The following is a 111616-nucleotide window of genomic DNA, read 5'->3' as shown; positions in this document are numbered from 1 at the left end:
ACATTAGTGTCATTTCTTTTACACACCAACATTTACAATGGAATATTATACTGCATGCATTGTGTGTGTGTGTTCAGTCACAGAACAGGAGTGTGATGTGTGTGTTCAGTTAGTACAGGAGTGTGGTGTGTGTGTTCAGTCACAGTGTAGGAGTGTGATGTATGGGTTCAGTACTCACACTGGGCACATTCACTTAGGGTCAGGGGCGCCGCCAGTGATTTTGGGCCCCATGAAACGGTCTCACATTGGGCCCCACCACCTTTGAATTAAGTAATCCTAACACAGGGCATCCTAACACAGGGCATGCTTACACAGGGCATGCTTACACAGTTATGTTCATCTGCCCCACTACGCTATGATATCAGATTGGATTTTAGTTGATTTGAGTTACATTTGACTTGAACGGTTTCCTTTATAAAATTTTTTTTAAAAAGCTGCAGGGACATGTCGCTGGGATCTCTCTCTCTCTCTCTCTTTCTATTCATCGGCATCTTTCTCAGTAAGAGGGACATCTTTTTCCTTCTAGGAACTGTCTGTGCCTTCAACTCATCTTCACCCCAACTCCCTCCTATCTCAGCATATATCAGCTCAAATAAACATGCATTTTGCTGATATCATTGTGTGTGCATGCACGTGCGTGCATTTGTATAGGGTGGGGGGTGGGCTGCAGCTGGGTATTTGTGCAACCCCTCTGCTTTTCTCCCCACCCCTCATCTCTCACTCCTTTTCACTGAGCAATCATATAACCCCAGTGGAAAATGTGTAGTGACCCCTCCTTCCCTTGCTACACCATGGTGACTAACCTTGCCTTCAGGATGAGTTTAAACAGATTGACCCTCGAGCTACACAACGCAGTGTGACACACTGAGTAAAACACATGGACAAATATACACACGCACAACATGTGCACGTGTGTGCGTGTGTATGTGTTAATGGGGTTGAATGTGTAGGGATTGAATGTTGGGGTTGAAACAACCTAAATGGAACAGTGAATAAAATAACACAAAGTTAAATAAAACATTATAAACAGACTCTATACCATGTAGCCAATGAAGCCATATGAAAGACTTTGATTAAATGAAACAGTTGTGTAGCTATTGGAGAACAACAGGGACTTAAAACACGTGGATGTAATAAACGGAAAAATAAAGAGTGAAGGACAGAAAGGAGGAGGGAGGAGAGACGGAGAGTTATTTTCGTTGCAGCTATTCCACAACTCGACAAGAGCGCACTGAGATAAAAACAAGAGCAGGAGATTCGGAGAAGATAATCTATTTCAACTGTGATTGATACAGAGAAAGAGAGACGCCGAGTAAGAGAGCGAAGGAATAGTGGTACTAATAATTCCAGCACTGGAATTAGCTTGAGGAATACTTAGTAGCCTATTATTTATTTTTTCAACTGCGCCTCTAAGAGAGGCTAAAAGAAAGAGTAGGGAGACAGACAGGAGAAAACAGACGCTTCCTAAACTAAGTATTTTTAGTCCAAGGAAAATACAATTAAAGCCAAGACTGAGAGATAACAGTTTATGTTAAAGACCGTGAGGAGAGAAACGAAGTGACAAGAAACGAAGGGAGAGAGAGTTAAATATAGAATAACCGTTAATAGAAAGGAAGGCTCACACTACGCGATTTGAATAAAGGAGAGATGTTCGGCATGATCAAGAATTCGCTGTTCGGGGGCACCGAGGTGACAGAGTACAAACTGCTAAGCAGCGAAACCAAGGTAGGCTATGAAACACCTGTCATTCTTCATTCGCGTGCGCTCAGATATGTCACGGTCTATTTGACTTTTACACGAGTAGGTTATTGTCCAATATATCCTAGGCATATGTCTTTACAACCTGTTCAAGCTTCGGTTTTGGTCAGGTAGCCTAGGTTTACCCACCTTTCAAACCTTAGTTAACAGAAATCCAAACCACCACCCACTACGGGAGTAAGTATTTATTTTAAATGGTTTGCATGTGCCGTTTTGACTTAGGAATTATCAAATAGGCTAAATATTTACAGCACTTTATTTAACAAAAAGCTCTCTAATTATTAAATTAATCTGTCATCGAGTTATGACTTCTGCTATATGAAATACTTTAGGTAGTGTTAGCTTTGCCATATGTACCTGCATGAATCCTGTTTTATTGTATTAACTACGATTTTTGTAAATACGAGATTTGCACATTTACAAGAATTGTCTTTTTTTAAACGTATATGCTGCATACAAAAGGAAAGTCCCTGTCAGTGTTGTCCTAATAGCATCACTCTTCCAAATGTGCGCCAAATACGCAATTCAGGGGATGGCATCTCTTCAACTCAAACATGTTTTTCATGAGCTGTAAGCATTCTGTATCGGTGTCTCGAAATGTTTGTGTTTTGCGTTTTCCTTTATTGTCATACAGCCTATAGCAGCGTTAACCTGTTGTACCGTGCTTGTATGCTCAGGCTATATACTGGTGTTGTTCACCGTTACGTCAGTAAACAGGTAACTAAACGTTTAGTTAAAATGAATAAAATAGGTCCAGGTTAATACAAATTTGACTTATGTAATTATCAGGGAACGTTAATTAACTTTACAAGTGGAGCGTGGTTATGGATAAGGCTTTGTCAACCGTGTCAACTTATATTTCACTTACGTCATTGGTTGATAGCTGGAAACAGAAATGATGCTGTCTGTCAAGTGATGTGTGTGTGAGTGTGTGTGTGTGTGTGTGTGTGTGTGTTTGGGGGCAGGTCAAGAACACCATGCGCAAAGAGGGGGTTTCACAATATAAATAGTTTGCAATCACAGCGGAGTTCCTGTTCTAGTGTTTTGAAATGGAGATGACACCAGGAAACTGTACCACATAACATTTATTTTAAAAATGTATTTCTTTGTAATGACGTCACAGCACAGATAATTAGTGTATGACCTTTCAAGTAAGAGGGAGACATCTTACTCAGGGAGGAGCCTCTTCGAGTCACTGAGGCATGTTGGGGAGGGGGGGGGGGGGGGGGGGGGGGGGGTGGTCCGACTGCTTATGGGGTATGCAGAGGGCTTGCTATCTCACTGATTATACATACATGACCTGAAGCTAGATCCAACGACCATTTCATATGGTTAATGCTGCTGAATTTCTGCCATTATTTAGGTCAGCCTCATACAGTATATTTTTTCCATTATGTGACATAGGGAATGTGGTTACAGAACAGATTTCAACATTTTTTCCTTGCTAAATTTGGCCTTTGACACAAGGTAAAGTGGGTCAAATAATCAGTAAATTGGACAGATCATCTAACCAGGGGAAAGAGGGATTGAATGACAGAGAAAAACAGACAAGCTAAAAGATTCATAGAGACAGATGGACAGGTAGGAGGAGACAACTTTGAGTCACAGAAACAGAGATTGGCAGACAGCAGAACTGATAGATCAGAATACATGTACCTATATGCATTAGCCAGTATACAGTATTAATAATTTATTGCTAAACAAATCTCCAAACTTGAAACAGAATACATAGGATCACTGAAATCAGGCAGACACCTGATCCATGCTGAAACAGACAAATTTCTACACTTTAATTAACACTGTCAGCAAGCACAGAAGGACCATCTTTCACATGCATTACCAAGAGCTCACACACACGAATGCACATGCAAACACAGGCACGCACGCATACATACATGTGCAGGCACACACACGCACACACAGCACAGCTTCCTTTCACAGCTCAGCTCAGTACAGCACAGCTTCCTTTCACAGCTCAGCTCAGTACAGCACAGCTTCCTTTCACAGCTCAGCTCAGCTCAGCACAGCTTCCTTTCACAGCTCAGCTCAGCTCAGCACAGCTTCCTTTCACAGCTCAGCTCAGCACAGCACAGCTTCCTTTCACAGCTCAGCTCAGCACAGCTTCCTTTCACAGCTCAGCTCAGCACAGCACAGCTTCCTTTCACAGCTCAGCTCAGCACAGCTTCCTTTCACAGCTCAGCTCAGCTCAGTACAGCTTCCTTTCACAGCTCAGCTCAGCACAGCTTCCTTTCACAGCTCAGCTCAGCTCAGTACAGCTTCCTTTCACAGCTCAGCTCAGTACAGCACAGCTTCCTTGCATTCATTAATTCATTCATTCAATCTGTCACTCATGCACAAATTCATTAATTCAATTGGTCACTCATGCATTCATTAATTCAATCACTCAATCTGTCGAGCATGCATTCCTTCATCTGTAGGTTGATTACAGAGAAATCTCCCTTCTTGCACAGAAGTGCATAGTGCATAGTGCATGCTGACAGACAGAAAATAAATTAATTGGGTGATAGTAACCTTATTTTCTAAGTTTTGGGATAATATTAAGTGAGAGGAAAAAGGTGGGGCCAACAGGAAGCTTGAAGATACATCATGCAGACAGACAATGAGAAACGGCCAGAAACATCAATTACAACAGGGAGCTTCACAAAGGGAGAGAGACCTGAAAGACCGAACATTATTACTATTGTTATTATTCACTGAGAATTGTGAATTTATTTTGGCTATGTAGTATTTGTTTTGTGTTTGAGGTGTCTGTGTTTTAGTATTTGTTTTGTAATGACAACTCAGTGTCACGCTAATAAAATCTGAATATGCACAATGGAGAGAGGAGGGAGGGAGACGGCGCTGGAGAGAGAAGTGAGAAGTTAAATATTAAATGACTCGCTAATTTTAGAATGTACACATTAATTATGTCCCATGTCTAACTTGCTTAGACACTGAGTAATTATCTAAAGGAGTCACTAGAATTTCAGCTGTCTTTGAAACGTTGTAATTGCAACTTTGAACAAGACCTAGAGCAAGGCGCACAATTAAACACTGCCCGACTTCGATATTTCAGGTTAACATAGGCGACAGTGACACATGCACAAACAAACCCAAAACTCAGTAAATAATTATACGGTTATGAACTGGTTATCATCTGCTGTACTCTGCTCTGACAGTAAGGCACGGTAATTAAAAGCAGTAAGCCATAACTGCATAAAACTACAGCTTACACTCTGAGCTGCTCTAATCTGGCCTGCATTCTTATCACAGTTTTCAGCAAAAGCTGAAAGGAAAGCACAAGACTAGCAGAGCAGTACAAATGCCTAGTTTGCGATTATATGGGTCGATTTAGTCATTTTAAGATTGCTTCACTATTGATATGTGGGTCCCACACCAACAAAAAAACAATAAAAAATACACGTGTATCAGTTACATTTACATTTATAATGGTGTCTGTTACTGTATTGCTTTGGTAGCATAAAAATGTATTTTTCCAACCTGTCCACACCATTTTTGTAGAATATCATTGATCACAGGCAGAAATTTCAGCAGTGATTCTTAGATTTCATCACCTGAGTGCTGTGACTTTTGAGCCTCAGATCAAGATGCTCCAATCCACAGAATCCCCGATAGACATCCAAAGTAGTCAATTTCTGTTCTACAACATCGTGTATCCATTTAACAACAGCGCATGAATCACCGCAATACAGAATATGCATAGGGCGTGAGTAATTCCAGCCATCCTCTGTACATAACAGCATCGTTATATTCAGCCTGAACGTGTGCATACCACATTAACTGTGCACTGTCTCTAAGAGCAGTGCGCCGTGTCTGTTTCCTCACATACGAAGGGAAACATGTCCGCCTCATTAACCTCCTTGGCCTGATTAAACTGCACTGCAGACATGCAGAGAAGAGTCAGTGTGACTCATACTCATCGGCCTTCATCGTTCTGGGTTCCCTCTAACAGCAGGCTAACCGTGCCAACAGCGCTAGTCCTGGAAAATCACATGCAGAAAACAAATACAGTTAATTTAGTCTTTAATTCTATCGGTTACCCCTGTACACGATGGAGCGCAGGGTTTGGGTTACAGTCAGGGCGTTGTTTTAGAGCGGTGGGTTAGTCAGTGTGTTGGGTCAGAGTCCAGAGTGCTGGCTTAATGTCAATGCATAGTCTGGTCAAGTCTGTCACATGACATCCCCTCTCCTTTTCTTAAGCAGCTACTGCAGTCTTAGCCTTGGTCAGTCGGAAAAAAACCATGCAGATCTTTACATTGCGTCCCTTAGCTACAGTTCCCATTGGTGCATGACTGTTTTTGCCAAATGAAGACATTATTTTACACTCTCCCTCAGGAGGGCATCAATTATGAAGTGCGGCGGTACGACAGCGCACGCTATGCCTCCGTTTGCACCGAGGGGCGGAGTTTTGACCAGGCGGCCAGCGAGAGTGTGAGGAAACTTCTGATGTATACAGGGGGCAGCAACGATCGAGGTGACTGATAAAAACTGGTCAAGCTGCTTCCACAGCTGATCCAAGTACACACTTCATTACAGCAGCTGATCCAAGTGCACACTCCCCTACAGCGGCTGATCCAAGTGCACACTCCCCTACAGCAGCTGATCCAAGTTCACACTCCCCTACAGCAGCTGATCCAAGTGCACACTCCCCTACAGCGGCTGATCCAAGTGCACACTCCCCTACAGCAGCTGATCCAAGTTCACACAACCCTACAGCAGGTGCATCCACCTCAGCCAGGGGTGGACAAAGATGTAATCCATCTCTGGATTTGCTGCTAACATCTGCTCTCAATTATTGAATTAATTCAATCATTTAAATGTTATGACATTTCAGCCAAATTTAATGATGTTCCTGAATGACAGCTGATGACATTTCCTTTAGGAAATGTTCTTCTGTGATCTAATCTAGGAGTGAATGAACCACCTTTGGTCTGCACAGCTAATTGGACAAGCCAGGGCCTGATCTTGGAACAGCTAGGTTGCTGACACCTACTTTCGGGGTTTAAGTACACTGTCGCATTATGTCGTTTGCAATGCACAATAAAAATCATAACTGCTATGCAACATGGATGAGCAAATAAAATAATGAAAGCATGAGTGATTATTCAAATATCCTGACTCATCCCTACAAAATGTTTTCTTGCCATGTTTTTTAGCTGTCATGCAGTCAATGAACACCTGTTGCTAGTCATAATTAAACAAGTTATACATGTTTTTCTATCTTAGCTTCTTTTGAAGTTCTTACCTGTATGTAAAACGCTGTTCCATGCATCTCCTTTCCCCCCCTCTCCCAGGAGTGGGGATGGGAATGACAGCACCGGTCGCCATTACGGTCTTCACCAAAGACGACGGGGCGATGTCCCGCCGATTCGTCATCGGCCTTCGCATCCCCTCCAGTTACCAGGACAACCCTCCCACCCCCACCGATGGCTCAGTCAAGATCGAGGACCGGCCGGGCATGACTGTGTACGCTCTGTGAGTGTCACGCCCTCAGTTTGCATCGCAAACCCTCGCTTCACGCAGCAAACCCTCACTTCCCGAAAGTTATGGAGCTGTTAACCACGGCATGATTTGCTGAATGTCCCCTGGTCTGACCCGGCCCGATTCCCTGCATGTCCCCTGGTCCAGCTCGGCTCGATTCGCTGCATGTCCCTTGGTCTGGCCCAGCCCCATTCGCTGCATGTCCCCTGGTCCAGTCTGGCCTGATTCACTTCATGTCCCCTGGTCCAGTCTGGCCCGATTCGCTGCATGTCCCCTGGTCCAGTCTGGCCTGATTCACTGCATGTCCCCTGGTCCAGTCTGGCCCGATTCACTGCATGTCCCCTGGTCCAGTCTGGCCCGATTCGCTGCATGTCCCCTGGTCCAGTCTGGCCTGATTCACTGCATGTCCCCTGGTCCAGTCTGGCCTGATTCACTGCATGTCCCCTGGTCCAGTCTGGCCCGATTCGCTGCATGTCCCCTGGTCCAGTCTGGCCCGATTTCCTGCATGTCCCCTGGTCTGGCCCAGCCCGATTCGCTGCATGTCCCCTGGTCTGGCCCAGCCCCATTCGCTGCATGTCCCCTGGTCTGGCCCAGCCCCATTCGCTGCATGTCCCCTGGTCCGGCCCGGCCCGATTCGCTGCATGTCCCCTGGCCCCGCCCCGCACAGCCTAGTTTACCTGACATTCTTCGGCTGCTCTGCCTTTCCTCTCGCTCTCTCAGGCAGTTTGGAGGGTTCGCAGGGGAGTACGAGTTCCGAATAGAGGCTTCCCGCCTGACCCGAATCCTGGGCGAGACCGCCCCCTATCAGCGCAAGCGGTACTTCTGCTGCAGCTATGACCCACCAATCAAGCCCTACGGCCGGCGCAACGAGGTGTGGTTCATACAAGAGGAACCGTGAGGAGGAAACGGGGTGCTAGGTGAGGTTTGGGGGGGGGGGGGGGGGGGTGAGAGTGAGGGGGATGGGGTATATAGAATTACTGACCTGATGTTGTACATTAACATTACATTGCAAGGGAGGGAGTTGTCACACACACATACACAAGGACAGTCAGACACAGACACACACGCAAACACACACAAACCATACACACACACACACACACACATACAGGTACCGGACACTCATAAATGCGGGCCAGAGAGTACAAGCAGTGACCGAAGGAATAATATGGACCAGCCCAGCACGCTGACTCAGATGTCATAGGTAGTTCCACACTGCACCACCCCACAGCATTTATCTGATCGTTTCACCATCCCATTACCACACATAGGCTACATGCTAAATAAGACAATCAAAGGAACTAATTTGATCTGAACACGATAGGTTAATCATAAGGAATAAAGTATAATATATTCTCCTACAGAGGGACAAGTTAATGAGTTATGAAGAGGTACTGATGCACAGAAAGTTTAGTTTAACCCAAGTATTTGTCCCAAATATTATAGAAGTCTGGTTCTCTTATTAATGATAACAGACAACTTACAAGGCAGTGGTCATGTGCAGTGACTGTATTGGTGTGCTTGTGTAATTGACATTATTAGTATAATTCTTGGATGTAAAAATATATATAAATTACAATTCTGAAAATTGTATGTTGAGATACTTCTGTATGCTGTGTGATTTTTCTGTGAAAATACTGGCTGACCACATCTTCGAATGAAACTACAATAAATATGTTATGAAATATGTTCATGAAATGTAATTTTGTCTTAGATTAAGTTTTTAAGTATCATTATATTAATTTATAAACAAATTAGAAAAAAGACCTGTTAACTGTCATTGCATCTGTTTGAATAAAGTACACGTAAAGGGTTATAACTGTAAGCATTTATTAACAATTATTACAATTATTTGCAGATGACGGCAATTATTAGTCAAAAGTAAGGATAAAAATGGTTTATAAATAGTAAGAAAGAAACTGATTAATTTAAGCATTTCAAGCCAGATCAAAACCACAAGTCTTCACTTCTTTGTGCAAAGAACAATTCCTCCCATAACCCCATGTAGCTCTCATATAGGCCTCTAAAAGACCTACTCAAATCTACGGTACTACTATTATGATAATCTGCAGCTATAAAACAATGTACTGCATCTCCTTAGATAATGAAAGAAATATATGGAAAGGTAAGTTGTCTAAAGAGTAGTGTGTGAATATGATTGAAAAACATAAATGTTGTACATTATATTGTATATTAGACATTTCTAAATTCCTCAAACAAATCCTATAGCACAAAAAAAAAAACCAATCCAACAAAAAGACATCATCGCTTACAATAGAAATGCTCTCATCTCCAGAAATAAAATTCAGGATATAAATTTGAAGGTTAATTCTTTCCAAAATTTTTTAACTTTATAAAATGTTTTCGCTTATAAACACTTCAGTTTTGTACAAACAGGGCGATTACCTTCAGAAAACACTGATATCCATTAGCTCCATGTACTGCACCTTCACCTACCCACTTCAACTGAACTAGAAAATAAATGGGAAGTGTATTTAATTTCACACAGGCCCCCAAATCCACCCCCAAACATAATGAAGGAAACAAAGAGGTTGTTTATAGTGAAAGAAACCATTTTCCGCATAATTACTTCTAATAAACAGAGAGGGAGGAAAAATTCATATTAATCATGATGAATATTACCGCGTTCCCCGTGAAGCCCGCAATTAGATAATACTTGACTACTTTGCTCACAGCGTAATGTTTCAGTTAGAATTTTTATTTTATTGTTTAGCGATTCGGCTGTGGCTCAGGAGAGATGAATGTGTTTCACTGGAAGGGGGGTACCGCTCTGAACTGCTTCAGTTATTCTTCTTCTCTGGGTACGGTGCGTAGGGGGGGTACGGTGCGGTGGGAGCGTAGGGCGGCGGCTGCTCCTGGGGAGGGTGACGGAGACACAGAGTCAGGCTGGGACATGGCCCTCCCTGACAGGCAGCACAAACACAGCGTTTCTTTAAGGGAAGGAGACTGCACTCACCGTGGGCATGTAGACGCTGTGGGGGTTGCTGGGGTCGTAATACGCACTTCCTGCCGCCTCTGCCGCTTTGGGGTTAGCTAAACGCGCGCAACAAGGAAAAAAATAATTATATGCACAACAGACCAAATATGAGCAATAGAGCGAGTGAGCGATGAAATGAGCAAGTGACACACACACAAACGCATACAAACCTGGAGCGGGGGCTGTCCAGTTCTGGGGGGGTCCAGGATAGGGAGGAGGAGGGGGCATGTAGGCAGGAGCAGTGGGGGCAGTGGGGTACATCCCTGGAAAAAAAGAAAAGTAAACAAACAAATAAATGGGCATCTGAAAATGGTAAGATTTTGATAAAACACTGACAACAAAAAATATTAAAACAACAAACCCAAACTGCAAATAAATTGTTTCATATAAAAGTATCAATGAGCTGGGAAATCACTACAGCCAGTCATTACTCAGCTCAGCTGTGATACGTGACTGGGCCCTCCACAGACCACACAAACAGCCACAGCCATCATGCACATATGGACCTTCTGACCAACAGACCTGCGGAAGCAGTCGGATATGGATAGCCAAAGTTGCCCTGTGGTGCGGGGGGAGCCGGGTAGAAACCATTCTGTTGCGGGGGTGCATAGGGGTAAGCCTGAGGGCCTGGCTGTCCGTAACCATTCATAGCTCCAGGGGAGGGATAACCAAACGAGGCCCCCCCATTCTGAGCTGGAGGGGCACGAGATGCTAAGAAGCACAGAGGATTCAGGAATTCATTAGTGTGTTATAAAAAACATTTACAATTATTCACTGTTATCGCTTTTAACCTGCTCTATTCTTTCAATTTCTGAACACTATTGTATTTTCACTTTTATGTTATTTATATTATTTCTGCTTACTGTAAAGCACTTTGAGCTGCAGTTCTTTGTATGAAAGGTGCTCTACAAATAAAGTTTATCATTTAATTACTATTATTATTACTACTATTATTATTATTATTATTATTATTATTATTATTATTATTATTATTATTATTATTAACAACAAATGCAGACAGAATTATAAAAATAATAGTCTGTAGCAATGGCTCATTGTACGCACACACGCTCGCACACACATTCCTTATCATATACAGACACCCAATGGATGTACCAGAGGCACTGCTGAGATTAAGGATAAACAACAACAACAAAAAAGACATATAACCAATAAATAAAGCAGACACCGTTCCCTCACCATTTGTAGCCAGCTTAAAGAGGTGCTGTCCCAACTCAATGGCACCTCCACTAGGGAAAGACATCTTAAAATTAGCCTTGCCCTCCCAGCCACCTACAAGACAAATCAAATTCACAGATCAGAAGCTGCTCAAGAGTACATTTCAACACTATGCTGCAAAAAAGGGTTTAAAAATGAGAACCAGACATTTAAATTCTGAAAACCAGCCATTCAGTTTAATAAGAAGCTGATAATTGAACTTTAAATGATAAATTCAATGTAGCCATTATGCATTCTCAGTAAACACACATTAGTCATAGTATAGGTGAATACACTGTGTAGCAGAAAGTGCTCCAAGATACAAAAAGAGGCCTACCTCCAGCCTCAGCCGATACTGTGCCCTTGATGAAGTTGGCAGCAAAGACTGGCTGTTCAATGCTGCAGCCCTTCATCAGGTAGTAGGGGAACATGAAAGAGCCGAGACTGTCTTTCACATTGCTGGACACAAATAACATCTGAACAGAGAAATGAGAGGGGAGAGAGTCATGCGGTGTGCAGATACTGAGTGGACCGAACACCACAGAGCCACAGCACCAGGACAGATTTACACTGCACAAAGTGAGCTATGGGGACAGAGTTACCCACTATGGAATGAGCAACAAGGACAGAGTTACCCTGTACAAACTGACCTATGGGGACAGAGTTCCTCTGTATGGAGTGAGTTACGAGGACTGACTTACGCTGTACAAAGTGAGCTACGGGGACAGAGTTACCCTGTACAAACTGAGCTACAGGGACAGAGTTACCCTGTACAAACTGAGCTATGGGGACAGAGTTACCCTGTACAAACTGAGCTATGGGGACAGAGTTACCCTGTAAAAACTGAGCTATGGGGACAGTTACCCTGTATGGAGTGAGTTACGAGGACAGTTACCCTGTACAAACTGAGCTACGGGGACAGAGTTACCCTGTACAAACTGAGCTATGGGGACAGTTACCCTGTATGGAGTGAGCTATGAAGACAGAGTTACCCTGTACGGAGTCAGATAGACATTGCCTTTCTTGGTCCCCTTCAGCAAATCTGTCTTGCAGGTGACGTCAGTGAAGGACAGTTCGACATTCTTGCACTCCCTCAGCACACTGACAAGAATACAGACAGATCAGAATCAAGGCAGGACATTGGCACAAGCTAGAACGATTAAGTGGACATGGCATCATAGACAGGAACGCTCAAAATGTCTGTGTCAAGATGACGGAATTGATTTCAGCAAATCTGAAATAGCAGATCAATGGGGAAAACGAACGGTATCTGGTGTGATCCACGAGGCAAGTTATCGAGTCATGTACGGCTGACTTGTAGCAAAACAAGTATCACGCGTAATTAACCTTACACTAGCGGGCTTGTTTCACAACAGAGGATACATGATTGCATGCCATTGCAACTTCCAGCTAGGCTTTGTTTGTGAAATGTACTTAAATTTCCCCTCCAATTTCACAAGTTCATATACTTCCCCTAAAAATGAAGTAGTTCAAAACTGAATGCAAGTTGTACTGACATGGAACAACCCCATGAAACTACAAAACGGTATTACACTTGCGATTGGTTAACTAGCTGGTTATCTATCGAGTAACTTACAATAATGATCGTAAGTTGCTACTATATACTGTGTAAGGATAAATTGTCAACGTGTGCAACAACATTAGCCTCGTAGATCATTTAATTAATGATGGTAGCGAATGTTAATATCGCTAGCTAACTTTAGCTAGCTAGCAAATGTTGCGTTGTTTATTCTGAATTTACTTCCTGTATTTATGTGGAATACAGACAAACACTTATTTTACCCAATGAAATCAACAGAATATCCTTCAAGGAACCAATGAAACGCATGAAACGCTTAATGTGGGCGGAAATCTAACGGCAAACATAGCTAACGAAGCCGATTTATTACTTCGTAATTTAAAAACGAAAGAATATACATATTTCTGCAAGTAACCTAGCAACAAATTATTAAAACCAAAATAAAAGTTATTGACAATGGTTTAAGTGTAAAATAAACGGGAGGCTGTTAACCAGATGCAACTGTCGGATTTAGATCTATCTAGTCTAGACTGGCTACCACAGAAGCCAACAGGGTAGCAAGCTACAAGCTAACAGCCGTCTAAATAATTAACAAACGTGAATTAAAATATTTAACCCGAGCTGATCGGGCTGTGGCGTGTCTGGTCTACACCGAGTTGTGCTCTAAACTAAACAGACTCGTTACAGCAAAATACAACAGTAATACAACTAATTGAGTATTGTGCTAACTAGCCTTAGCTAGCCACCAACGTAGAGATAATAGTAGTCTAGTAGTGGCCAGAACTAGCTAGTTTTGATAGATTGTAGTGTCAAGAAAAACGCGACGAAAACGAAGAGGAACCCTTTGCTGTATGCTGAATGGTTTCCATTAATAAGCTTACCTCTCGCCATTACTTATTAAAACCCCACCGTTTTGGGAATGATTCCGATTCAAAGCCATACTTCTTGTGAACGCAACGCTTGCCGGCTATTTCGCTACTGTGGCTATCTTCACACTACATAACACTGATCTGTATGCGCTAAGTGGAAATACGGTAATACGCCCTGCTTCTGCCTACGAACGCCAGGCGCAGGGGGGCGTGTTTATAAAATCGGTTTCGTTTCATTGCCGTCTGATTGGATCTCACCGGCACGCTCCCTATGAACTCGTGATGTGGTCAAGTCTCTAAAACACGGTTTCACTCTCATCTTGTGACCCATATGACATAATCCGCTCCACCTCTCCACATTTTTTAAGCATTGTTTTTTGCAAAGCGCTTGTAAACACACATACTGGCGGACTATGTACTTCAGATAATATGACAACAGTTACGTTTTTCCAACGCCCGGATTTAACAAATATGTAGTGCCAACAACAAAAATGAACCACGATATAACAACACATTTTAAAGGGGAATATCCTTTATTTATTTATTTATTTATTTATTTATTTATTTATGAGGTGTAAGATTAATCGCCACTTTACAAAAAATCATTAGCAAAATGCATCGTGGTAACTACAATAACTCCTCAAATCCGTTGACAGATATGGGAAAATGGCAGTAGAGATCTGACATGAGATGGTACAACATTTGTGGCAATTTGAGGAAAGAGCAGGGGATCACCACTGGAAAAAAGGAGTCATATTTAAGAGTCCCGATTTTAGGGGCTCATAAGTTACTATATAGCAGATGAATATCAAGTGTGATAGCAAATACTGAGAGAAACATCCAATGGACTGAACAGTACCTTAACATTTATTGCAGTGAAAAAATATACAGTGCACTGATGCAAAAAAGGCGAAATGCAGTTTGTGCTGCATGTGACATGGCATCTTTCTGAAAATGATTTGGCAGTCAATTTTACATCATGCCTTACTTATCACTAGCTAGTTTTCAGTAAATGAGTTCAATGTCACAATAAGTTTTTTTGGACCCAGAACAGAAATAAATAGTGCTTCCAGACATGCTGACAAGAAATACAACAGTAATAAATCAATTTAAAAATGACTATTTCCACTAAGTCATATTTACAATCCAAAACATACTGAGATTTTGATTTACCTATTAAGAGTGAAAAGGGAAGAAACATTTGGCTATTGAATTGATATTCATCCAGATAAAAATACATTCTAAAGTATAATGTAGGCACCAGCATTCATATAAAGTGACCTAGCACATTTACATAAAGGGAAAAATAAAAGTTTATGGCATGCATCCTGTTTTTACAACACACAATAATAAATCAAGTATTCTAATTTATTTGCAGAAAAAACACTTTAAAAATGCAGATGACAAACAAAATACCCTTTGGACATAAAAGAAACATACTAAGCAATCACATATGTGCATTAGTATCATCATATTGTGAAGAAATACATTTTTGCAAGACATTGACAGTATTGATTTTCTACAGAGCAAATTCTGAAAAATCAAATGCTTTCAAAACACTAACTCAACTCATTCTCTATTTAACATCACATTAGCCCGTCATAAACAGCTGTTATGACCAATCAACTGCACGAGTCAGAACAGTAAACAGCAATGAGCTAAAGCACAGTTCTGTATGTTGTGAAAGACTTGCATTAGCCTCATGTGTAATCAATGACCGACCACACTTTACTTCAGTGGGCCAATTTGCTTCAGGATTTCATGACAACTTCTGCCCTAAATGACTTAACAGATTGATAATTTATTTGATATGACATTTATTTAATTGAAAAATGATGAAAAACGGGGGAAGTCTGCATACAACCTCCACTAAAGAGTTTAGCTGCCGTGGTGTAATAAATGAAGTGCTGGTGTAAACCACGACATGTTGGAAAATATAAGTAATGAGGTAACTCAGGGAAAGGTAGAAATAGATCTTTCTAGTCTTATATACACCTGAAATACTGAGAAATACTCTGAGAATGAAAAATATACTGGCATCAAACTGAATTCAGTTGCAATCCACACCTCAATACATACAGTGGACTGAGACCACTTGATGCTCTTAAACTTGAAAAAATGTAATCCAGTCTTTTTACTTTTATACAGTTAATTGGTCATTATCTTTAATGGAGGATAAGATACTCGTCCCCCCGCCTCTCCGTCTCTGTCTCTGTCTCAATCTCTCTCTCTCAGACACTCCCCCTTCCTCACCCTCTGCCTCTCTCTTCACACATTGCTTTCAGATACACCAGTAGGTGCTGGACAGGTTAGAGGGTGGAGCCCCCCATTGTCATTGAGTCTCTTGGCTCGGTATGTTTCATAGTAAATGTTGTGAGTAACTTCCTTCAGGTCCTGCAGGTGAGATCTGGTGGTGCCAAAAATAAAGAAGGTATCGTTAAATGATAGACTGGCTGTGCTGTCACAGTATTTGAACTCAAGACCATCATAAGACCATCACAACTGAAAAAGACAAGGACGTGAAAATGTTATCCACCAGGGTACTGCACTTAGTACGTTCTTTGAGTCAGTCACCTTACCTGATCAGAAAATCTCGCAACTGGGCAAATTCACAATGATTAGGGTTTTCAACTAGAATAAGGAAAAGAAACAGGATGGTTTCAGGATGATTACTTCACACTAATTCACTGTATTGTGTGTGTGTGTTCAAGTTCACACAACACGTGTTGTCCTCAGATACACAATTATTCACAATGTGTGTGTGTGTGTGTGTGTGCCATGACACAACTTGTGTGTAGTTGCAGAATAAATCATGCTTTTCCTAAGAGACAGTTAGATCATCTCTCCTGAACATCTGGGATATATACAGAATAAAACTGTAATATTTCACTCCAACATATTGTTATGCCACAAAGTAGAAAATATGACAAATATTCACATAATATATACTTTGGCAAAAAAATAAAAAATAAAAACATACCAGTGATGGGAACAGCGTACTTCACAATATATTAGATCCTTAAGAAGAAAACAGAACCCTGGCCAACCCCTATTACAAGCATGCATCCTAAAGTGTGAGCTGGCTTCTGAATGAGGCGATTTGTGTGGTGCTTTGGTATGTCCAGGATAAAGGGCTTCCTGATGCTAAACATGCTAAATGCTTACCTTCAACCACTCCCCAGGCGGTCTTCCTTCCCAGAACACGTTTATTGTTCACCTGGTACTCTCTGTCACTGCCCACCACTGCGAAGGGCATGGCCTCCTGTGAGGGGGTTATAATTACTGAATTATGTAATAATGACATTTTAGGTTATTTAACAGACACCGCATATGTTTGCTTACATACAATCCATGTATACAGCTGGATGTTTAATGAAGCAATTCAGGTTAAGTACCACGGGCGATGGTGCCATCTGGCAATCAAACCTGCCGCTAAGACGTTACAAGCCCTCATGCAGCACTGCTTCCTGTCTCACAGGGAAAGATGGAACAGAACGCTTACCCTGATCTTGTTGTTTTCGTTCTTGTCCTCCATGTCCTCGTCAAACTCTCTCTGAGGGTAAAAATCTATGCCGCTCGTCTCCAACTCCTTTCGCACCTTAAACCAGGAGACAAAGGAGAAGTGATGACAATTTATATATTTTGCAATATATTTCTATATTTCTGCAAAGTTATTGTTATATTTTGCTATCGTTGTGTAGGTAAATATTGTCAGAACAGCTCTAAATTTTTCACAAAAAATCACAAGTCAAGAATGGTGACACTTTGGGCATCCATATACTGTGGAAGAACCTGTAATTCTATGATGGACCTATGCCCCCTCCCCCCAGTCCTCTTCCACAGACATGTCTACTCTCACCCTTTGTTTGAACTCGTTCTTCTCCTCAGGAGTCAGAGTGTCAGACTTGGCAATGACAGGGACGACGTTCACCACGGTGCTCAGCCGTTTCATGACCTCCACATCCAGTTGTCTCAGACTAGGGAGACGGACAGACACACGGCAGGCAGCTCTGGTATTCACCACAGCAACTGTACAGCAAGCAATTCTTCATTCTCAGAACATTCTCAGAATGTCTGGACAGTGCGGGTAAACTTTCCCAGTGTGCACATTTCTCTGGTTGCTTGAATGTCTCTTGAATATTGTATTTTAGCCACAACATTGCAGAAACAGTCGGGGAATATTATTCAGTTTTGTTTCTCCTGTTTCCTGCATATGACTCAGTATTGCTCTCCAACCACAAGCACTGAAGCTCCAGGACAGACAGACGGACAGACAATAGAAACTCCTTGACTTTTTAAAAGGTGCATTTAATTTGCAGTTCAACTCACTTTGACCCGGGCCAAGGGGGGGGCCATGATAAGGGACGTATCTATTTTCAATTTGTTACAAAATATATTGGGACCCTCCCAATATATTTTCTCCCAAACCTGAGAATTCATGGCTGCAGCCCGGTGTGTGTGGATGTGTGCGTGTGTGTGTGTGTGTGTGCACATGTGCATGTGTGTGTGTGTGTACTTACGAGTGTCCAGTAGGAGAGATGAAGTACAGGCAGCAGTGGACTCTGGTGTCTGGGATGCGTTTCTTACGGGCGATGTTCATCTCCTCCTTGAGAAACTTTTCATATTGCTCACTGATGTACTTAGAGACTGGCTCCCAGCTGCAGCGGGCAAGCAAATATGATCTCACATACAGTACGTCTCCATATGCACATCAAATGCAGTGGCACTGAAGGAGTATCACCAGCAAGCTTACTGCCAAATTAACAGCATAAACTATTCTGTATGTGATAGAACAGCATGTAAACTATTTTGTATGTGATGGAACAAACAGAAACACACACGTGTACACACACACACACACGCAAATACGCTAATTTCCTCACCAGTTTTCGTTATTGATCTGGTCCCCAAAGCCTGGAGTGTCGATTACAGTCAACGTCATCTTCACCCCACCTTCCTCAATCACTGAGATTCACACATTGCACATGTTACACACACTACAAACACAATTCTCTATGCACATTATACACTTTATACACAGTAGACACACTACATACACTACACCTACTGTACTACACACACTCCACCTTACAGTGTTACACAGATAACACATACTACAAGTGCTATATACATATAGACCAGACATGCTACTCACACTACACACACTAAATACATATACATTATACACGTTACTCACACAACACACTACACACATAAAATATCCTACATACACTATACACACATTAACACATACACATTAACACACGTCACACACGCTACACTCACTACACATACACACACTACACACATTACAACGTAACACACACTACATACAACACAATATAAATATGAAGGCTGCCAATCAGCTTTAAAAAAATTATTTCCTCTCTCTCCTGTCCACTGTCTATCTCTCTTTCTCACCACGAGTATTTCTTGCTCTCCTTCTCTCCCCTGTCAGTCTCAATCTCAATCACTTTCCTTCCCCTCTCTCTATCCCTCCTTCTCTTCCATGTCTCGTCCTTCTCTCCCTCTCTTACCATGGGACACACTCTTGATCTCTACGGTCCTGGGGATCTTCTCGAAAGTCCATGCAGAGCTCCTTCTGCTGACCTGGGACTTGAAGAGAGTGTTCACCAGGGTGGATTTTCCCAGACCACTGTGACCTGCGCAGGGCGGAGCCAGGCTACATCACTGCTATATTCACTGTTCATTGGTCAGAGATAAGATCTTGGTCACAAACACCTTTTACTTACCCACTGTCATGATGTTGAAGTCAAACCCCACCTTCATGGTCTTTTTCCTCATTTGCTGGATGATGGTGTCAATCCCTATGTATCCCAGCAATGTGAATGGGGGCCCTCCCCCTGACCCTGGTGAGCTGAGGGTTGAGGCAGGGGGGGGGATGGCATGCGAAGGTTTGGCTGGGATTGCTGGTTTGGGTCTCACTTCTGGAGGGGCCATTTCTGACATGGCTACAGGAAAGAGAAAGGAGTTGACACAAAGCTCACCGACTGACATCAAACACAGATTATTACACTGACATTTTACTGTACATTACACTGACATTACACAGACTGTCTCACTTCCACACAAACACGCACACACACCCTTAGAATAACGATACAATTTCCAGTAGTTTACTATAGCGGCAACACGCTACTGAGAGAAACGCAGGGGTCACTACAGCCCTTTAGACACGTTGCAACACCACATTTTTGCCCCGCAATGTACATACTGCGCACAGCCCATGGAGCGATGCACGTCTGGTCTGTATTTTCTCCTCCTATCGAATGGCTTGCTCTCCCAGATCACTAATATGCATTTCTCTAATGGACGTTTCTGTCCGTCGTCTCTTTTGCAAAGAAAATATCCTTTTTACATGCATTTGAATTAAAATTTAATACTCTACATAGGAACATCGAACTTACCGATCTGTTAGTTTTATTTTTACAAATATGCTCCACCAACTATAGCCTATTATTAGTATCGCAATGTATCCGCCTCAGCATCGCACCATTTTAAAAACGAATGCCGTCCGAAAACGGATGAGCAGCCCGATATCAAACCGTACACTGTGACTGCGATATCGTATAGACATAAGCCATGATGTGACTCACCTGGGTACCAATGTCTCCCTTTGCTCGACTCAGTAGACAGGCCCCTTTCTGTTGTCAAGGCGACGAGAGAGAAAGAGGGAGAGGGAGAGGGAGAGAGAGTGGTGGAGTGGAGGGAGGAGTGATGCAGCGCCCGTGGCTTATTCCTACATTGCTGCGTTGGTTTTTTGTTTTGATTGTATTCAATAGCTGAAGAGACGGGGCAGATGCGCGTGCCATGTGATCACTGCGGTGGACTACAGGGTACATTTCCGCTCTGCGTTCTTACTGAAGTGTTTGAAAGCTGTGTCGCTGCATGTGCCACTTTGCCTGCCAGACTGTGGCTGCTATCTGTTTTACGAAGTTAGCGCAGGTCCTCTGCACTTGAAAGTTCATACACTTGAAAGTCCTATAAAATGTGATTTAAAAAAAAACCGAGTTGAATTACAGATTGTCTTCTCTGTTTCAAGTGCCCTGCCATGCTCTTTAAATCTGTGCTTTGTCTAGACCCACGTGCACATAATATCACCCCAGGTCGCGATTGTGAATGGTTAACGGGGTTTCACACCTGAAGTGAAAATCAACCGCGTCTTTTGCCTTGCCCTGAACATGAAGCATGGATCAATTACACAGAACTTCCACGAGAGGGAAGCAGTACGCTACAGCTTTCCAAAGCTCTGAATATTTAGACCAGGGGTCTCAAACTCATGTCATGAAGGTCTGCTGTGTCTGCAAATTGCGCTCCTGTCCTATAAAAAATAAAGCAGCAAAAGAGGAATACAAGAGACACCGTGGCCCTCAGGAATCTTGAGTTTACTTGTGTGAATTTCTAATGCTCTGCAATGATGACAGTGAAATTCAGGTATTAAGGTAAGGCACAATTCAGATTTGTAAATGCTTACTGTGTCTAACACTGTGTCCCATGCGGTTTATTCTCCTTAGGCATTATTGATGCTTGAAAAATGGTCATGGTTTATTTTAAAAAAGCCTTTTATCCCATTCTACTTTATTCTTATTGGTTACAATCTTTCCAGATTGTTGTTGAGAATATCCAAAGCAATAATCACAGTGCACAAAACCTGTCTGGATAACATTTACTTTTAAAACTTTCAACCCAAATTTTCTTGTAACAAAAACACCAGCATACATAAATGCAAGATAAAAAAAAGCAATTTAAACACGTCTGAAGAGCAAACAAGACAATGTCATACGTAAAACCAGCTGAATAACTCAAAGCAAATAATCATTTTGGTCACATAAGTAGAGATCTCTCATTTGTCATTTCTGAAGTATCATACCCATCACATGATGCTGTTCATGATAGAGAAGACAGAACTAAGGCACTTAACTTAAAAAAAATCAACTGAACTTAGCTGCACTTGATTAATGAAAGAGATGGTTGACAATATCTGGGTCTCAGGCCCTGTGTTTTACAAACTGTCATTTGTTTTTATTTCTGATATAACCAAATGGGCCTGAACTTAACAAATTCTTCTACCAACATTGTTTGCACTCAGAAGGTTTGCACTCAAAAAAAGATTTAATAAAACTGCAAATGCCAGCGAATTATGTGCCACTTACCCAGTGTGAAGACACATTTGCACATTGCAAACGTATGTGTGAGTCAGAAACTAATTGAAAAAATATACCAGTTGTACATGTACATGATTTATAGTGCCAGGTTAACCACTCCGGTTCATTCATGCACAAGCTGGCTGTATATGGAATGTTCCCTTTTGCGCTGAAGCAGCATAACTAGAAAAAGAACCGCTAACAGTACAAACATTCAGTACGCACAGGCAGGAGAACGTGCTGACCGCAGAAACATACAATCAATAAAAAAGCCTATCAACTAAAGGAGGAGATCTTCTGAGCCATGTGCAGATGGTCCCTTTGCATGAGCTCCAATCACAGGGCAGCATCAGCAGCATCACCGGTGTGAAAAGAACTGAATGGCTGTGCAGGGTGCACTGGAGCACCGCCCCTTTGCAGAGCATGGCCGGTTAGGTTAGTAGTAGGTGGAAACTGGCTGGTGGAACCTCGTGATCTGCTTGTTCAAGATGCTGCAGCACACCAGGGCACAGATCTGTGTGGGAGGGTGGGGGAGGAAACAAGAGTAGTATAGACAGAGGAACAGAAATGGCGCTCCCCCACAGTCACGTCAACGCAAATGAAAAACCCCCAAGCCCAAATTCTATACCTTCAAAGAAAACTCCCCAAAAACAAGAGGAGGGGTTACAGGAGCACACAGATCAGGCTGAGAACACAGAGCACGAGGTGAGAAGGAGGTGAGCAGGAGGAGCAGTTACAGTTGCTCGATTACGTCCTGGTTACAGGATGGGACGCAGTGTTAAAGAAAACGGAGACAGGCCACACCCCCTTAGGGAAATATAAACTGCAATATATTGAAATAAAATATACTGTCATAATCAGCTGTGGAATACACTCATCATTATATTATCAAACAATCTGCATATTTACAATCTATTGGCAGTATATTTAATTTCCATAAGGATCACTGGGGGGGGGGGGGGGGGGGGGGAATGGCTTATGTTAAGAGAGCTCATTGGCCAGAGCTCAGGGGATTGGGTACGTTCTACACTCCATAGGGTACGGAGCCGTACTGAGCAGGGGGCATAGCGGGGATACGTGTGTATGCATTAAAGGGAGAGGAGAGGGAGCGAGAGATCGCTGCACTGAGGATGCAGGAACAGAAGGAAGTAAAAACCTGAGAGAGAGGACAGGAGAAGATACAAGGGAGAAATGAAGGAGAGGAGAGAGAAGCAGGACAAAGAACAGAGGGAGGAGAGGGAAACAGGCATCTGTTAATTGTCAATGCTAATTTTTCTCTTCTCTATAACTTTATTTTCAGTTAAGGGCTTCTTCAGATTCTGTTCTTCCTATGACTCATGGGCTCCCCTTCCCTTCAACAGTCCCCGCACCCCTGAATCCTGAACCCTCACCCTGAACTTACCCCTCAGCCCGGACATGCACCACTCACCCTTGAACTCTCACCCCGGAATCCTGAACGCTCCCTGCTCACCACTGAATCCTTACCCTCATACCTGATCGCTCACCCCTGAATCATCAACCCTGAGCCCTCACTGCTCACCCCCAAACCCTTACTACTGAACCCCAAACCCTTCAGTGGACTAGAAAGGGTGCAGTGCCGTACCATCACAATTGATATTCCGATGAAACACCCCAAAACCAGCGGGGCATTTGTATCGAACAGGGTTTGAATCGCGTTAGGGCAGGACTGGGGAGAGAAAGCAATTTACACGTCATTAGTAACTATTAAATTACTGAAAGCATTACAGACAAAACATTGATTACATGTCTTGTAATTTAAACACTTAGACACTAAATTATAATTCTGATACTTGAATGTGATATAGAAAACTTGAGTGTGGCAAATAAGAACTACATACAGTTTCTGTGGGCGAGACTAGTGTATCTCACACAGACCACCACCATCTTACCTTTAAAACAGCCATTTACCTACACTAGAAATCTGTTTAGGTTTAGGAAAATATCCTCGCCTTTGTGGTTATTTAGAGATATAACTGTGTGGTTCATGCACACAGACAGATGTATAACCACGTGACTTCAGCAAACGAACAGTTGTATAACCACATAGCCCTTGCAGACAGACCTTGTGGTCTCTCAAACGGAAACTTCCGGAAAAAGATTTCAGCGTTCGAAAACAAAGAATGGACAGAAATCAGATACTCACAGCCGTGGTGAAGATGCTAATGAAATCTTTCTTGGGGCAAGTGTCTTGGATCAAGGCCTCCAGTGGCACCCCAATCCCACAGCAGTCCAGCTGACAGACAGCAGGAAGAACAGTGAGATGGAGGCGTCATGCTGTTTGCATACATGCAGATTGTTTCTTCAGTTACAGTGACCTGTGCACCACAGAAAGCTGTGCACCACTGCTGCATCTGTGTGTGTGTGTGTGGGTTTGTGGTTTTGTGTAACACGCATACAGTGACGTACACCTGTGTTACACAGTTGCATTCTCTGTGTTGCGGCTGACAGGTCCCTGCAGGTAAGCAGGAATTGAGGCTTTTTGCAGTTTGAAGATAGTGTGCAGTTTGGTAAGTGTGCTGTTAGAGGGGTACAGGATGGCTTGGGGTGCTTACCGCATTGTTGAAGAGCTTCAGGGTGGCGGCCAAACCCGGGTCCCCTTTGTTAAGGTACTGTAGGTACACAGTCCTGTAGAACTCTGCAAGCTGCCGTCCCACCTGCACAGAAAAAAACAAAAAACGCTCAACACCCTACAGCCGATCAGCTCTACAGCCAATCAACTCTGCAGCTAATCAGTGCTACAGCCAATCAACTCTACAGCCGATCAGCTCTACAGCCAATCAGCTCCGCAGCCAATCAGCTCTACAGCCGATCAACTCTACAGCCAATCAGCTCTACAGCCACTCAACTCCACAGCCAATCAGCTCTACAGCCGATCAATAAAACCAGGTAGATGCTGGTTTATATAAATTTTAAATTCTATATCTATACAATCACTATTCATTTTCTAGGCAAGTTTTTTTTTTTTAGATTTTTAAGTACTGATGCTTGCTGTTGTCCTCATTTACACATCGGTGAAGTCAGACAACATCTCTGGGGGAGGGAGTTTATCAGAAGAGCAAGCAGCCCAGTTACCTCGATATAACTGGTGGCAAATACCATACGATCCACTATCCATGGCACAATTTTGCCCTCTATAGTTGAGGAAGTGTAACAATTTCCCATTACAAGCTATACACAACAAAAAAAATGATTCCCTGAAGTAATTATGCATTTGACTATTTTTAGCGAAAAGGATGTTGGCTGTGTCTATTGCATGACAGACAGGTCTTTCAGGATTTACAGCATTCAGAGGATTAGTAGGAGAGGCCTTAGAGCCACTCATTCCTGCTACAGACATACAGACATATCTACAGTTATTTAGTAAGCTCTCTCTTGCTCTCGCTCTCTCTAGCACTCTCACCTCATGGCTGTTTATGTAGGCCAGGACTCCGGCAGCGATGAACACGCCAGCAAGAACACCCAGCAGGGAGGCATACTGGGAATATTAAAACCAAAACGAATTACGATCAGCACTGAGGATCCACGTGTCCGCGTTATCAGTTCAGAAAGAAATCTTCAAAGGTCACGATGAAGAATACACGCACACTGTAAAAGGACATGGAAAAGGTGCGACTGACCGCATCATAACCATCTCCAGACCATAGGTGCTGTGTGTCCGGTGACAGTTCAGTATAGTACAATGGGTAAGGAACTAGTCTCGCAACCCAAAGGTCACAGGTTCTACTCTTGGGTAGGGCATTGCCGTTGTACCCTTGAGCAAGGTACTTAACCTGCATTGCTTCAGTACATATCCAGCTGTACGAATGGATGCAATGTAAATGCTATGTAAAAGTTGTGTAAGTCCGGAAGAGTGTGTTTGCTAAATGCCTGTAATGTAAATGTAATGTAGGTGGAAAATCCAGTTTCAGAAAGTAAAAGACCTCCCCAGTATTTTGTTCCAATCACACTTATTAATAAGCAAACTTCCTCAGCCAGCAGATTCATCTGCCAGCCAGAGCTATTCAATGAAATCAGCTGTCAGTTCATGAGTTGAAGGAACACATGGCAGGACTTCTACTTTCTGACCCCTGGACTTTCCCACCCCGCTCCAGAATCACACGGTCATAACACGTGTCACAGGATGGGAGATTATTCATCGACAAAACAGGAACTGTGCAACCACAATACAGTTACACCCACAATACTCACAATATTCAGGAGCCAAAACACATGTACATCTGAACTTTAAGAAAACTTAGGCCTCCCTCCTGCCCTGTGGAAGGGTGAAAATGTATGGAGAGATGGAGAAATGAACTGTCCTGTTTCAGCATGACAATGCCCCCACGCACAAAGCGGTCCATAAAGAAATGGTTTGCCGAATTTCGTGTGGAAGAACTTCACTGGCCTGCATAGAGCCCTGACCTCAACCCCTTCGAACACCTTTGGGATGAATTGGAATGGCAACTGCAAGCCAGGCTTTATCGCCCAACATCAGTGCCCAGACCTCACTAATGATCTTGTGGCTGAATGGAAGCAAATCCCCATGGTCATGTTCCAAAATATAATGGAAAGCCTTCCCGAAGAGTGGAGGCTGTTATTGCAGCAAAGGGGGGGGACTAAATCCATTTTAATGCCCATGGTTTTGGAATGAGATGTTCAACAAGCACATATGGGTCTGATGTTCAGGTGGCCACTTACTTTTGTCCACGTAGCGTGTATATATTATATAGCACAATATAAGCTGTGCTAAGTGAGCAAAAACTAATTAAATATGTATGCTACCATGCCTGTAAAATATAACTGCAACCCCAAACTATTTCTCCATACCGCTGTCAGGGCACCCTTGCTCCCATTGCAGGCTCCACAGTGTCCGAGAACAGCCAGGATCAGCAGGATGATTCCCAGTGCAATGAGCACTGTCACTCCTGAGAAAGAGATGCGAGAGGGAGGTGCGCCGAAAGAGAGAGAGAGATAAAGAGCGAGAGCAAGCAAGAGATAAAGAGATGGAGAGAGAGCAGAGTAAAAGAGAGAGGAAGACAAAGTTTGCTCACATCCGATTTTCATGTGACGACAAATTTTCGTCAGACTTTAAAAAAAACAAACAAACAATTAAAAAAAACAATGAACAAGAGAAGTGGTTCAGAAAAGAAATAAGTGAATAAGTACCAATGACAAACTGCTTTGTGTTGAGATCAATGTCGAAGAATCCCTGTGTCTGTGAGCTGAATCTCAACCACAAACCCAAAGCCAACATCACAAAGCCAACAATCTGTGCGAGAAAGAGCAAGCGAGGGAGAGAGAGAGGCAAACATTCATTAAAAATAACTTCTATTTGACTTGAATTTGACAGAGACAGAGGGAGTAGAGAATGGCTGCATCCGAATAGTCTTTTTTGCTTAGGAAGGTTCCTAACTGAGTGAAATGACCCGGAAGTATTTAAGTGGCAGCCATGATAAGAGCTGATTGAATTCTCTAAATGCTAAGGAAAGGTGCTGCAATGCTGTGGGGCGGCAAAGATAATGCCGCCCCACAATTCCTTGCGGCAGCAACATTTAAAGCGACGCACCATTCGGTTGTTCATGAAAACAAACGATCAACATGACTGAGTTGTATGGTGGTTCTTAAGCTATTATATGCAAAGGCTTATAATCAGATCATAATCAGCATATTAACCATAACACAGAAGTCTGACTTTCAAGAAAAAGGGATATGAGACGTTTTTAGCCAGATGATGTTTTTAATTCAACATGTTTGAAACTTAAGAATGATATGTACAGTAGTAGATTTGTAGGCCTAACATGTTATGCCTATCTTGCATAAATGTAACAATTATTTTCATACAATCATACTAATTGGGACTCATGTCGATAAATATGAGTGGACAGGAGGGTGAGCATGAGCAACTATTCTCAATGTGACAACCATTTCGTTTCACTTTTGTGACTGGTAGCCTATATTTCTTTTTTTATTTCAATAACAACCTTGGTAATGAAGTAATATTTTTCACCGGGTTGTCCACGTTTATATAGCCTGCATGAAACAAAATGGTAAGAACGCGAAGTATCTAAAATGCGCTTTTAGTAGTCCATCTTCGGAACATTGTGATTTCACCACGGCAGACCCACGTCAATAACATCCGCCGTCGCATAATTATGTAGCCTAGTGTAAGTGCAGTCGGATTCTCTTAGCACCGCGGTTGTCTTTCCCTATGTCGTTATGAATTCTCCTTCACATCTTTCCTTGACCTCATGACATTTTCCATCGAGGTCAATGAAAAGTGGTTAGGAAAAGACATAGGACTTACTTTTTTTGACTATTCGGACGCAGCCAAGGAGTGACAATTGATGGGGACGGGGAGAGGGCTTGAGAGGCACAGAGAAAACTGAAATGGAGAAATACATTCATTTCTGATCTTTAAGGCTTATTTAAATACATTTCCAATATCAAAGTTTTGAATGCTTGGTCGCAAAACCACTTCCATCACAACAGCATCCTCTCAAAATCAGAGTGCTCCACTGTTGGTTGCGGAGACCGGGGGCAATTGTAACAAGGGACAATTGTAACATCTCAAATTGCACCAATCAGAAACGAGACAGAACCATGAAACTCATTATGCACATGGTCTGTGATGATCCCTCTCTGCCTGCCAAAGGACAAACCGATGTCTCATACTTCTCATAGTTTTTCTGCTAAGAATCATTTTTGAGGTATGAAAGTAATTTTTTTCATCTACTGTATTTTCCTCATACTGTTTTAACCTTTAATGTCTGTAAATTTAAATCTGTCTAGTTTTGATGACCATTCTGTTGTCTAACATTTGATATCTTTGTCAAATGTTAGCTTCGTTGTTTCTAGCCAGCAGGGTAGCTTGTGTCATGGGTGGCACAGTTGGGGGCAATTGTAACGCTGTGTTACTTTTGCCCCCGACACCATCAAAATAGTGTCCGGCTTAGTAACGACATCAAAATAATAGTTTTGTTTTCTAATAATTTAAGAAAAGTGTCTTGTGTTCAGTTTAAATGTCTATGTATACTCTATTTATTATATATTTTGTGGCATAGTCCAGTGGTTAAGTCTTTTGCCTCTCAATCTGGGGACTCAGGTTCAATTACTGCCAAAAGCCAATTTCTTATGCTGTCAAAATCTTCAATGTCTATGAATCAGAAGTCGTCTTAACTTTAAATACTGCCATATTGGCTAAAAATGAACCATTTTCAACTATTATTTTGTAATAGTAGTATAGTAACTCACCCCAACCAACCAGTAGGAGTCACTAATGCAACAATCAGGACTCATACCCTCACTGGCTTCCCACCCATGAACACTGTCAATTGTGTTCGTAGGAACATCTGACCAAGCCAGAGGTACCGCTGCTGGGTTGAACCCCGGTCTTTGCGGTGGTAGGCGAGTGCTTATACCTCTACACTACCCAGAGGCCCCTGGAGCCATTTAATTTTTTAATAAGAGTTCCTCCGTTTGTTTTAACTCCCATGTGATTGTGTTCCCATTTTATCAGTTGTCCGTTTTCCAGTTGTTGTTTTTTTTTTATAACTTGGTTATAGGTTTTATATTTGTATAATTATATGATCATACTGTTTTAATTAAACTGGAATTAATTGTTCAATGAATATTAAATTGTTTTAACTATATAAATATTCTTGGGAGTTTATTGTGGTCCTTGGTATTTATATGAAGGTATTATGTGTGTTGTTACAATTGCCCCCATATGCTGTTACAATCGCCCCCGCACATGGGGGCAGATGTAACATTTGACGTCTAGTGTTTCAATCAATATTGTTACTCTAACATTGCGTGTAAAAACATTTGATGACTGTTAACAAGTAGAACACAGATACAAGTTACCTACATAAAAATTGTATCCAAATAGTTCAAGAGGTTTTTGAGTAATGACATCAAAACCACAAATTGTTACAATTGCCCCCGGTCTCCCCCGCCCCTACTTCAAAAAAAAAAAAAAAAAAAAAAAAAAAATCCTAGCAGTTCGTCTTCAACCCTCACAATCGCATACAGGTGCAAATACTTCCGTTTGTTGAACAACTACGAACACAAGCAGTGACGTCCGCACACCACAGTAACTGCATTCCTACACGCGTTTCCTTTTTTATACGCACATGTGTGCCAAGCTCAATTATCTGTTGATGTTCGGGGACAGGTAAATAGGCGTAAATAGTACAAATACCATAGCTGAACATCCTATAAACTAGAACTAGAACAAAATAATGTTCGATTTACACGTGATTTCTGATATTAAAATCATATTGGCCTACACAATTACAACTGAGCAAATTTCGATAACTAAAAAAGACTGCAGCTTGTAAATATAAATTATAATACTTACGGCAATAACGATGTTGAACAGGATTACGAAACATTTGGATACCCGACCACAATCGTCCATGGCTGTGTCCGTTTCAGACTTTCAGTGCTTTTCTTCTGTCGCCCAAATCGAACATTTGAAAAAGAACAGAATACAGTGTGGCATCACAGACCGAAGTCAGAGGAGATTTTCAGTTTCTACTCAGCTATTAGCAGACCAACGGGAAACAATTCGACATAAATAACTGCGTCAGAACAGAGCAACGAAATTGTAGCTTTCCATGGAGACTTTTTATAAACCTGATGAAACATCTATATAAAATCCCTACCGCTTCCTGATTTGTGAAAATACACAATTAAAATGTGTAACCCCGCTATGAAACTGGAATTAGCAATTGGCAATTAGCAAATAGCTGGAATTCCTGAGATTATTTGCTGGTGCATTCTCAGTGTTTCGGTCATTATTGATATATGCTAACCGAGTCTACCTACCCAAAGTACCGACGATTTTCCTCCCTCGCAGCAAGAATACCAACCGTGATTACCGACGTATGAGCTCAGGTTTTCGCATTAATGTCCACACAGAGAGAATGCGTTCTAGACATAGTCGAAACGCAGTGCCATGATTGGCTCAGAGCGTTAACAGCTCAGGATGGGAGGTGTAAGCGAGTTTGAGGAAAACGAAACTAAACAAACCCTTTTCCAGTAATATTCGTTGTTTTCGGCATTTTTTGTCCAAACAAACAGGATCTACAGGATTAAAATAAACGGCCTTGTGGGATTCAAATAGCCTTGCAGGATTCAAAATATAATTTGGCTTAACCTTGACTTTGACTGTAGTTAATTTTTTTCCCTTTGCAAATCACAGCTCAGTGGTCACCAAAACTTATTTTCTTAAACCATGTTTAATGGGGGAAACAAGCAACATTGGACTTAGTTGAGAGTTAAAGTTAAGGCCAAATGTTGATCCAATCCAGGCCTGAGTGAGTAACTATAACTGGAGGAAAGCATCAGTTTGCAGGGACACACCCTCCATTTCCATTACAGGAATCCTGCCACTGCGAGCATCAGTTGTGTTTTTCAGGAAACACAACTAAGAAAAGTATGTAATGGTTTATTTGCAGACATGCATGACTACAGAATGTCGACAGAGCCTCACAGAAGGTTCAGTGGAGTGTGTCCATACACCTAAAGCTCATTTCCCATATCATTGTGTTATTTTAATGCATTTAAATATTATTTTGGGTTCAAAAGTTAAGAGAATTAGCAAGCACACAACTCACCCAGCAAACACAGGCTTTGTAGAAAACTGGCTGAGCAGAGAGGCGCAGAATCATTTTTTTATACTCAAGTAAATTGGTGTTGATTTGTATTGCCAGTGACATCTCTTTAATTCTTATGAGAGGAACTATAGACATGAAATACCGAACATATGTCTGTCTTTTCCATTCTCACTTCCTCTCCCTAACTTTCTGCCTCTTTATTTTTTCCGGCCCCCATGATAACAGTAGTCCACAATAAGGCTATCATAAGTACTAGCTTTGTTATACTTGATTGTGTGCCCTCGAGAAACCTTGTCATTTTTATATTGTGCAGTTTCAATTAGCAGCATGACCCCATTGTACTTTGTAAGGTTTTGCATTCTTCTCTCAAATGTCAAACCTCTCTCAAAGAAGGGTGTGTGTGTATGTGCCTGTGTATACGCAAACGTGTCTGTGTGTGTTTCCATGGGATTTCAAAGGAGAGACATCCTGAGCAGGCGGTGTTTTACAGTGTGACTCTCCTTTAAGATGTGGGGTGTTTTATGGGTGAAGCTTATCCCTTCCCACTGACTGGTGGTGTAGTTGGCCACTTTCCTGTTGCCATAGCGATGGACTGATGACTCCCAGCTGCCAGCTTTGGTGCTTCACTATCTCTCTCTTTTCCTCCCTCCCACTCTCCCACTCTCCCCCACAGATCTATGACATATACCCTCAGGTATGACAATCAATCAATCAATCAAATTTTATTTGTATAGCGTATTTTACAGCAGTTGTCACAATACGCTTTACAGATAACCCTGGCCTAAACCCCCACAGGAGCAAGCCTAAGGCAACAGTGGCAAGGAAAAACTCCCTGTGGCAGATGGGAAGAAACCTTGGAAGGAACCAGGCTCAAGGGGGAAACCCATCCTCCTCTGGTCGGCTCAGGGTGCCGACTGGTGACCAATATGTCAGTCAGTTTTATAGGGTTTATGATGTGGCTCAAATGATGGGTGGGGCCGGGTGGCGGTGATAGGAGCAGCAGGTGGCGACAGATATGGGCAGGGTGGAGGCAATGACGAAAGAGGGGCTGGACCGCAGGTGGGGGAGGTGGGGAGACCAGACGACTCTTGAAGCGCTCTCGAAGAGAGGGTAGAAATGGCAATTAGGGAATTTGCAATATAGCAGACAGTGGGTAAAGTGGCAGAAGTATGTATTGGGGGGACCCCGCCAGGAGTAATATATGTGTCCTTGTGCTGTAGAGTACAGGGGAGAATGTGTGTATGCAGGAAGCGTGAGAACTTCATATGTTCCTCCACTGACTAACTGCAGCACTGCAACACAGACAGCAGGGGGCGCAAATGAACTGCAGTAGGGCTGAGTGTGCTTGGCTGTACAACAGAGCTCCACAAAGAATGCTTAATTCTTCCTTGTCCTGCCTGTTACAACTGAGATAGCACTCTTTCCATCTCACACAAACGTACGTGCACACACACACACACACACACACACACACACACACACACACACACACACAAACACATTACATTACATTACATTACAGGCATTTAGCAGACGCTCTTATCCAGAGCGACTTACACAACTTTTACATAGCATTTTTACATTGTATCCATTTATACAGCTGGATGTATACTGAAGCAATTTCGGTTAAGTACCTTGCTCAAGGGTACAACGGCAGTGTCCTTACCCGGGAATCGAACCTGCGACTTTTCGGTTACAAGCCCAGTTCTTTACCCACTGTGCTACACTGCCGCCCTACACACACAACGTTGCATAGATGCACACACACCATAAATACAGGCTCAATGTATTTTATTCTGCACCATACAAACATGGAGAAAGGCAGGGTGAAATGAGACGTTTGACATCTTCCTGTTGGTACAGAACATTTATTTGGAGCAGATGGCTGTTGAGCAGTCACTGCAAGCACACCACTGTCCCATCGCCAGTCACAGCAGGTAATCATACATGTCAACGGCAGCACTGGAGACCGAACACAGAACACACGGCCCGCACACACCCTGCTCTCCCCAAATGTCTTTTTGTTTCTTCAACTCTTTTGTGTGAAGATAAAATTTAAATGTTTTCTTCCAAAAAAAGACAACACCCATTTGCTTTTGTACTATTTCTTCATCTCCAAGAAAGTAATGAAAAATTAATAATATAATAATAATAATAATAACCACCAACATCAGCATCTTTATTAATATTATTAGTATGAACAAAAATGTGGAAAACAATGTTTAAAAAGGTCATTCTGACATCAGCATGACATCACCCAGTTAAATACACAGGGAGTGAAGGCGTGGCCACGATGTAGGGATGCATAGCTGTTACACTGGGCAGGGTGGGGCAGGACGAGGCAGGGTGGGGCAGACCAGGTGTGACCCCAGTTCACTACTGTGGAAGGGAGGAAAGCAATGCCCACCTGCACCAGGAGGCGTTCCTACAGCAACCACAGCCACAGGTGTTTGTGAAGACTCAGTGACAGGCCAGCTTCAGTACATAAGTTACATTCTTCTGAATGCACAGAAAAGCACCCTGCAGTAACTAAAGAACAAACAAACAAAAGCAAGGCACAAATATAATTACAAAAAGAAATGCATAAAAAAACTTAATCGAAGAGGTCAGCATGAGTACTTACACAATGACCAGTCATAGCCAAGCATACTGCAGTAAAGAAGCTCTCATAACAAAAAAATATTAGATATTTTACATTTTTTTTGGAACACACATAATTATAAAAGAAGAAATGCATTTTTTTTCCTGCAATTCAATTTGAATACCTAATGCTGTACTGGATAATACATACCATTAAATACTTCATTTATTTATGTAGAACTATATTCATACATTTATAATAAATTAAATATTACTTATATTCTCTCAGAAGAAAAGAAAAGACAGAACTTTTGTGAGTGATCTGTGCACTATGAAGACACCTTCGTTCAGGTAAGAAAGACAGGATATCATTTTAATAAAGTACAACTGAAATATCTACTCAAGCATATCATATTTAATTTTATTTTATCCGTATAGTTTATCATTAGCCTTGAGGCCTTTCAGTGAATCAGTGCCATCGCTGTAGTCACACCCCCCATTTGTAGGAATGCTGGATGGTCAGGTCTTTGACACAGGAGCTACCATGGCGACAAAGGCAGAGATTGTCGGGTTACAGAACAATGACAGCATGGCGTTAGGGGTTGTGAAATGACAGGCTAAAGCATTCGCAGAAACGACTGGGACAGTAGCAGTGTGGAGTGCAGAAATACTGATAATCACACAGCGTGAGGCTACAGTAATGGAGCACTTATCTGCTGAATACACACACACGCAGACATACACACACACACACACACGTACACACTTTTTCACAGTTGTGCGTGCACACACATGCAGGTACGCACGTACGAATGCACACACACACCCACACAGCCGGCTAAAGGAGCCAGCCTAAAAACACACAGACACATGCTCAACTTGCAGCAGTGAAATTATGGTTAATTTTATGCGCAACAAATCCCTTTTAATCCCTTTATCGTGATTTAAAAAGGGGCAGAAAATGGGCACCACGAGTCGCACAGGGAAGTTGGCATCCAGTATTATGAAGGTTTAGCACTTCCAGCTAACACTAGCACTGCATTTATGGCAACTCTCATAGAGAAGTCCCCGGCGCCGGTTAAAACCAATCCTGCTATGCAGGGTGTTCTCCCAAGCCCCACCCCAACCCTCGCCTAGCTTCCTAGCCCCACCCCGTCCCCTCCTCACTCACTGCTCTCATGCAAATGGTAAAAAGGCAACATCTTCCTTGTGCTTATTTTGGTTGCAATGGCTACTACCGACAGATTTGTACTCTCACATCAGGAGTAGAAAGACAACACTGTGTGTGTATGTGTGTGAGAGACAGAGAGAGAGAGAGAGGGAAAGAGAGAGAAAATGAGAAAGAGATGTTGCAGCTGTGTAAAGCAGAGAAAAAGGCTGGTGGAGACTGAAATGCCTTAACACCCTCTGTACAGCCCTGAACACTGCTTAGACTGGAGTGCTTTAATACCCCTTGTCCACACCTGAACACCGACTCCAGCTGCACACGGTGCTATAGGGATTAGTCTTAGAGCCATCTGGAGTGAATCAGGTAGCCTGTCTGTTGTCACTTAGAAAGCAAAGAGTTGGATGCATATTCCAGGATTCCCTGCCCCAAATGGAGCCCCAAAGTGAAAAAAATAATAAATCTAAAATAAAACTTCCATGTTACTAAAAAGTAAAGCAAAGCAAAAAGCGTCCACAGGATACAGTACTTCATATCTCATACATCTCCATTTATCATTATAAAAATCCACATTTCCAATGTCAAGAGTTCATAATTCCCAAACAGCAGATTCATAACCATATATGTACCATTTAGCAAAAAACATCAAATAAAAATAATATATTTGTATATTTAATATGACAGTATTGACTAATGGATGATTCTCACTATGAGATGTTTTTTTAGGATATAAATGTCTTTTTTCATGCTTACAATGTACACATACCATATTATTTTTTTATCATTATTTTGTACTGTGTCATTACTCTTTTTTTTCACCACAGAAAATGAACAAGACTATAAAGTTTCCCACCAGCTAAACTGACTGGCTAACCCTTCGCCCTCCCGGTCTCTGGATCTCCTCTTAGCCCAGCCCTGAGGTAATTCATCTGGGGTTTGGACCAACTGCTCAATTGTGCAAACCAACATGGAACAAAGAGGGGTGGGTGGGTGGGGGGGGGGGTTCGTTTTCAGGAAAGACAGGTAGGGGGGACGTGGGTGGGGGAGAGGAGGGGTTTGGGTGGGGGACGGGCGGGCTTGGCGAGAGGTTCCGCGGGGAGGTCCTTGCGCCCTTGCGGCCCTTGCGGAGCCCTGAGGTGATCCCGCGGCGGGGTCGGCTGCGCTCGTCACTCCAGCATGGCGTCCAGCTGGTCCGCCAGGTCGTCGAACATGCTGCCGATGTCGTCCAGGATGCTGACGGTGGTCTTGTCCTGCGCCACCGAGCTGCGGGGGAAACGGAGAGGGGCGGGTGTGAGCGCACAGGCAGGTCCTCCGCACGACTCTCTCCTCTCACAGCATCGGAAACCTTCAAAACGACAACTTGTGATGTGGCTTAGATTCCTCCTGTGTGTATCTGTGTGTGTGTGTGAGTGATGAAGAGTGTTATCTCCACTGTAACAGACAGGACAAGGAACTTGTTGCTGGCGAGTCTCCTCAAACCATTCCACTTTTCCCCTTATTTACCCAAGGATACAAGGAAAACCTCAAGTCGTCAAATTAAGACACAGTCATAAAAAAACAGTACAATTATTGGGCCTCATTCACCAACCGTTCTTAAGAAGAATTTTCTTCTTAAAACTCACTTACGCAGTTTTCACGAAGATTCTGACATTCACCAATGTTTTCGTATTTGGGATTTGTTCTTAGGTAAGAACAGAATCTATGCACACTCAAGAGCACACTTATTGTGTTTTCTTCTACAGTTGTATAATATTATAGGATTTAAATTACAATAATATTTTTATCATAATATTTTTTAATAATTATTTTCATTATTTTACAAAGCATTATGGTCTTTTAAATAAATAAACACTACACTAACACTTCATGGTGGACAACTGGCAAACACAGAAACAATGTACCAGGTTAATGGTAAATATATCTGTATAATTTTCATTTCTCGATCATAATGTGTGTAAATGATTGTTAGCAGTTAGCCTACATGTACCAAGTACCTTCTGTTAATGGCATGCCGCTAATAACAACAATTGTTATGTCAAATTTATGCCTCGCTTCCGCTGTCGTGCGTTCCGCAGGTCCTCGGCAACTCGTAATGTCGGGTAATGTCGGAAATTCATCATGTGACCAACAGTGGGTCATCTCATTGGTCCACCTCCTTTACATCCCCAGCGAACATACGTATCGTTCATGTGATAAATTTACCAGTTGCCATGACCGCCCGAAAGCAAACCAAAGAGATTTGAATCTCTTTGCGGAAACACCTCGTAAATACGACTTGGTCACGTGATAAATTTCCGACTTCACGAGTTGGTGAGGACCGTCTGAAAGCACGATCTGTGTGTGCACACGGCCCTGCAGTCTCATGCCCTTTCATGGGGACTGGCGAGGCGTTTGCCTATGCTAATTAGGAACAACTGGCACGCCCTTTCAATTTACGAGGACAATGGGATTCCTCATTGAACACAGATACGAACAATTCTGCGGTTTAAGAACACGTCATGAATCTGACGTAGACTTTTCTTAGGACCTTTCTCAAGAACAAATTTAAGAAAAAACTTAGGAAGATATTGGTGAATGAGGCCCATTGATCCTGCCTCCCCAGTCTCTGTAAGCCTATCAATCTGGGTTCACCTTTGTGGCTGACCACACCATCATAGACACCAAATTCAGGTTTTCATAATGCTGACCCAGTGGAATGTTTAGCAACTGCCATCACACATTTTATCAAACTCTGCTGACTCCCAGTCAGCTCATAAACACAATCCGTTTCCCTTTGGGGGTCAGATAAGGGGCTCACTTCTGTAAGCCACCCTACAACCCCCCAGTGAATTTTTTTTTAAATGACCAAGTGAGTACAGAAGTTACACAGTTAATACATATCAGGTCCCCACCTGATATGTATTAACTGTGTAACTTCTGTACTCACTGCTGTCCCTGTAGACCTGGTATAGAGTGCTAGTCCCCTTTTAGTAACACAGACGTGTGTGTGTAAGTGAATCTGCATGCGTGTGCGCATGCGTGTGTGTATATGTCTGTGTGTGTGTGTGTGTGTGTACCTGTTGTCCTGTTTAATCTTTTCCTCCACAGCCTGCAGCGCGGCAGCCAGGGAGGCGCTGGTCTCCTCCAGCTTCTGCTGGGCGGTGTCGGTGGTGCTGCCACTGTCGATGGAGGTCCCACTGATGGAGGAGCGTGGGGGTTTGACTGGGGGGGGTGTGGGGCTGGGGGTGTGGGGAGTCAGGGGGGTCTGAGGGGTGAGGGGCGTTTGCGGGCTCTGCGCTGGGGGGCTCAGGGGCTTGGGGGGGCTGGCAGACACGGGAGGGGGCGTGGTGGCGACCGGGCCACTGGGCTGCTTGGCTGGGGAGGGGGAGGGGTGAGGGGCGGGGCCGACAGGCTGCAGGACACCCTGCACTTTGGCTGGCTTCGGCGCAGTGGGGGGGGGAGTGGGTTTGGGTGACACGGCGGGGGGGACTCGCTTCCCCTCTGGAGGGGGAGAGAGAGAGAGAGGGAGAAAGAAAAAAAGATCATTTAATAATTTTCCATGTTCTGCAAGAAATCAAATCAACCACATGTCAGAAGGTCCAGTTCCAAACAGCCACCACTGCAGCAGCCTCACCAGAGCCCAGGCTGTCGGGGCCCCCCGGCCCTGGGGGAGCCGTGGCTGGGCCGGGTTTCCTCATGTGCTGTGCCAGGACGGGCTTCGGAGACACGGGGGGCTTGGCCGGTTTGCGGGGCGTGGACTGGCCACCCGGGGGCCCCAACTCGGCGCTGTCCCTTCGGGGGGCGCCGTCCCCGTCGCCCTGGGGCTGCTCCGCGCCGCCTGTGTCGGACGCGGGCCGTCTCTTTATGGTGCCGGTCTCGGTGCCGTTCTGGTAGGGCGCCAGCAGCTGGGCGTCGAGCGGCGGCTCCGGGTCCTTCTCCCGGCTCTTGGGCCGGCGCTTGACGGTGCTGGACTCGGTGAGCTGGAACTTGACCCCGTCCTGCTGGTGCCGGGACCGCGGCCTCCGCTTGAGCGTCGCCGTGGCGTCCATGCGGGACAGCTCATCCTGCGGGAGGGCGTGCGCGCTGTCGGGGGGGCCGTCCCCCGGCCCCTCCCCCTCTCCTGGCTTGATGGACAGGTGTGCGTCCTCGGCGGAGGGCGGGTTCTCGGGCGGCCCGGCGCCGGGCCCGGTCGGCGTCCCGCCCTGTGGGGGTCCCGACGCTGTGTCCTGGGGCAACCGGTCCCGCCGGGCCGCCGCCACCAGCTCGGTTACCGGGCCGCTGATGGTCCTGCGGCGGTTCACCACCTCGCCGTCCAGACCGACGCCCTCGCGGTGTTTCCCTCCCCCGTGGGGGACCCCCCCACGAGCACGCTCAGGACTGCCCTGCAGGAGGGGGACACCAGTTAAACTCAGTCACACACACACACACACATGCAGCTTCATACAGTTACACACAGATTTGTTCTCCATCTCACGCACATACACACACAGTTTACACACAGACAAACAGCTTTGTACATTTACACACAGATTTACTGACTCTCTCTCTCTCTCTCTCTCTCTCTCACACACACACACACATGCAGCTTCATACATTTACACACAGGTTTATTCTCTCTCTTTCTCTCTCCCACACACACACAGATACACGCAGCTTCATACATTTACACACAGGTTTACTCTCTCTCTCTCTCACACACACACACACATGCAGCTTCATACATTTACACACAGGTTTATTCTCTCTCTTTCTCTCTCCCACACACAGATACACGCAGCTTCATACATTTACACACAGGTTTACTCTCTCTCTCTCTCACACACACACACACGTCACAGTCACACAATGACACATGAGTGGCAGAAGCATGTTGGCAGTTCAGAATGGGCGGCATCCTTCTCTCAGATGTGGGAGTTAATGGGAGGAGCCACAGTACCTGCAGGTAGTGCTGCCCACCACCGGCCAATGGCTTCTGCAGCGCCTTGACTCCGCCCCCGATGGAGGACATCTCCAACATGGCGGCGATGCTCCTGACGCTTCCCGCGCTGCCCGTGTCCACCGCGCCGCCCAGATCGCTGGCGCGCCGCTGCTGGTGGTAGCTAACGTCCAGCAGAGCCCCTGCCCCGGCCCCGCCCCCATCCCTCACCTCTTCTTTGGGTTGGTCCGCCAGGTTGGGGCTGGAGATGGCAGAGCTGGAGCGTTTGGGCGGGGGAGGGGGCGGACCCTTCTTCCTCTGCCTGAGGGCGATGGCCTGGGCGCGGCTCGCGCTCTTCTCCGATTGGCCGCGGACGGAGTTGCTGCGGCCCATGCGGTTCGGCACAGTGCCTTGCTTCCCCGCGTCGGTCGGCGCTGGCTCCTCCCGGTCCTGCTCGCCGTCCGACACCGCGTACCGGACCAGGCTGTGGGCCCTCTTTTTGGGGGTGCCCTGGTCCCCCTGTGGCTCCTCCCCCTCCGGGGGCAGGCAGAGCAGGGGCACGGAGACCGGGGGGCTCGGGGCGGGGCCTGAGGCGGGGCTGTCCTCGCCCTCGGGGGTTTGTGTCACGCTGTGGGCGTGGCTTTTGTGAGTTGGCGACTGGGGGGGAGGGCGAGCGGAGGGGACCCGCTCGGCCTGGGGCAGGTGCTGTGCGGACTTCATCTTCCCAGCAGCCTGAGGAGGCGCTGTGGTCTGTGGGGAGGAGGGCTTGGTTTTGGTGGGGGTCTGCGGGGGGGTGTAGGACGGTGCCGCCTGGCGGGTTTTGCTAAGTGTGGGAGGGGCAGAGGGCGGGGCATTAGGCCTCTGCATCCCCTGGGCCTGGCTGCTCTGCCGCGCCACCCGAGCCTCCTTCCTGGGGGCCCCGCCCCCCTCCTCCGAGTCCCGCCTCTTGCCCAGGCTGTTCTCCTGAGGGCCCCGCCCCCACTGGGGCTCCGCCCCTTCCTGGGCAGCCCCAGACAGAGCGGCCTGCAGCTCCCCGCTCAGCTCGCTGTCCTGGAAGGAGCTCAGTTTGGGCGACATGCACTCAGCCCCGTCGTGGGCCGGGGCATCCGGCCCCTCGGAGGACTGGGACGGCTTCCTGCGCTGCACGGCTCGCCCCTCCGACCCCTTCTGCAGCTCCGCCAGCTTCTTCACCGCCATCATCAGCTTCTTCTGGTGACCTGATTGGATAAAAGTGGAACACACGCCAACGTCATGTCATGGTTCAGCCGTTCTCATTGGTCCTTTCTCCATTGCTCTTGTTTTTTTACCTGCCCAGAGCTAATCTCAGACTTTTCAGTTTGGTAGAGCACAGACAATTGGCTCTCCTCTGAAGCACCTGATATCAACTGCTGCTTCTCATCACACCGCCGTTTGCAAGTTGGGCTCCCATAGACATGATTCTGAGGAAGACGTATCATGTGCAGCTTAACAGGCGAACTGTAAGCACCCGCATGACCAGCAGGGGTCGCTGTTACACAATGAGATGCTGTCATTCCTGCAGGGCTGCTGGATACAGTCCACACCTTCTGATTTGATACCTGACTGTGGGGCCCATCTGTGAAATACAGTCTCCGCCCCCTCTTACCCAGTTTAGTGATGCCAATCTCCTGCAGGTCATCCCAAGTGATGTCAGTGATGAAATCGATGTTCTCGTAGCCGTTGTGGATGAGAACCTGGTAGTACTGACTCAGACCAATCAGAGACAGCCACTCTGCCAGGCTGCCCTGCAGACAGACAAAGAGACAAAATGTACTCAGAAGGTGTGCGTTGCATGTACGTGCATGCATATGTGTGTGTGTGTCTGTGTGTGTGTGTGTGTGTGTGTGTGTGTGTGCATGTGTGTATATAAGTGTTCATGTGTGTGTGCATGTCAGCATGCATCTGCATGTGTGTGTGCGTGCATGTGCCTGTGTGTGTGTGTGTCGGGGTTTGAGTGTGTTTATACTCACAGGCTTGTGGTCAGGTAGTCCCTCTGTCATGCTCAGTTTGTTCATCTCGGATGTCATCTTCTTGCGGTGGCTAGGCTTGGTCACTGCAGGGGCTGTTATATCCTGAAGGACACATCCCTCTCCCTCATCAGACTCAATACAGTGCTCATTCACAAACATGCACACATACACACACACACACACACAGGCACGCACGCACACATGCACACGCACACACACACACAGGCACACACTCACACATGCACACGCACACACACACACACACATGCACACGCACGCGCGCACACACACGCACATGCATACACACACACATGCACACGCACGCGCGCACACTCACACCATTCGTTGTACAGAACAAAGTGTGTCTTAACAATTAAATAATACGTAATCTTTTTTAATATATGGACTTATTTTTCGTAAATGTGGATAAATTATAAAAAGGAATGAGGGAAACAAAAGCAACAAAATGAATGTATTTAGCACAACCGGCACGATCATATTCAGGATAACTGACGAGCCATGTCAATCAGTGCTACGTCTCCAGTCCTGATCTTTCCGTGACAACATCACTGCATTCTCATCATTGTCATAGTTAAGCTATATTTACCACAACAATTAACATACAACTCCCTGAGGCAGTCTGTGTTATTTCCTCCTCATAAATACCAACGGAAAACTTGTGAAGGTGTAATTAAGTTATTATGAATGTGCTGGAATGTATTCATGTAGAAACCATACACTCAGAAGTAAAGGTACAGTGGAGGAACATTTGCTCTTTAAGGAACAAATTTCCCAAATGTACCCTGAAAGTACTAGAACGCTCTATTTTTACAAGCAAACAAAGATAGACATTAATTATGTATTGCTGGCTAGGGGAACAATTTTATGTACCTACAGGGTACCACCCCAGTGACAAGTGTTTTAGGCACTTCTTCGTACCGTTTTCTGAGAGAGCAGAGGCACTGAATAAGTAAAAATGAAAGAAAGCATTTTCAGAGTACCACAAAACATCCTGAATGTGAGCTAAGGAGATGGCCGTATTGTATGTTTATAATATGGGGCGTGCCCCACCAAGCCGTAACTTGGCGGATGGCATAGCTGCCATCCCAATCTTATATTTATCTGCTGCCTCTGTCCACCAGGGGGCAGCAGCACCCATACAGCTGTGAATCAGGCTGTGTTTTGAGACCCTGAGCAGCTTTCTGAAAGGTACTAATAAATCAGGGAAGCTATGAGCACTGCAGTGCCGCAGGGAATGTTGCTCCACCGACAAAATTTAATTTCAGCCCAACAAGCTGCTGTCCTTCATTCTGAAGGAGGGAAGTAAGCAAAGCTTTTCTCTTTCTGTCACTGCGCTGAAAGTGTAGCACTATTCAGTCTTAAAGTCGACTGCACTGTACCTGACCAGTGCTGCATCTCCACTTGTGTAAAGGTAATGCAGCTACTTTACCTGTGTACAGGTAACATAGCATCTCTACCTGTTAAAAGGTCATTCATAGTCATGGCCATTCAGTTCCACAGGTTTAAAGTATCAGTGGAACATGTGACACTCCTTTCCATCCTTTCCGGATATGACCCCATAACAGGAGCTTGAAGGTTGCCGCTTTACTCACTGTTCTAACCATAATGATTGAAACAGTGAGAAAACAAGACCAGGTCCTAACACACTTCATCCGGCCGACCAATGGGGTAACTTCATAACTCGGCCGACCAATGGTGTAACTTCATAACTCGGCCAACCAATGGTGTAACTTCATCACTCACTCAGTCACTCACAGTCACAGAGATTCGCGTTTATAGGGCCGGCCCCGGTGCTGCGGTCCAGCCAAAAATAGTGTGGCCGCAAGCAGAAGGGTGGGATTCTTGCCCTCCTCTTTAAAACCAGCCAACAGGACAATGGCCACATTCTGGAGTCCTGCTGGGAAACACATCGGCTTACGTAATGCCCCTCCGTGACCAACGCTAGCAGGCCAAGCGTGAAGCTGCTCCTGTCACACGCTAAGTCCCCTGTATGTCAGCTTGGTTTGTATTGATTGTCTCTGGTTGTTCTCCCTGTCCTTCTCTGTTCAGTAGAAGGGCTTGGTTTGTATTGACTGTCTCTGGTTGTTCTCTCTGTCCTTCTCTGTTCAGTAGAAGGGCTTGGTTTGTATTGACTGTCTCTGGTTGTTCTCTCTGTCCTTCTCTGTTCAGTAGAAGGTTCTGGGGTGACTTCCCACACCGTTGCTGTGGTAACACACTTGGCTGCTCATCCAAGATTTGTGCCAAATGGCGGCTGACAAACATGCACAGTCTGACAGATTACAATCGTCTAAAACAACTGTCTAAAAAATGAGACATTTGCACAGGCAGGCAAACTTGATTTAATTTACCAATAACTCTGAAATCACTCCCTCCAGCCTGTTCCAGCCTATCATATGTCTACACTTTGCCATTCTGGCATCAACAGAAGGACACCAGGCAAGCACACTTCACCACAATGTAACACTGACAAGCCAAAATTCCCGCTACTGGGGAGGAAACAGTTAGACTAAATCCTCACACTCTCATTCCATCAGTTCCAAAAGAAAATAATTTCTGAAAGGAATTCAATAAAAAAAACATTTCTGACTTTTGGGGTACATACTGAAATTAAAAATAACAAGCCAATGAAGAAGAATAAACGAGACAGTCATTGTCAGGGATCCCTCCCAGGTGAAAAATCTTGCCATTTGTGAACCTCGTCTGTGCTCGATCGTGTAGTGTGCGAACCACTACTTCGACAAAACAACAGAGAACAAGAAAGAACGTTGTGTAATGTGAGCGGTACATCGATTTAGGGATTTTGTAGTCTTCACTTGGCATGAGGTGAATGCTTTCTTGTTCTGATCTGGTGGTAAGCTGGCAGGTGGCTACAGAACAGGGCAGCCATCCTGTGTGTATCAGTGTGAGTGAGTGCGTGTGTGTGGGGGAAAGTGAGTGGCATCGATGCCCTGTCCGCTCGGGGTGGCCTTACCTTCCCTTCAGGGGGGACCTCCCCCTTCCTCGCTGGCCCCGCCTCCCCGTACGATTGCTCGTGGAACGGACAGCTGGATGAGCTCTGGGTCCGCGAAGAGGAACCTGACGAACATGCGCAGGCATTATGTCTGACCGCACATACCCTCTGCCCCCACGTCTTTCTTCTCTTCCTCTGGTGCCACCATATGGCTCAGGGAAATGGTGACCAAGTATGACAATTCTTTTTGAGCATTATGGGTACTGTAGTCTTATGAGCTACTGAAAAAAAACTCTCCAGGCTGTGCCATAAAACAGAGGCTAGTACCATTTACAGGTCTCAGCAGTGACCTGGGTGGTGACCAGGTGACTGAGGGGGTGTGTGTGTGTGTGTGTGTCTCTATGTGTGTGTCTGTGTTGAGTGGGATTTGATGACAGTGTAGCTGAGATGATGCACGTGTCTGTGTCTGTGTGTGTGTGTGTGTGTGTGAGAGAGAGACTGTGTGTGTGTAGTAAGGGGGTCAGTGTAACAGAGATGCAGTAAGATCACACTCTACCGTTGTGTACTAGACTGCAGGGACCACTGTACCTGTTGACTGCTCCACAGACTTGGACTGCTCCAGCAGGTGCTCTTTGGCCTTGGCAGACTGGGACAGCACGGTGGCCAAGAGCTACAGCCAAAAAACACCAGTAATGAGTAAGGAGAAATGCAGCCAATCCCAAAAGAATGACCATTAATGCAGCCAATCGCCAGCCCTCCAAATCACAACCCCAGGGCAGCTTTCAGGGTGTGCGCATGCTGCTGGCCAGCAGAGGGCGCTACCGAAGCGGCGCGTTCCTCATTTACCTTGACTCCTTCGGCCTGCGCGTGAAGCACGTGCGCGCTCTGCCCGCTGGCCGACGAGCGCACGCTGGCCGTGCTGGACGTGCTCCCCCCGCTGCTGCGGTCTCCCCCTGGAACACAAGAGCGGCCCGCCCCCCCCCGCCCCGCGGCCCCGCGTCAGACCAGCGCCGGCTCGCCGAGCACCGCGCCGACCGCACACATTGTAATGCACTGGAGTCACACCACACAGGACAACAGACCCAGACCGAATGAGTGAGTGAGATGGGGGAGAGAGGAACACAGTCCCAGACACTGGTGCCAGGGAGGGGGGGGGGGCTGCAGTCCCCCATAGACCCTGGAGATGGCTCAGAGATCATGCCGTTTTGTTCAGGGGTTGGGGGGTGTGGGGCGGGCCCTGTGGCCCTGGGGATGGTCCTACAGACAGCGGGACAGAAGGCTGCCCTGCTGTTACCTGCTATGGGTTTGCGAAGCACCCAAATCTCCTCGCTGGCGCCGCCCTGGGGGCCACTGTTCAGGGTGGGGGAGCCGTGAGGACTGGACTCGGAGCCGCGGGAACCTTCAATACAGAACCAAGCGTTAACGGCGCCGCGGTCCCGCGGGCCTCCTGCTCGCGCCACACCCAGAACCCATGGGCCCCGCCCCAGCATGCTCCTCTACGCAGTGTGGGAGGGCGTGGTCAGTGGGGGACGGGAGCAGGACAGTGTGGGGTTCCCCTCCCTAACGAGGGAACGCTGGGGTCGTCTTCCAGTCAGGGCCACCTGCCTGTTACTGTGGCAACAGACTAGATCTATGTGAAGCTGTCTCTGAAACAGGCCATATATATATGCATATATGTATATTATATATGCACGAATATACATATATACTTCTATATATACACTATATCGCATGTATTAAGCATACAATCATATAGTCAAACATGAATACATTAATAAAATGCATGTGTGTACATACATATATACTGCATACACCTAGAAACATACATATATAAAACAAAATGACATATATAATATATATGTATAGTACATCCATATATAATTATATATGTATAAATACTAATGTATGAGCTGCAGTGCATTACAAGAAATTATTTCAGTCATTATAACTTGGGAGTGTAGACGTGTGCGTGTGTGCAGTTTACACACATCCTTACCTTCAGCGCAATGCTACACTGCTTTGCCATGCAGTAGATCTCTGGGACCAGACCTGGGCCAAAACATTATTTCAACTACTTTAACCCTTTTGCAGCAGGCTACTGCAAGTTTAAAAGAAACACCTACTTTTTCACCAAAACTCACCAGAAGAACAAATTCTTCTTTCATGAGGTTGTACATTTTGGCCAGTAACATGTTTCGACCAGCATTAAAACTAAATAGAGTAATTCAAGTACACATTTGACCCAGGTCTGCCTCTGTCAGAACTGTTTGCGCTGTCTGCATTCAGCTGTGCCATCTTTCAGGTCTGTCTTTTAGAAACCATGTTTGTATCTGACCTGGCAACCCTTCCACCACATCCCCCTCCTCGCCATGTTGGGGGTGAACCCCCCCAATGCTCAAAATACTCCAGAATGCACCAAATTAGAGATCTAAAGGATTGCCCTAAAAATGTGAATGATCTGCTGTATAAATGTCCTCAGGAAGATGTCAACACTTCACATCCAAAATCAAAAGTCAATTTCTTTTCTGCTCAGACAAAACGGAAATCTAATTGAAATTGAATTCATCATCTGAGAAATCCGCTTAGAACATTATAGCTATTTTTTGCAGTTCATTTTCTGAGCTGGCTAAAGTGAAATGGACTTGACCCCAACAATACAAAATCACAGGAATATCCTGTACTTCTGAAATATCTCCAAACACGCAGCACCTCCGTCTGGGACACTGGAGTTAAACCTGCAGACACAGCGCCCCCTCCAGGCTGGAGATGCGCACCCCGGGTCAACTGATAAAGGGCAGAAACAGAAGCACCTGTGCTTCACTGAAAAATTGTGGAGTCCTACATGGGCTGCATTTTCTTTTTGCAGCTAACAAAACTCAGTGGACCATCAAAGTCAGAACGCCTTGTTCTGGGATCATTTAACTGGACTGAGCCCCTAGCCGTCACATGACCACAAACCCTCCAATCACCGCTACGCACGGGAGAGTCACATAAACCTGCCTGCCTGAGGTGATTCTACCCCCAGCTTCATTTCAGTGTGCACACATACATCCGTGTTTCAAACAACCGCGTGCTTTATCGATTATGCTATGATTACACTCAGGGTGCAATAGCACTGCTTACACTGAGCGGCTATATGTGCTCAGTTAAGGAAATGAAACATAATAAAATAATAAATGACAATGTGAAAATAATCAACCAATAAACAACAATAAGAAAGATTTTTAAAAAAACTTGAAGGAATGTGACCCTTGTTGGTCTGTCACTTGTCTATTGAGCACATGTTTGGAAGAGTAACAGCATCAGTGGTGAAAGCAGCCAGTCTCTCTGGCTGTTAGAGTATGTGCAATGGCCGTTCCCAACTATGCTGCACCATTAAACTCCTCTTCACCCCTTCTGAAGCATTTTCCCACTCATCAAATGTTTGTGGATATCTCTTAGAGATCTCCATATCTCTATATCCCAGGGGTGGCCAGCCCAGGTCCTGGAGAGCCGCAGGGTCAGCTGGCTGATTGTTGATTACACAGTTGACTCACATCACTGGTTTGTGATTGTTTAATTTAAGGTGAAAACAAAAACCAGCAGACCTTGTGACTCCCCAGGACCAGGATGGCCACCTCTGCTATATCCATTCCACATCCCTTCAAATTTTAGCAAATAATAATAATAATAATAATAATAATGACAGGAATAAGAGGCTGTGTCAGGCTAGTACCTTGTCCACAGAGCGGCTCGTCTCGGGGGCCTGAGGGCCTGCTATAGCCAAAGGAAGTGAAAAGTGGCTGATGGGAATGTTTTGGCGGAGGTGGCGGTGGTGGTAGGATATGAAACTGAGGGTACGAGTCCCCGTTGACCAGGACGGCGGCTCCAGGGCCGCACGCTGGCACAAACAGCCGTATCTTTTCATACTGCTGGGGACAAATGACCGCATTCCATGAACCTACAGCAGATACGCACCACGACAAAAAAAAAACAACAACAACGGGGACGAGGACGACGACCGTGACAACAACAAAAAAACAACAAAGAAGAAACAGGTGCGTAAGAGAGAGGGGAAAACAAATCAAAGCAAACACAACTTACTTAAAAATGAAAAAAGAATCTAAAGGAGCCTCGGGCAGGCAGATCAGTCCTGTTCATTTCCATCTCCTGTTTGGAGGCAAACACTGCACTGTTGGGCACGTCGGTTTGTGTTTTATAGAGATATTATGTGCCATGGCTGTGAATGATCCCACACACATATATAGATATATATATATATACAGTCATATAGACATATATATTTAAACTCATGTAGCTCATGTGCAAAGCAGAGAAAATGGAAACAATATGGATGCAACTGGGCCAGGAACTGAGGGTCTGAATGTACAGCACTAATGAGTATTCATCAGTGCTCATGAGTATTCATCAGTATTATCAGTACTAATGAGTATTCATCTGTGCTCATCAGTATTATTAGTACTAATGAGAATTCATCTGTACTCATGAGTAATCATCAGTTTTATCAGTACTAATGAGTATTTATCTGTACTCATCAGTATTCATCACTGCTCATGAGTGCTCATCAGTATTCATCCATACTCATGAGTATTCATCAATGGCTGCAGGTAGTGTGTGTGATGCACGTAATGCCAGTGTCATACCAGAGCCTGTGGGAGCAGGAGACTGAAGGGAAAATAGGGCTGAAAAAAACAGTGTGTGCGTGTGTGCATGCGTGTGTGTGTGTGTATGTGTGTGTGTGTGACAGGTTCACCTCAGCAGTAATTATTCATGAGGAACAGTGTGTGAGAAGTGACTCACGTCACACAGTGAGGAAGTTCTGACAGCAGTGTGATCTTTCATTTCAGCAGGGGGTATCAGCTCTTATTAGCCTCCCCACACATGGCAGGTATTCCAATCAGTGTTTTTCTTCAGGTAAAACAATGACAGTTTTGAACCTCCAAACAGGTACAAGAGGAAAAAAACCAAACAAACTCAGGAGAAATTTTAGTGAGGAAAGTGTGAACTGAAGTGCTGAGATTGGTAGGGGGGAGTGATGGAGAGGAACAGACGCACATCGTAAGACATAGGGACAGCAGTGACTCGCTTGGGACAGCGCACAAGGACAGCGGTGACGTCTGGAGTGGAGTGGCGGTGGCGGAAGCAATGAGGTGATGGCTGGGTCCAACAGGGAAGCTAAACCCACAGCGTTCCCCTGGGGTCTCGTGGCTTGGGTTCTCAGGACCACCTCTCCAAACTCGCCCAAAACCCTCCTCCCCTCTCCCTGGGTCTGCTGGGGTCCTCGACCCTGGCCCTGGAGAGCCGCAGGGTAGGCTGGTTTTTGTCGAAAATCAGCACTTAATTAACCAATTAAAGCAGCTGATTACACAGTAAACACTGTTGGCTACCCATGATCCAGGCTCATCATTTTTGATGTTATCCAACATCAGAGCATGGTTGCTTGGCAACACACTTTCCCACGCAGGAACCCTTGACAGCCACGTGAAAGCTCTCAGAGTGGACCAATCAGAATGCCCCTCATGACAGTGCAGTATACACCATACTGCATAATTCAGAATATAAGGTATAAATAAGTGTGGTCAGTCACAGATTCAATTTCCTATTTATGATAAATAATATTATTTAATCACCCTTAAGCAATTGCATTAAAGCATGATATTTTCAAGAAAACTTTAAGATAAGATGGACTGGATGTACTGTAATCACAAACAAACCACGATGATTCTGATCTTTTTTCATTCAGATGTTTTTATGATACCCCCTCCCCAGCTGTCAATGTTTTGCAGTGTAGTCATAACACTGCCAGCTGCTTAAAAACAGAATTTAAATGAAATGGGCAGCTTTTAATGCAATTAATTTGGTTTTCTTACACTGTAAATTCACTCCTAGTATTTTTGAAATACACATTAAAGGACTGTGGAACACTATGAACATAATCTACCTCAAAATGGTTCGCTGTATCAGGCTACTGCACTGCACAAAACGTGAAAATTACACAAAAAATACATAACGCAAGTAATATTAAATCTGAATTACTGAAAAAATCACTTGATCATTAACGTGAACTGAAGTACTGCATTTTCTCCATCACTTCAAAAACCTGAGCCACATTGTAAGGTCGCTACCTCCTATTGCTTTTCTTTAAGTTGCTGAGTCAAACTGATCTGTTAACATTATCAGTGGACACTGCAGCTCTTTATTTAGTAAAATACGGCCAGAGTGAGTACAGTCTTTCACAAGGTGGGGCTAACGTTGTAGGTGCTGCCAAGTATTTATTTATGCATAAGAATCTGCCAAGCCCTCATAGTCACCTGTATGTAATTGACCACGACTGTAATGTTAATGCAACGGTCTTTGTACTTTCGTTTTAACTAGTCTCTCGATTTCACAAGTATCAAGTTCACACGAAACAACCGTGCTTTGCAAGGGTAACATATGTACGTCGGGCCAGCACGTGCTATCTGCAGAACATCCATCAATCCAAGGTGCGCTGTTTCACTCAGTCAGCAGTGCATAGCAATCCATTCGGCGATAGCCATGGTCCATTTGGTACAGGGGGTCTGACTGATAGGCTAGCAGCAATTTGTATATTCTAAAGGAGCAGGTCACCTAAAAAATAAAGTAAAGCTATATTTCCACTTACCCGGAGCGCTACCTACCCATCTGGATAGTTTCGCTGAGATTTGATGAGTTTTCTAGACATCTGCTGCAGCTCATTCCGATAAACGGACCTCAACGGTGCCAAAGTTTGTGGCGCTCAAAGTGCCAAAAATTTGAGCGCCACAAAAAACACACTGCCCCATAACAGCAGGCACTGCCCCTATAGCAGAAGCATACCACCCTGAGCGACTCTGGAGAGTTCTCCTCCACATGACCCTACTCCACACGGGAGTTCCCTCTTCCTTGCCCCACCTTGCTCTTCCTTGTCTGTCCTTGTGACAAATTTCACGCTCCACAGTCCATATCTGCTCCTCTGATTGGCTGTTCCTCACCTTACTTACCTGCATTGATTTTCCAAACTGTCACAGGAAACAGGAAGTGAGCTCCTGGTTCGTCTAACAGGCTGAATAAAGGTGAGTGACAGCCCCCGCAACCCCACTGCCCTCCCGCCCCGCCACCACTGCCCACCTGCCCTCTTGCCCCACCAGTACTCCCCACCTCCTCTCCTGCCCCACCACCACTGCCCACCTGCCCTCCTGCCCCACCACCACTGCACACCTGCCCTCTTGCTGATCACCTCCACCAAGCTGGAGGGGAAGTAGCCCACTCTGTCATTTCCTGTGCGGTTGTCATGGATACAGCCCTTCCATCGCCCGTCTGGGTGTTGCTCCAGGACCTTCAGGCAAACACAAAGTGTTAAACACACAACATGAAATACAGCAACCTTAAAAAGCCAGTCTGGTCAGTCAAATAGCTCTAAAGCAAAACAAATGACAGTTTGTTTCCTTTCAATTCAGAATCTAGTCACCTACACAGAGCAAAATACAACCAACAGTGCCCTCTACTGGTGGAGATTATAACACAGCAAGCTTCAAAACAGTGCTGTCACTGCAATTGTAACACAATTGTAACACAATATTGTGGCATTATCAGAGCTCTTTCAGTTCTCAGCTGGTCTACACAACCGTGGGAGGTGTTTTCGAATTTCCATGTGGCACTAAAGGTGTGATACTCTCAAAAACAAAATTTCTGCTAGTACAGTTTGTTAAAAGGGCAGTTCACCCAAAAATAAAATGAAGCTATATTTCCAATTACCCAGGTTGTTATATATCTATCCAGATAGTTAAGCTGAGATTTGACAAGTTTTCTAGATATCCACTGAAGCTCACCCGGATACAACTGACGTCAACAGGGACAACGTTTGTGGCACTCAAAGCACCAAAGATGTGCAGTCAAAAAAACTGAACAGTAACATTTTAAATATTGTTTCCAAATATAATGGTTACTCATGAACATCCAGAGACCTTGTTGTGCATCGAAAACAACTTTCTATTGAAGTGCGATAGCTGTGTCTATCGGCGCACGGTCTCAACCAAAGCACGGCAGCAGTCTGGGATGTAGCGTCAACATTGTATCGATCAGCGTTAGGCAACTGTGCATCACTGTGCTTGGCTTGCGTATCGAAGCATCAACGAAGGGTACAAGTACACGGTGCCCCTGAATACTGGCATGATTTGGTACCTTGGCAGAAAGTAGTTTTCAGTGAAACTGTGCACAACAAGGTCTGAGAATGTTCATGAACAACCGCGTCAGTATATTTGGAAGGAGACATTGCTGCAGTGGACATCTCGAAAACTTGTCAAATCTCAGCAAAACTACCTAGATGGGTAGATGAGGAGCACTCCAGGTAAGTGGAAATATAGCTTTATTATATTTTTGGATTAGCTGCCCCTTTAAGTGAGTGTTGATTCGGTGGGTGTATTTGCAGTGTAAGCAACATGAAAGTTACTGTGGTCAAAGTTAATACAGCAGGAGTAAAAGCACTGGGAGTTACTGTAGGGCGAAGTTGGGAGATGGTGTTTGTTTAACAAGCGTTAGTACAGTGTGAAGTATAGAGGAAGTGAAACTGCAGCCTGGAGACTCACTGTGATGACGTCCCCTGCTTTGATATTCAGGCTGGTGAGGTCATAGTTGTTACAGTAATCTTTCAGAGCTCTCACCTGCAGGGCTGCGGAGGCGTCTGCAGGGATACATAGAGAAGGTCTGATACACAAAGCGCTGACAACCATGCTCAACCACTCACAGCCAATCACAACCACGCTCAACCACTCACAGCCAATCACAACCACGCTCAACCACTCACAGCCAATCACAACCACGCTCAACCACTCACAGCCAATCACAACCACACTCAACCACTCACAGCCAATCACAGTCAATCACAACCACGTTCAACCACTCACTGCCAATCACAGTCAATCACAACCATACTCAATCACTCACAGCCAATCACAACCACGCTCAACCACTCACAGCCAATCACAACCACGCTCAACCACTCACAGCCAATCACAGTCAAACACAACCACGCTCAACCACTCACAGCCAATCACAGTCAAACACAACCACGCTCAACCACTCACAGCCAATCACAACCACGCTCAACCACTCACAGCCAATCACAGTCAATCACAACCACGCTCAACCACTCACAGTCAATCACAGTCAACCACAACCACGCTCAACCACTCACAGCCAATCACAAGCACTTAAAACTGCTCACAACTGCTTACAACCACTCATAACCATACTGAACCACGCTCAACCAGTCAAAGCCATTCACAACCACTTAAAACTGCTCACAACTACTTACAAGCACTTACAAACCCTCAGAAAGCGCCCTTGACTGCTCCTAACCAGTCATAGCCATTTAAAACAGCTCACAACCACTCATTGCTGCTCACAACGGCTTACAATGACTCACAACCATTCACAAAGCTCTCACAAGCAAACTGCTTACAACTGCTGAAAGTGTCTCTGGCACTGGCGCACAGTTCTCCTCATGTATATGCATTTCTGGGAGGTCTGTGCGAAGGGAGCGTGTAAAATTATTCTAATATTCTGTACAAATTACACTAGCGCTATTAATGAAAAAAGGATAATGTAAGGCACTGAGCTGTCAGTAATTAATCACAGTAATGGTGATGCACTGTATAAAAGGTGCAAAAAAAAAAAAAAGGGATAATTTATACATGATCCCTAACCCAAAGCCAAGACAGACCAGAGCAGTCAAAGAATGTGGCATGGCTCAGAGAAATGAATCGATTTGCTGTACAGCAGGGCTAGCCTGTCCATTTCAGTCTCCTCTGAAGAGGCAGTGTTTGCTAGTGCAGACAGTATATTGCCAAGCAATTGCCAGCAAAGTCTTGTTTATTACAATGAATGATTAGACAATATCAATAAAACGTGTTGTCAATCTGGTCAGCTAACATACAGTATGTGACTGCAGGTGCTTAGCCTAGCTTCATCTCCTCACACATGAAAGCATCACATATTATTTTGATTTATAAGAATGCATTTCTAATCTCTCTCCTAGGAATGCATTTCTAATCTCTCCCTCTCCCACTCTCTCTCTCCTACGTCCTCGCCCTCTGTCTCACCCCCCTTCTCTCTCCCATCCTCTCTCTCCCTCTCTCTCCTACTCCCTCTGTCTCTCTCCCTCTCTGTCTCTCACCCCCTCTCTCTCTCTCTCTCTCTCTCTCCCTCTCTGTCTCTCACCCTCTCTCTCTCTCTCTCTCTCTCTCTCTCTCTCTCTCTCTCTCACCTCGCAGCAGTTGTTTGATCTCCTTGCTGGCCTGGGTGGTGGTAAACTGATGCACAATATCCAGGGCAGTCTGGTTGTACGTGTTCCTCACGGCAGCATTGATGCCGCTCTATGGGCGAAGGGTCAAGAGGTCAAAGGTCAGGGGTCAGAGGTATAAAAAAATACAGGCATGATACCAGCTCATAATGTGTACAAGGCCCTTGGAATACACCGTCACCCACCACCAGGTAGCGCACGCACTTCCCCTCCCCCACCCACAGGGGGCACTCACGTCCAGCAGCAGACGAACTGCCTCCGTTTTCCCGCAAAGCGCCGCTTCATGGAGGGCAGTGCCCGCCTTGGTCTGCCTGTTGATGTCGATGCCGGCCTGGATCAGCAACCTGCAGACAGGGGTGCACATTAACACCACGGCCACCAGGGGGCAGCACTGAGACACCACTGCAGCAACGGGAGACTGAGGCTTTGTGAACCCCCAAATAAATAGTGCTTCAAAGTGCTTCACAAAACTGAGCTGATTTATGATTTGTTCTCGCAGTGATTGACACACAGCACCTCCACCCTCGAGTCTATGACCTCACTCCCCATAGCTGTTCCACAGCCTCCATCTGCTACCAGCGAGCACAGCTCTGCCCCAGCCTCTCCCAAAATGCCAGCTCCTCAGCTTTTGTTCCCCCAACGACACACAGACCCCCAACACCCGCCCCCTGCTGCTGGGGGTCAGGGGTTTTACAGACACAGGGACGCTCACTTCGATTAGCAGCCCGAAGGCTTCACAAAGCGCTGCGCGTTAGCGTGGCATAACCGGGGTCACGCGGCGTGCCCCTCTGGAGGGGAGCCAGCGCTAAATCGGCTGTCTAAAGCGTAATGACCGTTTGGTCCTGGGCCGCGTATCGCTTTCCTACGGGGGGGGGGGGGATTAGGGGGCCCCCGGGCCACAATTACCCCTTTCACTAAAAAGGCTTCTCCGGGGGCAAACGCTGCCTGACGGTGACATTGGGGAAATGGGCGGTTCCTCAGCCCCAGGCTGGTCCCTGACGGGACGTGGGGGTGAGAGAGGCCCCCTCGGCGGAGCGGATAATCCCCGCAGCGCGGTTCCTCGGCCTCAGGCCGGGTCCTGGGTCCTGCTTACGTAGCACGCGCATCGGGCGATAAATAAAGCGCGCCTCCAGTGTTTCACTCTGAAATGCAAAGGCCAGCCAATTCATTCACTTTATCACTGCTGTCATAAAGCTGGGAGTCGAGCTGCCCAGCGTGATGGATTAGCAGCCTGCAGGTGTGTGTGTGTGCGTGTGTGTGCGTGTGTGTGTGTGCGTGTGTGCGTGCGTGTGTGCATGTGTGTGTGTGTGTGTGCATGTGTGTGTGTGTGTGCGTGTGTGTGTGTGTGTGCGTGTGTGTGTGTGCGTGTGTGTGTGTGTGTGTGCGTGTGTGTGTATGCGTATGTGTGTGTGTGTGTGCATGTGTGTGTGCGCATGTGTGTGTGTGTGTGTGTGTGTGTGTGTGTGCGTGTGTGTGCGTGTGTGTGTGTGTGTCTGCGTGTGTGTGTGCGTATGTGTGTGTGTGTGTGTGCGTGCGTGTGTGTGTGCGTGTGTGTGTGTGTGTGTGTGTGCGCGTGTGTGTGCGTGTGTGTGTGTGTGTGTGTGTGTGTGCGTGTGTGTGTGCGTATGTGTGTGTGTGTGTGTGTGTGTGCGTGTGTGTGTGTGTGTATGCGTATGTGTGTGTGTGTGTGTGTGCGTGTGTGTGTGTGTGTGTGTGTGTGTGTGTGTGTGGAGACTGCTTGTGCTTGCTGTAGTATCTGGGCTCCTGTGTCTCTCTCTCTCTCCCTCGCCCCCCCTCTCAGCCACTGCAGTGGGGGGGGGGGGTCATCACTGACGCACAGAAACATAATCACAACCCATTCACTGCTGATTAATGAGACAGAGCTGTCCTTTAAGCATGAGAGATGGGCTAGTATGTGTTCGTGTGCGTGTGTCTGTGTGTGTGCGTGTGTGCGTGTGTGCGCGCGCGTGTGTGTAAAGGAAACACATAAGATGATGACCTGGAGGGTCTCTTGGATGGCAGTGAAATATAGAGATCAGGCTTTAAACTGGAAAATACTGTACTGAGCATAACCTCCCTTACTACATACTGCATCTAATGACATGATAAATGCATATGTGTGCAATAAATGGTACATGTACGTTGCCCTGGACACAGTTGTTGCTAAGCCAACACATTTTATAATTTAATGAGATCATGGTATCATAAATGTCCCCCTTCACGTCTCGTGGGGAAGAAACTCATTATAAGAATGTGCCACAAACTGCAGTGAGAGGCCAGCTAAATCCATCCATTCATCCAGGCAGGTCTGCACACTCAGACACTTCAGCCTAAGCACTTTATTAATTATTGCAGGGGACTTTTTCATCTGCAGTGGTGAAAGGTAGACTGTGGAGCTGAGGTGCTTCCACAGACGTACAAGCAGTAGTGAGTGTGCACACACACGCACACGCGCGTGCACATACACGCACACACACGCGCGCGCACACACGCACACACAGATGCACACACACACATATACACACACATGCATACACACACACACAAAAGCACACACACACACACACATACACACGCATACACACACACACATAAACACACACACACACACACACACACACATACATGGGTTTGGAGCATAGCTGCACAGTGAAGCTGATTCTGGGTTTGGAGCATAGCTGCACAGTGAAGCTGACGCTGGGTTTGGAGCATAGCTGCACAGTGAAGCTGATTCTGGGTTTGGAGCATAGCTGCAAAGTGAAGCTGACGCTGGGTTTGGAGCATAGCTGCACAGTGAAGCTGACCCTGGGTTTGGAGCATAGCTGCACAGTGAAGCTGATTCTGGGTTTGGAGCATAGCTGCACTGTGAAGCTGACGCTGGGTTTGGAGCATAGCTGCACAGTGAAGCTGACCCTGGGTTTGGAGCATAGCTGCACAGTGAAGCTGATTCTGGGTTTGGAGCATAGCTGCAAAGTGAAGCTGACGCTGGGTTTGGAGCATAGCTGCACAGTGAAGCTGCACAGTTTGGGGGAGGATCAGCGCGCCTCCTGTTGCAGCGCAGGTGGAGGTTTCGGGTGACTGCGTGAGCCGTGTGAGTGTGGCTCTAATTGAAAAGCTGCAACCGGTTCCTCTCCGGGCCGGCATCTCTCCGGCACGTTCCGCGCACACGGGGGCTTCGGCTGACGCCCCAGGCCGCCCGCCGCCCCGCCCCCCGCCCCGCCCCGCCCCCCTCTCCCCTGCCAATCAGCTGGAAGCAGGACGCCAGCGTGCAGCTAAACTGAGCCCAGCTCCAGCGGAGGGAATACAACCCCGCAGGGCCGTGGTCCAGTTTGCCACACACCAACCGCCACACTGGCTCCGCTCTCCGAAAAGGAGGAGGGTTTACTCTGCCGGCGGGACCTGAACCCGCAGAACCCCTCCGTGCGCGGTCTCTCCCTCCGGAGTGGGAACGGGCCCAATCCGACACAGCCCTCTGAGCGCTCTGAGAACACGCCATCGCTCACGCCGCTCTGACCCCCGCACCATTACCGCCATCGTTAGCAGATAACGGCTAATGTGTGTGTGTGTGTGTGTGTGTGTGCCTGCGTGTGTGTGTGCGTGCATGTGTGTGCACGTGCAGGGAGCGTACTGTGATAAAAAAAGACACTCATCTCTCTGATGGACCACCCCCCCCCCCCCCCCCCCCCCCAACGTCCTTGACCGAGTGCATTGCTGCCCCCCCCCCCCCCCCCCCCGCCCCCCACCAGTCAACAAGCCCTCGCCTGCCCTGCGCTGCACCCCTCTGAATGGAATCCTATTAGAGGTGTCAAAAGCAGAATATCATTTCAATTACTGCGATGACTGATCTTTGAGCAGGAGTACAGTTTCCTGGGATGGGAGGGGGGGGTCACTGGTGGAAAGTGCTGAGGTGCCACAATATTCCACCACTGGGGACTATAAACCCAGCCCGGGAGAGCCAGATGGCCTGATAGTGGTTTTATTTTCACCTTAAATAATCAGCAAGTTCAGACCCAAGTTGAGGTAGAGGTAGAGTAAGACATAGCTCAGACACAGAATAAGCGTAAGACTTTGAGTACAAAAGGAACAACTGATTGGTCAGACAAGCACTGAGACTGACTTAATATAATGCAACTGTGAAGGGAGGTTTTTTTTTTTTGCAGTTTTTTGAAATCGTGAGCTCCCCTTCTGACAATTAATCCTCTGTGAGTTGAGGAGTGTTTCCTTGTTTTCATCTATGAAAGCCAGCCTGGAAGTGTTCCCATCACCTCTGAGGTACTGACCAGAGAGATTGGCCTAGTCAACTCCTCTAAAAGCACGGCTGATACTCTCAGGTTTATATGGAATTACATGGCAGAGTGAGAGCCAGGCTTATGTGAAGACCCAAAGAGCTATGCTTTATCCCCAAACAGCTGCACATGCCCTCACCCCGATACCCATCTCCTTTACACTCCGACCCTGGTTAACTGTGACCTAATGGTGGTGACCTCTGACCTGATGGTGGTGAACTCTGACCTGATGATGTCGATGTGGCCGTTCTTGGCGGCGAGGTGCAGGGGGCTGGTCCCGTTGGGGTCGGTGGAGTCGTTGGGTTTGGGCTCCAGCAGGGCGGCGCACATATTACTGCTGAGAAGCAGCTGCACCACCTGCAGGAGGAACACACATACACACACACACACGCACACATACACATGCACACATGCGTGCACACACACACACACGCACATGCGTGCACACACACACACACACACACACACGCACATGCGTGCACACGCACACACACACACGCACACATGCGTGCACACATGCACACACACACACAGACATACACACGCACACACACAGACACACACACACGCACACACACATACACACACACAGGCACACACACACAGTTGAAGGAACGAGTAGTAACTCACTGTCCAGAGTCTGCACGGCCCCTACTTATCTTTCCCATACTTCCTGAACAGCACACTCTCATGACTTACTCCGACTCTGCCGAATTCACAGGCCAGGTCTAAGGGGGTTTTCCCAGCGATGTCCACGATGCAGGGGTTAGACTGGTGCTGCAACAGCATCTCTGACTGCAGGGGGACAGACGGGCATCAGTGTGCAGCCTGCACAGTGCACCAGCAGCGCCAACACAGGGTCACATGACCCCGCCGGTCATTTTAGAGACAACAGCAAAGCTGCTGCTATTGCTGACAGGTCAGCACTGCAGTGTCTGTTCAGTAAGGTCTCTTCTGCAGTGTCTGTGCTGCAGGGTCTATACTAAATTGTCTGTGCTGCAGTGTCTATGCTACAGTGTCTGTTCTGCAGTGTCTGTGTTGTAGGGTGTGTGCTACAGGGTCTGTGCTGTAGTGTCTGTTCTGCAGTTTCTGTGCTGCAGTGTCCATGCTACAGGGTTTCTACTAAATTGTCTGTTCTGCAGTGTCTGTGCTGCAGGGTTTGTACTGCAGTGTCTGTGCTGCATTGTCTATTGATTAGGGTCTGTGATTCTATATTCTATCAGAGTAATTGATAAGACTTGATGGGCCCAGGCAGGGAAAAGGCTGTGAGAAACTCAGCATTTTTTTTTTAAATTTAAGCATCATGTTCAGCTTTATATCACTTCCCTGCGTGAGGTACGGAACACCTGGGTCTTACTGCACCTGTAACACCAGTCCTGTCTTAACAAAAATATATGCAGTCCTTGGCCTAGAACGGTCACATTCAAACGATAACAGCAGTGGTTGCCCTGGATCTGTGTGAGTAAGCACTCTCTAGCACAATTTCTGGGAATTGTCTTTCTTATAGAGTAAATAGAATAATTTTTTTTTTTGCATGTGTGTAGCAGGGGTATATGGGGCTCCAGGACTGCAGGATGGACCACCTCTCACCACATCATAGTGTCCATGCTGTGCAGACAGATGCAGGGGAATCTGGCCCTCGTCCGATTGGCCGTTCACTGAAGAGCCACATTTCAGCAGCAGTTTCATGGGCTCTGCCTTACCCTGCCAGGCAGCGTAGTGCAGGGGCCGCATCCCTACGGCAAGAGAACAGGGACAAGCGGTCATGCCGCTGCCAATAGCAGCACAATGTCAATCTCCCACTGAAACAGGCCTGGCCACTCCCAGTACTGTGGACACGTGACTAAATCTTCTGTGTGGCTCAGAGTCAGGTTAGTAGTGGGGATGAGTGAGTGATATTGGGGCAGCAGTGGGGATGAGTGAGGGAGTGATATTGGGGCAGCAGTGGGGATGAGTGAGTTAGTGACATTGGGGCAGCAGTGGGGATGAGTGAGTTAGTGATATTGGGGCAGCAGTGGGGATGAGTGAGTGATATTGGGGCAGCAGTGGGGATGAGTGAGTTAGTGATATTGGGGCAGCAGTGGGGATGAGTGAGTGATATTGGGGCAGCAGTGGGGATGAGTGAGGGAGTGATATTGGGGCAGCAGTGGGGATGAGTGAGGGAGTGTTATTGGGGCAGCAGTGGGGATGAGTGAGGGAGTGATATTGGGGCAGCAGTGGGGATGAGTGAGGGAGTGATATTGTGGCAGCAGTGGGGATGAGTGAGGGAGTGATATTGGGGCAGCAGTGGGGATGAGTGAGTTAGTGATATTGGGGCAGCAGTGGGGATGAGTGAGTTAGTGATATTGGGGCAGCAGGGCTGCAGGGAGCACTCACCCTTCTGGTCCCTGATATCCACCGTGGCCTGGGACTCCAGCAGCAGCGAGATGAGCTCCAGGTTGCCGTTCAGGGCGGCATGATGCAGCGCGGCGAAGCTGCAGAGCGCGGAGGAGACAGACCGTCAGAATCACGGACAGACGGACGGACGGACGGACGGACCGCCGGCGTACAGGCAGCGGTAGGCCGGCACACAGGCCTGGGCGGGCCTGGTTTAGCCACGTACAGCATGCGCTCACATCAGCCCCAGACTCTGCGCTACCAGTGAGGCCTGCGGGATTCTCTCCCGAGGAACACAGATGTGAGAGATAACGGGAAATTGTTTGTAATGGAAGAGTTTGGAAATTAAATGAAGACGCCTGGGTCATTTCATTTAACGTTTATTTTTGTGTGTTTCCAGTGCAAAGCTTCTTACAATATGATCTTGTTTGCAGAGTTATAGAGTGACTGCAAGAGTAAAACAATCATTACTAACCCCCCCCTCCCTCCCCACCAAGTTAGCGAGCCCCTAGAGCAGTAGTAACCAACCCTGTTCCAGGAGATCGATCATCCTGTAGGTTGACATTTCAACCCTAATTTAGCACACCTGACTCTACTAATTAGCAGCTCAACATCTCTAGCTGCTGAATGAGGTGTGCTTTATTAGGGTTGGAGTGAAATCCGGCAGGACGGCAGATCTCCAGGAACAGGGTTGGTTACCACGGCCCTCGGGTGATGGGTGGACGTCTCTGGCTCCGCCGCCCCGATGCCCGGTGGCAGGAATCTACGCTCCGGGGCGGAGAGAGACAGAGCTGCCAGATCCCGTCCCACGCAGGCGTGTCACAAACAACGCTCCGACGGCTCGGCGTCTCGCTGCGCGTTACTAATGATGAGAGCGGCTGTAACGCAGAATTACGGCTGACATAGAAGATTTGCCGCAAACTGATCATTTAGGGTGGCGCGGGGGGGGGGGGGGGGGGGGGGGGGGGGGGTCGACTGACTTGCTGGAAACAGTGCTGACTGCTGATTGGACTGGGCTGGGCTGGGCTGGGCTGGGCTGGACCAGGCTCTGGGGTCTCTGTTGCCTGGGTGATGCCCGTTTCTCTGCTAGCTTTTGCTTCCATTCTCAAGAGAGCCCCGCCCAACACCCCCCACACCACACTTCCCCCCCCCCCCCCCCCCCCCATCTCTATCCTCCAGGAGACCAGTGCAGCTGAACAAACGCACGCCACCCCTCTCTCCTTCCCTGCCGATTTGCCGAAGGGATTTCACTGACCCCTCGCATGAGTGGGAGGGGGCAGTCAGCCGGGGTAGGGGGTCTGACCTAATTTCACCCCCCCCTCCCCCCACCCCAAGGCCTCCCCTGGGGAGACAGCCCGATGGTTCAGCCGCTCGGCCTTCTCCAATTAGGCACGCGGGATTGGTCCTTCAGCGCCGTCATGGCTGTAGCCGCGGGACATGCCAGCCAGCGTGATGGAAATCAAAGGTGACTTCCAATCAGCTCTCACTTGAATAACCTCCACCAATTAGAGAGCCCCTTTCCCTGCAGCCACCCTGTACTCCACCCCTCCACTGTGATGCTTTTGACTCATCAATAAGCAGAGAAACCCAGCTCTGTGCCTGAATTATTCGCACTGGACGGGGTGGCGGGGGGGGGGGGTGTTACAGGTGTGAGTTTACCTGGGTGGCGAATTGTTCATCAACACCCAGAGCCAGATGGGAATGGTCACTATGTGAAATCACTGTCAAGTTATCTGCGAAAAAATGGTTCCTCAGAACTCCATAAACACTACTTACCCTAACAATGAGCTGCCAAATCTAGGGGGGCAAAACATTTTTGTTACATTCATCATCTGACAGATGTCATAAAGCTTTCAAAAAATTGTTACTCAGAATGAAGTGTCAAAATGTGATAGCAGAGCATTCAATACACTGTAGAGTTACACAACACCGCATATTAGCGCTAAATGTCAGCCTCCAGTAAGCAGCCTCTCAGCCATTATAGAACATGGATGAGTCATTATTAGGCCCTAGCCCTCATCACTAGAAGAGTGAGTGTGCAATGTGTATGTATGTGTGACTGAGTGTGTGTACATGGGTGTGTGTATGTGTGTGTGGAGGCATGTGTATGAGTGTGTGCGTGCGCATGTGCATGAGTGTGTGTGCGTGTGCGTGTGTGTATGTGATCATGTATATGTTTGTGCTCGCGGGCTTGTGTATGTGTGATGCTGCGTGCACGTATGTGTGTGTGTGCACATGCGTGGGCGTATATATCTGTGTGTTAGTGTGGGCATGTGTATGAGTGTATGAGTGTGTGCGTTTGTGTGTGTGGGCAAGTACATTTGTGTGCTTGTGGGCATGTGTATGAGTGTGTGTGTGTGTGGGGGGGGGTATCTTGTAGGCATGTGTTCATGAGTGTGAGTGTGTGTGGGCATGTATATGTGAGTGCTTGTGGACTAGTGTATGAATGTAAGAGTGTGTGTGAGTGGGCATTTAATGTGTGTGCTTGTGGGCATGTGTATGTGTGTGTGTGTGTGTGGTCTGGTGTGCCCTTTGCCACGTCTGTCCAGCTCTCCAGCTCTCCTTCACTCTGATTGGCTGTTCCGAGAGGCCTCAGCCAGCAGCATCCATTCTGGTCTCTTAGTTTGCAATCAGAACTGCGGCATCATGGATCGCTGGGAGGTGAAGCTCGTTACCATGGCACTGGAAATGAAACTGGACCAAACGGCCAGGTTAAAACCACCTGACGGTCCTCCAGTGCGCCTCCTTTGCGCCTCCTGTTCCCTGTCCTGTGCGCCTCCTGTCCCCTGTCCTGTGCGCCTCCTGTCCCCTGTCCTGTGCGCCTCCTGTCCCCTGTCCTGTGCGCCTCCTGTGCGCCTCCTGTCCCCTGTCCTGTGCATCACTCAGAAGTCCCGGCGCATTTTAATAAAACCGGAGCACCGCTGGTGGAGCCCCAGTCATAAATCACACCACAGCGCCCTCATTGCGTACCGCACCCTGCAGTGAAACGTGCTGCAGCCCAAATAGAAAGCAGCTCTCTCTCTTTTTTCCCCTCACCCCACCCCCCTCACCACCCCACCCCTCCCATTTAATTTGGTGGCCAATTTTATTATGATTTTATTAATATGCATGTTTACATCCATGACCCCTCGAGACCCAACCCCCAACCCCCAACCCCAAAGCCCCCACTCACCCTGCACTAACACACGATAACCTGCCCCACCCTCCCCATCCGCCACTTTTTGATATAATTTCATTTCCGGCAGGATATCACATCAGCAGGGCTGGAAGAGTGTGCTGTACACACTGGGGATTGCGTTCCTAGAACAGGGAAGCACGGCTGAGAATTGGGCTTGTCAGGTAGCCCAGGTGTTAAGCTACCCCATGGCTTTTGAAACAGGAGCGTTAACCCCAGTGTTCAAGTGCCTAAAATGGGTATGAAGTCCAGCTGACTACATCTAGCCACACACTAAGCTCTGTATGGCTGATTGGCTGCCCAGCTGGTCCCTGATTGGCTGACCAGCTGGTACTCGATTGGTTGCCCTGCTGGTCCCTGATTACTGCCCAGCTGGTGCCTGGCAGCCCAGGCATTCTCACAGAACTCTCCAGGTTGTCACAAGAGAAGATCAATGTTCTCAGCTGGCTTTTAATATAGATTTTTCAGAAAGACCCCACAGAACAAGCCACATGCAGTTGGTATTAAAATGGGGACAGACACTGAGGGCACCTCTGCACAGACTCATAACATCTAAAATATGTGCACAGCACATGAGTCTTTGGTAATAAACAGTATGTAGGAAATACTGTAGGATATTTATCCCTTCAGTTTTTATATGAACTGGTTCTCTTCCTTCTCTCGTCGTCCTGGACAGACTCATTAATCAGTCTATAATACAGGCTACCTTCGCTCTTAATTTATTGTAAACTAATAGACAGATACAAATCTACTGAAATATGATGATCGCCACATCTTGAAAAAGGACAACTGGTTTTTTTGTTATCTACTCAATGCGCAGTAGAAGTACTGGTTGTAAACGCCCACAAGACAGTCCCACACCAGATTAGTGTTTGGAATATGGGACTATGGGATACATAAGGACCACAGGATGCCACTGAGATGAAAAACTTCTTCTGCAGCTCGGTAGATAGTGGAAGAATAAGGAATCCCTGACATGGAGGAACACCTATTTCTATTTCACATACTGTATTTAGTATATCGCAGTACATAAGTATATCGCAGGTCAGTACAGTACACGCGTCAGGGGGGAAGAAACGTACTGCAAAGCAGCCAGCACTTCCTCCCAGCAGTTCATGTGCTGCATGTTAGGTTGTTGGTTCTGTCCTTATTAAATTAAACGGAGTATGTGTCCTGAGCAGGAACGCCGCTGACCCTGCTGATCTGGCCCACGCTCCTGATCTCAGCCGCTCCGCGGGCCTGCTGAGCGACTCGCGCGCGGCTTCACAACCCTGGCCTGCTCGCGGCACTCGCCCGTTTCTCGCTGACAGCGAGAGGGGTGCTGGAAGCTTCCGGGAACGTGGGATAGATCGGGTATCAGATATGAGCACATCCTGTGATACAGCACTAGACTGGGTATATGACACACTCACACGTACTCACACACACTCACTCACACATACACACACACACACTTAGGCGCACTCACACACTCACGTGCACTCACACATACTCTCACACACACACACACTTAGGCACGTTCACACACTCACGTGCACTCACACACTCACTCACTACTATAACAAGGCATTAAATCCTCAGTTCCATCAGTGATGTGATCAGTCCAGTGAATGTTATTATTATTATTATTTGAATTATTATTATTATTCCTTTGATTTCGTATTTTTGGAGAAAATAAGTTTTCTATTTAAAAAGGAGGTCACAGCACATCAGTCAGTCTAAAGGCCGATCCAGTGCTTCTCAGATAAAGGACAATGTAAGACTGCAAAAAGAGAAGATCTGGAGCACACGGATGTAAAATAAGCCCTTTAATGGCGCAAAATAAAACGGACACATTCCGAAGCTACTGCGTCTTCATCAGAGTCATATAAAGAAAATGTATACGACTGACGAAGATGCAGTTGCATGGAAACGCGTCAGCTTTATTTTGCACCATTAAAGGGGTTATTTTACATCCGTGTGCTCCAGGCTTTTCCCTTTTGCAATAAGTTTTTTTATAACCTGACAATAAACGTTTTTTATAACAGGACTGTGAGGACCGTCAGCCCTTCAGGCTCAAGTCCAGAAAAGACTGGCTCTCCAGATTCACAGCACCAGCGGATGGGGGAAGCAGAACTGACACAAGCAGCATCAGCACCAGCCAGAGAGTAAAAGAACACTGCCGTTTTATGGGAGCAAAAGACCCTGCCAACCTGAAATTGCAGGGACCAATCACACAGAATTATCAATGAGACTGACACCGCATGTTACTGAGCTGTAGCTCCGCCCACTCTCTGGTTCCTGAAGCCTCGTTAACTATAACGGGTTTCAGCATCATTTCCTTAAAGGCACACTGTAAGTGGGTATAAAGCGTATTAAAGTGGTAATTTATCTTGATGCTAATGGACTTTCTACAATAGCAGCTGCATGTTGAACTGCATAAATATGGTAGAATTTAAGGACAGTCAATGCTGTAGAGGGGAAAAAACACATTAACGCTTTCACCCCATGATACTCCTGAGGTAGCCTCTCCACACAGTGCTAATTATTACTCACTCCTCTGTTCGATGAAGAATTATGTTTGTTGGCTTTCCTACAGATTCAGAGAATATTCTGTACACAAGAAGCATTTATTAGTTCCAATTATTTAAAAAATAGTAATAATGGATCCAATTTATGTAGCAACTTTTATGGAATAAAGGGCTTTACAGGGTTGGGAGGGGGCTCATCTGGGCGGTGCACGGCAGCCATTTTGAGCCAGAATGTCCGCCCACACATGAGCTGAAGTAAACTGGAGAAGGATAGTCAGCCAGCCAGACAGCCTGGTTGGAAATGTGGTCAGGACTCAGGTTTATGGATCCTGGGTGTGAGTGGGGGAACCAGGTCGCGCGGTCATGAGCTTCTCTCCGTGTCCCAACACCTTCCTATATTAGCCCAGAGAACCTACAAAGCTCCTTGCTCCTGATTGGCTCTGACAAACCCAGCAAGTCTGACTGTCACTCGGGACTGATCTGTATGTTAATGAATGGAGATAAGGGGTCACTGTGGGGACAATTTCTGCAGCTTCCTGTGCACTGATGATGAGAGGTCATTAACACCCAGCCAGGGAAACAAATTAACTATGTTAATCAACCCAGCAGCCAGAATGAGGCACATCTCTGTGGCCTAACAGGTATGGGCCTCCTTGCTTGTATTCTGCTACCCTGTCCGCTGTCATTCCACACAGGCATCTTGTTCAAAAACAAAATCAACTCGGCATTTTTTTCTGAAAAAGGCAATATGCATAACTGAGTGTTGCCAAGCAACACACACCAAGGACAGACCAGCTCAAGGCCCACACACACCAGGCTGTGCCAGGTTTGTCCAGTCAAGCACCTTCCCTGGGTGTAGGATAGACAGTGCTGTGTGCACAGCGTCAGGTTCCTTTTAAGAGCATGTTCAGCGTGACTTTCACTCAGAGTGCGTCAGTCTCCTTCAGTTTCTCTCCACAGAGTGAGATGCTATCCTCATAGTGAGTCCACACAGTCATGGAGGTGGATGGCACAGTCTTCAGACCAGCCCAGCTCCAGCTCAGTGCAGGGCTGTACAGCCTGAATGTGCTGCATCAGTGACCTGGCTTCCCTCACACGGCTCTGTGTGGGAACAGACCCTCCCTCCAGATCACGAGTGCATGATAGCACGCACAACGCACCACGCGACCCTCACCTCTGCCCCCCTCTGGAGCCACAGGGGTAAGTGCTGGACACCCCGAATGCCCCCACATAACAATAAAAATCCAGCAGGCCCCACCTATACCTTCAACCCTCCCTTGAGGAAGGAGAGCTGTGACATTCATGGCTGTGGCTTTAATGTCTGAGTAGGAGGTGTTGGTTTTACCGTCGCCCCAGTTCGGCTGCTCCTCCCCTCCCCTCCCCCCTGCGCTCTGTGACATCACAGCTCTGATAAAGGCCAGGGTGCGTTACATTACAGCAAAGGCGCATGGAAAACGCCAGACGCAACGCGGCACCGCGCCCCTACGACCTCACTTAATCGCAGCCCTCCGTCCGGCTGCGCATCACCGCCGGGCCACGTCTCGCGGTAAAACCGCCGCCTCACGCAATCACTCATTCGGCAGCAGGGAGAAGTTCCTGTGTCAGCCCTTTAATGATGCAGCGATAAAACCGGCACTCTGAACTTCTTTAATCAAATAGGCCGTTTATATTAATGAGGACTACTTAATGAAGGAGACTGGAGGGGGGGGGGAGGGAGAGATACAGTGGGTAGCATCAGAGAAAAGGAGAGAGAGGAGAAGAGATGAAGAGAGAGACAAGGGGTTCATTCCAATTGCTTATTTTATCCGTCCTTGTCTCCTTGGTCCTTGCCTGACCTGGAAATCGATTGAGGTCTGCAATCTTCAATTCCAACCTGTTAAATGCTCCTTGAAGAAGCTAGGAGATTGCTGAAGGTTGCTTGAGCATGGAAGCACGACTGCAGCAGTATCTTTTTGGGAACGCCTGATGTATAAATGATTGACCAATGGATCTACCTCTCTCCATCTAACACACCTGTACCTGACGTGGATTCAAACTGACACTCGACTGAACAAGGATGTTCTATTTGCCAAATACATATTTCCTCGATTCCTCTGTCCATGCTTCCTTTCCTTGCATCCTCTGAAGGATGTAGCTAGGAGCTAGGAAAGGATGCAAGGAAAGGAAGCATGGAGGAAAAAAAAAAAATTGACTGGAATGAGCCCGAGGTATAGAACGAGAAAGAGAGACTGCCAGTCTCTTACCCATCTATGTCCTGGAAGTTGACGTTCACCTTCTTGGCAGAACCCAGCAGCTCTGAAAGAGAGAGGAGGAAAGGTTAATGCAGCCAGCACAAAACCCAACTCAAAACTTCAGTGATACACATTTATAATCGCTGTAAAAATATGTCATTAGTCCATATATAGCAGGAGAAAACCAGCAGGGGAATGAAGAGAGAGTGAGAGAGAAACAATGAGATAGAGAGAGAGAGATCCATAGATCAGCCCCTCATTACAGCAATGAACCTATTCCCAGCAGGCCGTGCTCAGTGACCTCACCCCTCTCCCAGCAGGCCTTGTTCACAGTGACCACACCCCTTTCCCAGCAGGTCTTGCTCACAGTGACCACACCCCTCTCCCAGCAGGCCGTGCTCACAGTGACCACACCCCTTTCCCAGCAGGCCTTGCTCACAGTGACCACACCCCTCTCCCAGCAGGCCTTGCTCACAGTGACCACACCCCTCTCCCAGCAGGCCGTGCTCACAGTGACCACACCCCTTTCCCAGCAGGCCTTGCTCACAGTGACCACACCCCTCTCCCAGCAGGCCGTGCTCACAGTGACCACACCCCTCTCCCAGCCGGTCGTGCTCTCACTCACAGAGCTTGGACTGGCCAGCCAGCAACCTGTGTCAGAGACTTACAACAAATCTATCGATCGGACCGCAGCTCCAGTATGGACCCGCAGGAGGTTCTCAGAACAGTCCCGTGCTGTCTGCAGTCTCAGCAGACCCGTAGTGCCAAGAATGATGGTGGACAGGCTGACTGCTGACTGTCCTTTGGGTTATTTTCAGTCAGCTCTAGAGCGCGGTTATAGCTGTGGATCACCACCAGCAGAAACATAGAACAAAGACGACGCTGAAGCCATTCATCCATAGCAGACACCTAGGGAGGAACAAGGTTGAAGAAAGAGAGGAAAATGCATCCTCAATTCATCACTCTCAAATTTAGTCCCTGTTGCGTTGACTCAGGGACAATAACGCAATAACACAACATCAAATGGACCAGCTTAGATCTGCTGCATATTAAACAAAAGCTGATGCACTCATTATGCTGTCAATGACAGAACACAAGTTAATGAAATTTATGCGCAATGCTAGCTGTAACCTAGGCTAAATAAACGGCAGTCATGTGGTCTTCCTGGGCCCCAGGATTATAGTGATGGATTCAGGCTACAGCCTTACATGGAAGTTAAAGACTAACGTACCTCAGACTCATTGGTGAAGCACAGTGCTAATGCAGCTCAGACTCATTGGGGAAGCATGGCGCTAATGTAGCTCAGACTCATTGGGGAAGCATGGCGCTAATGTAGCTCAGACTCATTGGGGAAGCACGGAGCTAATGTAGGTCAGACTCACTGGAGAAGCACAGCACTAATGTAGGTCAGACTCATTGGGGAAGCACAGCGCTAATGCAGCTCAGACTCACTGGGGAAGCACGGAGGTAATGTAGGTCAGACTCATTGGGGAAGCACAGCGCTAATGCAGCTCAGACTCACTGGGGAAGCACGGAGCTAATGTAGGTCAGACTCATTGGGGAAGCACAGCGCTAATGCAGCTCAGACTCACTGGGGAAGCACGGAGGTAATGTAGGTCAGACTCATTGGGGAAGCACAGCGCTAATGCAGCTCAGACTCACTGGGGAAGCACGGAGCTAATGTAGGTCAGACTCATTGGGGAAGCATGGCGCTAATGTAGATCAGACTCATTGGTGAAGCACTGTGCTAATTCAGCTCAGACTCATTGGGGAAGCATGTAGTGAGTCTGGCATGTAGGTCAGACTCACTGGAGAAGCACAGCACTAATGTGGCTTCCAGTGTCAGAAAGCATTTGATGTTACCGCCAGATCTGCTTTCATTGGCGCTCCTGTATCTGTACAGGATGGGTGTGAGAAAATGGCCTCCTTCTAAACTTTGTGACTGGGAGGAAGATGCCTGCTGAGCATCATCCTGTTTCTGCATTAGCGCCAGAACCGGGCCAGAGCAGAGCAGAAAGACTCCGCACAACTTATTCACTTAACAGATGATTTACAGATCATTTATTAGCCTTTTAATGTGTAAGATCAGAAATATGGGATAAGAATGTTCTTAACTGAACATTCTAAAGGCGATGTAACAATCAATACTGGTAAATTAAAACAATGGAGCTCTAGAACACTGACTTAGGATTCTGAAAAAAAAAAACATTAAAAAAACGTGCTCTTCAAACGGTTATGTCCAGAGCCACAGGCACAATAGCAAAGCTCCATCCAGGATGTGAGCCTGCAGCTTTCAAGCTACGAGTCCACCTCCCTAACTACTGGACTGCACTGACACCCCCCCAAGGGAAATGCTGGGATTCGTGACTCAGAGTGAAACTCTCCAACTAGAATGGAATCATTGTTCCTCCTTCCAGTCCCTGTGTGAGCCTCAACACTGTCCCAGCTGACCATTTCTGGGACTCAGAACCTTCACGGAACATTAGGAGAGTTAAGGCAGATGCTTCCAGTACCTACAACTGTCCAATCTCCTGGATATCCCTTGAACATGATATTATAAACCTTGTCACCATACTTCTTGCATTCAGTTGCAGCCACATGATTTGCTGTTTGGAGGAGCAGGAGGCTATTTGCTTTAACAAGCAGGTGTAACTAATAAAGTGGCCACTGAGTGTATATTGCAAAAGATTTTAAAAGGCACTAAGGGATGTCCAGTTATAAGCAGTCTCACATACTGTCTGTTAACTTACCTGCAGTTTGAAATGAATTTTCTGAGGAGGTCTGTCAGTACATTAAATTGAAGCCCAGGGAAATAGTTCAACCTGACACACAAAGCACATCTTAATTTAATGGCCCTTACAGGGTCTTATTAAAGCCTCTTTATATCCATCCAGACACTTTCCCTGAGTTTTACCTTACAGAAACTACCACCATCCCAGGACGCAACATGTATTATGTAGTGCATAAATGAGTACTACTATGTGTGATATATTATTTATTGTGATTATTATTATTGTGCATCTGTCTCTACTGACGGGACATTTTTATATGCTGTACATATGTGCACAGCCACATCGTTACAAGAGAGGAAATCCACAGACCCATTTTGGGATTATAGACATCAAAACCTAATATCAAAGAATATAATATTCATGCTACTCAATTCTAGCACCTCATTGAAAAATAATAATAATATAAATTGCTCCACACTTTTTCCAATGAATACATGACACAAAGCAAAATGAATGGGTGTATATAATAAACAAAATCATGCAAATAGCAGTACTGGGCCCACCAGTGAGCACTGGTGAGTCTGGAGGCAGTTCTCCTCAGGAGGAGACCAGCGGTATTACTCCACGACTTCAGCCTGGCAGTAATGCGGGACGCACACCACAGCCACAGAGCAGGTAGCCGAGGGCAATGCTACACAGGACTTATGGGGCTGGGTTATTGATCCCGGCAGGAAGTGGCTGCTGGGTAAGAGAAGGCCTGGCCTGCACCCGACTGACTGACGCGCTGGTAAATTCCACGTTTGGGAGTTTCCGTGTTCCTGCCAGCGTGGCGCGTAGAAAGGGCCTCGACTGTACTGCGGCATGATGGGGGTGTGGGGGTGGGGGTGGGGCTTATAAAAAAATAATCACGAGGCTCCACCCAGGAGGGTGTGGAAGGAGAGAGAGAGAGAGAGAGATGAGAAAGAATGAGTTCTTTATTTTAAAATTTGTCGGGTCGTCCTTGCAAAAGAGATTTCGATCTCAATGGGGTTTTTCCTGGTTAAATAAAGGTTAAATAAATTTAAAAAATGAGTGACGGACAAGTGCAGGCAGGAAGAAGGGATTGAAAGAAATGGAACTAAAACTGAACTGCCCACTGTGGGTCCATGGCCATGGTCTTAGCTGTCTCTGTTCATGTTCTGTTGTCAAATCAAATCAATTTTATTTATATATCGCTTTTTACAGAAAGCTGTCACAAAGAGGCTTTACAGAGTAGCAGAAAAAAGAACTGAATTCCAGGCCTGAACCCCCAAATAGCAAGCACATCAGGCAAAACAAAACACCACAGTGGGGAGAAAACCCCTCAAATGGGTGTGCAAAGGGAGAATCTCTGAGCTGAGACAGTAAATACATCAGGGTTTGAGTCACAGGGTGAGAGGCCTTCTTCACAGACGAGTTGAACAGGAAGCAGCGTTGCTGCTGTACTGAACTGGGCCGAGGCTCAGAGTCTCTGCACTCTCCTCCTGGCAGCACCTGATCTCCCTGACCTCAGCTCACCTGCCCGACTGACATGGGGCAGCTATGTCACCCTGCTGACTCTGCAGAAAACTCAGTTTCCCATGAGGCCTTGCCTGCATGTTTACAGCACAAAGCCTTCCGCATGACCTCCGTATTCAGGAGGTGTGCGCACTCACACACACACACATCAACCCACATACACACGCATGCACGCACGCACGCACGCACGCACCCACACACACACACACACACACACATTCCTATGGAAAGGTGTGTGTGGGTGGTAATAAAACACCTTGGAGGGACTGTGCACACTTCAGATGCTTTCTGCCAAGGGCTGATAAACTAGCGCCTCTCACTCTTTCCCCCTCTCCGCCTCTGTCAGCAGGGTCTCAAACATTCCCACGCTCTACAACAACACAACACACACACTATTTACTACAACAACACAACACACACACTATTTACTACAACAACACAACACACACTATTTACTACAACAACACAACACACACACTATTTACTACAACAACACAACACACACACTATTTACTACAACACAACAGACGTTATCAACTACAACACGCCACACATTATTTACTACAACATAACACAAGCATGTTATCTACAATAACACACGTGTTCACAGCTGCAACACAACACGTGTGTATCATCTACAACACAAAATACATGTTATTTGCTATAAAACAACATACACATTATCTACTACAACACACGTGTTATCAACTACAATACAACACAGACGTGTTATCAACCATAACACATGCGTTAACTACAACAAAGCACGCGTTATTTACTATGACAACAAATGCATGTTATCTACTACACAACACGTGTTATGAACTACAACACAACAAACGTGTGTTATCAACTACAACACAACACACACGTTATCAACTACAATAAAACACATACGTTATCAACTAAATGTGCATGTTATCAACTACAACACAACACCCATGTGCTATTAGTCTAACTGCCTTTTTAGTGCATGGTAACCACACAGAATCTCAAATTTTGTCTCTGACGGAAGATAAACTGAGCTGAAATATGATGCAAAGGGTGTCCCCCTGTGGAACAAACAGTTTTGGGCTTTGTGGAAGATATTACCCCACATTTCTTCACTGCCAAATGAGGGACAGGCTTCTGAAGATGTGCAGCTTCCGCAACATGCATTAATTTCATGTGGAGGTAAAGCTTTCCCAGAGGTGTCCACGACAACACAGCAAAACACTTTGCTGTCCTGTCTGTGTGCGTCCAGAGGAGACGTGTTGATCATCACTGTCAGACAACGAGCATCAGTGAGAGTAAATGGTGCAGACCTAATTATGGGGACCTACCACATGAGTATGATGACAGTGAAGCCAGACAGGTGGCCAACACACACACACACACACACTCTCTCTGCGGTGTCTCTTTTCCATGCCAGTCTGTATTGTAAACCCTTCTCCTCTGCGCAGTCTGTAGTATAAACCCTTCTCCTCTGCGCAGTCTGTAGTATAAACCCTTCTCCTCTGCGCAGTCTGTAGTATAAACCCTTCTCCTCTGCGCAGTCTGTAGTATAAACCCTTCTCCTCTGCACAGCCTGTAGTATAAACCCTTTTCCTCTGCACAGTCTGTAGTGTAAACCCTTTTCCTCTGCACAGTCTGTAGTATAAACCCTTTTCCTCTGCAGTCTGTAGTATAAACCCTTCTCCTCTGCGCAGTCTGTAGTATAAACCCTTCTCCTCTGAGCAGTCTGTAGTATAAACCCTTTTCCTCTGCGCAGTCTGTAGTATAAACCCTTTTCCTCTGCACAGTCTGTAGTGTAAACCCTTTTCCTCTGCACAGTCTGTAGTGTAAACCCTTCTCCTCTGCACAGTCTGTAGTGTAAACCCTTCTCCTCTGCACAGTCTGCAGTATAAACCCTTTTCCTCTGCACAGTCTGTAGTGTAAACCCTTTTCCTCTGCACAGTCTGTAGTGTAAACCCTTTTCTTCTGCACAGTCTGTAGTATAAACCCTTTTCCCCTTTTCCTCTGCACAGTCTGTAGTATAAACCCTTTTCCTCTGCACAGTCTGTAGTATAAACCCCTTTCCTCTGCACAGTCTGTAGTGTAAACCCTTTTCCTCTGCACAGTCTGTAGTGTAAACCCTTTTCTTCTGCACAGTCTGTAGTATAAACCCTTTTCCTCTGCACAGTCTGTAGTATAAACCCTTTTCCTCTGCACAGTCTGTAGTATAAACCCTTTTCCTCTGCACAGTCTGTAGTATAAACCATTTTCCTCTGCACAGTCTGTAGTAAAAACCCTTTTCCACAGCACAGTCTGCAGTATTCAGTAAATCTTGATTACTCCGTGCAGGATCTCTGGATTGCTTTCCCTCTCTTCATCGATGCTGGCTCAGACATTCTGTCGTCTCAGTTTTTTGGCGAAGTGAGAACCACAGAAGCCGTATGGGCACATCGAGGGCCAGGCCGCATGCAGGCAGCGAGGATGCATGGTAACGAATGTGATCACCGTGGAAACGCCATTGCTATGGTTATGCAGTTCTCACATGCAGCACCCTGCCGGGCCTCTCGTTCACCTGAAACGGCCCGCACCCGCCCCCGTCCGCCCCCGCCCGCCCCTGCCTCCCCCACCCCCACGCGTGGTCACGCGCTCCGTGTCTCCTCCCCTCCTCAGAGCTGCGTTCTGTGGCTTCACACCTCAGGAGCAGGGAGCCGCAGTGGGGGAGGGGGTGGGGAGGGGGTCCCCCTAACTCGATATATCAGCAGCAGCAGCAGCAGTGGCAGCAGCAGCAGTGCAGTGGTGGCGTTGTGGCGTAGCCTCTAATCTCACTCTCAGAGTACCTTCAGCTGCTGGAGACGAAGGCTGGAGGGGAGGGGGAGGAAGTGGAGTGTCGGGGGGGAGGGGTTGCTATGCAACGAGCATCCTCCTGCTCATCCTACACACTACAAACATACTGTACACACACAAACACAATGACTGCGCACACACAAGTACACACACAATGTACACACAAATACTGTTCAAACACACACACTGCAGACACGCTTTATACACACGCGCACACACACACACACAAATATAGTGCACACACAGTATACACACAGCACACACAGACACACACAAACACTGTAGGCGCACACATGAACACATCACCTCCAGTCCTTGGCACTAAGCATAATTTGAAGCATAAGGCATCAGTGTGGAGATGTCGGGGCAGGCTGAGCATGCGCGAATGTGTCTGAGAGACCCAGGCTACCCGTGGCGATGGGGGAGATTGTGTTTCTTATTCAAAGAGCCTGCTCTCTGCAGGTGAGGCAGTGACAGCTGATCCGGGGTCAGTGTGAGATAAGCACACGAATACAGCAGGTGTGTGCGAGCTGAGCTTCACACCGCATCGCTGTAACCCAGCGACCAGCCTCAGCGAGAGCAAACCCACACATACTGCAGACCCACATTCCACTCCAGAACACCGCACACACCACACGCCACATTATACACATAACAGCCACAAAATCATGCTTATTTATTTCTGCCTGTTTATCTCTGAATAAGAGTCTATGACACAGTGCTGTTGGTTCATCTTCACTTTCACATACGAAAAATACAGAGCCCTCCATAATGTTTGGGACAAAGGCCTTTTTTTCTTGATTTGGCCCTGTACTCCACAATTTTAGATTTGTAATCTCACGTGTGGTTAAAGTGCAGATTCTCATCTTTTATTGAAGGGTATTTTTATACATTTTGGTTTCACCATGTAAAAATGACAGCACTTTTTATTACAACCAATCATAGCGCTGGCCTTTAACATGGCCTCTAACATACCAACACAATGGGGAAAAATCTTTCACATGACAGTTGGAACTGAACCTGCGCTACTGCTTTTAATGAAAGGCGATCATACTAAATGACATCACTCACACATTCTCCACGCCCTCCTTCCCAGCCATACTGCAGAGAAGCTCTTGACTCGCAGAACTGCACGGACCCCATCAAAGGTACGACGGCACATCAGTGCGTTTTACAAGTCTGCAACTGGCGGCGACCGCCATCAATTAGGCACGGCTAATTAGCATGGAACCACGCTCGGGGATAAAGGGGCTTTCTAGAACCTTCCAGGGCTCTGCTCTGCAGCCTCTGACAGCTGCATTTCGCCTGTCCCCCCGTCCTGTTCCGGCCCGGCCCGTCCCGTCCCCCAGTCGGGTTCGTATGCCAGAACCATCCGTGTTTCGTACGCGGAACATCCGGGTCGATTCTGGGAAGCTGCTTGTTAACCCTGCATCTCAGTTTATCCAAAGAGGACATCTGATGAATCAAGCGCCATTCTAATCAGGGTCCGATTTCCTGACGTTAACTAGATTACAGCAAATTTGGCGGGGGGGTGGGGGGGGGTGGGGGTGGGGGCGGCTGCACTATGCTCCCTCGCACCACCAGGCAGCCTTTTGTGTGTTTAACGCACCAAACCCTACCACACCTGCCCTACTCCACGTCAACCCCACCCCACCCCACATGGCTAGTCTCCACGCCAACCCCACCCCACCCCACATGGCTAGTCTCCACCCCACCCCACATGGCTAGTCTCCACGCCAACCCTCCGCTTGTCAGTGAACGAGACAGAGGGGGGTTCAGGTTGATTAATAAAAATCAAGATTTACAAAATATTAACGATTATTATAATGATTAATATTCACTACGTAAACATCCCCATCCATTCCGACTGCCTTCTAAGGGCCCGATTATAGCCAGTAAACTAATGAGACAGCACTCAAATTAGAGTGAAATTAAGAGACCAATAGGCACAAGGGTTTGGGAGACAGGAGGTGGGGGGCAGTGGGGGAGGGGATAATAACTGCCTGTATTCGGGCCCTTAGAAGTCACCCGGGCCGGTCGGTGTCCTCGCCTCTTACTGGCGCCTCCGTGTCACCGCTGGTTTGCACAGATGGGACACAGGGGTGCAAAAACTGGCACAAAAAGAAAAGAGATCGGATGGGTGTCTGGACCAAGTTGGAGGGGCGTGTGTGGCTAGGGGGTCGTGAGGCTAGAGGGGCATGTGGCTAGGGGGACATGTGTGACTGGAGGGGTGTGTGTGCGCACGTGTGTGTGCATGTGTGTGTGTGTGTGTGTGTGTGTGTGGGTGTGTGTGTGAGTGTGTTTGTGTGTGTGTGTGTGTGTGTCTGCGTGTGTCTGCGTGTGTGTGTGTGTGTGTGTGTGTGTGTGTGTGAGTGTGTGTGTGTGTGAGTGTGTGTGTGTGTGTGTGTGTGTGTGTGTGTGTGTGAGTGTGTGTGAGTGTGTGTGTGTGAGTGTGTGTGTGTGTGTGTGTGTGTGTGTGTGTGTGTGAGTGTGTGTGAGTGTGTGTGTCCTTGCTTGCGCATGTGCCTGTTTTGCGCATGTGATTGTTTTGTTGTGAATCCCTACATGGAGGATAAGGCCTGGACGAGGCAGATCTTTGAAGGCTCTTTGAAGTGCACAATATGTGGCAAGACCAAAGCAACCAATATCTGATTTCTATTAGCCTACAGTATCCTGTAATTACTAACGCTAATTAACTCAGTACATCCATGATACAGACTAAACATTTAACAGAAACAGGAAATTGAATAGGCAACTTATAATCACATATACTTCTAGATGCAAACTATTAAAACCTATTACAGTAATTGTTTAGAGCTCATTAAGCGCTTCATTACTAGCAAATGTGACCCTGGTTCCTCTGTAGAGAGGCTGTGTCCTTATCTGCGGGCAAAATGAGAAAAAGAAAAGTTCTGGGTTCCTGCAGCCTGATACTCTGTCCTCTCAACAATGACGTTGCTCGCAACAGACTCATGACATCACATTTATTTAGCACACACAGGTTGAGGTGGAGGATTGCTCGACCATCGCTCACAAATGGCCTTGTGCTGTTCTGAAGAGCACTTTGCAACAAAAATAAACCCAGATCTGGTCCCTGTCGATGAACAAACATCGATCAGGACCTTGGAAACCGAATCCTGAGCCTGACTGCTGCAGGCATTTTGGAGCGAATGGGACAATCCTATGACATGCGAGAAGCTTATTGGCTGGGAGCAGGACAAAGGTGTGATGTCTGAGAAGCTGATTGGCTGGGACCTCCCATGGGTGGAGCCCTGATTAGCAGTAGGCATCTGCAAAGGGGGGTTGTATTTGGGCACATCAGCACATCCTAAGCTAGGATGGTGACAGAAGAGAAGGCAGCAGATCCCTCTGAAGTCACACACTGCTGTGGAGGAAAGAGCTCCCCGAACAGTGGAGTATTAGGGCAGGGAGCCATTACCACTTTCTATGAAAAACAACCTGCATCATCTCTTTCATAATGAGGGTTTCTTCAGGTCAACAACGGCACTACAACTGATGTCCTCTCAGTCCTGTCCACAACCTGTGTGTGTGTGAGCGTGTGTGCATGCATGTTTTCACGTGTGTGCGTGAGTGTGCATGTGTGTGTGCATGCATGCATTTGCGTGTGTGTGTGTGTGTGTGTGTGTGTAAAGATGTTTCTTTTTCTATTTTTAAGCCTGTAATCCAAACCCTACGCTGTCCAGGAAGTGAGTGTGTGTCTGGCTGGAGGCCTTGTTGCACCCCCTCCCTCTGGCACTGTGCATCTGGGGAAGGAGGGGGTGAAGGAGGAGTTTGCAAAGCAGCACATCTCTGATAGCTGCAGCCTTACACACACCATCCCCACGCCTGATCCACACACCCACAGCTAACCAGGAAACAGCCCGACCTCACGCACCTGAAGCGCCTAACACACCTCACACCTAACACACCTCATGTACCTCACACCTGAGAACCTGCCACACCTTACACACTTACACACTTACACACCTGGTGCACCTGTCGAACATGGCACACCTGCTACATCTTCCACACCTGGCATACCTCACATACCTTACACACCTGGTGCACCTGCCGAATGTGACACACCTGCCACACCTTACTCTATATTAATGCCCATGGTTTTGGAATGAGATGTTCAAGAAGTACATATGGGTGTGATGTTCAGGTGTTCGTATACTTTTGCAAATGTGCAAACAAGTTAAAAAATAGAAAACATTGCTGAGAAAATAGGAGAAATATAAAAAATAAATAGATCAACTAAGAAGCAAGCTCGGAGGATAATCCCATAAAACAGTGTTATAAACAGACCTCTGCTACTGAAATCATGAAGCAAGCAAATCTCCTTACCTCTGCTTCAGCTCAGACACTTAAAATCCCAGATTACTGAGCTACACGCTGCCAGCAATCACAGCCCTGTCCTCCAGCCCGCATCGTGTCTGCTGCTGACAGATCGTCGGGTTCAAGCTCAGGCACGCGAAATTCAGGTAAAGGCACAATGCAGAGTGTTAACGGTATGAGGCTCGGTCTTCTGTGGAAAATGAGAGCATCGTGTCCCTGTTCTGTGCCTGGCTGGGTCGGAGTCGGGACTTGGAATCGAGGCCTTGCGGCTAAAGGGGAGTGCCCGGTGCGAGCACACTTTCAGTTAGCATTAGCGGTGCACAAATTATAATCTCACCGTCTGTATGTGTGGAGGGTTAGCGCAGACAGCTAGCTCCAAATGCTGGGCTGAGCCCAGACGCATAGGCCTGTGGGCCTATCTGTCAAACCCCAATATCCCTGATTCTTACATCCAACCCCCGTTTTATACGCACGGCTCTGTATACGCACACACAGTGCTCTCCCTACAGAACTGGTAGTCCTTAGCATGTAGCCCCAGGCACACACAGTGTGGTCCATCCTGGCTCTAAGAGTCGGCCTCTTGCCTGATAGCCACATTGACACTGCGACCAAGGACCACCGGTTGGAGACTGCATCACAATCCCAGGCTGCCTAGCAACAAAACGTGTGTCAATCAGCATTACATCAAGTAAGTAATTACATAAAAATATCTTTCTGACAGCTGAAGCTATCCACGTTAAACCTCCGATCCAAAATAACGCTCTTTGCAGCTTCCTGGCTCCGGCCAAAAACAGAGGTTCCAGTCTCCTAGCAACCGCATCCATTCAACGGCCTGGTCTGGACAGTTTCTGCATATTGCAATTTCACAGTGCTGCATGTTTCAAGTTAATGAGAAAGCAGAAATCATAACCAATATCATCAATTATGATTACAACAGAACTAGCTAGACAGGATGGCCTAACAAAGTATGATAGCTAAGGGAAAAGGGGGAGAAATCAATTCTGATATGTGGGGCCCACTGACTCTGTCACCCACGGCCTCGTCACTAGGAGACCTGATGTTCGGCGGCTTCTCTTCTGTCTGACATACCGCCTGCTGTGTGCAATCAGGGCCCAGCAATCCATACCATTACTTACCAACAACCCCCTGCATCCCTGCCGACTGAGCACCAGCACGCGTGTGCATCGATCCAGCCCATCCCATCCCAACCCCCCCACCCTCCACCCCCCCAGCCTCTCATTACAGTCGCTTTGCTCAATGTCTGAATGTCTGAACACTATCAACCCATGAGCAGCACTTGACCACGTGCCAGACTAGGGCAGGCGGAACTGGACTTCCAGCCCCAACCACACTGATGCTGATTGGCTGAACTGTTACTATTCTTTACTTTATCTGAAGCATGACTTCACATCACTTCCAAAAGTGCAGATACATCAAAAATGTTCCATTTAGGCACCTTTCTAGATGCATAATAGAAGCAGTACACGTGGAGATCAATAACTGATTAGGTCTGCTGCAGTGGGACAACATGATTTGGTTTTTGTGGGATCTGCCTTTATATGGCTGATCTTATGTATTTCATTGGTTTATTATCTAATGGTGTTCTTTTTATTGGAAAGCTTTAAAAGAATGAAATTTAGATCTGGTTTTATTGACTGTTGGACCACATTGAAAATAAGTGTTGCCAATGCTTTTATGTGCCATCCTCTGGGCAGAGCCTGCATCCAATGATGTATTTTACCCAAAAATAAAAACAATCAATCAATCAATCAACCAATCAATCAATACAATCTTGTCCAGTGGTCACAGCAGTGAAGCAATCTTAATCACACATGAATAATGTCCTGTGTAAATGGCAGTTAGAGAACTGGCTAACTGCTACTGTTTCTCAACAGGCTCACAGCACACAGGAGCCCAGCCCAGACACCATAGCTACTCCAGCCTTTATGTTCCCATGGTGATGTAAAAAAATAAGGGACTGCTCATTTTTTAGCCAAACAGCTAACCAATGAGAGAAAGATTAATAGTTCACGTTCACTTTTCGCTGAGTAATCCCGGTTTCTGATCAGAGGAGAGGCCATTACATTCTTCCTTACAATAGGCCGGGTCCCCGTGGCATCCTCACCCAGCCCCCACCCAAGTTGCAGGTTCAAATCTGGTGACTGTGCCATCGCTGGCCTTTGCTGTGATGTCTGGCTGTGTGAACTACTGAGACATGAACTATCATCCAGGGTAGGTGTCTCTGCAAAATGAATGAATAATGTAAAAAGTGTTGCACTGTGCATAATTTATATCCTTAGTTTTTCACTGTAGATAGACGTGTTACTACAAAGGATTACAGCAGGAGGGGAATAACTACAACTGAATAAACAGAATTAGAACCACAACCACTCACCCATCCTATGCCAGCCTATTCTGTACCAGTGTCCCCTATACCAGCAGACACCATACCAGCCCATGATATACCAGCCTGTCCTATACCACTATATCCTATATCAACATACCCAATACCAGCCTATCCTATACCAGCCCATGATATATCATTCTATGATATATTAGAATGTCCTAAACCAGCCAATCCTATACCAACCCATCCAATGCCAGCCTATCCTGTAGTTATCTATCTATAATCCCTAGTTTTATAGATGTACGTTAACGCAATAGTTTTAATGTTGTTTTAAGAACAGTGGTGTGCATTGTGCATTGATGCATGCTGCAGCCTTGGCCAGGTTTCCCCTGATGAAGAGATTTCAGTCTCAGTGGGGTTCTTCCTAGATAAATCAGCCATGAATAGATAAATAAATAAAGAAAGGAAGGGGGTTGAAAGCCTTCGTTATGCAAGCCTGCAGCTCCCGCTGAGACCGTTTGTGCCCAGGCTGGGTACCCAGGGCGAGTGCCAGCCCGCCCGCCACACGAGCAGCCTCGGTCCTCTCTGCGCGCGGGGGCACTCCTTCACCCTGCCAAATTACTCTAAAGCACTTTTATCTTCAGCGTAATCAGCCAGGGGAAGGCGTTGTAGAAAAAAGGCTCCGTGGGGAATAGAAATTGTTTCTTTTTTTTAAAGAACGACCAGTGAAAATAAGAACCTCAGGACAAGGCTTCCTGGGAAGGGGTGGAGTTTGTGGTGTGGGAGGCGGGGCATGGGGCAGGGTGGGGTGTGGAGATGGGGCAGGGTGAGGCAGGACAGGGTGTGCGGGGGCCTGGGTGAGTATGTCCCTGTGCAAGCTGCAGTACCGACAGTAGCCCACACAGATAACGCAGCTTAAGAATACTGTCCCTGCAATGCTCTGTACAACTGAACTGACGAAATTCCTCTGTTTTAGATGTTCTTTAAATGCTTTGTGACCCCAGCAGCAGGTCACTGAGTCCATCTCTGAAGGCTGAAGCGAGCTGGTCATTATTACACAGGGGATCAGTTACTCAAGAGAGAATTACATCTCCTCAGCAGTACTGATAACACAAATGACTGAGGGGCTGACCGGGGTGTGTGTGTGAGTGTGCGTGTATGTGTGTGTGTCTGTGTGCACCCATATTAACAATCCTCAGATGATAACGAACACTAATTAAAGAGTCAGTTTTACGCAATAAAATTACATTTCACCAAATTTCATGTAGATTATCTGTCATAGACACTGTGCTTTGTGATTATTTAAAGAATGATACCTTGTTAGCCTAATCTTAGTTTGATTCCTTCATTCCATCGCCTGCTGTGGCTGTCCTGCGCTTGACAATTCAGTACAGCATCAGACACAAACTGCCTTAGACTGTCACAAATCCGTTGGAGAAGCCAACAGAAGCCATGTAGTCTTTCCTGCACAGAATGCCGAGCCCCAGCATCTCTCAGCACACCTCGCACCCCCACGAGATGGACATTTGAAGAGAAAACGAGGGACAATCCCAGGAAGGTCTGGGGAAGAAGAGATTTACAACACAACCAGCCTGCAGACATCCATTCATCCATTCATCCATCCATGCATTATCTGTACCCGCTTATCCTGGGCAGAGTCACAGGGGGTGCTGGAGCCTATCCCAGCATGCATTGGGTCAAGAGGCAGGAATACCCCCTGGACAGGCCACCAATCTATCGCAGGGCACACTCCACTCACCATTCACTCACACACTAATACCTACAGGCAATTTAGAGTCTCCAGTTAGCCTGCCAGCATGTCTTTGGACTGTGGGAGGAAACAAGAATACCGGGAGAAAATCCACACGGACACAGGGAGAACATGCAAGCTCCACACAGAAAGGCTCTGGACAGATTCAAACCCAGGACCTTCTTGCTGTGAGGCGACAGTGCTACCAGCCTGCAGACAGTTTCTGGAAAAAAGACGTCAGCATTCTCACACACAAGATCTCTGAGTTTCTGCACAGGACCAGAGACAGTTTGCTCTCCAGGACCCCCAAGTCCTCGACAGCACATCATGCGGTCATTATCTCCACAAATTACACTGAGAAATTACCCTGTGAAATTTCTGTAATGCTGTAGCTAATCGCTCTGTCGGTGTGACTTACCTAGTGGTATTCTGGAGAGCAGGCTATTATTTTGCAATTACATTTTCAAGGCACGGAAATCCCGGGTCATCTTGTTAGCATAACAGTAACTCCCTGCCTATGGAAGGAGTGCAGTCTAACACTGTGCCCAGGCTATGGGAGGGTTCAGTGGATTACGGGTCTGCATCTCATCGCTATCTAGCGACCCCAACTGGTTGACCGGGGCCCCGCGGATAGCACGTGAAAGCCGCACATGAATGGTCTTCCTCCGACTCCGCTCTGTGTGAGCTTTGCTGCAGTCCATGGTGTGAAGACGAGCAGCTGATAACCACACGTTTTGGAGGAGAGCCGGTCCTCTCCCGAATCGGCAGTGGGGTTTGCACATGAACGCGGCTGTGGTAGAAGATGACTCGACATTCCAAATTAGGGGTGGGAATTTCACATATTCAGCCACACACGCACACACGCACACACACACACACACACACACACACACACACACACACACACACACACACTAAAAACGGCCCTCAGTTGATTGATCATGCCCTGCTGCTTGGGTTGGTGTTCTGTCAGCCAGCTGTAAACAAACACAATGTGACTGAGAGCTACGGCCCTCGACACTGAGATTTACCACCGCAAGAAATGACTTTCACAAGCACAACACCAAACCACACCTGTCACCTTTTCAAAGGCTGGCATTCCCCAGAGAGAACAGTGCCTCTCCGTCAGCAGGAAGTGACTTTATGGACTTATGGAGGAAATTACCTTTTCATTAAATACTGTTAGCTGCTAGCCACCAGTGTGTGACAGACCCTGTAAGAGAATCAGGCACTAGTACAGAACACATGGTGGTCAGTACAGAAACCTGCTGAAGGCATTCGATACTATTATCCAGGTTCAGCCACAGTCCAGCCCCAGTTCAACCACAGACCAGCCACAGTTCAGCCTCATTTCAGCGTCTGTCCAGCCCCAGACTAGCCTCAGTCTAGCCCCAGTTCAGCTCCAGTCCACCCCCAGTCCAGCCCAGTCCAGCCCCAGCTCCACAGCCCCAGCGCGGGAGAGGCCCAGAGCACGGCCGGACTGAATGCACTTGGGGAATCCCCCAGGCTGCAGGGGGGTCTCTGACTGACCTGATGAAGCATCACACCTGCAGACATCGACCGGCCCATCGATTCATCTCTACCAGTCAAGTCACTGGCCCAGCAACCTCAGAGTCTGGGACACACAGTGTACCCCATAATGCAACAGTACTGCCGCAGTAACCGCCTGCACCCCCCCCCCCCCCACCCCGACACACACATATCTCAGACAGCTGAACCAGCAGTCAGTCTGGGGTCGATTCTGTGGCAGAGACACACAGGAACTGCATTTCCCTTCTATCTAGCCACGTTTTATCCACGCGCCCAAAATTCAGGTCACCTCACCCTCCAAAACCTCCATTTAACAGAGATTCCCAGAGCTTTTCCCTCCAACAGCCTCCAAAACGAGCAGACATCTGCAACCCCTCTGGAATCTGGCATCAGTCCTGCAGCCCCGGAGCTTTTAACCTTTCAGACTAAATGTGCATTTAGCCTCCACATTCAGTTCCACGCTGTTGACTGCCCCCATTGCTGGGGGTGCTTCCATTTCATTAGCTCTGTAGTGATATCTGCTAAGGTTGCTTTATACTGTGGTACCGCAGCACAGATGCAAGGCAGACCATAATAATAGCACAGTGAAAACATGGACACAACAATAATCCAGTGATCGGGGTCAGCTGGAAAAGGAGGAACATCCGGGCAGACTAACTTCGTGGACTGCATTAAAACCATGGAAAACTGGGAGGATCTATGGAGCGCACCCAGCTCCACCCACACAGATATGTACCTTCACCGAACACATGTGCTGGCTCAGGACTACAGTGCAAAGAGGGTTTACTAGCTTTGAAAGCCAGGGGGCAGTACCTCCAATGTCTATTGCTTATGTTGGCCATTTCCATGTTGTTTCTTTTCTTATGAAAAAGACAATGAGAGGGTGTCCAGTAAAGACAAACTCACTCACTGCCTAACCTGTGAGTCTGAACTGGGACACTGTGGGTGGGGCCGAGCTTATGTGGGAGGAGCTGGCACAGCGCAGCACCAGGAAGTGGTATTAGAAGGAACCACACACACACAGCACACGTGATAACACACACACACACTCACACACACACACTTACTTGAGTAATCAGACAATTGGACTGGGGAGAAAAATTGGCAGATAATCTCCTATAGTCTATTATAGATGGTAATCCTTCCTGCAGATACAGGCATCCCACCCAGCAAAGATAAACGGCGGCGCTAAAGCCGCTCTGCTGATCCCACAGGATATAAAACAGTGAAATGGAGACAATATGACAACACAGCCCAGCTTTCATCCAGGAGATCCTCCTTCCCTCTCAGCTCAGGGTCAGATGCGAGCCCTGCATTAGAGCCAGCAAGAATAACTCCTGCATAAGTCTCCACCAATGTGGAGCACCCACCTGGGTGATTCACAGCTGCCATTTTGCACCAGAACACTCAGCGCACATCAGCTGAGGTGGAGAGGGAGAGGGCAATTTTTGACCAACTAAATCAGGGGATGATTAGGTAGTAGGTTGAATGAGCCAAGTTGGGAATTTAGCCAGGACACCAAGGAACCGCCTACTCTTTGGAATGAGTGTCATGGGATCTTTAATGACCAGAGTGAGTCAGGACCTCGGTTTAACGTCACATCTGGAGAACGTCACCTTCTGCAGCACAGTGTCCCCATCACTGCACTGAGGCATTGGGCACTATTTGATCAGAGGGAAATGTACCCCCAGCTGGCCCACCAACACCACATCCAGCAGCAACTTAGTTTTCCCTGGAGGTCTCCCATCCAAGTACTAACCAAGTCCACACTTGCTTAGCTTCAGCTATTCAGCAGGAGCAGGGTGCATGGAGGTATGGCCGCTGGCTATAAATTTGTGACACATGAATTTAAGACTGCACTGTTCCCCAGGAATTCTACACAGACCAGGTCTGCTGTTGCTCCTGCATGGGCAGACACTCACACACTTTTACTCAAAGATTACTCCACTTGTGACAACACAGGAGCGTCTACACACGCTCTATCCTGTCTGTGCCGGCACCATCAATTGGTTCATTTATTTGGTTTATTGGTTTATCTCTGCACAAAGAGAGAGACAGCACCTCCCATCTCCCTTAGAGTGAGCCAACTGCCCTCAGAGTTCAGCAACAAAAAAAATACACATCCAAACGCAACCTGTGTAATGGGGCGATAACGTGGCAGCCAACGCACAAGAATTCTTTAAGAAAAAAGCTTTTATCAGCGTTAAATTCTTCCTCGAATGTGAAAGCGGAAAGGCCTGAGATTAATCAGAGAGAAAATGCAGCTGTTTGGACATGTGAACGGAGGGGAGATCGGCGATGATGTCAGAGACCTTGGGGGGGAGGAAGCCTGGATGGAGATGAGGTTAACTCCCCGTTGCTTTTATGGAGAGAGGTATTTCTTTTTTGTAAAAGGTGAAATGTAAGTGTTTATTTTAAAGTTGAAGACATATCTTTCTTCCTTATCTCAGAGCTCAGAGTAGGGGGGGGGGGGGTGCGTGGACAGTGACATGACATGAATCCTCACTGAAAAAAAATAAAACAACCTCCGGCTTTTAACCCTTTAACCATCCGCGTGGGAAGCTTACACACAGGCATGAAACAATCTGTGACATAAGGTGCTAAATTACACGCTCCACGTCTTGAAAGCACTGTTAAAATATACAGCGTGCACTATATTCCAAAATCCATCCAAGATTCATTCACCCATCCATGCACAGTGGTATTCAGTATTATACTATGCACTGGACAAGAAACATGAATACAGTCTACATAATATTCATTAATTTACTGTATGTATTGTATGCCTTATATACTGCATATAATATGCATTGATATTACGCATGAATGTAGTGTACATTAAATACATTAATATACCATACGGCTATCATTGTCCCACCATTTCAAGCACATTTTTCCATTTAGATTTTATTCTTTTATTGGTTGTGCATGTGTTCTGAGATAAAAGACAGAAGGGTGCTAAGTGAGGTTTGCTATGGATGTAAAAAGATCTCTTATAAGAGATGAGAGCTTCTGTTTTTACTCTCTGCGGTTACACTACACACATCCACCCAGATCTGAAAAGATTGGCTTAAGTGGCTGCAGAAAGGAACAATGGAGAGATGGGATGGATAAAGAGATCTAATGGATGTTGCAATAGTTCATGTGAAGCTTTTCAGCACAAACCACACCCACCTGCACAACCACCAACACTGCCACCAACCACACTGCCTCTCTCCCTCTCACTCCCTCTTTCCCTTTCAAACTCTCTCACTCCCTCTACTTCCCCTCTCTCCATCTCTGAACCTCTCCCAACTGCTCTCTAATTTGATCAGCAGACAGTGGGGGTGGCTATAGAGACCACAGCCAATTTCACATCTGAATATTGACTAAAAAAATTAAAGAAATTAACCCCTCATTTACTGACAGCACTCCTCCTCAAAGATACCCCCCCCCACCCCACGCTGTTAGAGTACCCAAACCTGCAAAAACACTGAAGCCATTCTGTGAGTGGGTGTGGTTTATGAGGCTGTGTGAGTGGGTGTGTTTTATGAGACTGTGTGAGTGGGTGTGTTTTAGGGTACTGTGTGAGTGGGTGTGTTTTAGGGGGACTGTGTGAGTGGGTGTGTTTTAGGGGGACTGTGTGAGTGGGTGTGTTTTAGGGTACTGGGTGAGTGGTTGTGATTTGGGGGACTGTGTGAGTGGGTGTGTTTTAGGGTACTGTGCGAGTGTGTGTGATTTGGGGGACTGTGAGTGGGTGTGTTTTAGGGGGACTGTGAGTGGGTGTGATTCGGGGGACTGTGAGTGGGTGTGTTTTAGGGGGACTGTGAGTGGGGGTGTTTTAGGGTACTGTGTGATGGATGTGTTTTAGGGGGACTGTGAGTGGATGTGTTTTAGGGTACTGTGTGAGTGGGTGTGATTTGGGGGACTGTGTGAGTGGGTGTGTTTTAGGGTACTGTGTGAGTGGGTGTGATTTGGGGGATTGTGTGAGTGGGTGTGTTTTAGGGTACTGTGTGATGGGTGTGTTTTAGGGGGACTGTGTGAGTGGGTGTGTTTTAGGGGGACTGTGTGAGTGGGTGTGTTTTAGGGGGACTGTGTGAGTGGGTGTGTTTTAGGGTACTGTGTGAGTGGGTGTGTTTTAGGGGGACTGTGTGAGTGGGTGTGTTTTAGGGGGACTGTGTGAGTGGGTGTGTTTTAGGGGGACTGTGTGAGTGGGGGTGTTTTAGGGGACTGTGTGAGTGAGCAATATGTTAACAGCTGATTCTGCACTGATTCTGAGTGGAAAAATAAAAGGCTTTGCTTCAGGGGCACGGCTGGGCCTCCATCCAGATCTCTGCATTCTGGTTGGTAGAGGGGTCAAGTTCTACTTTAATTCCGCATAAACACGATTATTCATTAGCGAGCCCACACAAAGCAGTGCGGGGTTTTCACTGCCTACAGTCAGCTTCTCTAGAATTTACCATCTGCACCATCGGTCTAGGAATCATGAAGCTACTCAACTAGGCAACAGACTAATGGTAAAACCTGCAACAATAAAAAACAGTAAACAGTCACACGCATTGACGTCACATCTAATTAGTCACTGTGATGAAACGCTGGGCTTAACTGACTCCTGTTCATAACACAGCAAGCACACAGGATCTCATGGCTTGCCCAATACCGTTTAGCACATACTGTACATGAATATAGTGCCAGTATCCACAAAGCTTGTTACCTGCCAGTGTACATTATACAGTGCTAACACGTGCTCATACATCATCTCAATTGCGTGGATCTGCTCCAGATAGACCACGATGCATAAATTCACACTTCCTTCATCACCTGTGAATTAGGTGACAAGTGGCAGTCCTGACCCAGTGCCAAATCTAAATGCTACATGCAGGTAATAGGCTATACGGTACCCATATTAAAAGCTGCTAGTAGAGTGTGGACTATGCAATAAATGTCTTGTAATGTGATGAATTATCAAAGTATTCAAGAACAGTAATCTGATAGAGGTTTGCCTTGTGGATTTTCATTTGGTGTTAACACCCCTAATTTTGCAGTGAGGGGATACCAGCACTCAAGCCCTGCTCAGTACAGGGTACAGCTGACAACATAATCACCACCATGCTAATGCACGCACGCACGCATGCACGCATGTGCACACACACACACCCAAACACACGCACGAACGCACACACGCGTGCACACTTGCCTAAAATGAATCCAGCTCACAGCCCATAAGATTCTAATGACATTTCAGACAATGGCAATACCAGTCTGAGACTGGTCAGTGTGACCTGTCAGAACCCGGTTCTGTTTTTGGTGAATACCCATCAGAAGTGAAGCTGGTCTGCACTAAAATACAGAATCTAAACCAGTTTTGGCAAATATCAGACAAAAATTGACCAAATTGTAAAAAAAATACCAGTAAAAGTTGTTTCTCTTAGTCACAAAAGCAAGTCTCAAGTGGCTTCTGTTGGTAGTAAACACCGGCCTGAAGCCATTTTGTGAGCAGATTTACTTTTTGGTCAGACATTCACAGCAGAGGTGAGTATAATTGCAGGTCCAGGGAAAGGAACGGAATCGATGAGATCTTGAGACAGGACCTGGTGACAGCGCGCAGGACAGGAGACTAACAGTCCGGCCTTCATCTGTCATTCTGTTAACGGTCCGCACAGTGATCTGTAATTGGTGCTGACAGAGCTCTGTCTGAACATGACCGGCTCTGACTGAGGGCTGCCACTGTCTGACTACACCAGGGCCGGACAGTATCAGGAGCGGCTCGTGTCATAAAGAGCTTACATCCCTCTGCACTCACATAACTCACTCACTGGCGGAAGAAATGATCTCTGCCATTGTAGCCTGATCTTTACAACCCGTAGTAGCAGGTGGTAAACAGAGCTTTGCACAAACTAGGAAACAGTCAAGGTTATCCTTCCAAGGGTGGTATAGCCATAGTACTATAGTATTTCTGTAAGTACACCTGCAGGTATTTTATTCATTAAGAGATAAATTAATCTATGGGGATACGGACAATAAAGGATAATGTGTTGAATGTAAGACCGTCAGATCTGTCACGCAGTCCCATAAGAACTGTGACACTACGACACGAACCCAGCTGAGAATATGCATACGAGTGTAACTGAGGGGCGTGTCTCTGAGGGTCCGTTTTTCACCACAGCACAGCGTTCAGAGGCCACGTGACCACGCGCAGTCCTCAGACGCCTCGCAGAAGAGCAGAGAATCCCGGCCAGTGATTGGACGCCACAACCTCCCAGACAACCGCATTGGTCCACTCGCCGCCCCGTGCCACAGGGAACAGGAAGCTCTCCCCTCTTCCCTTTGTACATGTGCACCGATGTGGATGCACCCCTGAGCTCATTCAGCCTGTCAGTTCCTGTGTTCTTTGCAGAGGTCTAGTGTAACAAATAAGGCGACTACAAGCCCTGCGGTGAGAGGGGGGAGCCTGGTCTCTGTGAGGAGCAGGGAGCAGGTTTTAGGATCATCTTTCAATGAACAACCGAGTCACATGCAGGCAAAAAGGTGAGCAGATGTTTAACTGAACATTAAGGGACTGGATGTCCCCCTCACTCTGTTAAGCCGTTTATTTATGGACTGTTATGCACTTTCAGTTGTAAAATTGTGATCACACAGACTTTGCCCATTTAGCCTGGATGATCAATGATTAGGGGCTGAATGATATGCCCACAGATTATGATCATGATCATGTACCTCCTTATGGTGATGTTGCTCCTTGTCTTTAATATCATTGACAGGTGCATTTGGCTACACAATGATCAGGAAGTAAATAGCCAAATTCAGTGCAACAGGGGCGCTGGTTCTTTGTGCTGAGGAGAACAACCTGAGGAAATGTCAGTGATGTAGTCTGCACCTGACACTGGAAATCACCAAGCTCATTTAATCTTGCATAATAAAGTTCAGGTGGACAGAGAGGATTAACATACAGCCTCAGCCCCCCCCCCACCCCCCCACCCCCCCACCCCACGGCCGCCCCCAGATCTGACTGCCTCCCAGCCTGTGCATGCTGACCCCTAAACTCTGTAGCTGCACGCACAAATATCGTGCCAACAGAGGACAGGAGCAGTTGGCAGTTAAGTGAAAAGCAATTTTTCTCCAGGTCTGACCCAGGAGGGCTTGCTTCAATCCCTTTCAGAGCGCGTGCACAACTAACCACCAGCTTCCCGGCAGAAACCTCCAAAAATATCAGGCCAGTATCGGATATGAGATCAGTGCATTTCCGCCGATCAAAGGGTCCAGCGCATACACTCTGCGTGATTCAAGGAAAGGATCATCAAAGCACTACATATTCTTCAAATCAATATAATGTAGCGCGATGTGTTCTGATACAGAGGAGGACTCGGCGTCAAAGACGCAGTCCAATGACGCATTAAATACACCATAGATCTGTCGTTTAGGTCCAATATCATTATTTTCACGGCGCTATGCAAACATACAATTTTTTTATTACCATCCTCTGGTCGCGCATGAATATGACAACAAGCTAAGTAACGTAGGCACGCGGCCAAGGTGCAGCCCGCGGTTTGTCCATACCCACCCACTGCCCAATCATACCTGGAGGCATGTTTCTGCGCAGCCTCATGAAGGCTCACCTGGGCGGCTTAGTTGCCTGTTTGCACATTCCCACCTCCGTGAAAACACACAGCAGCAATTTACCCATTCACGATGCTCCCTCCCACCGCCTTCATCAATTAACACTGCTCTTGTAGACCGATTTTACAGGAATTTCATTTATACAGTAGCCTACTATGACATCTTAGACCTCGCTTGAGAAGCGTTCATATTGTGCAGATACTTTAAAAAAGAGATATTTCCTAACCTCATGACTATCAGTATAAATCCGTTCAGTCGGTCGATTTAGGGGGAGGCTAAGGTCTCTGCTTTGATTGGGTTTCGTGAAGTAGGCTACTACAAATACTATAATTGTATATGACGGTGAACCCTCTAAATGTAGTGCAGTGCTGTACCACTACTCATAACGAGGGAGGTGAAACTGTATTTTTGAAGCCTACATTGCCCCATCATTTGCAAATCTACACAATAGGCTACGGGGCACTGGTGCAGAGGCTATATATGCAAGTCTGATGTATATTTGTAAGTGTGATTTTACGAATTGCTGCCGACGTGGTGCCACTGCCTTCCTTTCCAACGGAAAATCGGTGTGAATTTAAATGCCACCTACTTGCTTTCCCTGGTTTAGGCCTCTGTAAAAGCTTCTGCACTGTAATGAGGTCTTCGGTCTTCACTGCCTGTAGCAGCTCCTGGTCTTTCCCCATCTTGCCGTTTGTTTATGTTTTACATCCAAACCATCCTCCGCGCGCAGTTTCTGTGCAGTCAAGCACGCTCTTCAGCGCAACCCAGCAAGCTGTTTAGCGGACCCTCCCTATTGCGATGCAACAGCCAAGTGCATATGGGCAGCTCGAGATCTTTCGGTATAGGAAAGATGCCGAGATTCCGCGAGGCGCCGGTGCACCAAGTCCCAATGACAGAAGGTAATCTTTTCCAAAATCTCAATATCAACGAAGGAAAATAGATTCACTCACTCCCCGATTACACTGCAGATCCCCGGCGACTCAAAGGTAATGAACGGGTTCAATAAAGATTATTAGCCTATCGATCTTATTGATAAACATGTATTTCGGGAAAGGGGGTTGTTCTTTCGAAGCCACTAACGGAATAAAACTGCAATTTCAATCAAAGCTGAAAGATATATGCGTAAATGGATACGAAGATGATTTGACCTGATCTGTAGGCTACAAGAGATAGGAAACTCCCACCGCCTCGGCAAAATTAATAAACAAATTAAAACAAAAAGCGCCGTAAGATCGCGTCCTTTCTTGTAATTAGTGACGCGTCTGCTGCGTGTCCAGAGCTTTCCGAGCCTACGTTGGTCGAATATGAACCTGCTCTGCCATCGCTGACTTGGCTCAGTACAGGCACCGGTCCACCTCCAGGATCGTCGCCGTTTTGCAATGAAATCCCATAGCGTAGTATATGAAACAAACGCTGCCGTAAGATCCTGGCTGAAATTGCAATGTTAAATGGCTCCGCTGCATCCAGAAGGCGGATCCAAAACGCGGGACCACCCCCCTGTCCCTCTCCAGGAACGACGGCTAGAAGCAGCCAGCGCGAAGGGATGCCGCATTCCTCACCGTGCTGAACCGCAAAACGCAGGCGGGACTGATGCAAAATGGTTCAAAAAGAAAGTGCGTCTCTCTCCTACTTTTGTCCCTATAATAAATAAATTATATCATAGAATTGGTGTAGATTGAACTATGAGGCTAACATTGAAATATATTTTCCAAAGAGACGCAGTCTGAATTCTTGAAAGTAGGTTTCGAAGCGTGTTGTTCGGTGGTCTATAGGTGCGATAACGTTACTGACAGATCTTGCACCGAATATAAAAAATAGAATTAGCCTATTTTAAAATGATAGGCTCGATTTTTTAAAGTAACATTATTAAATTATTGTAGGGCCTACTTGTATATAATTTATTTGAATATGTCACTAAAATAATAAATGTTATCACAAAAAGTATTGGAGCTGCAAATTGTATAACTGAATTAAATATTGTTTAAATGACAGTGGACACATGAGTAATAGCCAACAATTAAGCCGGATGCACGGATTTCTGCATGTTCATAGAGAGACTATAGCTTAGACGGCATTAGCATGTCGAAGCGGCGGTACGGAAGGTTGTCTCGTGGTGTTTCGGTGTGTGCGGGGCGTGACAAAAAGAATAACAGATAGCTCGTAATCCCAGGTGTCACGAGTCATTATCTGTGGACGGGGCATCGTTTGTCTTTGCCTGCCAAACTAACACTGCCTTCTCAAATAATGGATGCAGTAGGACAAGAGGCAGCAATTGTGCTGGCCTCGGTCAAACGAACCTGATAAGCAGAGGTTGGCTAATAATACCGTTATGGTCCGTGTAATTTAATTAAGAACGTGTGATAAAATCTCACATACCTGCATGTAATTTGTTTTGTCAAGTCCTCTTTCTCAGTGTGTGATGTTTACATGCATCATGGCACTCACACATTCACCTTGTTTGTACACTGAGGCATAATAAATAAATACAATTAGAAGCAAGAACATATAAGCAATAGAACAACTTCATACTCAGACTGTTTTAGGGATACTCAAATCAGGCCCTCGAGGGCAGTAGTAGGCCTACTACTGGATTTCTTTACTACCTGATAGTTAATTGATTAAATAATGCCACTGATTGGCCAGAGACTCAAATCCCCTGGTTTCCCATTTTTAACCAGTCCCTAATTAGAGGGCAAGAATCAAAACCAGTAGTACTATGTGTCTCAAAACCCAGATTTGAGTGCCCCTGGTCTATACAAAGTTATAAGTAGGATGTTATAATTCATTGGTTCCCAAACTCGGTCATTGGCCCTCCTTGTGTAAGTTGGTTTGTGTTCCAACTACAACCACAGCTGCAATACCATAAAAAAGCACCTAAATAATTTTTTTAATTAGGTGCTTTTCAGATTTAGAGGGATTATTTACCCTCTCAAACCATATTATGTCTGAAATAGCTTCGCATTCGACGAAGAATAGAAGTCCCATGCTGATATTCTGCTACATTGTTCTTAATGAGCTATAGTGCACACAATTACTTAATAACAGATAACAATTATTATTATCAAATGAAAGACAAGTTAATCAGTAGGTTCCTAATTAGGCTATTGAAAGCGTGTTGAATTTTGTTCATTATTTTTTATTTCAATACCAGATGGTTAGTTTTAGTGGCCAGGTGTCCACGCTTCACCAATAAGCACCTAATTAAGAAAAAATAAGAGCTTGTTAAAATTCTGAGATTGTGACTTGTTGAAACGAAAACCAACATACAGGACCGGGCCCCAGGACCGAGTTGGGGAACGCTGTTATAACTGATAAAACTGCAGGTTGGGCCTGCGTCAGGGATACTGAAATCTGGCCTTCGAGGCCAGTACTAGCCTGCTGCTGGTTTTCGTTCTTCCCCTCGAATCAGCACTGATCTAAACCTGGAACACCAGATGAGTTAAATCTCTGGCCAGGCAGTGACATTAATGAATCAATTAACTACCAGGTAGAAATGAAAACTAACAGTGCTACTGGCCTCATGAGCCAGAGTTGAATATCCCTGGCCTACGTATTTACTTTCGATTAGATATACTGTATATTATGCAATATAGATTACAGTATATTAAACACTTTCAAAATAAATGAATACATTTTATTCATATTTGATAGTGTTCACCATTAATTTACTATGCAAGCAGACCCATACTAAACTTTTTAGGTGCACACATTAACAGCACAGCCCCATAATCAGTAAGAATATGCACAGCAAAATGTTCCGAGTTAAATCAACTCTGAGACAGAGTACATCTGTTCCCATTTGGACTCATATAAACTGTGTCTGAATTGAATTAACACTGAATATTTCACTGTGTAAGTGTCAATGGTGTGCAGGAAATAATCTTTATCTGTAGTGGCAAGGTTTCCATGGTTTCCCTATATCTGTATAAACTAGTAGCTACAGCTCGCTCTTCAGCTCCTCATGGTGGATGGCTCTATTGCAGTACCGTAGACATATGTGGGAGCGGGTGGGTGTGAATACACAGGATCTGTGATGGACTGTACATTAGCCACGTCTTTGCTCCTATTAAAATGAGCCACTTGGGTGCGGGAACCCATCATGCTGCGTGAAAACAGGCCAGAGGAGGGTTTTTACATTGCATGACATTACAGACATTTATGTAGCAGATGCTCTTATCCAGAGTGATTTACACACCTTTTTACATTGCATTGCATCCATTTATACAGCTGTATTTATACTGAAGCAATGCCGGTTAATTACCTTGCTCAAGGGTACAGTGGCAGTGTCCTACTCGGAAATCAAACCTGCAACCTTTAGTTTATGAGAGCAGTTCCTTACCCATTATACAACAATGCCACCCATTTTTAAATGTTGGGTTGGCCCCAGAGTGTCTCCCTTCAGTGCACTTTCACTTGGCTGGCAGCTGTGACGGTCCCCTGAAATTGTGTGTGCAAACTTGTGGCTGTGACCAAACTTCAATGTTTACTAAGTTTTACCTTGAAGAACATCTGCTAAATCCTGCTGCTAATGCAAGATATTTGAAAGACCTACAAATTTGCACCCTTATTAAGGTATTTCTGAAGCACAAATTACTTAGTCAGAAAATTTTTGTTTGTCATTATTCCACTCATTACAAATGATACAATGAAAAACATTATTTATGAAGTTTACTAATGTAGATATACCTTGCTATATAATTCATTTCATATTTTTGACATAATATGTAAGGATCAAATAGTTTATAAATAATTGAAAACAAAATAATATTCTGAATATTATACTGTAATATGCTAAATAATAAATAATAAATACGCACATAAAGAACAGGAGTTCAGGAACATGCAATCAATAATTTCAATCCTTCATCTAAACTAGCCTTCCGCTGAATGACTTCAATGTATACATTTCATATGATCCCTGAGTAAACAGGAAATACCTATTATTTATAGCTAGCTATATCCATTCATTTGTCCTGAACATGTTACCTGGCAAGCGTTTTACCTGCATTTCAGTGTTTCTCAGGCACTCTAAGCGCAATGATCAGAGATGAGCAGTCAGATTAATGGACAAATGCACACCAATTGAAAAGCTTTTTGGTTCATGGATGTTAATCCAATCCAGACAGGGCTTGAGTAGGTGTAGATTGTTTCAGTCTAGGGGGACCCAATCAGAATTTGTCCTTAACTTTGACTAACAATTAAAGGAAAGAATTAAAAAAAATTCCTAATATAATATAAAACCTAGTATAAAACCCTGGGGCTGTTTAACAAGAGGCTTCAGAAAGACCTTTTTCTGACAAGAAAGGACGTGTGTTCTTGATGTTGGAGAACAGAAAAAAGTTTTATGTCGGGAAAAACTGGTGGCCAAACTTACAGCATCATATACACTGTGACTATGAACACTGGATTACTGTTGAGTTCACATGGTGAGTGCTGAGAGAAGTACTGGGCACAGGTAATTCAGTTAACAGTGGCCTGTGCAAATGTTATGTAGCAGTCATGATGTAGATCTGCAGATTTTATATGCATAAACTGAGCTCTCTGCCACAAGGTCTCTCTCTCTCTCTCTCTCACACACACACACACCACACGCACATTCTACTGGCGCCATCGTGTGGTAGCGTGTAACAAGATTTTCAAGGGGGATATGGGTGTTTTCACATATTGTTCTTTTAAAATGAACCAAACTCCATTCTTTTGAAGTGAACCAAAAAGTGAACCTGCTGAACTGGGACTGCATTATGTTCACAATGCACAAATTAAGAGGACCTCAAAAAGAACCACAAATGGATCGTGCTGAGACCACCTCCTGATGTGGTGTGAGTTTGGTTCATTTGGCCTGTTCACATATGCACAAAAATGCTGAGTCATCATCGGTCTGAATCCACTTTGGAGTCCGAAACAAACGTAAATCAACATCAACGTCTTCTGCACTGACGAACTGAAATGGCTGTGCCCGAAAAAAAGATTAGTTTATCCAGTGCTAATTCCAGCGATTCATTTTCGATTACTTGGAAAAAACATAAGTAATTCTGTGCGTACATCGGGGGGTGGAAGCAGGGGGGAAGTAAACTGTCTACACCTCTAACATGGAACCTGTTTCTGTTCCGAACATTCTCGATTTTGATTGGCCAAGCGACACGTCCATCATGATGTGGGTTTGCCTGAATGAGCTGCGCGAAATAGAGAGCCGAAGGCGGTTTGGAATAGAGCAAAGCACAAACTGGTAAGGAAATAGTAATGATAACAAACTAACGTAACGATCGCAGAGTCAATGTTATATTTGTATTATTTGTAAATGCGGTCGTTCGCAATTTTCCAGTAATTAATTTAACCCAAACGATGAGCAAGGCTTGGTTGCTAACGTGCATTAGCAGACGGAATTGCTGGCGGCGAGGCGCTGCTCTTGTCTCATCATCACCTGATTTCATTCTTTCATTCGATAACTAATCGGAAGCAATCACTTGACAGAGAGTGCTCTATCAACCGTAGCGGGGGATGTTGTGATGGCACGGGTTAACATACAGCCAGCTAGCTTGTGAACCTACATGATTTCACTACGTTCCTTCACTAACGTTGGCTAATTTATGCCAGGCTTGTCAAACAACAACCAACTACTGTTGTGTTAGCTTGCTACCTGGTAGCAGTTAGATGCAGAGTAAGCGCAATACTTAGCAAACGTTAAGCTGATCTGATAGGTTTTATTTTCATATGAGCTACAATAAGGTGAATAATCATTTTGAAGCCCTCTGGAGGTGGATGGATAGCATCGTTTTAATTAGCCTTAAATCCTTTTTATTTTTTCTGTTCCTGCACACACCCTAATGCCAGATCCATCTGGCCTCTCCCGTTATACTATAGCGTAGTTTATTGGACTGTGAATAGAAATCTGTAGCTAGCTGTGCTTGTTAGCCACACTGATGATGTGTAGCCTACAGTCAGTATTAGGAAGCAGATGCACGTGTTGTCTAATCTAATGAGGTTCCATGGGCAGCTACCATCTTGCCTTATTAGATATATGTGAAGGTAAATGTATGTAAAACTGAACTTATTAACGGGGGTCAGTTTTGCCCCAGCTGTGCAAATTATGCACGCTTCTAGTGTTCATTGGGCCGCGGCACAGCTGTGTCCTGCATACTCCAGCAGGATTCTGTGAGTGTTCGCTAGCATGGTAACCATACGACTAGCCGATTAGTGAAGCGACACAATGCAGCAAAATTCGCTTCTTCCTCCAAGCAGCGGAATTGAAATTATGGAACATTGCAACGCGGACAGCATTGTGTCATTAGCATGGACAAAGTTGTAAGCCCTCAAAACTGTGAGCTTATCTGGCGCAGTCCAATTCAAGCACACAGTGACGATATTTGCCAAGTTGGCTGGCAAGGTAACGTCTGACCTTGTGAATTTGTTTAAAGCAATCTTAAGAAATGAAACGGGTAACAATGGAAACGTTTTCTCTGTGCTTTGGTCAGGCAACTTAAACGTATGTTATTGTCCACGTTTTGTAGGTCATCCGAAGCAATGAAGGTGCAGTACGTGTGACGTTAAGCACAGGTCGTCTCGTTTAACAGGAAGGATACAGCAGTACCTGGGAACCCAGGGATCCACTACCTGAGTCTCAGGAGGGTGCCAAGACTCCACCTGCCATGAGTGCCACCAAGGGAGGCCTGGTGATATTTACGGCCAACTCCAACCCTTCCAGCAGGGAGCTGGGAAGGCGGATTGCAGAGTTAGTCTGTCTCTCACTCCCCCCCCCCCCCCCCCCCCCCCCCCCCATCTCGCTCTATGCACACATATAATACTGTATCTATTCACCTTACAGTACTCCCTTGCTAGTAATCAAAATCAACAGTATGCAGTTCCTGGGTTAATATTTGCATGGCACTGCTTTGTAGTAGTGCCTGGCAGGTAACCTAGAGGATGACCTCTGCAACAGGTTACTCAACCTTGCAGGGACCTGATCTTTTGTCATTGTGATGATGTCACAGTGCATCACTCTACAGTTAAGGTAGCGGTCTACCTCTGAGGCAGATACAAATGAATAATTTTTTTGTTGTAGATTTAGGTTTTTTGCCACGTCATGCCACTCAAAATGAGTCTGAAGAGAAATCATAAGTTAAATTTGAGATGGATCTTTGAAATATTTTTAATGTCACTAAAACCACTCAAACGAGTGTAAAATATTTCCTGTACATTGTTCTGTTTACATATTCAAGTCTCTGTTTTTCACCATCGAGTTTTTTGTGCGTGGGGTAAGTTTTGTGTACTGCTATTATGAGTTATCGGCTGCTGGTTGTCTATAGCGGAGATGTAAAAAGGGATGAATGTGGTTTGTACAATGTGCTGTGCGTTGGGTCAAACTGCCTCTCGCCTCACTGTGTGACTGAATGGGTTGGGCACATGTTCCACCTCCAGGACCCCTGGAAACCCGTTCCCCTGTCCAATCACTGCCAGTCTCCACACAAACATCCAAATCTCTCAGAGGAGCACAAGTCTTGGGTCCGCTTGACTTTCAGATGTTATTATAGATAACAGCATCTAAGTTTACATAATATTAGGTGAACTTTGAGGCAGCGTGCTATTCTTAAAACACTTGAGCTTCATATATAGACGCACTGCTGGGTATTTCACACTTAAATTGGACTGAAAATAGCTTGCCAACTAAGCCAATGGATTTACAGGTATTATCCAGTAAGCTCCTGATCTCCATTCACATTTATGCGCAAGCCTAATGACATTGCAGTTGACCACACGTAAGTACAATGAAATATAAATCTGTGCTTATATCTGTTCATATTAACCAGTTTGTCCCAAGGTTCCCAGGGGTTTTTGTTTAATTAGAGTATTAGTGCTTAATTTCAGATGGAAGGCCCCACAGTGAGTACGCCAGTGGACAGCCTGTGTTCCTGCAGAGTAATGTTAATGTTCTCATGTCTCCTCCTGCAGACGCCTGGGAGTGGAGCTGGGGAAAGTGCAGGTCTATCAGGAAGCCAACAGAGGTGTGTGTGTGTGTGTGTGTCTCTCTGTGGGTGGGGGGTGGGTAAGTGTGTGTGTCTGTGCGGGTGGGCGTGTGTGTGTGTGTCTCTGTGGGTGGGGATGGGGGTGGGTGGGTGTGTGGGGGATAGCAAACTAGACACTGGAAAGAAATGTGCTTTTAAAAGGTCCCTGAATGCCCTCATCTGAATTTGGACTCTGTCCCCATACTTGCCACCTGAAGTTAAACTTCTGTAGAAAAATCCCTGAGCGTTGCTGCTGTAAAAACCTTTGAATGGATATCAATGGATATTAACACGGGAGATCTGCCGGGTCGCTGCCTCAGCCCTCTGTTATACAGCTTTGTTTACAAATGACTGTGTTGCCAATTGCCTCGTTAAAGACAGCACTCATCCTGGGCATGATCTGTTCACATTATTAGCAATATGAGTGCTGTGCTACTGCAGTATGAATGCAAACACCACTCGTTTTAAAAACAGCTTTTATCCACAGGCTGTAAGGATTATTAACAGGAGTGAGTCCCACATAACCCATACATGTTGCTGCTTTAGTTGCTGTGGTCTTAATATGTATGTATACTGGAGTGTATATGTGTGTGTATTTGGTGTGTATAGATGAATTGTGTGTATTGTGTATGTGTGGGCACATAGATGCAGACATGCATGAATATGTATGTGAATATATACATTTGTGGTATATATGGATATATATGTGTGTGGTGACAGTGTATATGTGTTTATTTATCCAGAGAGTAGCCAAAGCAAGTTTTTTTCATTGCATTGGAATGCACTGCTTTTAATGCACATGACTTGAAGACCACTGCTGGCCCTGCTGGTCAGTAGGTTACAGTGTTTGTTTCTGGTGGTTTAAAAAAAAAAAAAAAAAAAGATACTATACATGCAGTTTTATGGTTTGATTTGCTCACCACTTTGCACCCCTGTCACCCTCAGAAACGCGGGTGCAGATCCAGGAGTCAGTGCGCGGGAAAGACGTCTTCATCATCCAGACGGTGTCCAGGTGAGGTATCCAAGCAACGCCCCGCCCCGCTGGGGTAACCGAACCCGAGCGGCCGACGCGGGGATCAGCGCTCGCCCTGAGATCGCCGCTCACCTCGCTCACTCCGCGCTCTCTCTCCGCGCAGGGACGTCAACACCACCATCATGGAGCTGCTGATCATGGTGTATGCGTGCCGGACGTCCTGTGCCCACAGCATCATCGGCGTGCTCCCCTATTTCCCCTACAGCAAGCAGTGCAAGATGAGGAAGAGGGGCTCCATCGTGTCCAAGCTCCTGGCCTCCATGATGTGTAAAGCAGGTTAGCCCTCCTGCCCCTGACCCCACTACCAGCCTTCTACCCCCCTGACCCCACTACCAACCTTCTACCCCCCTGACCCCACTACCAACCTTCTACCCCCCTGACCCCTCTACAAGCCTTCTACCCCCCTGACCCCTCTACCAGCCTTCTACCCCCCGACCCCTCTACCAGCCTTCTATCCCCCGACCCCTCTACCAGCCTTCTACCCCCCTGACCCCTCTACCAACCTTCTACCCCCCTGACCCCTCTACCAGCCTTCTACCTCCCTGACCCCTCTACCAACCTTCTACCCCCCTGACCCCTCTACCAGCCTTCTACCTCCCTGACCCCTCTACCAGCCTTCTACCCCCCTGACCCCTCTACCCCCCTGACCCCTCTACCAACCTTCTACCCCCCTGACCCCTCTACCAGCCTTCTACCCCTCTGACCCCTCTACCAGCCTTCTACCCCCCTGACCCCTCTACAAGCCTTCTACCCCCCTGACCCCTCTACCAACCTTCTACCCCCCTTACCCCTCTACCTTTCTGTTTGAAACCTTTCAATTTTTCCACAGTTTGTCTTCCCTAACACACAACCTCCTTTCCCACAAGAACATAAACTGTGACTTTTTCTAAATGACTTTGTAACAGCAGAACCCTGGAGTTTCTTGTCGTGAGCAGACTGGGCAGCCGTTAAACCTCCTACGGGTGCTGTGCATATTCAGCCCCTGTCAGTGTCATGCCGAAACCTATTCATAGTTATTATTGCTCTGATTGGCTGGCTGCATTCTGTCCTGTGCAGGTGTGACGTGACCTCTGATTGGTTGCCCTTCACAGGTCTGACCCACCTGATCACCATGGACCTGCACCAGAAGGAGATCCAGGGATTCTTCAACATCCCGGTGGATAACCTGCGCGCCTCCCCTTTCCTCCTGCAGTACATTCAGGAGGAGGTGAGCCTGGCTGCTCCTGAGAGTGCGCTTTAAACAGAAAGCTTTAACAGGGACAGGAATCGGGACTAAATGGTGTTCAGTCACCAGCATGTTCAGATGAATTGGCTCGTTTCTGTGAAGCGTTCAGTTTTTAGTTGAGGCTTCAGTAGTTCTGGGTCCTGGCAGTGTGTTTGCGAGTGTGTGAGAGTGTGAATAAGGGTGTGTGAGTGAGAGACTGTGTGAGTGAGAATGTGACAGACTGACTGAGTGAGTGAGTGCGTGAGTGAGTGTAAGTATGTGAGTGAGTAAGGGTGTGAGTGTGAGACACATTCTGGCTGTGGCCTGAGCTTATGTGTTTAAAATCTGCAGATCCCAGACTATAGAAATGCAGTAATTGTGGCCAAATCTCCAGCTTCGGCCAAAAGGTAAGCAAGTCTGCTCTCTCCTCTGTCTCGGTGTGACTGTTCATTATGTCCCTGCGGCAGAAACGCTCCAGCCAGCGGTGACGAGCGCTCGTCATTGGCTGCTGGGGTGCAGGGACAAGGCGGCGGTGGGCGTGGTCAGACAGTGGCCCCTCCTCTCTCCCCCTCCCCGCAGGGCGCAGTCCTTCGCCGAACGGCTCCGGCTGGGCATCGCAGTGATCCACGGCGAGGCCCAGGACGCCGAGTCGGACCTGGTGGACGGACGCCACTCCCCGCCTACGGTGAAAAACATGGGCGCCATTCACCCCAGCCTGGAGATTCCCTGTAAGCCGCAGACTTGCTGAAGCAGTACAGGAGTTAGGGAGCTTATCTCTCTTCCACAGAGCTGCCTAACGTGGTCCTGTGATGCTGTGTAAATGGATAGCAGAGATGGAGTTAACGCTCCTGATGCAGTCGAGTTTAGTCCAGTTCAGGTTTTCCTGGAAGCAAGTGGGTGCACTGAGTGGAAGACCTGGAATGGCTCAATGGCTGTGTAATAGGAGTGTTAATTATAGTTTATGTGTGGATCAGTTTGTTAGTAGCTATGAGCTGAGCAGGTCGCCGGGGTAAGGAAGCTCTGTTAGACAGGTACAGAGAGGAGCTACTAACACATACCCTGCTGTTATATTTGGGTTCTGCTCTGGCCCATTGACTCCCTGGCTTTTGTTATATTCCCGCTGCAGTGCTTATTCCCAAAGAAAAGCCCCCGATCACCGTGGTGGGGGACGTTGGGGGGCGGATCGCCATCATCGTGGTGAGTCCTGAAGCCGCGCCTTAATCGGAACATTCCGGAAACGCTGTGCGGCGTTCTGTTCGAGCTCTTTGGTCCGTGTCCGTCTGTTCACTAGGATGTGTCTCGCAGGATGACATCATCGACGACGTGGACACCTTCCTGGCGGCAGCCGAGACGCTGAAGGAGAGGGGGGCGTATAAGATCTTCGTCATGGCGACGCACGGCATCCTGTCCTCAGATGCACCGCGGCTCATCGAGGAGTCCGCCATCGATGAGGTGAGTTTGTCATTGGCTGATCACCGCTCTCCCAAACCACTGAGCTGTTCACATGTAAAAACAATAACTCAATTATTTTTATGGTACAGTCACTTTATTACAGAACGTCTAAAGCTGGGTTACCTGGATTTTCTTCATGGGGTGGGCCGGAGGGGTCACACTCAGTAAGGGCGGGCCACACTATCACTCTGTTATATCTACAAATAATAATGCGCTATTTTAGGTGGAAAAATAGGGGTGGCAGCTGGGGTGGCTGATCAAATTCCAGAGGTGGCCTGTGCCACCCTGACCATTGGACACGTCGTCTTTCGATTCTAAAGTGCATTACAGAAAACAACCTGTGAAATCAGTCACATCCCTCGGCTGTTAATTAGTAATTAAAGTCTACATTATGTACATATTACACTTCATACAAAATGTCCTCTGTGCTTTTTTATATCTGATGAACAGATATAAGGATGAAATAAAATGAGCGGGTCTTAGCTGTTAGCCAGTTTCGGTGCTGCAGGCTGGGAGGGCGAGCTCGGGGTGGGGTGGGGGCGTGTCCTGTCCGTCAATCAAGCCAGCGCTGTGAGCCCTGCGCCCCGCTGACCGTCCCTCCCTGTGGCCGGCAGGTGGTGGTGACCAACACCGTCCCCCACGAGCTGCAGAAGCTGCAGTGTCCCAAGATCAAGACGGTGGACATCAGCATGATCCTGTCCGAGGCCATCCGCCGCATCCACAACGGCGAGTCCATGTCCTACCTGTTCCGCAACATCGGCCTGGACGACTGAGCCGCCGTCGCCGTCCCGCCACGCCTTATTTCACCGGAACATTTCACCCCGCGTACGCCGAGAGCCTTTTGCTCACCGGCCCGTGCACCGTAGTCCTGCTAGGCAACGTGTTTTTACCGTTCGGATTGCATTTCATTCGCAGCACAAAAGCAAAAGCCAGGAAGTCACTGCATGAATATGAGCACTTTCGGCAGGTTTTTGGAGATTCACTGGCGTGACTTGGATTCTGATCCGATTTGGTGGTATTTGCATACAGAAAAGAAAGACTTAAACCTATGAACTCTGCCCACACGTGCCCCGCACCATTACGCAGTGTTCACTCGGTGTTTAGCTCTGCCATGTTAGACTTTCCCAAGAAAAATGAACACAGATAAAATGATCTCGCAAAGCTCCGGTCCTGGTGAACCTGTACAGATCATTTCTGCACACATAACTTCATTCACTCTGGATAAGTGTCTGCTAAGGAGTTGAGACGTTGTAAGGTAATATCGTCTGCAAACTCAGACGTTTGACTTTTTCAGTTTTCTCCCAAAAGCAAAAGCCATTCCTCTTGTAGATTCGCCTTACATATGCAACTCATTCCTATTGGCTGGTTGTGGTTAACACATACTGTAGATCCAGCCTCATCACTGTGCCAAATCTGAATGTAACGTTTAAATATGTGAAGATGCTAAATTTCTGCCAAGGACCTCACATACTTGCTGCATCCATTCCTGGGCAGTCTGCCAATCGGGCTGTGACAGCCAATCAAATTGCATATACAGTTGGCAAGCCTTCCTTTTTAACTTCAGCCATATTACGTGCCAATTAGATTTCTTGTAAAACTTTCGTATAATTTACTCATGAACCAGCTGACTGATTCATCCTTGAGAACTGTTTATACAGGTCTTTAGATGTTGCTTCTGAACACAGTGAAATCTGAGATTTTGCGAATTTGCATATATTTGCAAGGAAATTCAATATCAGCATCTGAGAATTCAGTATGACTAATCCTTATTGGTAAATAAATTTGAAATAAATGCTGGGTCTTAATTTCCTTAACACCAGTTGGCTCTGGATACAACACCAATCATATCTGTTACAAAAAGATACGAAAGATAAAACTGTGTACTAGCGGACCTAATCGGTGTTAAATTTTAAATGTTAGTGATATGTTTGTTAACATCATGTATGTTTTCAGTGTTCTAAATAGTGCGATGAGCAAACCCATAGTGGAGGAAATGCTTGTGCACATGTGGAAATCTACATGTTGTCAAATGTGCAGTATTTAATTAATTAATTAAATTAGTTAATTTAATTAACACATTCCACAAGTATTTGCTGACATTTTTTATTGTAAGTTTCATAATCAGACTGCTTTAAGAATATAACCAGTGCTTTTGTAATAGGCTTTTTGGCTGAGCTTGGTCAAATCAGGGTATTTAAGGTGTTGCTCAGAAATGTTCATCTGTCAGTGGCTCCACTTAAACTTCATCACTTCTGTACCCTAGTAATTTTCATTCTGATAACATACTAACAATCAACCATCAAATCCTTTCTTTAATAGTTTTTTTGTACGATCTAATTTTGTATTTTGAACGTGATCTGTCATGACATGATGGATTGCGATGATGGTTGCAGTTCACTTGTTCTTTGTGCTGCAAAGAAAAAAGCAGGATGTCTGTAAAATTACTGAACCTTAAGCAGGCTTTTGTATTTATTCCGAACAACTCATGGGAGAAAAAATTAAAATTAAGTTAAACTGAGTGCTGGTGCAGTTATTGTGTGGAGGTGCATCATGGCTGTGCAGTCTGTGTGGAGGTGCATCATGGCTGCAGTCAGTGTGTGGAGGTGCATCATGGCTGTGCAGTCTGTGTGGAGGTGCATCATGGCTGCAGTCAGTGTGTGGAGGTGCATCATGGCTGTGCAGTCAGTGTGTGGAGGTGCATAATGTCTGTGCAGTCAGCGTGTGGGGGGGCATTATGGCTGTGCAGTCAGTGTGTGGAGGTGCATAATGTCTGTGCAGTCAGTGTGTGGAGGTGCATCATGTCTGTGCAGTCAGTGTATGCATGGCTGCACTGCTTGTGAAGGGTGTGCCAGACAGATGTCAGACATGCTTTTCCTCAGATAAAAAAAATATTATTACTTGTATTAATTATTATAATTAAAGGGATAAAATTTACAATATGATATATTTTTTCAGTCCCAGAATGATTTAATTTTAAAATTAGTTGGTGAGTTTATCAAATGTTGCAATTCCGCTATGGTCCAACAGAGGGCGACCAATGCATTTTAATGGCAAAGTGAGTTATGTGTCTTTTACTGATGAGTAAGCAGGAAATGAATGATGCCAGACACCCATGATGTTGGCTTCCTTTGCACTGATGGTCATGTGGTTTTGCGTGGCCTATGTTCTTGTTTCAGCAGCTGGTCGGCAGTCTGACCGTCATTCAGTCTGACACACACAGTCTTCCGTACTTACCAAGTCTTAAATGCACAACTTGACACGCACACACACACAGACACACACACATGCAATCGCTCAGTCTGAGACACATACATGCAGTCGTTCAGTGTGCCTCGCTGGCTATGAGCTATCGTTGGTCCCGGTGCCAAACTCCAGACCCTCGCCCATGTTTCCAGGAAAGGGTGCGAGCAGATTGCAGTTTTATTTTGCCATTGTTTCACACTCCTTTGCGCACCTCTGTAACCTTGGGGAGGAAACAGGACTCAGCTGTCTTTTAATGTGATATCCATGCATTGTCCCAGACCGGGAGAGGGTGTGGGGCTGTGTATAAACTCCCTCTCCAGCTGGACAGGGTATGAGGTGGAGGAGTGATGAGTGTCTTGGTTGCGACTGGTTGTGATTGGTTGTTATGGTGCTGCGGTGAGCAACTTAATCGTTTTGAAGAGTAGGTTTTTGGAATGTTTTTTCAAGTTGGTGTTCTAAAACTCCGTCGTTTTCAATTACCAGTAATGATTGCTACATCAGCATTAGATTGTTCAGTTAAGAAAATTCTGATCACATATTTGTGATCTTTCACCTTAAAGGGTTACGGAGGGACCATCCGCTGTGTGGGGTTCTATGCTGATAGGAATGCAAGCCTCAGTTTTATAGTGAGAGAACCCTCATTCCTGTCTGTCTTCAGAATATAAAACTCGGTACTGAAAGATGCGTGTATTTCATTATGAATAAAGACTGCCACTTGACATATTTCTGAAAACCTGTTCTCCAAGAACTTCCCTTTCCTTTCTACAGAGACAGAACTCGCATTAAAAACAGTCACTGTTACGCTCCAGCCTCTATTGCTCAATCACTGCGGCATTGACTGAGCCTGTGAATAAAACAAAATAAAGCTTCTCTTACTCAAGTTGTCCACCCTT

General features: G+C 46.3%; 6 protein-coding genes across 16 annotated transcripts; 2 read left to right on the top strand and 4 right to left on the bottom strand.

Moving 5' to 3' along the window:
- The first annotated feature begins 1165 nt into the window (after window positions 1-1165).
- LOC118216258 (heme-binding protein 1-like) lies at window positions 1166-8188 on the top strand. The gene is made up of 4 exons (XM_035397346.1): window positions 1166-1725; window positions 6115-6253; window positions 7074-7254; window positions 7981-8188. The coding sequence occupies exons 1-4, from the start codon at window positions 1648-1650 to the stop codon at window positions 8156-8158; spliced, it is 576 nt and encodes a 191-aa protein (XP_035253237.1). The 5' UTR covers window positions 1166-1647; the 3' UTR covers window positions 8159-8188.
- An 883-nt stretch (window positions 8189-9071) lies between these two features.
- wbp2nl (WBP2 N-terminal like) lies at window positions 9072-14081 on the bottom strand. The gene is made up of 8 exons (XM_035397341.1): window positions 13898-14081; window positions 12469-12577; window positions 11814-11952; window positions 11459-11551; window positions 10781-10969; window positions 10429-10521; window positions 10238-10314; window positions 9072-10136 (listed from the first exon to the last, which is right to left on the bottom strand). Exons 1-8 carry the CDS (start codon window positions 13954-13956, stop codon window positions 10062-10064), a joined length of 834 nt encoding a protein of 277 aa, XP_035253232.1. The 5' UTR covers window positions 13957-14081; the 3' UTR covers window positions 9072-10061.
- Window positions 14082-14729: 648 nt separating this feature from the next.
- Window positions 14730-20835, bottom strand: LOC118216255 (neuronal-specific septin-3-like). 4 transcript variants are annotated; one of them, XM_035397337.1, is made up of 10 exons: window positions 20503-20835; window positions 19639-19857; window positions 19423-19548; window positions 18769-18850; window positions 18406-18543; window positions 17745-17862; window positions 17388-17483; window positions 17051-17147; window positions 16465-16516; window positions 14730-16292 (listed from the first exon to the last, which is right to left on the bottom strand). In XM_035397337.1, exons 2-10 carry the CDS (start codon window positions 19853-19855, stop codon window positions 16154-16156), a joined length of 1065 nt encoding a protein of 354 aa, XP_035253228.1. In that variant the 5' UTR covers window positions 19856-19857; window positions 20503-20835; the 3' UTR covers window positions 14730-16153. The 4 variants fall into 4 exon arrangements, with proteins under 4 accessions (XP_035253228.1, XP_035253229.1, XP_035253231.1 ...); XM_035397338.1 differs by lacking the exon at window positions 20503-20835 and adding an exon at window positions 20314-20496; XM_035397340.1 differs by lacking the exon at window positions 20503-20835 and adding an exon at window positions 20400-20424.
- A 722-nt stretch (window positions 20836-21557) lies between these two features.
- LOC118216257 (CD9 antigen-like) lies at window positions 21558-31039 on the bottom strand. 3 transcript variants are annotated; one of them, XM_035397342.1, is made up of 9 exons: window positions 30880-31039; window positions 30410-30504; window positions 27217-27319; window positions 26878-26975; window positions 25472-25546; window positions 24624-24725; window positions 24215-24304; window positions 23654-23737; window positions 21558-23206 (listed from the first exon to the last, which is right to left on the bottom strand). In XM_035397342.1, exons 2-9 carry the CDS (start codon window positions 30467-30469, stop codon window positions 23075-23077), a joined length of 744 nt encoding a protein of 247 aa, XP_035253233.1. In that variant the 5' UTR covers window positions 30470-30504; window positions 30880-31039; the 3' UTR covers window positions 21558-23074. The 3 variants fall into 3 exon arrangements, with proteins under 3 accessions (XP_035253233.1, XP_035253235.1, XP_035253234.1); XM_035397344.1 differs by having other exon boundaries at window positions 21558-22564; window positions 30880-31038; XM_035397343.1 differs by having other exon boundaries at window positions 30410-30501; window positions 30880-31008.
- Window positions 31040-36450: 5411 nt separating this feature from the next.
- On the bottom strand, window positions 36451-96621 carry LOC118217274 (caskin-1-like). Of its 5 annotated transcripts, none has more exons than XM_035399137.1 (21): window positions 95382-96621; window positions 70159-70210; window positions 62231-62328; window positions 61445-61590; window positions 60554-60649; window positions 60081-60211; window positions 55804-55912; window positions 55533-55641; window positions 53854-53948; window positions 52457-52604; window positions 48984-49208; window positions 46563-46667; window positions 46115-46221; window positions 45857-45938; window positions 45290-45393; window positions 42298-42399; window positions 41934-42072; window positions 40331-41526; window positions 39029-39776; window positions 38472-38895; window positions 36451-36678 (listed from the first exon to the last, which is right to left on the bottom strand). In XM_035399137.1, exons 1-21 carry the CDS (start codon window positions 95473-95475, stop codon window positions 36582-36584), a joined length of 4407 nt encoding a protein of 1468 aa, XP_035255028.1. In that variant the 5' UTR covers window positions 95476-96621; the 3' UTR covers window positions 36451-36581. The 5 variants fall into 5 exon arrangements, with proteins under 5 accessions (XP_035255028.1, XP_035255029.1, XP_035255030.1 ...); XM_035399138.1 differs by having other exon boundaries at window positions 52487-52604; window positions 95382-96619; XM_035399139.1 differs by lacking the exon at window positions 46563-46667 and having other exon boundaries at window positions 95382-96619.
- A 4243-nt stretch (window positions 96622-100864) lies between these two features.
- prpsap2 (phosphoribosyl pyrophosphate synthetase-associated protein 2) lies at window positions 100865-109998 on the top strand. Of its 2 annotated transcripts, none has more exons than XM_035399180.1 (11): window positions 100865-101018; window positions 102301-102521; window positions 103739-103791; window positions 104737-104803; window positions 104928-105100; window positions 105916-106031; window positions 106380-106435; window positions 106608-106756; window positions 107155-107225; window positions 107334-107480; window positions 108095-109998. In XM_035399180.1, exons 2-11 carry the CDS (start codon window positions 102439-102441, stop codon window positions 108251-108253), a joined length of 1074 nt encoding a protein of 357 aa, XP_035255071.1. In that variant the 5' UTR covers window positions 100865-101018; window positions 102301-102438; the 3' UTR covers window positions 108254-109998. The 2 variants fall into 2 exon arrangements, with proteins under 2 accessions (XP_035255071.1, XP_035255070.1); XM_035399179.1 differs by having other exon boundaries at window positions 100872-101018; window positions 102364-102521.
- Window positions 109999-111616: the final 1618 nt, after the last annotated feature.

The sequence above is a fragment of the Anguilla anguilla genome, chromosome 17 (assembly GCF_013347855.1).
Source record: "Anguilla anguilla isolate fAngAng1 chromosome 17, fAngAng1.pri, whole genome shotgun sequence".
In the NCBI taxonomy this organism is placed as follows: domain Eukaryota; kingdom Metazoa; phylum Chordata; class Actinopteri; order Anguilliformes; family Anguillidae; genus Anguilla; species Anguilla anguilla.
This window is presented reverse-complemented; position numbering and strand designations above follow the sequence as displayed.

Excerpts from the sequence above, each read along its gene's own strand:
- LOC118216258 (XM_035397346.1), top strand. The coding sequence starts at position 1,648 with ATGTTCGGCATGATCAAGAATTCGCTGTTCGGGGGCACCGAGGTGACA. Across the intron at positions 6,254-7,073 it reads AGGGGGCAGCAACGATCGAG|GAGTGGGGATGGGAATGACA; the intron begins GTGACTGATAAA and ends CCCCTCTCCCAG. Across the intron at positions 7,255-7,980 it reads GGCATGACTGTGTACGCTCT|GCAGTTTGGAGGGTTCGCAG; the intron begins GTGAGTGTCACG and ends TCGCTCTCTCAG.
- wbp2nl (XM_035397341.1), bottom strand. The coding sequence starts at position 13,956 with ATGGCTTTGAATCGGAATCATTCCCAAAACGGTGGGGTTTTAATAAGT. Across the intron at positions 11,953-12,468 it reads TCTATCTGACTCCGTACAGG|ATGTTATTTGTGTCCAGCAA; the intron begins GTAACTCTGTCT and ends TTCTCTGTTCAG. Across the intron at positions 10,970-11,458 it reads CTTTAAGCTGGCTACAAATG|CATCTCGTGCCCCTCCAGCT; the intron begins GTGAGGGAACGG and ends TGTGCTTCTTAG.
- LOC118216255 (XM_035397337.1), bottom strand. The coding sequence starts at position 19,855 with ATGTCAGAAATGGCCCCTCCAGAAGTGAGACCCAAACCAGCAATCCCA. Across the intron at positions 18,851-19,422 it reads GATCAAGAGTGTGTCCCATG|TGATTGAGGAAGGTGGGGTG; the intron begins GTAAGAGAGGGA and ends TGTGAATCTCAG. Across the intron at positions 17,863-18,405 it reads ATCTCTCCTACTGGACACTC|TCTGAGACAACTGGATGTGG; the intron begins GTAAGTACACAC and ends CCGTCTCCCTAG.
- LOC118216257 (XM_035397342.1), bottom strand. The coding sequence starts at position 30,469 with ATGGACGATTGTGGTCGGGTATCCAAATGTTTCGTAATCCTGTTCAAC. Across the intron at positions 24,726-25,471 it reads CCTACATAAACAGCCATGAG|GTGGGACGGCAGCTTGCAGA; the intron begins GTGAGAGTGCTA and ends TTTTCTGTGCAG. Across the intron at positions 23,207-23,653 it reads TCGGAATATCAATTGTGATG|GTTTTTACTTCCTTCTGTTC; the intron begins GTACGGCACTGC and ends CCTCTCTCTCAG.
- LOC118217274 (XM_035399137.1), bottom strand. The coding sequence starts at position 95,475 with ATGGGGAAAGACCAGGAGCTGCTACAGGCAGTGAAGACCGAAGACCTC. Across the intron at positions 46,222-46,562 it reads GCTTCGCAAACCCATAGCAG|GGGGAGACCGCAGCAGCGGG; the intron begins GTAACAGCAGGG and ends CTTGTGTTCCAG. Across the intron at positions 45,939-46,114 it reads CGCAGGCCGAAGGAGTCAAG|CTCTTGGCCACCGTGCTGTC; the intron begins GTAAATGAGGAA and ends TTTTGGCTGTAG.
- prpsap2 (XM_035399180.1), top strand. The coding sequence starts at position 102,439 with ATGAGTGCCACCAAGGGAGGCCTGGTGATATTTACGGCCAACTCCAAC. Across the intron at positions 103,792-104,736 it reads CTATCAGGAAGCCAACAGAG|AAACGCGGGTGCAGATCCAG; the intron begins GTGTGTGTGTGT and ends TGTCACCCTCAG. Across the intron at positions 106,436-106,607 it reads TCTCCAGCTTCGGCCAAAAG|GGCGCAGTCCTTCGCCGAAC; the intron begins GTAAGCAAGTCT and ends CCCTCCCCGCAG.